Source organism: Beta vulgaris, chromosome 9 (assembly GCF_026745355.1).
Source record: "Beta vulgaris subsp. vulgaris cultivar EL10 chromosome 9, EL10.2, whole genome shotgun sequence".
NCBI classification, from domain to species: domain Eukaryota; kingdom Viridiplantae; phylum Streptophyta; class Magnoliopsida; order Caryophyllales; family Amaranthaceae; genus Beta; species Beta vulgaris.
This window is the reverse complement of record NC_079210.1, coordinates 6,653,398-6,797,576: the sequence shown is the minus strand read 5'-3', so window position 1 is coordinate 6,797,576 and position 144,179 is coordinate 6,653,398. Positions and strand designations below refer to the sequence as shown.

Sequence of the window (144,179 nt, the reverse complement as noted above, 5' to 3'; positions counted from 1 at the left end):
CGAATTAGTTGATTCCGCTCATTTGATGATTTAATTGACTTTTCTTGTCTTGTAACTTAGTTTGCTATTAGTTTTAAGAGACGCTCCCTTCGTTTTCTTTTGTTGTTCTTATTTCGAATCGAGGATGAAATCAATGAAACTTATAAAATGGGCAAGATTCCACTATTTCAATAAAATAAAATTAATTAAAAGTAAAGATTCTAACCCTTTGAGGGACTCTATGTTAGGTAACCAATAAGAAAAAAGCTTAAGGGGTACAATACTATAACTAATGAATAGTCTGAACACATTTATTACAGTTGAAAACCAATGGAAAATTTAAGCTATAAATTTACACTATGTATGGAAAGATTCAAAATAAAAATAAAATATTGAAATTTCTCAATAAGAAATACAAGAGCAACAAAAGTAAAAAGAGTGAGTACAATTTTGTATTAGGGGATTTTGTAATTAGGTTGGGACATTCTATTCATTATTCAAGTTAGGCTTCTTATTCTTTTCCTCTTGCAGCATGACAATAGAAGAAGGCGTTAGTTTTGTTTGCTCAGGGAAATTCATACAAGAATTTATATCTCAATCATACATTCAAGTATTTCTCCTTTATTTTTAATATATTATTAATTATGCTTTCTTTTATATAATACTTTATTTATTTAATTACTATGTGTAAGTTGCTTTCTAATCTAGGTTTGCAAACCCTAGCCACGAGGAATATGTGATTTGTTTCTTTAATTCCTTAGATTAGTTGTTTCTTTGTTGTTGCTTAATTGATTGTGCAAATTTTCAATACTAGATTAGAGCCGTATAATTAGTATTGCTATCATTACATTATCTTGAATACAAAAGGGAGTTGAGTTTTGACGAATTTGAATATTTCAATTAAGGGTATAAAATTCGTGAGTACGTAGAATGAATTTTTAGGAAGTTAGGGTGTTGTGTCTAATGTCTTTAATTTGCGTGATTCCAAGAGAGTAGGTTTGATTGCATATTAGAGAATCCAAAAATACTCGGGAGAGGTTTATGATATTTTATAGGATATACTTTTCCTTGAGAATATTTAATAGATGTATATGGATAGGAATTGATGAATAATTATTGTATTAATTCATGCTAGTAGAGATACTTAATTTTAGAGTCTTTTATTTATATATTAATTAGTATACGTTATTCGACCATTATTGATCAATTAAAATAAAGTAAATCAATTTCCAAAGGCTTATTAAATACTTGATCTAAGATTCGTCGTACATATAAACGATACGGATAGAGGTATAAATTTATGAGAGTTCTTTAATTAATTTTTTATTTTATTATTTTTATTGAAATTACTAACATTTTCTTTATGATGTAGATTATTAACGTATACCAATGATTGTATATCTATGTATTATAACTAACTCCCTGCATATATTTATTTTTTTTATATTTATTTCTTTCTCGTCTATCTTATTTTTTAGGCTTGATATTTTCCCACTCTTGTATATGATTTTTCATAAAGACCTAAATAATTGTTACAATGCCTAAATCAGAGAACTTGGACAACCTGTTAGGTATCTTGTAATTTGATTGTTAGTTCAAGTGAACATTTAAAATTAGTCTTTTGTGTTTAACAACCAACTTAGATTAATTTTTTGGGTGTTTTAAATTAATATTGCTTGGTTGTTTTATTACGTAAAAATAGACATGTGAATTATATTTAGTAAAGGCCATCACTGAGCGAACGTGATTCATGATCATATATGTCCCCACCCACGAACCCAATTTTTAGTGACCAATTATGAAGATATGACGAGAAAATCTACGTTTTACAAGTCACTAAGAAGTTATGACATGGAAACCATATGGATATCTTAGGGACTTTATCCAATGTAGATTTCTCCGTCATAATTTAATGATTAGTAAATGAATCAGATATTGAGTTTGGGGGGTTAAAGTACGAACATGATCATGAGTCACATTCGCCCTATATTGGCCTCTACTTGATACTACCTCCGTTTCCTAAAGATCTTCCTTGTTACTGTTTCTATAGATACCAAGGAGGATTCATTTGTGTGGGTATAGAGTGGGTAAAGTAGGAAAGAGAAAGGGGTTAAGATGAATAAACAAATAATAAGAGGTTAAAATAGGAGAGAGAAAAGGAGTAAAATTGAATTAATAATGTAATGGTGGACCATATGATAGGGACATGAGAAGGTAAAAAGGGAAAAAATTTTCAAATAAGGAATAAAGTAAAAGAGGAAAGATCTTTTGGAAACGCACTTAAATGAAAAGAGGGAAGATATTTAGGAAACGGAGGAAGTATGATTCATGTTCTAGTTTTATACTCCCTCCGTTCTCTTTTGTTTTTCCTATTTAGAATCTTGACACTATTTACATTTGAAGAGAATCTTCTAAATTATTTCCAGCATATGATAAAAATAATATAGTCATGAGGGGTTTTGTTTGATTTGTCTCAATGAGTACTTCATTAATATTAATTTTTACTGATACATAATGAAATATATTTAAAGTCAAATACATGCATTGGCAAACGTGGAAGTCAAAATAGGAAGAACAAAAGAGAATAAAGGGAGTAAAATTAAACACCCAAATAACATATTTATGCCTTTTAAAATTAATCTATGTTCGTTTATTCGATAAGAAAAAGACTATTTTTGTGCTATGTTCATTAACAATCAGATTAATAGTATAAATTTCTCTCTTTATTGAAAACATATTTTATTATAAAACTTCTTGAGAAATTTGAAAGTATTACCGCCACGTGATAACTTTAAAGGCTCTAATACCAACTACTAACTGAACTTTAAACTGGTGCAGAGGAAATAACTTATCTTTATTGAAATAAACTTTATTGTACGACTATATAACCATGAAAATAAAGAAAATAAAATAACAACTACTTGACTAATTACTAGCTCCTCCGTATGAAGTATGCATCCTATCAACCTGTAAATTCTTCTCGTCAAAATAGGGTCATCACAGGAACAAAGCCATAAAACAAAACAAAAATTCAATAAAAGCGTGTCAGTAAAAATTTTGAGTTATGCGGAATATTAAATACTTTATTTAATTAAATATTTGAAATATTTAATTTCGAAAAGCCTTCCTTAGATACTTGTAATACTTATATAATATAAAGTATATAACCTTAATAAAAGCTCTTTTTCCTTGCCTAGGTACCTTTCCTAAAGTGTGCACACCCCACAAGTTTAGTACTCCATCCTTTTCATTTTAACCTACACGCTTATACTTTTCACGCATGTCAATGCAAAACTTTGAGGACATATATCTTTAGTTTGGTATTTGTAAAAATTATAAAAAGTACATATTAAGGAAAAATTGTCAAAAATAAGTCAACCTATAAGCCATCCGCTAAAAACAAGTCAACCTTTTGATTATCCTTGAATAAGTCAACATTTAATAACAATTTGTTTTGAACAAGTCTTTGCATGTTGTTAACTTATTTAACCGCTTAAATATGATATGTTTTACTCTTCAAAAGGATGAGAGAGAAAATAATAAGAAATTAACAATTATAAAAAAGAAAGAAAAAGTCATATTATTTGTAATTTAACTTGTTTAAAATTGATAAGTACAAAAAGTAGACTTATTCTAGAAATAATCAAAAGATGACTTATTTTTAGCGGATGGGAAAAAGGTTGACTTATTATTGACAATTATTCCTAAAATATATGTTATGATGAATCTAACAAGATCCCACATGACTATATTTTCATCCGTGTATGAATCACAAATGATGGTCAAAGTGAAATTTGTGAATAGTGTAAAATATCAAAGTGTAACAATTAAAATGAAACGAAGGGAGTATTCCTTAGTGATTCTGTTACGAGGGGTTACTACCTTGTCCACATGACTTATACAAAAAATACATGGGTAGATAATATAATAGCTACCGTTCTTGCTAATAAATAACAAGTCGTTGCCTATTTATAATTGCGATCATAAAAGATCATATAACTGATAAAAATTATTTGGAAATAATCCTCCTTTAAAAAGAATATTAATGCTTATAAACTTAGCCATATATAAATGCATAAAATTTAACTCGTGAAATAATTTTGAAACTTCTAATTTTTATAGAGATAAAACCATACTAATAGTATTTGGTAACGTAAGGTACTAATAATAAAATTAATATTGATGCCAACTAAAAAGTCATGCAAATGCCATCTAAAATATTGGTGATGAACACTTTTAAAGGAAAAAAGCAAGCTAGATTAATTCATAAATAAAGAGTCCATAAGTACATAGGAGGAGGACAAATGCGTGATATCAACATAGTAATTATAGTTCACTAACATGAATCATGATATATAATAATGAACAAGGTTTTACACGGCCAACTTACAACATATAATACTCTTAGGAGTACATGAATCTAGTGTAGATGAGCATCAAGTTGATAATAAATTCACAAAAACATGCATTTTAATTCAAAATAAAAACCCTAAAAACATGATACTAAGTATGTATTTTTCACCTGAAATTAAAAGACTACTAGTGGAGAAAGAGAAAGGGTAGGCTAAAAGAGAGAGATTTTAAACTTCAGAAAAGAGATGTATTTCTCAAAATTGGTGTGAAGAATATGAGGAGAGGAGACCCCTATTTATACTAGTTAGGTAGGCAGAGTCGAAGTAAGATTACGAAACTAAAAAAATGGGTTTAACAGAAAAGATAAACAAATCTAACTAAGATCCAACAAATTTTTGCGATCATCCAACTAAAATTCTAAAGACTTAATCAAACATACTCCCCGTGAGCTAACTTGTTTAGCTGCGCCCGAATTTTTGTTTTAAAATCTCTTTTTTCTTCTTTTATTTTTGTAAATATTTTTGGATTTTCCTTAAACATTTTTTATTTTGTTTTAAACAAACTACTTGAAATTTAAAAATTAGTAAACTTAGGTCCAAAATCAATTTGGACTAGAATGTGCATTAAATACCCAAAACTTTTCTTAATTATAAAAGCCTATTTTAAGCCTTTCTAACAAATAATAAGCCTTTTCAGTAAATAAAACCTTTTTTAAAAACCAAAAATTTTCTAAAAATATATATATTAACTTACTAAAAATACGGAGTATTACAAATAAGGACCACATCCAATTGTACAAATTATCTGCTATATGTATATGTATATGTATATATATATATATATATATATATATATATATATATATATCATGACAAACTCGTTAGGTTTCAATAAATTAAATAGGAATTGAGATATTAATCAAGGATCCTCGGGAATATACCTTTGTCGACTAGGTCTTGAATAGCGATTTGTAGAAGGAGCAGTCTTGATGCTTGTACTAGTGGAAAAAACGTCAAGGACTGCGGTTAAAATAGCCCTAAGGGCTGTATTTTGGCCCGCAACCCTTGGGCAAAATGGAAGGGCTGCGGTTTTGGTCAAAATTGCAGCCCTTTATGCGCATAAAGGGTTGTGGTTTTGACCAAAACCCATCCCTTGTGACCCCAATTTTTTTTTTTTGTATTTTTTAGTCCTAAATGATTTCCGAACTGTTATATATATAATATCATTTTTCATTGCAAATTATGTTTTTTTATACAAATATAGAGAATGTTACATTAGTGTTACTTATGGACTGAACTTGTAGTCTTCAACCAACTATTAATAGGGTCTGAGATGCTAATGCATATAATATGTATGCATTTGTAGGCTGTAGCTGAATATGTGACTCTTCATTATATATGTTACCACGAGATTTGCCAATGCAGAAACAAATAACTATATATATAATTATATATGTACATATATGCACATGCACATTGAATATAGTTGCAATATAAGCTATATCAATAGGATGTTGAGCCTATTTCTTGGTAGTGGCCACAACAAAAAGGAGTCACATTAGGTGCGAGAGCACATCTAGTTGAAGCAGCACATGTAGGAGAGAACAATACCAGATTTGTTTTAAGAGGCAGTGTACTATGCAACAACTTAAAAGTTCAAGGATCCCGAGTGTCGAGGTCAGATTGTTAAAAATCATTAACTAACTAAATTTACCAACTTTTAGCAAGAAGCAAGCAATAACGGGCAAAAATTAGTGAACAAAACCATCACCATGATCCTAAGGGGGGCTACAATGCCCATACTAATTCCTCAAACAATCATCTTTAACTAAGGGGAAAAGGGGGATAAATAAGGTTCATCCTCAAACAATCAACTTCGAGTAAAAGGGTTCTATATTCTAAAACATAACTCGAAAAAAAGCAGTACAAAAAAGAGTAAGAATAAGACATACCTTTTCTCATACATACATTACGAGTCAATATGTAACAATTATCTCCTCTTCGATTCATATGTAGGGTCCCTCCAAAGATACATAAATCAAAGTATCAGATTAACAATCAGCACACAACACAAACAATCCAATAAAAATAGCTATATTGTTTTATACCAAGTCAACAACACACAATCACTAGAGGAGTAGAAAGTTGAAATCTTCATATAATTTCTTTTGATTTGCGAAATTCATGCATTAATATCTTACATTTCATTGGATGGGGAACAATTTTCAAGTATTAAAAGTTCCAACGTACTATACTGCGGTTTGTACCTCATAAAGGGAAGAAAACAAGCGTCGACATAAACTACTATTTGAAATTGAAATTAATTCCTTTAAGCCAGATAAGGTGTAAGGAGGAGGACGACAATGAAACTATAAAGAGTCAAACCCATACTGAAAAGTGGACATCAAAGGCATCCAATTGCATTCAATACCTCTTAATTACATTGACATTGTGCAACAACAAGACTAACCCCTCACTAAGATTGTCAATATGCATCCCTCAACCCACAATTTGAGTTAGACCTGCTAATTGGACATAAGATTTTCACAATGCAAACTTACTACACAGACAACAAAATCCTGATGATACATAATGCCAAGCTATAAAATTTACAGACAGTATATTGAAATCCACGATGTTGCTCCTAGACTCATATTCGTTAAACATATACGATGAGAGGACCTCAAATTGATTAGGAAAGGGCAAAAACTTCAGAGTAAACCATCATTGCGTGCAATTTTGCAAATTGTGAGTAACAGTCTCAAGTATAATGTAAGTATAATACATTTACACTTGAAAGAGTAGACATTTACAATTACATCATATAACACTCAAAATCCATATCCGAAGTAATATCAATTATTTAATCATAATCTTAAAATCAATTGAGAGAGAGATTAGAAAGTGGGTAATACCAATAAGAGAAGCAACTCGGTGGCGCACCATTGGCCATAAGCAACAACACACGCAGACGCACAACCACCGCAACTTCAATCGACGAAGTAGAGGAGAAATAGAAGAATAGAACATAGGAGAAACCGAAGAAAGAAGAGGAAGTCACCTCTTTTAATCTGCAACAATAGCAATAAAATCAACAACAACAACAAAATCAATAACAACAACAATAATAAAATCAACAACAACAATACAAGTACGAAAAATTAAATTAAAGAGCGAACAAGAAGCGAAGCTTGCGGTGAAAGAAGGGAGCGAACAAAGGAGAGAGAGAAAAGGGAGATACAAAGGAGAGAGATGAGGGGACGCGAAGCTTGCGGCGGTGCTCTGGTGGTGAACATTTCACAACATCTTATTCTCAATTGAACTATGATGGTAAAATACACATCATAACGAAACTCTAAGAGCTAGAAAATAATAGTTGATCTTATAACAACTAAAGCAAAGAAATCAATAAAGAACCATGCATCTTTTCATGAATCACAATTCACAACCCCCTAATCGTCAACCGAACAAAACATTGGTTGCAAATGCACATTATAACAAAAGTATAAGAGCAACAAATAGAAATACTTTAACAACTAAAGCGGAGAAACCACAATTCACAACCCCCTAATCGTCAATCGTCGTAAAAACTAAAATGCACATAAAAAAAAACTCTAAGAACAACAAACATATTAATGTTACATATCGGAGAGCATAAAATTGAGCAAGAGCCATCTTAAACTGCAATGTACCACCAAGAGCGGCAAAAAGTGGTACAAAAACGCCTCAAATTTCTTTCTCTCTATTCCAATCTCCATGAACCGGTGTGAAATTGAGCAGCTTAAAGCAATAAAACATTCACAACAATCATAAAAAAATGTAGAAACATGTCCTGGAAATGGACTCACAAAATAAATATTAGCAATCCTGACAATTACAACAGAAGGTACCATAGAAGAGCTCGGAATGGGCTATAAGGTGTGCAGTCAATCGAGACGTAGTTGCAACAATATTGAAAGCTAGAAATGATTGTGTGCATCCTAATTCTCCAAAGTTCCTACACATATTACATCACATAATTACATTTTCAATGAGACGACACAAAATTGAAAACAAAATGATCTCCAAATTTGAGCGGTAAATAAAGACATCCTTATTCAAAAGAACACAAAAATTCGCAGAATCGGAATCGATTGCAAATAGTTCCTAGAGTATAAGATTACAAATCAATTAAGGAATGCAGGAGAGCTAAATAAAAATACTAATCCTAAATTGATAATTATAAACTGCATATATATAAACTAGCAAAACAAGACTCATTGACAAATATTGAAATGCAGAACTATTTGCAATAGTAATAGTATGTAACAAGTAAAATGATTGAAAAGTAGAATTATAACCTAGAAGGAGTGAAGGAGAGGCGGCGAGTGCGGAGGCGAGGGGAGAGTATGTGATGGGAGGAGAGAGAGAGAAAGGCCTAAGTAATATTGGGTACGCGAGTAATACGATGCGGAAAGAAGAGAGTTTAGGGCCAATAGATTTTTTAAAAGGCCTAAGGGTTGTGGTTAGCCCAAAAACTTAGCCCTTTGTATATACGAAGGATTGCGTTTTTGGGGTAACTACAACCCTTCACTTAAAGGGCTGCGGTTTTCTTAAAACTGCAACCCTTTGTACACGAAGGAATGCAGTTTTTGGGCTAAACACAACCCTTGCACCGCAGTCCTTGCGTTTTTTCCACTAGTATTTGAATACTGGAGATAAAGGTTGTACTTTTGAAGTGTTTAGGATAATATATGTTTGAGGTAATTGAAAGAAATTTCATAATATGAAACCGTGTGAAAATCATGTGTAAAATTTGTCCCAAAATCGAATGGAAAGAGGTTTATTTATGGGGAAAATAGGAAAATGAGATAGATTAGCATTGTCATGATACGTGACACACCGACTTGGCATTTATGAGTTTTACTAACTGTTTCAATGTCGCAGGTGCGCACTCTGGTGTGTTAGACGTATCATGTCGCACAATTGATGATCTGACCGGTTTTAATATATAATCAGAAATTAAAATATTATTTTTGTCTTTCACGATATATCATCATTTGAATTCGGAAATCACTAATCTAAAGGATAAAATTTGATTTAATAATATCTTCCAATTTAGAAAATATTTATTAACAATACAATTAATATTTAAGAATAATTAATTGGATTTTCCAAAATTGTGCTTGAAAAATTACAATTAATTGTCATGAATAATTAATTGGCCTTGTAAAACCGGTCTTGTAATAATAAATAGACTTTAATTTCTTAAAACAATATTTGGGTTAACTCTTTGGATTGTTTTCTTTGGACCGGACCACAATGTGTTTCATCATCAACTACTTAATTGGAAAGACACCGAGACACGATTATGTGTCTATAAATGTAACATCTGACCCTTATGTGTTTAGGAGCCCACAACTAGATAATCCTCTATGGGTCTTAGCCTGCAAATTTTTGCTTTGACGTAGAATTGTAGTCCTACCCAAAAACACCTCTATTAGGTTTCATTTTCCTCAACTTTCAATGAGTGATAGACAAGATCTTAAGGACGTTTTCTATTGCCCTTAGTTTGTAAGGTTTTTCTTTGGCGTACAAACTTTTTAGGTAGGACTATGATTTTTTACCAAAGTAAAATCTTGTAGGTTAGTACCCATGGAAGAAAATATCTACTAGTGGGCTCCTAAACACATAGGAGTGTTACAATAAATATTTGTGTATATAATCCCTCCACAATGTAGGTAATATAATGATAGCAATCACAAAATTTTAAGGACGAATTTGAGATTGTTTCAAGTGGTGATTTTTCATCTTTCCTGACAAAGTTTAGGGTTCAATTCCTACTCCAAGTATTTACTTGGAATTTAAGGAGGGTTGGAGGTGTTTGACTTATAATGGGCCTTTGGGTGGGGGCCTTGTGTAAGAACAACCTAGATAATTTCTTTTCACACTTAAAAAACAAAAAAAATAATATTATGATGACAAAATACCAACACATAGTTGATGATATATAAACCAAAAATCTTGATTTGATTCCATGTTATGTGATATGTTGCGCCCCTCAAAACACAATAAAGTAATACTTTCCTACTTATGGCTTGTAGAACTACTATTACATTGGCTAATTGATCAGGCTGAACAGGCCCAACGTAGATATATAGGGTTGATGGAGTTGAGAACTTCTCATGTTATTGGAAGATATTCCATGAAAAATAAATTATTGGAAGATATCCATTCAAAAAGAAATTATTATTGCATTGGTAGATATTTAACTATTGGAGTGAAAATCCAAAGATGGTTGGATCAACCTATTATGTTGATTCGTGTTTGGCAATGCAAACTAGTCAGTATTTGGTTCTTTTTGTCGAGTGTTTGATCTACCTTGCTACTATTATGGGCATCAATCAAGATAGGGATTATGTGTTTGGTTTTAGACAAAAAAAAGAAGATTTTAGCCTTTCTAGTGTCAATTGATTTGCTAGTAGAACCAGAGTGGTGAGTAACAACCACTACGTATTATAGTCTTGATGCCTAGGACTTCGACTGCAAAGACACAACACAATTAGTTAACCTATGGATGTAGTCAAGGAGAACGCCCTTTGATATAGACCGATTTTAAAATTATATTATGGCTTTAATTGTATGAAAAACGCATGAAGTATCATATCGAGTAATATTTATAGTAACCCTCACACTTCTAATAAGGCATATGGAGGAAGTTGGTTTGGCATGTCATTGTTAGTTGGAGTCCAGTTTAGACTCCAACAAGGGTACCAAAGTAATTTCATTCATTGGAGTACCAAAGTAAATGTGATTCGGTACCAAATAATTATAAAGTTTGATATAAAAATAGTTACTTTGGTACTAATATCAAAGTGACTCTTATTTTGTAGCAAAGTACAACTTTGATGGCAATTTGACTGGTATTTGGTACTAGCTTATATATTAATTTGTTACATGCAGCCTATAAAATTACCAAAATACCTTTATGATCTGTTTGGATAGTAGCATTTCATTTCAAATAATGGAATTCATCCAAATATTGTGTTTGGATAATCTAAGTATTTGGATTTGTATTTGATCCAATTTCATGCCTTTAAACATATAAGCACATTTTTTAGGATTTGAAATTACTTCTCAAATCCACATATTTGAAATCCAGCCACACCATCTCTTCATCCTGTCAATCTCTCATTCCTTCTGCCTATCTTCTTTCCCCTTTCTCTTTCCTAGTCCTAGATCACCATCAAAGCTTTAGTAAGCTTTAATTTTTAGCTAAAATTACTAATGAATTGAAGATGGCGATGAAACAGATTACAAAGAGAAGGAAATCAGTAGATGAGAAATCTTATTTTTGTTTACAAAGATAAAAATTGAAAGTGGCAAGATTCTTCTGTTGTTAGGATAGATAATCAATTGATCAGAGAGAGGAAAAAAAACTGTTTTTGGGGAAAGTGGAAGGAGGAAGGAACTCAGTGAAATAAAAGAGCTTGAAAGAGGAGAGAGATGACAAAAGGTGGGATTCTTTTTCATTTTTTATGAAATGATGAATTTAAAATTCTTGTTTTCCTCAAACAGATGATTTAGATTTGAATGTGAGGATTTTAAATTAGTTATTTGAAATTAAGCATTTGAAATGAAAGTATTCCATCCAAACACTACTTTTTTGGAGTCCAAAATGGACTTAACAATGAGTCGACAAGAGTTTGTCCATATGGAGCACTTTGATTGGATAGGCTAGATTGTGTATATTGCCAGTGTTATGATGGGCCTGGCAATTGCGAAATTTGCATCGTTGTCTTGTACCAGTGATAGTCGACTGATTGGTGTCCTTCATACTAGTGCTATGGCTTTAACTTGGTTTGTCGATATGGTATTTATTAAGTGTCCATACTACAAAACTATTTGTTTTTGTTTATTCTTGGGCTACTCACGATTTTCTTAATTTTGAAGGAGCATCAAAACATGCATGCATTTTGGTTCTTATGAATCAAAAGGCCTTGCATTAACAGTTTGAACCTTGTTTCTAATGTGCCATTCGAGGTCGACTACAACTCTTCAAGTGCCCCTTCATCGAAGTCTATATCGTACATTTGGTGTCTCATACGTTGCACGCTAAAGTTTGGCTTATTTTTACTTATTTGGAGATCTAAATGGGCAATGAGTATACTTGAGTGTATGATACACCAAGATCGGGGTTTACAGTATAGATTGTGCCATCTCATTATATTACTAGTTGTTCCATTTTAATTTTGACATGTGCCAATATAAAAATTTAATTATTAACTTTGACTATAACATTTTTCTATAATATATTAAAAAATGATATTAACTAAGATATTGTGCAATCAATCTCAATATGTTATTTTTATTAATTTTTGGAAGTTCACTAATTGATTATTAGATATATTAATGGTCAAAGATGTGCCATAACAAGTGTGAAAGTCAAATGATTGCAAATATTGTCAAACATATAATAAGTATATATTAGTAAAATTTATCGTTAAAACAAAAATAATCTGACAATATTAATTTCCTCGACTTGGGATTACTCAAAGCACACTCATGTAGTTTGTATGAAACTACTTGTCTAAACTACCTTTTATATACAATTTTATTCACATAACGATATTTTATCGTTTTTTAGATTAATTACTCCCTCCGTCCTATTTTATAGTTTCTGTATTCTATTTTGGGTGTCCCAAAATGTTGTTTCCATTTCTTTAGTTTCTATGTTAGATCAGTCTTTTTCTTCCAATAATAGCCTCGTCGTTATAATTTAGGGACTAAATTACCCTCACTTTTGCTGAGTTGTCCACCATTTCATTTAATGAGGGTCAACATTTTCTCCCAAACTCCCAATTTATTCAACACTCTTCCCTCTTCTTAATTATTCATAGTACCGACACTCTATCTCCTCTCTTTTTTCTTTGGTTTCTCTTAATTCTTCCCTCAGTTCAGCGCGAAAATGCTCCTAAATTCAATCGAAAAATTTCTAGATGTGAGATTGATCTATGTTAGAGAATTGTAATTTTTTCTCTTTCTCATTTGATTTTATTCTGAAATTAAAAACCACATTTCAGACTTTTTCGGGTTCATTACGATTTTGGAGATCTAGTCCCCTTTTTGCAATCATGTTTTAGATTTAAATTGTTTTGGTGTTTTTTTTGCTTTCCTACATGTGCAAAAGTGCTTCGAGCTTGTTTGGGGGTGATATAATTTCGTCAAGTTCATACTCGTGCTCTGGTTATCCAAATTAAAAATGGGCAAAGCGTGTGATGGTAATCACACTTATAGTCCGAAATCGAAGTTCAATAATTTTCGCAAATCGGATTCAACTAATTCTTCTCTTAAATTGGAAGATGACAGTGAAGATTTGAAGGCTTATCACACTAGTGGAAAAAAGCTATATGTCACAACACAACCGTTCTGGTCCTTAAAAGAACCGAAGCGGTTAATCCTCGAAATTTTGGGTGGGAAACTTAGGATCATAAACCGTTACGGTTCTCAGAAAACAGAAACGGTTAACTAGAAACTAATCTGAATTTCTGCTAGCCCACATGAAACTAAATTCACAAAGTATGGTTAGTAGCATGTCTGATTTCATTAAATATATATCGTGTATAAACTTTAATCATGTAATGAAGTTCGTCATTGACATGGGGTACTTGTTGCTTGTGTTTTGTTAGAGGTTTTGTTGAAATGTATCGTGCATGGATGTGTATAGTAGTCGTGACACGTGTTAATTTGTGGATGGGGTCTTTGAGTTTTGTGATGCTGCATTAAGTCATCAGGCTGTAAAGGGAACCGAGGGGTTTTATTGTCCTTATGTTGATTGTGGTAATGTGAGCGTAGTTAATAGCAATGAGTCACTTAGGGAGCATATCTTTGTTTAGGCAAGACTACCATGTAAGGTTTTGGCACGGTGAGGAGGGTATATATGATGGTGGGAATGTCATTGTTAACGATGTGCATAAAGGATGTGAGTTTGATGTCGTTGAGAATGACAACAACATCAAGGACAAATATGAGGATACTGAAGTAGAGGATGATGATGAAGAAGGGGACCATATCGAGAAGATGATGGAGGGGGTCATTCTGGCAAACGGCCTCGTATTTTTGAGTGCATGGCCGAGGCATCTCGGAAACCGTTAGATCCCGGTTGTAAGAGGTACACCAAGCTGACGGCCGTGCTAACACTCTTTCATATCAAGACGAAAGTCGGTATAAGTGACTATTGCTTCACTTCCTTGTTGCAAACATCTGGTGATATGTTGTCAAACGACTGTGAACTACCCCAATTACTATGGTAAGAAACCGATATGTCCCTTCGATTTAGAGTACCAGAGGATACAAGCTTGTCCAAACGATTATGTGCTATATCGAAATAAATATGAAAATATGGATAAGTTTCCTCGATGTGGAAGTCGTGTTACAGGCGCGCAGGGGTTAGTAATAAGGAAGGTCCTCCAGCAAAGGTGATATGGTATCTTTCGATTATACCACGATTCAAGCGCATGTTTTCAATCAAAAAAGATGCTAAGAACTTGAGGTGGGATGCAGAACGAATGAGAAAGGTTGTTTTTCTCAAACATCTGGCTGATTCTCCTGAGTGGAAAGGTATCAATCAGTTGCATAAGACATTTGGTGCCGAGCATTTTGAGGCTTGGCCTATGCACGGATGGAATGAACCCATTTGGCACTCTTAGTTCTCAGTATAGTACGTGGTTGGTTCTTCTAATTATATACAACTTGCCTCCTTAGTTGTGCATGAAATGTAAGTATATCATGTTGTCGATTCTTATTTTAGGGACGAAACAGCTTGGAAACGTCATAGATGTCTACCTCCACCACTTGTTGATGATTTGAGAAAAATGTGGGATAAAGGAGTTTCTGTGTATGACGCACATGATGATGAGTTATTCACATTACGTGTCACGCTTTTATGCACTCTGAATGACTATCCAACTTATGAGAACTTATTCGGGTACAAGAACAAAGGGAAGAAAACATGCCCAATTTGCATCGACGACACAGAATCTAAATACATTTCTACTTGTCACAAAGATGTTTATATGCGGACCCGAATGTTCCTTCGACGTGACCATCCTTATCGTAATAAGAAGAAGGCATTCGATAGAACAGTTAAGGAAGGGGTTGCTCGTAGGCCATTAACCGGTATTGAGGCTTTTGATCAGGTCAAGGGTATTGAAATTATACTCGACAAAGGAGCGAGTGATGGTGCTAAGGGAGTTTGGAAAAAGGAGTATATTCTGGGGACACTTATGAATATTCCATATAAGACAAAAGATAGCAAAGGGGTGCAACTGTATCTGGAAAGTGAGGAGCTTCGACCAGAACTATGAGCTCAAAAGAGGGCCACTAAGAAAAGAAAGAAAAAAGAGAAAGTTTTTGGCAAAGGAAAAGGAAAGGGAAAAGAAAAGAAACATGAAGAAGGGTCGCCTGCAAGAATTAAAGGACAAGGAAAGAAAAAGGTGAAGGATGATGATAGGAACTATTTGCCTCCGGCTTGCTACACTCTATCTAGAGCTGAAAAGCGTCATTTTACGAGTCTTTGTACAAATTAAGGTTCCATCAGGATACTCATCAAACATGAAAAGATATGCTACCTTAGACAGTGAGTTGAAATTATCGAGTATGAAGTCTCACAATTGTTATGTACATAATGATGCAAGTATTCCTACCGATTGTAATTCGAGGGATATTGCCGAAACATGTGAGACATACCATAACGGAGTTATGTTCGTTTTTCAATATTATATATTGTAAAAGGTTGAAACCCTCGAAACTTGATTGGCTAGCGTGATATAGACTTTGTGCAAGTTTGAGATGTACTTCCCACCTGCTTTCTTCGACATTATGGCCCATTTGGTTGTACATCTAGTTCGAGAAATTAAGCTATGTGGTATAGTGTTTTTGATGTGGTGTTATCCCTTTGAGAGACATATGTGATCTTTGGAAGATAAAGTAAGGAATCCAGCGCAACCAGAAGGAAGTATAATTGAGGCGATTGTGAGTGAAGAGGTCGGTAATTTTGTGGTTGAGTTCTTAACTAACGTTGATCATATTGGACTTCCTACATCTCGACGCGAGGACATACTCGAGGGCAAAGGCACAATTAGCTCCAAAATGATCGTACAACCTGTTGAAAGGCGCATATAATCACACTTATTTGTATTGCAGCATATAGTACAAGTGCATTCTTACTTGGATGAGTATTTGGAGGAGTTGTATGACTAGAATCCAGGTAAAGGGACTACAAAATTGATACAGTTGCATAATAAGACGTTTATTGATTGTTTCCATAATCGAGTAATGCGTGAAGTAGATTCCACTGTTTCTGAAACTCCGAAGTGGCTAGCATTTGGTCCTCGAGAAGCTGCGCACTCCTATGAGGGTTATGATGTTAATGTATATACGTTTTGGACAGATCGTCAAGATCAAAAGTCGAGATCTCTGTAGAATAGTCATGTTTCAGTAGAGGAATCATCTTAACAGTATGCAAGTGCCAAAGACAAGTATCATATATTGATGCTAGATTGTTATACTGTGGCGTATTCAAGATATATAGGAGCTTGACTACTCTGGTTTCACGGTCTGCTTATTTCGATGCAAGTGGGTTGATTATAACCGGTGTTACATAAGAAAAGATGACCCTTGTGAATTTACTCTTGTAGACTTGGGTCGGTTGCGTGATAGTGAAGAGCCATTCGTGCGTGCATCACAAGTTAAGAAACTAGTCTACGTAATTGACCCTGCTTCTAACATGTGGTCAATTGTTGTCTCGGGAAAAAGAAGTATACTTGGAGTTGGTGATGTTGAGGATGATGAGCAGTATGATGCGTTTGAAGACACCCCGCCTTTCACCATTACTAACTCCGATGTCACTGATGTGGAGTCAGCGACAAGTTACATGTGTGCATATCACGGGGAAGAGATAATGGTTGAAACTTCAAATGAAGGTGGCAAAAGTAAACAATAGGCTCGACTTCTTAGGTTCCGATTCCAGCTTTCGGCTTTTCATGGTCATTTTACTTGATTTCTCATATATATATAGGCTCGACTGCTTGAAAAGTCGAAATCAGCCCGAAATGATATTCACTTACCCAAATGGGTTTCAATACATTTGCTTGGATTTTAGATGATTGTAATACATTTATATATATACTAATAATAACTATACATGACACTACATGAGGCTAAAAGAGAAAAATATAGTTAATTGAGCTTGAAAAGCTGAAATCAGCCCGAAATGATATTCACTTACCCAAATGGGTTTCAATACATTTGCTTGGAGTTTAGATGATTGTAAACTCCAAGCAAATGTTTCCACTGTATTACAATCATCTAAACTCCAAGCAAATGTTTTAAAACCCATTTTGGGTAAGTGAATATCATTTCGAGCCGATTTCGGCTTTTCAAGCTCAATTAACTTAGTTTCCTGTATTTAGTCACATGTTAGGTCATATATGTATATGTATTTGTATATATATAACATTAACTAATCCGGTCCACTAACAAAATCGGATCATTTAATGCTGATACGTATACAACGAACTAGGCGCTTAATTGATCCGGTTTTCCAACAAAAACTGGATCGTTTAATAGTTAACTGATTTGGTCAGTTTTGGACTGGATCAGTTAACCATTGTTAACCGCTGCTAGGCCACCCCATCTGGACCAAAATCGAAGCGGTAAGCCCGATTTTGACTGGATCGGATGACCTTTTTCCACTAGTGTCATGTCTCTCAACTCAAAGATGGTGGACTTAGAACCCTAATGGGTTCAGATCTGGTATAAAATCAAAAGTCCATATTCATGTTGAAGGAAAAATTTAAGGGGATGAAAAACATAATCTCCCTTCATTTATTGTTGATCTAAGTGACACTGAATTAGTGACTTAAGTTTTCTCTTAACTCTGAATCTTAGATTTTTTTTGATGTTATTATTGGTGATTTTCTGTGCGGCTAACTGTGCTAATTTTTTCGGCAAAAAAAGGGATGATTAGATTTAGTTGATGTTATCGTTGGTGATTAGTTCATGTTTTATGCATGTTGGTCATGTTCAATTTCTTGATAGTTTCTTTTTTCTTTGAAATCATCTATCTAGCTGTTTTGTCATTTCTATGTTTGATTAATTAGTGTGGACTTGTGGTAAACTTGTTTATGTTATTATGTTTGAATAGGATATTGAGTTGCTGATAGCCTGATAGATGGTAGACTTGCGACATGTACTGTGAAAAGTTGCATATGATATTATCTCAGATAACCCTAACATATAACTATTTTCCCAAATAACCCCTATACTGTCACCCCTATCGCAGATAAACCTCAAATTGAATTTTGTCATCAAATATGATGAAATTACAAACGACGTGCTTGGTTTGATTTTGGATGTGTTTGGCGTCATGTAGGAAAGTGGTTGATGGCATTAAATGTGAAATAAGTAGTTTGGCGCCCTTTTTGTGGGCTGCTACCAGCAATAAAACCTTGAATTGTACATCAAAACTAATGAACATCCTTGTAAATAGCCATAAACCACCTTCTTAAATGACGCTAAACCCATTCAAAGTCAAACCAAGTGTAATTTCATCACGTTTAATGATAATTACAGTTTTAGGGTTATCTGCGATAGAGGTGATCGACAATGTAGGGGTTATTTGAAAAAAAGTGTTATATGTCAGGGTGCTGAGATAACACCCCTTTATTTTAAATGTGAAAAGTTCAAGGACTAGGTTGAGGAATTGTTAGAATTATGCAGAGCACACAAGTAAAATATGATGGTTTCAGTTGTGCACTCCTCTTTTGCATGTATGCGTATCTTGTTAAATATAGGAAGATTATGTTTCCTACAAATGCATCTGGACTCTATGCCCTTCATTTTTTTTGTTCAATTTGATGTGTAGATGATTAGATCATTGAAATTTTTATTTGATGTTACTGTTGGTGATTTTTTTTGCGGCTAACTGTTCCCATCTTTTTGCATAAACAAAGTTCGGGATGATTAGATCACTGAACATGAAATTAATGACACTTTGGGATGCATGTTAGTGTTTAATTTCTTGATAGTTTCTTTTTTATATGAAATCATCTATCTTGCTATTTTTTATTTCTATGTAAGATTAGTTAGTGTGGATTTTAGTAGAGTTGTTTATGTTATTCATGTTTGAATCGGATATTGAGTTGCTGATAGCCTGATAGGTGGCAGACTTGCGACATATACTGTGAAAAGTTGCATGTTTTATTTTAAATGTGGAAAGTTCAAGGACTAGTTTGAGGAAATGCTAGAATTATGCATACACAACTAAAATATGATGTTTTCGATTGTGCATTCCTCTTTTGCATGTATAACTATCTTCTGAACTATAAGAAGACTTCATTTCCTGTAAAGGCATCTAGAGTCTATGTCCTTCATTGTTTGTTCAATTTGATGTGTAAATGATTAGATCATTGAAATTTTTATTTGATGTTGTTGTCTGTGATTTTTTGTGCGGATGATTAGATCATTGAAATTGAAATTAATTACATATATGTATGCAGGTTGGTGTTTAATTTTATTTCTTGTTTCAAGTCTTTGTTTTCCTTAAATTGAAGTTGATTTTAATCAATAATGACCCTTATAGTTTATGAGAATGAACAATGATTGATGTTTAACTTGCATTTGTACTTGAAACTATTGAAAGCATAGCTGGATGAGGCTTTTGATTGTGCATTACATATCTCGTGTTGCACTTTCACAAGAAACCAACTTGCTTTATGGTGAATGTGACATGTATTTTTGCTTGCGAAGTGCATTATGAAAGTTTTATTCAACGATGGATTGGGGACTTCTGAGATTTTCTTGGTTCAAGTCTCTGTTTTTTTTTAGTTTTTCTTAACTTGAAGTTGCTTTTAATCAATGATGAGCCTTATAATTTATGAGAATGAACATTGATTGATATTTAGCTTGCATTTGTACTTGAAACCATTGAAAGCATAGCTGAATCAGGCTTTGATTGTGCATTACATATCTTAGGTTGCATTTTCACTAGAAACCAGCTTTGTTTTTGGTCAATGTGGCATGTATTTTTGCTTGCTAAGTGCATTACCAATGTTTTATTCAATGATTGATTAGGGACTTCTGAGATTTTTTTGGTTCCATCAGTCTCTGTTTTTCTTAGTATTTCTTACATTTTTGTATATTCAAAGTAAGAGATTATCGTTCAATTGACAAACTTCTTCAAAGCATTACATTGCTTTTTCTATGATTTCAACTACAAAAAAGTTCATACAAAATATATGACTTCTTTGTAAGGAAAAATAAACCTAACTTTTCAATGTTGCCTCATTTTTAAGTCAAAAAATTGTCTTTCCTTCGCAATCGTTGCTTCAAAATGGCTCTATTTTCTTCCCTTTTTGTTAATCTTCTTCACCTTCACTTGGCTCATCTCCATCTATTACCTCCCATGCATCAAACACACCCCAACCAGGTGGCTTAACTGAATCTGTTAGCTTGCCCTCATATTCCAGCTTCTTCTTCATAACATAAGGTAGATTGTAGTCATTTCCCCCACTGTTTTTGAGTATCCCATTCATTACATGTTGTAATGTAAGCCATACATTATTGTTTAGTGTTTTGGGATCTAGCTCATTAAATGCATCATTGACAGCCTCAAATAACTTGTCAATGTCTTCTAGCATTTTCTTATGCAGGAGTGATTGTATGCTTCTAAAAAACCCAAGTAAAAAATGTTGAGATCTGGATCGGACTATTTGGAAGTTGTTAAAGGAGAATAAAAGAAACCATCACTTTGGTATACCTGCTGCCACTCTAGGTTATCTTGTGTTATTTGTGCCATTGCATTATCTTGTTGAATGAATATTATTTTGAGGCCCCATATTCTGGCCACTTTTATTTGATGGTTGCAATAATCTATCAATGAGCATCTTTCTTGTCATCTTTTGCTTGACACTTTCAACAACTTTTGTGATTAGAGTCCCCTCTCTCTCTTTGTACTTCTTCTCTTTGCTAACTCTTGGTATGTGAATGGAAAAATTCATATTTTTTCATCAAATGTGCATTTACCAGCTTCATTGTATCTTGGCCTTGTCACTACTACTGTGAACATTGCTTTAGGGATGAATTTGCTTGAAGAAGCTGCTCTGTATGCCTTTTTCATGCTTAGCAAGGTAGACCATCTGTGATTTGTTGGTTAGATAAAACCATTTCTCATCCAAATGAACACAATCATACATTGGATAATACTCCTTCATTGCATCTGGTGAATTACTTTGCAATAAATCTAAAACCCATTGCAACCTTGCAAGATTGTTCGGTTCTTTTAGACGAGAATATAATGCGTTTGTATGACCTAGGCTTTATGAGTCCCCTTTTGACCATCTTGTGCACACTAATTTTGGAAATTTTTAGCATGGAAGCCAAGTAACTTATGCATGACCTTTGACCCATTTTTAGTGTTATAAGTTAATTTACATGTAATTGCACCCTCTTCCTTCCGCAATGATACCAGTTTGTTGTCATGTTCAACCTCTTCATGGCTTGTTTTTGCTTCTTTGATGTATTTGAGATTCTATTAATACACTGGTTACTTTCCACTCTTTTGTCGCACGTTTTATGGCACCATGTTGAAGCTTTCCTTCTTTAGCTAAGTTTAGTAGCCATAACAGAATTTTCATCTTCTCTTCACAGCTGAGCTTGCTACGTTGCTTGTGATGAATACCCAAACCTTCATGTTGTTGACCCTCTGTGTTCATTACATCTACTGGTTGTGGTTGTTGCTCTGCAATCTCGGTTGCTGCATCTTCCGACATTTCATTTAAATCCAAGTGGAATCATTTGGTTCCAAGTTCAAATCGAAGTCCCCAATTTGAACTTAAGATTCAGCAGTAATTTGTGGAGCAAAATATACATCTTCTTCATCATTTGGTGACCAAGCTTCATTGAGATTCCAGTCTGAAGCCATGAATTATGTTATTTTTTTGTTCCTAGTTTTTTTTTCTGGATATATTAGCCCTATTTATATTGTTAGTCCTCTGTTGGCAAAATTTTGGATGAATCCGTGTGAATAGTAATACTTGCATTCTATTGGCTGGTTAATTTTAAAAAACTACCCTAATTGGTTGATGTAAGAGAGTAAGGATTATGGATAAACGCAAAAAATTACTTTCAACTTTTTCTCTTCTCATTTCACATGGCCTAGCTGTAGTATTAGACTTTCTTTTTATTTTTTTATTGCAGTAATGCCAAAACAATAACAACTTCAAATGCAAGTACAACAAAAATACCTCAATGATTACTTCCTTAATTCTCGTGCCGAAATAAACAAGAACTATAAAATGGGACGGAAAGAGTACCTTTTAATCACCAAAATCTAATCAATGACGTACCACATGAGAGATTTCATCCAAAGATTCCTTTGGTGGGCCCACTAACTAACCTAATTACCTTTTTCATCTTTTTAAACCAACAATTTTCTTGTATTATCTCTTTTTTTGTTTTTCTTAACTCATCCTCTTTACTTTTCTTGAATTTAAATTTATTAGAAAAAAAGGTTTAAAATACATGAATATGATGGATTCATATCCTATTTGTCCTCATCGTTTTCTTTGCTTTACATTGTCAACAACTCATCCCTTTCTCTTGCAAGGAATTCCACAATTGCATTTTTTCTCTCCATTTTGGTCTTGGATGAAGTTGGCATATCTCTTTCTCCTGGCAAAGAGCAAAACCCAACTCAAGCTAAAGAAACTTATTCAATATTCACCGCAAACCGCTTTTGGTCTCAAATCTTTAGGGTTGCTTATTCCAATAAACGTTGGTACATTTCTTTATGTTATTTAATTTCTACCAGTAACTGGTTTACAATTAGAACCAATCTCTTGTGAATAATTGAGAAACTAAAGTGTTGTTAGAAAGATAAATAATAATGGAAAAAACCTCCCAAATTACAAATCCTAATATCTCAATGAATAAATCTTTTTTGAAGTAATTATAAATATCTGAACTAGTCTAGAAGTTGTCGAATAAACTTGGTAGAGGTTTTCCTTAACCTGAGATAGGTAGATTGGGAAAGAGTTTTTATTTTAGGATGATATGATAAAAAGGGAAAAAAAATCAGCAGTCACTTAGTCGACCCCACTAAATGAATATGCAGATGAAATCCGTCAAGTGGTAGTGATTTCTTAGGTTATGGTAATTATAAGGTAGTTGTTTAGATTTTGGAATGATTTAATGAAAATGGGAAGAAGAGAGGGTTGTTATTGATGAAATATTGATGTGACCAACAAAGGAAAAGTCAGGGATGAAATGACAACGGGTTAGACTTAGCCAGATTATGCATAACCCGACTCCAACTCTACAAGAATTGAATTTTAAGTTCGACTCCAAATTCGACTCCGACATCCGACTCCAACTTCAACTCTGACATCTGACTCTGATCCGACTTAAAATCTTAACACTCAACCCGATCCTACTTAAAATCTTCTATAATACTTCCTTCATTTTTTAGTAAGTGACACGTTTTCGTTTTAGTAAAATGTCACAATAAGTGACACATAGCTCAAAAAAGTAAAATTTACTTCTCATTTATTACGTCTTTGCTATCATTTAATTGCTTCACCTACTTACTTTATCCAATATTCACATTTGATTGGGTAAACAAGTGGTCGTCCCAACTTTTTCTCTCTAGGTTCCTTGGTATTCATCTACTTTCTCTCTGTGTCACTTATTTAAAAATCGAGGAAGTATAATTAATCTAATCATTACTATATTTTTGAACAATCAAATGAAAATCTTATAAAATGCAAATAATCTAACCACTACTATTTTTAAACAATCATTTTTCAAATGGAGAAATCTTATTTAATAGAATTGCCTCAAAGTCAGAGTTAAAAAAGACATACTTCCTCCGTTCCGTTTTAAATGAAACGTTTGCTTTTTCACGTAACCCAACGCGCTTCTTTAGTCATTAATATCTTTAGTTTTGTACACGTAAAAAATATAAAAAAGTTATAATTTGATAGTATGCATCGAGACGTATCTAACAAGATCCCACTTGACTATGTTTTTCTTTATATAATAGCGATAAATTGGAGTTAAAATTAGTCATTGAATAGTGTCATTTCATCCAATGTTTCATTTAAAACAGAACGGAGGAAGTATATAATATATATAGTATAAATAAAAAAGGACTAATTGTCTCAAACACTAGTAGAGAAATGCAAATTTGCGTCAGTGTATGTGTGTTATATGCTAGAAGCACTGACGCAAATGCTCAGGAAGAGCCTATTTGCGTCACACATAAGAGAACGTGCGACGCAAAAAATGACATGAGATGGGTGTTAGGCTCATTTGTGTCGAATAGTGATGAGAACGCGACGTAGATGATGAACATGATTTGCGTCGAACACAGCTATTGTGCAACGCACCTGGCTGAATCCCATGATTTCAATCGCATGCTTACAGGATGCGACGCAAGTGGTTTTCATCTAAAGCTAAAAACTTGGATCCCTATTAAGTCATGTGCGTCGGATGGCCCATGACATGCGTCGGATGGCCCATGACATGCGTCGTATGGCCCATGACACGCGACGCAGATGGTCGATGACTTTTTAAAACTCTCTCAGTCCCCGCATTTCCCCAAACCCTAACTTCATTCCCACCTCATTTCCGATTGTCGCTCTCCCACCAACTCCCACCTTGTTCTCTTTCACTCACTCAAACACTTCATCTCTCTCGCATATCATCTCTTGACTTGACATACTTTTACTTCATCTCTCTCGCATATCTCTCGCACGTTTTATGACCTACTTTTACTTGACTTGACACCTTCTGGTTACTTTCCACTCTTCTGTCAAACGTTTTACGACACTATGTTGAAGCTTTCCTTCTTTAGCTATGTTTAGTAGCCATAACAGAATTTTCATCTTCTCTTCACAGCTGAGCTTGCTACGTTGCTTGTGATGAATACCGAAACTTTCATGTTGTTGACCCTCTGTGTTCATTACATCATCTCTTTTGAATCTCAACAACGAAAGCGTTCTATTTCGATCTCCGGTGTTTTCGGATCTCCAGTATACATATCTCGCCGGCGAGTGCTACAATATACCAATTCCGACAAGAGAGAAACGAACACAAAGAGAGAGAGAGAAACGAACTCAGACGATGAGCACGAACACAAAAAATCTCGGCAAGCTTTCTATTTCGATCTAACCTTGGGTTCATCTTTCGAATTTTGTGCTCGCCGGTGAAAAAATCTAGAAGTATTTGTGGTTAGGGTTCATCTTCTTTGAATTCTCGATTTTCAGGTATTTTTAATTCACATTTTATTCTGTATTTCTTGTTTCTGCCATATTTATATTTATTTTTGAAAGAAAAAAATTGAAACTATCAAAAATGAAATTTCTTGTATTTCTTCAATTTTTTAACTCATTTAAAATGAAATTTATTGATTTGGATGGAGGAGGAAGAGAAGAAATTACTGGCCAAGCTTTCTATTTCGATCTAACAAATTTGGGATGTAAAGAATTGTCTATTTTCGTTGTTTAAGTTTGTTTAATTCCATTTTATTTTGTATGATTTGTTAAGTTTATCATTTTAGATTTTCATTCATGTTATCTGATTACAGAATTATCATAAAGAATAAATAATCATGTTTTAATAATCAGCCATTTGCGTATGTGCAGAACTGTTGAGTTTCGTATGTTCAAAACTATTTTGTGCTTGTTGTTTGGTTGGTATGGTTATATTTTTTTAATGTATAATCTATCATTTGCGTAGGATGTTGGTTATCATCCGACGCAAATTCTTTTTTTTTTTTAATAAAAGATGTTTGATCTGCATCGCATATGGTCCAACGTGCGACGCAGATAGGAGACGCAAATGCATTTTGTATGCTGGGGCGATGCATCATGTGCGTCGCACCTCGAGCCCTGTCCAACACAAATAGTTCCTCAACTGCGTCGGCCCCTTATCCAACGAATATCATGTCTTCGTCATTTGCGTCGAAACCTATGTTGTCGGACCAATATCCGACACAAATAGTGGTCCCAGGTCCGACGCAAATTAACAATTATGTACTAGTGAAAGTTGTAACCGGATTCAGATGTCGGATTTTTTGTATAGGATATGACTCCAACCCTCCTCCGAGTTCGAGTCGGACTTTTTAAACCGAGTCGGATTTGGATTATTTTTTTGACGGAGTCCGCTCAGGAGGGACCATGGTCGGATCTTGCTAGATTGACATGGTAAAAATTCAGCGGTAAATTAATTAGTGGACCCCACTAGATGAATCTTTGGATGGAATCCATCAAGTGGTAGTAATATTTCTTACGTTTTGGTAGTTAAAAAGGAAGTTATTTTTTTTTATAAAAGATAGTTATTTGAAGAAAAGTGTATATAAAAGGTAGTTATTAATATTTTTCCAAAACTTTATCTAGTAGGTAACCCTCCTTACATCGCTCATTTGAGATAGCATGATTGTTATACAAAGCCATATAGAATAGTCGGACAATGGTAGGACTTGAACATGTGACTAATAGATTAAAATCCCAATGTTCTAGCAACTATGCTATACATCGTATTATGAATAGTGTCAAAAGTCAAAGTGGGTCAACTAATATGAAATAGAGGAAGATTAATTAGACTTTAACCTTGTAGAATATACTTGTAAACCCTACATAGATTCTATGACCATTGAGCTTAGTTTTTGAAGGTTCATAGGATGCTATCGTTAGTCACTTAGCATTTGAGAATTTGCAAGTGTAAGTTGACCAGGAATCTGTCAGAGTAATTCAGGTGAAATCTGCCAAAACAATTTTAAAAATATAGTTCTGACATAAACACATAGTTATATTATGTCTAGCAAAGATCAAGAAGAAGAGTGTGTAATATAAAACAGAAATGGGTGTCAGAGATTAATTACTTTAATCACATAAAGATTTAGCAAAAATAAACAATACTTGGTGCTTGAAATGGCATCCGAGGTGAATGCAAAGGTAGCACAAAGCTTAGCTTAAACAATGGGAAAGAAAATCCATGAAAGGATCAAAAAGAACCCAATACTAATTCCCAACTGAGTTTGGGAGTAAAATGTTTGTCTCTATATATTTATATATGTTATTTGATCATGCTTGAATTTCGAACCTTGAACATTTGATGGAGCCCATGCAAAGATCAATTTCAATGAAGTTTTCTTCATTCATCTCATTTAACATTTCCATCCAATTTTTCTGCCTGAAATGGGATTCCAACGAGCAATCTGGCCATTTCTGCTGTAACCCTGCATACCACGACTGCTGCTCCTGTGGCGATCTCTTTGAATCGACATAATGACCTGTCGGTAGAGCGATTTCGATCAAGCTCTCTTCATCTGAGATTGACCCATCAGAGTAATTTGTGCTGTGACTCAGATTTTCTCTGAATATTGAGTCATTTTCTGAATCTTCACTCGAAGTCGTGTGATCAAGACCACTTTCACTGTCAGACAGTAGTTCTTCTGATGACCTTACCAAGTATTCACCTCCTGTTTTACCTTCAACTTTCTGCAGATTTTGGAGCTTTGATACATTTTCTTCATCCACTGCAGCAACTTGTTCTTCTATTGTTTTGTGCTCTCTCACACTCGGGGTAGGCACAGGTAAGGCTGCATACATTGGACTGCCCTCTTCTTCTTCCAAAGATTCGCTTAACTTATTGTTGTCTTGAAGACTAGATTCTTGTTCTCTCGGCGTTGGTATTTGCTTTGAGCGACACAGAATTACAGGATATAAAACAATAGCTGATGATGTGAGGAAGATAGATAGAAACCCAAATTCTAGAGAATGAGAAAGTGCAAGTAAGAAGCCAAGGGCACAAAGCCAAGAATATGGATTTCTAACTAAGCATGGATAACCTGCCATTCTTGCTTCTTAGATATAAAAAAAAAAACTAAGCAATATGTTTACTGATGAAACACTCTATAGGTTTACTGGGGTTCTTGATCTAAATAATATGATGAATAATGGATGGAATATGAAAGTTTTTTCAAGTGATTAGTCCAAGAAGAAACAATATCAAAATGAACCTTTCCTAAAAGATTCAAACAGGTTCAGTGTAAAAGGGGACACTCCTGAAATTCACCTGATGACCGGTAATGGATACAGCTGAAGTACTGTAATGCCTAAAGAATGTAGTAAATCAGCAAAGAAAGCGAAAGAGCTCCTTCTAAACGCGTCCTCAAACAGATTGATTGCCTAATTTCACTTCTCAGAGGTCACACTTACAATCAGAAAGTTATGAAAGAAAAATTTTATCTAAGAAAAGAAACTAGGCTTTCTTAGCAAAGAGTTGGGTGTTTTTTAGGAAGTGATTCTCTCTTGAAAAACCCATAAACTGGTTTTTCAGGTACCTAGTTTTTATAGCTTTAATGGAGAGGACTTTGAAGTAAGGGAAGCCATGTGAACTCTTCTGAGCTCACCACATGGCACTTTCCCTCCAACTTGCATTTTAAACAAAAATATAAAACAAAGATCAAACTAAACCCTAGTACACACTACACACTACACACTAAGCAGTGTAAGCACTAATTATAATTATAAACTAGCTACCTTTCTGTTTTCTTTATTTTTTTTTCTTTTCTTCAACAGGCTTTTCTGGGAGATATCCAACTTCAAAATAAGCTTCTGTCACACCAAAACCATGCTTAGATCTTGTTAGTTTTAATAAACAATGTATGCTTCACTCCACTTGTGATTCAACTAATATATTTTTTGCTTCGAAAAGAGTCGCCTTGTCTTCTCTTTACAAGCTAATATGGCTCTTAAGAAACCCGAGGAAACGGATCGAGCTCTTGGAAAAAATCTGGAGCATTACTCAGGGATCTAGTTATGAAACTAGAGAAGAAAATAAAAATATGAGGAGCACTACAATTATGACTTGTTTTTAGTAAGATATTACTATTGTTGCTAATTGGCAATTTTATCAACAGTGAGTCCACTGATAATTCTAGTGTTAATCAAATGAAGATGGACACTTTTGCAGTGCTGCTTTAGTATTTGAGATTGCTGTAATCTGTAGACATGATCAAGAGGGACCAGCATTTCTGATCTCTTGCAAGATTAAGCTAATTTTTGCATCTATCTTTGCTCCTATAATCATGACTTTAAGCATGCTTTAGCATTTGGACCATCAATTTGTCTGCCGGAAATTAAAGTTGAGGCACCTACCTCTTGTCTCATGCTCAATCATACTAAAGTGGGGTTACTTAAAATAACTCCTTCCTTATTTTAATGTTTCTATAATTTGACACACGGATACTTTTCTTAAGTTTATCCATAACCAATTCGTCGGTCACGAGCTTTTAGTTGCAAAAATACTGTATTGCTGATTACTGTACTCATCAGAAAATCAGCAATGCAATAAGTTGTACCGCATATATTTGAGCAGCAGCCAGCAGGCGATAGTCTAGTGATGTTGGCATCACCTCTAATCTTAATTATAACGGATTGCTATGCGAACGTACGGTATTTTTACATTCTCCTTAGCTACTCTACTTGTCATGATCTCCCAAATGCTATGCACTTGATTTGAAAGTTGAAGAATCGAAAACTTAAATTATCTATGGGCAAATTGCGTATTTTACATGTTTATATTAGTGCAAGTTGGTGATTTGATGGTGAATTCATGATTTAGTTTTGGTTACCCCAAACCCCCTTTCCAAAAAGGGTATGTAGATAATGAGGAGAGCACGATCGGTTTTGTATTTTTACTAGTTCTAGGCTAAGCCCTTAGAAGATTATGCCAGCCAGATCTCAAACACTTTGGATCATTTCTACTTCAAGTAATTACTCAAATACTACGAAGTCTTATCAAACATCTTGGAGGGAGGCATAATGGACTAATTAACTGAAACAGCTCATTTTATTGATCTTCATGTTTTAGTTGTCATTAAAAAAAATCATATGTTAGGCTTGTTCTGTTCACCTTATTTTTAGTCTTTATTAAAAATAATATCTTTAGATAAGTTCAAATAAGTTCATATCTAACAAAGTGTAATAAGTTCGATAAGTTTATTTGAGTTCAAATAAGTTGAGATTAGCAACTATAAATTGAATAGAACAGGGCTGAAGTAACAGTAGTTAATTTATCATGCTTATGACCAATGACAGGATTAATGGCATGAAGGGTTTTGTGCAATGATGCTAACCATGCCATTCTACGTTTTTACTCCAGGACTTTCTGAATCTTTCATACGTATAACATATTTATAATTCCTTTGACAATGTTTTTTTTCTTTTTTATTTTCCTTTCTGAGCGGTTCTTTGCATGTCATAATATCACCCTTCTCAAAATCTATTAAGCTTTTTCTAGAGTTAAGTTTGGCTAACTAGGACCTTTTCCACCCCTAATTATTGCATACAACATTAAATTTCTGATTGTAATATCTTAAATTCTGTAGACTTTTTAAATTCATTTAAGTTGTCCCTTTTTAACCAAAAAAAAATTTTGGGTTAATTTGAGTTTGATTTGGGTCGATTTGGGTCAAGTCCTGATGAAATCAATTAAGGAATTGGTTATTTTTATTCGGACCCGATTTGGTGGGTCATCTTGTGTTTCAAGTTCGAGTTTTAGTTTTTGTAGATTCTTGTCATTTGCTAGGTGGTTTAAGGTAAAGATCGAGCTGGTTTTAAGTTCCATTCAATCTCAGGTTTTGGTCATATGAAAGAATGAAAGATCTATAATTTGTTTTGGTCATACAGTTTTGTAAACTAAAAATTGCAAACTCACTTTCAATTATAATGATTATTAGTCGATCTATATATTGTATAACTTTTACGTACAGTTTTAAAGTAAAATAATAGCAGATTGTTTAATACACGATCAACTATTTTTTTAGTTGGTCAAGTAAAAATCAATTCATATTAAGACTAATAATGGCAAGAATCGGATTGAGCCAATGAACCGTCATGTTGAAATTAGGTTAACTTAACAATAGATCGAGTTGAAAGCGGATCAGGTCAAACAGTTGAGTTGATATCAAGTTGTTGGAACATTTATAGGGTAATGGGTTTGAAACTCATATGGATATATACTAGAAGAGGAGGAGGTCTAGTATGCAATAGACTAGAGTACATCAAGTGGCAAATTTCGCGGAGTAACCAAGGGAGACAGAAGGGCCATCGCGAGTCGCGACCAGCGCCTCGCGACTCGCGAGCTCCTTCGCGAGTCGCGACCTGCCTTATGCCTTGGAACGCGAAAAGATGCCTTGACGATTTATGTCCGTTGTGATGTTATGGTTTCATTTTAATGACCATTAAGATCCTTAAATCAGTGGATTAAAGGCCTTTGATGGGTGATTAAGATGGGGGTTATGTGATTAACCACTCTAGTCAATGAAAGGTTTATTCTTCCTATATAAACCTTGGGATTCCTATGAGTAAAGGGTTAGAAGAAAATCAGAATTTTATATATATACTCTAAAAGTCTTCTTGCTTAGCTTAAGAGAAACCTTGCAAACTTCTCTTGAGTGTTCTTCACAAACACAACAACACAAGTTCTTGTTGATTCACTTAGAAGATCATCTAAGTGGATTGTTTTCTCTCCATTGTATCTCATTAGTTATTTCGTGTTAACCCGGTGATCCTAGATGGGAGAAATTAAACTAATAGGAAAGCGTAGTTTCCGTGCCTTGGAGTGAGATATCCAGTTCTCTTGTTGATCACCTCTAACACAAGTCAAGTAAAAATAGGTCATATTTAATGTGAGTTGATATGATGAGAGTTGTATCATCAAGGAGCGGCAGTAACTCCGTTTATATCTCTAGTTATTAGGTCACCTAGGATGTCAAGTCATTCTCATATTAAATGAGGTTCAGTTTCAGATTACATACAAGATTATACATTATTTTGAATCAAATTTATCTTTTCTCTTTTATCAAAATAATAATATATAATACTCACAATTTTTCGGTTATAACCAGTTTTAGCCCATTTTTCATGGCTCACGTTACTCTTTCTCCTTAATCTTTAAGCCAAAAGCAAACCAGTCATATATTTTGAAATAAAAGAGAATTTAACATGATTGCCAACTTCATATTAAAGATAGACATTTATATTTTATCAAGTATTTTTTGGTCTATTGGTAAACATTTATATCGCATATGATCATACCTCACTAGAGGCACTTTCAATATAAAAGTTTTTTTTCACTCAGTTACGATTTTCAAAGGACCTTTTCTTTCTATATAGTATCACCGAGCTGACCCATTGCAAGATAATAAAACACTTTTAATTCCAACCTAAAAAAAGAAAGTAGGTTGAACACATCCCAAAATAAAAATGAAAACGAAGAATAAGGAGCACATATTCTAAAAATTTTGTAGCAAAATAGACAATATTTAGAAAGTTTGGGTAAGAATCCATTAGAAAATATATGAACACGGACTTTTACCCGCAATGGAACTAGTTGCTCGGCTTCAAAACCCAATTACAGTACTAAGGATCTTCCTACAGGAAACAAATGGAGATCCCATAGCTAAAATTTAGAGAATATGTGGCAAATGAAATGAAGCCACTTGTCGACTGTCGACGATAGGAAAATGGTTAATGAAGCAACATGGCGAAGCAAATGCAGCCACTTGTCAGCTGTCGAATACTAGCTGTATCAATGAAGCAATGCCACATGGAAACCCAGCAATTTAGAGACTTAATTAGTCTTTGCCTTGCGTTTTAGCTACAAAACGTTAATCTTGCTAATAAACAAAAGGATTTAGCCTTTTAAGTATGGGTTTTCAATTCGTTGAAAGTTGCTACTTTGGTAGAAGCAATTAGATTAAGTGTGACAATCAATATTACCTACTGATTTGGGGAGAAAAATTAGGCTAAGGAATGTCTTAGGGCGTGAGTTTCTATTTATTTACTAGCTTGGGGACCATGCCTTGATATCTATGAATGTTTCATTGTAATTTGTTGCCTATTAGGATTTGTTACTTTTGATAAAGATTAAAGACTCGCATTTCTTTCACTTTTATAATTAATTATTATTTGTCACTTTGAAATACTAATCTAATACCGCTTGTCATTATCAGATTCAAAGAGAGTATGATTATTTGGGGAAAAAAATTTAATGAGCTAATTTATTGTATGAGTTTAATGGCGGATATATTTTTTGTAAGTTTATCATAGTATATAGGTGACCCACTTTCTTTTTACGGTCTTTTCACCAATTATCTCCGACAAATTAAAAGATTCACCATATACATGTTTCAAAAATTTACCATATACCCTTGAGTTTCCAAAAATGTGCACCAGATGCCTTTTTCCTAACTTTCTGTAACTCACCGTTAGCTTTATTTACCAGTTTGCCATTATTAACCCAAAATCCTAATTCTAATCTAACTCTAACTCTAATCTAACTCTAATTCTAATCCTAATCCTAAACCTAAACCTAAACCTAAACCCTTATCCTAAACCCTTACCCTAAATCAAACACCACCCCTAACCCTAACCCTAACCCTAACCCCTTGCCATCCCCATTCCCTCCCCCTCCACCCCAAGCTAGCCCAGCCTAGCCCCTCCCCCTCCCCCTCTTCTCCACCCCACCTCCGCAACCCCTCTCCCACCCCCTCCCCCTCCACTGTCGCTGCCCGTCCCCCACTCCTTCCTCATCGATTTCCCCCTCCCCTTCCTCATCGAATTCCTAGCCAACAACAATAACAAGGATAACGAAACAGGAGAGAGAAGAAGGGCATGAAAGAACCATCAGCAGACGCAGCGAGGATGGGAACAACAACATCGACGGCGGTACACGAGCAACGGCGCAAAACAACACCAAAAACACCGACAAGAAAGGAGAGAGAGGGAGAGTTTCGAGGGAGGAGTGAGACAAAGCAGCAGCGAGGAAGCAAAGTTACGGCGAGCTAAGGAGCGTCGGTGAAAGCAGCGCATGCATGCGAGAGTGAGAAATCGCGAGGGTGGGGTGGGGGGGAACCGACGGGGAGGAGAAGAGGGAAATCGACTGGGAGGGACTGGAGGTTGGGGAAGCGGCGGTGGAGGGGGTGGGGGAAGGGTTACAGCGGTGGACGAGAGAGGGTGGGGGCTTGGGCTGGGGTGAGGGTGCAAGCTAGTAGGGGTTAGGGTTAGGGGTGGGTTAGGGTAAGGGTAAGGGTAAGGGTTTAGGTTTAGGATTAGGGTTAGAATTAGAGTTAGATTAGAGTTACGGTTAGATTAGAATTAGGATTTAGGGTTAATAATGGCAAAATGGTACATAAAGCTAACGGTGAGCTAACGAAAGTTAGAAAAAGGGCATCTGGTGCACGTTTTCAAAAACTCAATGGTATATGGTGAATTTTTTAACATTGAGGGTATATGGTGAATTTTTTAATTTGTCGGGGGTGTTTGGTGAAAAAATCGTTCTTTTATTATTTTTATTTTGCTAAGGAAAATTATTTTTGTTTCAAGTATAAACAAAGTTGATTCTCTTGATCAAAAGAGAAAATTTGCACTCAACCATTTACAACAAATCTAGGGAGAAAGTGCCTTCAATATTAATAAGTTATCAAGTGGCATTGCAAAACCTATGTATGTAGTTTTTTTTAAAAGGGAAATTTTATTAATTGAAGGTCAAACAAGATACAATCAAACAAGATTAAATCAAATTCGTCTTCGAAAAAAGTACAATGAACCAGATCGAGCAATACAACGCAGCCCCCTTGCATTTGATGAATCAATCAGTTATTGATGAGGAAGTCTATCATTCTAACATTTTGGGAAGAGCATTCTTGATCGAGTCATGTTAACCGCATCCGAAATTTCAATACCTTCACGTTGAGTCTTGAAATTCAACCAATAAGAACAATTTCTCATACCTAAAAACAAAAAAAAAAAATCACGCTCACAAGTCCCATAAGGGAGAAGGAGATTTCGACAACAGAGACTAAAAATCGCATAACATGGTTTGAAGAAATCTCATAACGAGATATTATTTATTCAAGAAAACAAGAAAAGGAACTAAGAACTGACAATAAAAGAGGAAAATGGGCTTACCATGAATAACTGATGAATAAGGGATAGGAGAGGCTAGGGTTTTATAGAAGAAAGAGAGAGAGGATAGAGGCTAGGGTTCAATTTTTGGCTTAACGTTAAAAAAAAAGTCTTCTATGTATGTAGTGACAACTAATATCTTTTAATTCAGTTTAATTCATCTCAGCAATAACGACCAACGGGAACAAGGTGAGAAGGAGAGAATACGTGAAGATAATTTTTTTGTTTATTTACATGGGAATAAAATGTGATTACCAACCGAGAAAGTGTGTAGTTTTTCCTTTAAAGTATTCATTAAATCAAGACTAATGGCCTTTTCTTTCCAAATTATTTTCAGTTCAGTTTAATTCAGTTATGTTCAGTTCAGTTGCAATCGGTTCAGTTCAGTTCAACTCCAATTATCATTTCTATTAGTTATAATTTAATTTATTTCAGTTCAATTCATTTGCAATTGGTTCACTTTAGTTCAGTTGTAATCGATTCAATTCAGTTCAGTTGTTTTATGTCGATAGAAACAAGCTCCAAGTCCTATCTACGACTAGCTGATCACATAAATACTCCCCAATTTAAGAATTTAAACATCCCTAAATAGTCAATATAACAATAAAATTATTCTAAGGTCATAGTAGAAGTAAATTAATTTGAGAAAGTACTATTTTATGAAACTACTCGTATATGCGAACAGGCGGATGAAGTGTATTAAAATTTGGGAAATATGGATTAATTGTACTTTGTACCTAATCCTTTCAAAAGGGTGGCAAACTGGCACTACATCTATTGTCTCTTGTGGCGATCTGATGCTGTTTTTGGAAGCAATTAGTAGGGCTTGGGGTGCCTCGCTGTAAATTGTTAAAAGTTTTCGAGGTAAATTTTACGTTTTTCTTAATCTGACCCTGTACTTCTTTCGCCACTAAAAATTGATAGAATAAATCTTAGATAATCCGTATTTTTGCGCCTGGATACTTCCGTAAGAGCACTCCCAATGGTGATGGGTTTGATCACCAAAATTTCCTACTTACTCATGTTTTGATCATTTCATGATCAAATGTATCACCTCCACCCCACTCATGAACAAAAAAACCATCAAACTTCACTTTATCTCTCCTACTTTTCACTACCCCACCTCAACTTTCTCTCTCCTATTTCTCTTTCCTACTTCAATAAATAATATAATTTACATATTAAAAATAAAAATGAATCATCTTATGATTACTTAAAATTATAATAATTAATTACCAAAATTAATTATCATTATTGGGTTACTAGTAAAATAAAAATTTATTAGAAAATATGATTTTTTTTCCCTCTTTTTAGGTGAGAAGGAGAAGTGTTTTTTTTTGTTCTGAAATATATCAATATGGGTATCATTTTATAGAGGGGAAAAAAATATGAATTTTGGTATTTTTTTTTTTTTTTTTGAAATACGAATTTTCTGGGAAATTCCGTGAAAATTTCCACGAAATTTCCCAAAAAGAACACAGCAGCAGCCACGTGGCAGCTTGCCACTGGCTGGCTGTGTGTGACTAGGCTGATTTTGTCTTCCATTCACACATTTCATTTGCTGATGGATTTGTTCACATGGTGATGGATGACAAAATATGTCATTTGGTGATAGGTTTTCTATCACCAATGGGATGCATGTTTTTTTTGTTCAACCCAAATTTTCTGATTTTGGTGATGAGTTATGTCACCATTGGGAGTGCTCTAAGACCGTAACTATTGGATCTTCATCCTTCACAAATCAAATATCTCAATTTGAAAGCCAAAGTTTTGAGCAACGATGGTTATTTTGTTACCAATCTTAATCTTAATCTTAATCTTAATCTTAATCTTAATCTATGTATCAATATTATATTAGTTTTTAACCCGTGCAAAAAATACACGGAGCCATATTTGTATTTGATATTATAAATTATTTATTAGACAAAAAGAGACATATTAATGTCTTCAACATTTTTGTTTAATGAGATTAATTGAATCAAATTGAATTGACAACACATTATTTAAAAAAAAAAAATTACACTTTATCTAAATTGATACATAAAAAATAAGGTCAATTACAACTCAATACACGATTCAAACATTTTGAAAAACTTCCTTATAAACCACATTGGTTGTAATATATGAGTTGCCACGATCTTTATTATATATTAAGATTTTCAAATCTTATTTGCTTGTAACTCTTCAAATAACGTCATGCAATTGTCCGTGTCTGAATACATAACCCAGGCTTAAAAAAATGGGTAACTTTCTGTCCTAAAATTAAAGGGTTCATTTACTTATACAAAGCTGACTTGTTTAACGTTAAAAGTTGTTTTTTAATATAAAAGTGATCCATTTTAAACTAAAAAGTGATCCATTTGGACTTGAAAGTGACTTGTTTTGACCAAAAGTAAAATAGTTTGATATAAACTTATTGTACTCTGAATGCACATAATAGTAATAAAATATAAAACCTACTAAGCCTAATACTCTTATCATCCACCACTTCGTTATACAGCCTCGTTCCTGTATTTTTCCCCCCTCTTCTTCTTCCTCTTCCTCTATTTCTTTCCCCATTCTCTATCTTTCCCTTGAAAATTGCCAAAGCAACATAGAAGTTATGAGGTTTTATTATTATGTTCTAATGAACTTAAACTAATGGAAAAAACTTTATCTGTCACTTAGTAACAGATGCGATTTTGACAAAACCGCATCAGAAAATCAATTAAAAAACTGGGAAGGAAAGCTGAGAGGAAAATCTGATGCGGTCCTCTTATGGACCGCATCAGATTAAAAAAACTGATGCAGTTTTTTAATAATCTGATGCGGTTTCTAGGACCGCATCAGATTTTGTTATAATTTAGGATAAATTAGGCCTTAGAAACACGCGGCCTAACTTGTCCATCATCTTTTTTATGGGCCGGACTCCCTCATCTCTCTCACCTCTCCACTTAGAACCTGCCCAGCTCCCTCATCTAACCCTAACCCCTTTCATTTCACACGCCTCTCTCTCTCCCTCCCGCCATTTCACACCTCTCTCTAACCCTAACACCTTCATTTAACACGCCTCTCTCTCTCTAACCCTAACACCTCCCTTTCACATGGCCCTCTCTCTCTCTCTCTCCCTCCATTTAAGCGACGAAGACGAATCTCCATTTTAAGCGACGAAGACGAATCTCCATTTCAAGCGAAGACCCTCCATCTGCTCCAATCTCCAATCTTCTCCCAAAAAATTTTATATGTGGGCTCCAATCGAAGACGGACGAATCCTCGTCGTTGTGTTCACGAATCGAAGACGAAGATGAATCGAAGACGTCTAATTTCACTCATTTTCATTTTTGTTCATTGAAGTCTTTGAATTTTTTCGTTCCTTTTCATTTTCGGTCATTTTCCGTTCTGAAGTTATTTTTTCGTCTAGTAATTTTCGTTCAATTTATATGATTTAATTTTTATATAGATTTAGTTCGTTCATTTTTTTAAATTTTTGTTCAATTTCTGTAATATATATTTTTATTTAGATTTTAGTTCGTTCTTTTTTTTTTTTATTTCCTTTAGTTTGTAATTTACGTTTTTTCAGTTATATATATGTATTGTTATTGTATATATGTATGTATATGGTTTTTTGTACTCAAATATGTTTTTAAGCTATTGTTATTGGTAAAGGTAGCAACTTTTGGAGTTTTGGTATGAAAGTAGCGTTGCAGACTTGCAGTGCAGGCCTGCCACTTTTTTTTGGACATAAACTCTACAATATGATGCGGTTCAGAGAGAAAACCACATCAGATTATCACCTAATCTGATACGGTTTTCCCTCTGAACCGCATCAGATTATCATTTTCTGATGCGCTTTTGGACCGCATCAGAACTGATTAATAACCTGTTGCGCTCCCACCTGATGCGGACCAAAACCACATCTGAAAGGTTAGTTTTGACCGCATCAGGTGGGGTTTTTCCACTAGTGTTATTCTCATAAATTTTCTAAGTTGTAGTACTTATGCTCGATTTTGAAATATTAAGTTAGTGTTAAACTACTAATTAAAATTGCAAAAAAAAAAAGAAGACCTCCTCGTTGTGGAAAGTCTATGGATGTCATGCCAAAGGTACTTGATGTGATAATATACTACCTCTATTTTTATTTAGTTGCAACATTCACCTTTTTGCACAAACTTTAAGAAATGAGTAAAGAGAGTATAATTGACCCACTACTTGCCCCTGCTACTAGTACTATAATTAAATGGGGAGAGTAGGTGAAGTAAGGGTAATATAATCAAATTATCCCAAAAGCTTTCCTAAAAAGGGAAATGCTGCAACTAATAAAAAATACCTTAAAGTAGAAATTGTTGCAACTAAATAAAAACAGAGGTAGTATATAGCTCGTGTATATATGTATCCCATTAGCAAGTGCGCTTTCCTGAAGAAAAATCAAATGAGTATTTATGGTTGCATCCATATTACGATCGATCTTGGTAATGCCAGTAACCACACCCATGGTTCTGTAGAAATGATGATTTAGAAGTTAAAAACATAAAAGATAAATTCATACTACTTTAGAAAGCTAATTTCAAAATGTTTTTCTAATCTATATAAGCATATCCATCTACAACTTTCGTAAAGCCTGAAAGGTTTAAATTGTGAATAGGAAATCAGCTATGAGGGTTTAATATACTTTAAGCTTTAGTTTCTTTTTTTTTTGAAGTAGGGGTTTCAAATATAATACATCTGCGATTGGGATGTTCTATATTTTTTGATCATATATGATGGCATCTTTAAATATTAAAAGGAGATAAAGTCATCCATATGCCCACCCATCACCCGTGGCAAGTACAAAAAAAAAACCATGCCTTTTCCACTACCCACTTCTATATCACAGTAGTAGAAAAATAAGAAAGGGCTGCGCTAAAAAAGGCCTTTAGGGTTGCGCTTTTTTACAGCAGCCCTTCACAATATAGAAGTGTTATTAAAAAAATTCTAATACCTAATCTGCCACCAATCTTATCCTCCAAAAGGTTCACTTTACATGCCAAAACATCCATCCCATTTATGTTAATTAATTTTGGGTAAAAGTAACTAAATATGAGTATCCCACCACTTTTGAGTAGCGTATATAATATAGAAGTGTTATTAAAAAAATTCTATGGGCCATATAAATTGTAAAGTAGAACCTGGCACATATAGTTGCAGATTATCTATTTATCAAGTAATTTCGATTATAAGATAATATTATAAATATAGATGATATGTTGTTTAACACAATTTTTTAACAATAATGATAATAATACATTAAATTCATTTCAAATATATTATTTTATACTTTCTCCATTTCTTTTTACTTACAATGGTTTTACTTTTACACTATTCATAAACTCTAATTAGTTTATCTTTGGTGAACTATAGTTAACGAAAAACATATTCATGTGTATTCTTGTTATGCTATGTTTAAGTAAGCTCAAACATCTAATTGTATTCAAGAACTTTGGTGAATAGATTTCGTGCATTTCCAAGTTGCCTTCTTCTTTAGAAATTGAATTTGAACTCATATAGACTTTTATTTTCCCCTGATTCAAACCCGCGCAATTTGCACGAAAAATTTTCTATATTATAAACTTAAGATTATTTTTTCTATAATCATGGTCTAGCTTGTGATTTGATGTTTTTTTAATTGTATATTAAATAAACATTAAAATTGGCTTATGACCCATGTGTTGAGCTGATGATTTAGTTAATGTCATGGTGGATCAATTAACCACAATCTTTTTTACAAAAAAGTTGATTAAAAAGTACGGATAAAGTATTTCACAAAATCAGCATTTTACATTATCCACTTTGAAATATAAATTTTTGTTCATTTAATCAAAGGGATGTAAAACTTTTTTTAATCTATTAACAGTTTGGATAACATTAATCAAATAAACTCCTTTTCTTTTAGTTTGAAATTGAAGTATGGATTACAATAACATTAGTTAGGTTTCAACTTTTCATATTTATTAACTTTAATGAACTTGTAATGAGCCTTCAGTTTTAGACAACACTCATGACAATAATCAAAATAGACAACAAATTTAATTATATCGTGCCTTATAAATTCACCCTACTTAGATGATTAAAATAACAAATCTAAAATATTACTTCTATGCCATTATTGATAGGGTGAGCATATAATCTCATGTATAAAGTTTGATGAAAATTAAAGAATTATCTCAATGCTATATGTTTTCCATTATCTCACTAAATAAAACTTTATGTAAAAGCCTTTTTTGTCTCCCATCAAATAAGGCTAAAAGTCTGGGTAAAATGCGGCTTATTAATACCCGTAATTTATGGTATCTATATATATAAGGCCAAAAATCCAGCAAAAAGTATAAGGATATATAAAAATTGATTTTGATTTTTAATTAAAGAATGCACATTTTTAAGAATCCCAAATCAATTATCTGTCACGCATAAAAAAAATTACATTACATATTAGAAAACTAATGTTATAATCACACAATATTTGATTTGCATATACTCTCTCTAATGTTTGTTAGTTTACCCACTTTTCTTCTTGGGTACTCATTTATTAGTTTACCCACTTTAGTCTGTTTCTGAATGGATTCAACTAATTTTATATTATCATCTTTACCTTATTCTTACTCTACTTCTCTTGGCATGCAAATATTAATTTTAATACAATATGCAATAAAACTAATACTTCTATTGCATTATATGACTCATGTACATAAGATATCCTAAAAACATTGTGCCCAAAGAATTAGGTAAACTAATAAAAATCGAAGTTAGTATAATGTAGGGACTTTTCTAACCTATGCACCAAGTGCGATAGGTTTAGCTGTTTGTTTTTACTTTTGCTCAACAAATTTGATATATATATGGCATATATATGATACGGGGAGCAAGATGGTATTATTATATACTCCCTCTGTTGTTTTTGTCGTTCTCACTTTTCTGTGCACATCCTCCAATATATATTTTTGAACTTAAATATCTTTTATTATATATTAGTAAAAATTATAACGATTGAATATTAATAATGTACTAATTGAGACGAATCAAACAAGACTCCAGATGACTATATTTTTTCTTTAAATTGAAAATAATTGAGAAGAATCTCTCTAAGTATGAATAGTGTCAAAATTCTGAGTGAGAACGATAAAAAACAGAGGGAGTATGGAGCAAAAATGCTCCAATTACATCATGCACAGATCACAGTAAAGGAACCCCTATTCTGTTATTGAGGAGCTTGTCTTTTAACTGTAGTTATCTCGAAAAAATGAAGCGAAAATACTATAATTGCATCATGCACATACCACTTTTACCATAAATCATGTATATAAAGTGTGATTGTTTACACTACTTAAATAGTGTTTATAAATAAATTATGAAGCATATCTTTTTATTGTTTACTAATATTGCGGTGAAGAGTGAAGACAACCGCATTCTAATAACAATTAACAATAAGTTTCTAATATGAGTTACGAACAATAAGACGTGTGATGGAAATAACATGAACTTGCTATATTTCTATTTCCTTTTTCTTTTTGGGCAACATAGGAGCAAAACAAAAGCAAACCACATAAACATGGAGGATCGCTCGCCTTAGTGGGCAATGACTAAGACAACCTCCCTAACTACATCTAACTTTCGTAGCAACTTTGTTTACTTCTCTTCTTTGAATTTGATATGGGAAATCTTCTCAACATCTTCTTTTAACATATAGCAATTTAAAATTTGACTTTATTTAAGGTTTCCCAATTTATTTTTTTTATGTAAATTATATTTTCTGTTATGAGTTATGATTAAGGGTCTGTTCTCCCCAGCTTATTTTCAGTTCAGTTCAGCTCAGTTCAGTTCAATTTCGTTCAGCTCTATTCTTTTATAACTATTTTGTTAAATATTATTACTATTATGTTGGTATGTTAAATATAGAGAAGAGATGTTGTATTATTGTGCCTCTATTAACTACAATTATTACTATTATGCGGATATGGTGAAAGGTCGTTGGAGTAGACTTGCTCCACGGGTTTTTAGGTGGGCTACATTTTAAAAGCTCTTGCAAGAAAGAAGAGTGGTCAAAACGATAAAGATGTTATGAGAGAAGCTCATTTATTGCATAATAGGAAACATTGTAGGTTCATCCTCGAACATGCTTGGAAAATGTTGACGAAGTTTCGTAAATGGAGGTCAATAGTTATAAAGTCAATGGAAACTCCACGTGGCTCAAAAATCCACAAGAAAATGTGGATTTACCTGGAAGCGGAATCAGCGATAAAAGGCCGAGAGTTGATGGAAGCGACTCAATGCCCGAGACACCTACCAGTGGTGAAGGAGGTTATTTGAAGTGGACCCGCACCGCTATGGTGTTAAGAAAGTGAAGTCTAAGCTCAAAAGGGTGTCTGGTCAGACATTGAGTGTTTTAATTCATTTAATGAAAGACTTTGGATCCATTCAGAGGGTAGAAGTGCAGATGTTGAAAGAGAAGACAAAAGGTTGGAGGTTCAAACAAGGAAGGTTGCTGCAAAGGAACAAGAAATAGCGCTGCAAACCAGGATGATGAAAGTGCAAGAGTATCATTTGCTGCAAGCATTATATGCAAAGGAAAATCGAACAACATTTGAGGAGGGTATGATTAAGATAACAACATGGTTGTCGAATAATGCAATTTTTTAAGTTATGTTTATGTTAAAGTTAATTTAGGTTCAAGTGTATTTCATGTTTAAGTTTAAGTTTATGTTTACGTTTAAGTTTGAATTTAGTTCTTGTTTGAGTTTAGTTTATGCTGAGTTTAGTTTAAGTTTACATTCCAATTTAGTTTATGTTTGAGTTTAAATTTTAGTCTATGTTTATGTAGAAGTTTATGTAAAAGTTAATATTTGTATGTTTAAGTTCAATTAATAAAAAAAAGTTTAAAAATGTACTTGTGCAAATTTTAAGCTTTACTTATTATATGAATTGACATCTGAATACATTGTTTTACATAATTGTACTACTTTTTACATTATTGTACTGCTTTTGACATTATTGTTTTGCTTTTTACATGATTTTACTGTTTTTAACATTATTACTTCCCTTTACATTATTTTCTGCTTTTATGTATTATTGTATTGCTTTTTACATTATTGTTCTGCTTTTGACATTATTGTACTACTTTTGACATTATTTTTATGCTTTTAACTTTCATGTACTGCTTTTTACATTATTGTTCTGCTTTTATATATTACTAGATTTTTTTTGCACGCGATGCGTGCTTGAATTTTTTTAAAACAGAAACTTGATTTTGTTTGGCATAAGAGTCAAAATTTGAACATTAGACATACGAAGTATAATTGTTTTTAGTTGCAAAATTTGATTGGTTTAGTTTCTGTCACTTAAGTCTCTCACCAATCTTTTTTTTTTTTTTTTTTTTTTTTACTTTTCAAAGTTAAATTCTATGAACAAAATAGAAATTTTATTGAATTTATTTATGATTCTAATATTATAATTTTTTAGTTGATTTTTGAATTAAGTACAGTACTTCATAAATTGTAAAGAAAGTGGACACTTTGATTTCAAGTCAATTTTTTCGTAGGTTGTAGTTTGTGAGTGAATTTTTAAATTTTTGTAAATTTTTCTCATTTTAGTGATTTGCATAACGTAAATTATGCAATTTTTTTAGTTGACTTGTGAGTGATTGTTATAATTATATTTTTTTGTATTTTTGTTTGAAGCCCCCTTTGATTTGTAAGTGAATTTGTAATTTAGAATGGGAAGGGGGTAACATAGTCTCTTCATTCGGGGACATCATAGCTCCCCCCTTCCCTTATATAATAAAGATATGTTGTATTTTAATTCTTAAATGATAGTTTACATAAACCTTTTTACCTTGATAATAATCGCTATAATAGAAAAAGATAGGTCCAAATATATGTAAAAGTTTCATTATATATAGGGAACACTATAATAAAAATAAATAATTTGTTTCCTTTTCTAACTTCTAAATTTCAATTTCACTACAAATACACCTCTAATTTTTTTTATGATGACCCACCATTAATTGTAAATGGTTCTTGAGAATAGTGATTTGTAAGTAAATTTTTGTAAATGTTTTTGTATGTATTGACGTTATAGGTTATTAGTTTTAGTTTATATGCTAATTTTAAGTTTTAATAAAGTTTCCTGATTATTTGAGTGATTTGCGTGATTTTTATAACGTGATTTTCTCAATTGTATGAGTGATTTGTAAAGTTTCTTCTTTTAAGTGATTTGTGAGTGAGTGTTGTAAATTAATTTTGATAGTTTTTTTTGAGTGCCGATTATGATTTTGACATTCCTTTTGTAATTTAGAAAGGGAAGGGGGGCAAAATAGGCGTTTCAAAAGAGGACACCATTGCTCCCCTCTTCCCTTATATAATAGAGATATATTGTACTGCTTTTTACATTATTGTACTTCCCTTTACATTATTTTCTGCTATATAACTCAAGCATCCTTATTCACCATTTTATCACACCAAACCTAAACACAATAATGAACTCCTTTAACTTAAACTTTTCCCCTTCGAGTTCCTCTAATTCTGATGAAAAAATATCATCTCGCGCAAGAATTGATCAAGAAATAGATGATTTCTTGACCTATATTATTGTTCAACCACTTGCTCCAACTCTTATAATGAGGATCATCAACAGCCTAATCGAGACGGGGAGGAAGGCTATAGACGATTGTTCAATGATTACTTTGCTGATCAACCATATCCAGCTCGTTTATTTCATCAAAGATTTCGAATGCAGTGACATGTCTTTCTTTGGATTATGGAAAGTGTCATTGCAAGTGATGTATGGTTCACTCAAAAAAGAGATTGTACGGGCCAGTTAGGTTTATTGCCCCTACAAAAGTGTACAGCTGCTATTCGGATGCTTGCGTACGGGGTGGCGGCGGATTCACTTGACGAGTATGTGCGAATTAGTGAAAGCACAGTTCGAATAGCATTAATGAAATTCACAAAGGGGGTTACCAATTTGGTGCCGAGTATTTGAGACAGCCTACTTTATAAGATTTGGCTACACTACTCAGATTCGGTGATGAACGTGAATTTTCGGGCATGATCGGCAACATAGATTATATGCATTGGGAATGGATAAATTGTTCGTTGGCAGGGAAAGGACAATATCAAGGAAGAGATGATGTTGCTGATTGTGACTTATGGATATGACATTCTTTCTTCGGGATACCAGGTTCGTGTAGTGACCTAAGTGTTCTTCACCGATCTCCTGTGTCTAAGGATGTTTTAGAAGGTCGAGCACCACATGTGCAGTTTACGGTGAATGCTAACCAATATGATAAGGGTTATTATATCACTGATGGTATATATCCGAATTGGACAACATTCATTCAATCGGTTACATGTCCTCAAACTCGCAGGGACAAGTTATTTGCTCAACTCCAAGAAGGAGCTCGAAAAGATGTTGGGAGAGCATTTGGGGTGCTGCAATATCGATTTGCTATAGTTCGTAGACCATCCCTCGCATGGGATGAGGAAATTATCAATGACATCATGTTGTCTTGCATTTATCATGCACAACATGATTGTGGAAGGTGAACGAGATACATATGCACACTACACAAATACTACTGAATTCACTATAAACACAAGTAACAATGGCGACGAATTTGAATATTATCATTATCGGATCGTAGATATCAACCGTTAGATGACGAATAGAGATGCAATTGAAGATCAGCATGTGCATTAATCCTTGAAACGTGATTTGGTTACCAATATATGGCAGAAGTTTGGTCGTTGCTAATTAAGAGCATTTTATGTATTTTGTTCTTAATTAAGTTTTATGTATTTCGTTCTTAATTAAGTTTTATGTGCTTTGTTCTTAAGTAAGCTTATAATTATCACACCGATGTAGCATTTTATGTATTTTATGTATTTCGTTCTTAAAAATATATTAAAAATGCTAAACGTGTCTCATAAATTAATTTGTAGATTGTTAATTATGTATGCGTAATATAGTGGTAGCTAATTTCGTATTCAATTACTTAATAAAAATGCTAATTATGTATGCTACATATTAATAAAAGCTAACTATGTTGATAAATTAATTATTAAAATGATAATTATAATTTTAAAATTATTAATGTAATTAATTAATAATAAAATATCAATTAGTAATGAATATTTCATATTATTAAAAAGTAAATAATAAAAATATTGTATGATGGTGGTTAGGTGATGAGAGAGAAAAAGTAGTTGGGTAGGGTCAAAAAGTAAGAGAGAGAGGAAAGTAGTTGTGATGATCTGTTTTTGGTTCATTGTTAAAAAGATAAGTGGGAAAAGATTGTGGGATGTTATTTTTTAGAGAGAGAAAGCTAAAAAGAGAGTGGGATGATATTTTTTCACTCATCATTAATGGTCCTCTTAGTTGTTTAATGACGCGTGTGGCCACAACCACACACTTTTGTTTTCGTGTGCTGTGTTGCACAAAAAACGCTTTGTTAGTTATGATACGTCAATATTATACATAGATTAAGATTGAGGCCTGAACAAATTTCCCTTTTTATGATGGAGAAAATTAGATTTTTGAAATTTTCAGATACCCTATTTGAACATATATTCTCCAACATACAAGAACTAAACTTATAATGTTGTAACTTTGAATATTATATTCTGACATGATAGGTTTTGTAGAAAAGTTCTAATTCTAATTAAATGTCTAATTCTAATTGCAGTTTGTTACTCTAATTCCCAAGTCCAGTCGAGAGCCAAGTTGGGCCGATTTCACCCTATTCCATTCCGACCCAAATTCACCCAATCCAGCCACCAGCCGACCCAGTTAGACCCAACCCAGTTTCGAGAGCTCCCTCACCCAGTTGTACCCGACCCAAGTCCATCTAGACCCACCCTATTTCGATCAATGGCACACTTTCACCTGAATTATTCCGACCCAAATCATTCCGACTCAGGTTGGGTTAACCCAAACACACCTAGTGGCCCAATTTGACACCACCAGTCTAATGAGAATGTCAAATGTTGAGAACTGGCTTTTGGATTACGCTTTATATATTAGTTTATTTTATGATATATATATATATATATATATATATATATATATATATATATATATTATATACCTAGAAAAATAAGCTTAGTTGTCATCAATTTAGGCCATCAACGCCATTTGTCATCTTTAATCAATTCCTCCAAAAATTTGAATGCCATGTGTCGTATGATGGTTGAGCATGCTGATGTGTCATTCTTCCCTTCAATTCAAAAGTGTGTCATACTTTGCTTTTTAAACTTTTCCATTCAATAAGATCAATTAATTAAAATCCCCTAAATTTGGTAATTTTTTTTTTTACCATTTCATTCAATCATTGCAGCATTCAATAATTAGAGTTGATTTTTGCATCCCAAATCACATCCCCTAAAAATATCCATGATTTATGGATTTATCCACAATTGAATTCGATAACTAATCCTATATACTCATATATTATGCTACTAATAATGCATCTCTTTTTTTGCGGTGTCACCAAGGCCAAGATGATGTTGCCGGCTATTACAGAGGGTTGGGCCTGCATCAAAGGTTGGGCGGCTGTAGGGCAGAGCAAAGGTTGGGCGGCGATGGGATGAGATGACAGCGACAAATGTTCGGTATGCGAGAAATCCGACAAGGCGGTTGTTTGATGTTAGTCTGCAGAGAAGGAGGCTAATAAGCGAGAGCATAAGGGATAATGCAGTGGAAGGGCAAAACTTTGGTGGTGATAATCAATTTCTCTCACAACAAGAATGTCACCCTTTTCCGTCCGCCAAAATCGGACGCTAAAAATGCGGGATCAGACGCTAAAGCTGTTAGTGTCCGCCAACGGACGCTAAAAGGCCGTTGCAAAACCCTTAGTCGCTAATTCTTCGATTAGCGTCCGCAACTTTAGCGTCTGAAATTTCAAATTTAGCATCCGACTTTAGAGTCGGACGCTAATTAGCTTCCGACTATAGAGTCGGATGCTAATTTGCGTCCAATTTTAGAGTCAGACCCCAGGCGATAATTCTCTGTGTTCTTTTTTCAAATGTAATGTTCCAGGCTTGTATTTGTATGGTGCAATGTTGAGACTTGTCAGTAACCACTTTTTCTTGGTTATTGTGTTGGGTCAGACTTGTCACTATCAAATATAATAATAATGCAAATTTAGAGGAAAAATTATAATTATTATTATATGTAATAAAAGTAATTACAATTTAAATAGAAATGATAAATCAAAATTTGTGAATAATTTACAACCTTACTTAAATAAATAATAACAAAAAATCTATATAATACATTAGAAAGTAATCTTCTTCAATATACAAATCTTTAATCTTCAACCTTTCCAAAGTCATCGTATCAAACTCAAACAAACCTGCAAAAGTTAAAAAAAAAATCACAATTAAAAACAGAAAAAAATCAAAAAAAAAAATTGTTAGCACCCCCAGTTAAGTGACTACCCAGACCCACACGAACTGTCCACCACCACCCTTCAAAATCCACCCAGCCCCACACTAAAACCACCCACCCATAACCACAAACCCAACCCTATCCAACCAAAAACCTGCTTATATTTTACATTCAACAACCAAAACCATTTACATTGCTGTTAATAGTTTCTACAACAAAATTCACAAATCACCACAACAACAAAACAAATCAAAACATCCCATTTAAGAAGCAACTAAGTCCACGAAAAATCAAACCCAGTAAACTTTTCATCACCAATATAACTGATTCCTTAATTACAATCACACATAAAAAAAACAAACAAAAAATGAAAAGCAACAAGCCAACTCGGATCAACTAAAACAAATTGAGTGTGATGAAGAATCGAGGAGAGAGAATTGGGGTTGGTGTCATGGTGATGAAGCATTGACTATGTTATACCACAATTTTGAATGCTCGCAACAACCCAACCTGATCAAACCGATTGATTCCCCTGTCTATGCCCGTCTCCACATGCTAGTCAAGATCTGTTTAATTTACACTTAAAACATTTTGATACTTAACTCGTACCAATATCATTCTTAAAATCATCAAAATAATCCCACGACTCCAGATGCTACTACAACACAACACTCATTGTACCCAATATTAACATATAATTTGCTAAACAGTCCTGCCAAGTGAACTTGTCCTACTACCACAGAGAATGCAACGATGTTAATTAAAAGATTAGGCAACTCAAGAGCTTGATGTTCAACCTCACCTTTGTATATGTTTGAACATGATCCCTCCAGAGTGAACTTCTTTGCAATACATCCCTTACAGTAGATATAACCTCAAATAAGGTTGCTTTTATGACATTATCGTTTTTGTCATATGGAATCATCAACTAATCTTCAAACTCAAACTACGATAATTGGATACAAGATTCAATATTATTGAGGATTAGGGTATGTTCTCTTCGGCATAAAACAGCTGAACTGAATTGAACTAAACTGAACTGAACTGAATTGAATTGAATTGAATTGAATTAAATTAAATGTAATAAATATATAAATAATATTTAAACAATAATAATATGAATATTAAATAATAATTATAATGATAAGTAATAATAATGAATAATAATAATAATAGTATTTTTGATATTTTTAAATGATAGTTATAAATAAATAATATTAATAATCATAAATTAATAATAATAATAATTAATGATAATAATGATAATTAATAATTATTATTTTATATTATTTGTATTTATATATTTATACTTGATGATATTTATATAATAATAATAATATCTAAGAAGTAAATTAATATTACTATTTTAATAAATTAGATTTAATAATATAATAATATTTAGTAATAAAAATAAAGATTGGGTTAGACTGCGAAAATTACATGATAAACCATTTTGAGGCGATTTGATTGGTTTATGGGCTAAAAAAACGTGGGTTTATTTGTGCTTTGACCTAAACCATGTTCCTCCTAATAATAATAGTAATAATAATGAGTAAAGCTATAATATATAAAATAATATATAGAAACAACAACAACAACAACAACAACAAATAAAAATAAATAATAATAATAATAATAATAATAATAATAATAATAATAATAATAATAAGAGTAATTAGTAAAATAAATTATACCAACATAATAATAATATTTAACAAAATGGTTATAAAAGAACCAAACTGAACTGAACTGATCAGATTGGAACAGAACTGAACTGATTGGAGCTGAACTTAACTGAACTGAACTAAAAATAAGCTGGAGAGAACAGGCCTTTAGAATCACTTTAATTTATTGCACTACCTTAGTTTTTTTAGTGACATTATTTTCATTACAAATGAACCACTTCTACAACTATATATTAATGAATTTTTTTTTTACAAAATTACCAGTTGATTTACCAATTTGTTACATCGCATAGATGATCTAGACCTTTATCAAATACCTAGAATGAGGGTGATAATAATTGTAATAGGCTATAAGTTGATATAGTGGCGTTTTCTTTCTGGTATTCTTTTCTTTTGCTTTAATTTGTGAAATTGTATTTGTGGCTATAATACCGTATGCTTTGCTTACATTATTTTATAGTATGCTCACACAACTTTCACCCTTATATGTATATAAGTATAATAGTGGAACTTTTGTGTTGTTAGTTTAATTGTCCTTATAACGTGTAAGTACGAAAGCACTATACTTCATCTTACTTCTATACATTTAGGTCATTTTATGTTTGATATTTTCTATATAAATCATATCTATATATTTATGTCACAAAAACTATTGAGGTAGAGAAATATATGAAGCTACGCATTGTAGCATAAAGCTAAATCTTTTGAAATTTCACCAAGTTAAATGTTGGAAATTATTTCATAGTTTGCATTTTTCTTCTCATATACTTATATAGATACAATCAGTTTTCGAATGATACAGTATGCATCCAAACTGACTTTATCACACAAAAATTGACTAGCATTTGAAAAAAAAAAAAAAACCCTACTATATCATTCGAAAACTGACTATATTGACTATATTATAGTTTATACGTAAAATTATTATCTAAAAGGTAATTATATCAAACGAAATTGACTATATCATATGAAAGATGGCTATATCATATGATTTTTGGTACACAATAAGTTATTATAAATCCCATCCTCTCAAGTTTTTTTTTTCACAAAGCTGATTATTAAAACTGTGATATCAAATATTACAATTTTTCTTATAAACATTTTCATAGAATCTCAAAGCCACAAATTTTTACAAATTTTCTTGTGAAAATTACTACACCCGTAACTTTCTCTATCTTGATCTCCAACTTTCTTCGTCTCCTAACTAAGCTCTCTACCTCTTCTCCCCCTTCTTCTCTCAAAAATGGCTTCTCAATTTCCACTAAAATCTTTCCCACAAAGTTTAACTCTTTTTCTTTACAAAGTAGGCCTAATAATGAGTTATGCACTTCAATTGTTGTTTCCTATGAATACTATAGCTGGTGAAGATGAGAAAAAACTGGAGTAAGTTTTAAGGTTAGAATTAAACTTCCCACCAGTGAATCTTATGTCATCTATAATATTATTGTATACATTCATACGAACCAAATCCGACACTATCAATATCTTTCTCATATAGTTTGATTTCTCCATCCCCCCACTGCACAAACAAAAACACAATATAGAACACACCCATTTCGATATTCCATCTTTTCTTCAAAAATGAAGAAAAAAAATATTAAGCCACTAAATTATGCTACAATGCGTAGTTTCATTCCCGAAAATTATGCTACCCATTTTTTATTTTTGGATTTGGAGTGCTAATTAACATTATCATCCTATGATTGATTCAATTAACAGCACATACCTCCAAATTTTAACCATTGATGATGAATCATAAAATGCAAATTTTTTCTAGGCCATTGAATTTATATTGAATCAGTTACTTGAAATAAAGAACTACAATCTTTCATTAATATTCTTACCAAATCAGCAAGATTTCATATTTTTATCTATGGCAAGTGAACATGCTAATGTAAATAGAAGCTTATAGATAGTTTAATAAACGACTGCCACATCAGCTAATCAACTAGAATTCGAATTAGAATCGGAAATCTCAAATCAATCGGTTTGATTATAATTAGGTTTAGGGTTTTGCCACAACATGTCTGCAATAGTGTGTGGAAAGAGATCGTCGATTTTCGAGGAAATTCCGTCGCCATCTTCGTCTTCTTCGAAACGAACTCGTTGTTCTTCTTCTTCTCCTGTTCGCTTCTCTGGTTCTATTGGTCAATCGCCTTTCCTATTTCTTGAACACCTCTTCGTCGTTTTTCCTCATATGGAGTGTAGGGTGAGAGAGAAGCTCGTATAATCCGGATAAAGAACCCCAATTGTGATTTCTCTACTTGGTCCACCAACCCAGATCAACTCTCCACTAATACTAGTTGGAAAGAAGAAATTCTTCTTCTACTTTAATGGATTTTTGTGACTTTAGGAAAGAATACGAGAGAGAAGAATAATAAGAGATATCTTGTGTCTATTCTTTTATTCCTTAACTAAATATATAAGCATATTTAGGTTAGAATATAATCCCCTCTCTCCTCCTCTTGGTCGGCCACCCTAGGGCCCCTTATGGGCTCTAGGTTTCTTTTGTTGATCCAAGGTTTTATGTGTGACCTAATAGGATCCATTATATTAGGTTTCCAGTTTATAATTTCCTAACCCGAAGTTCTATAGCATTCTCTAGCAAGACGTATAGATGACCCAATAGAATGAATTTATTATCTGCATAAAACGATCCATAATATAATTAGTAATTGCATTTAAGTTGAGGACATAAATCCTTCAATCTCCCACTTGTCTGAGACGAGTGTGCAATGTTTTAATTCCTCAAGTCTCTTAGTGTCTTAATTCGATAGTATGATCATATTTCTATATCGTCCATACTAGTTTTCAAATAAATTCTTCAAATCCGAGTTCGAATTGACAAACAAATGATCATCGAATGATCCATTTGAGCACGGCCATGCATTTTTCAATTTTTACTCTTCAAGGGGCCAAGACACCCATCCAATCTCATATAGGAGGACCTTTTCAATCTTGTGGCAACCAATACTCCCACTCAACTTTTAGCAAAACCTGAATGTTGCCTTTATAGTCCCCTTTTACGGCATGACGTTTGACAATATCAAACTTATACCAATCATTAGGCTAAGGCTATGTTCAGTTCACCTTATTTTTGCTTATTTCAGATCTAATCGGATCATATCAAAAAAGATAAGTTCAGATCAGATCACATCAATTCAGATTAGATCATGCTTATATTTAAAAACTGGAAAGGGAAAGGGAATAGAACCTCTTGATTCCCTTTTATGTTGTTTATTTTGGGGGTTTATTTCCCCCCCCCCCCCCCCCCTTTCCCCTTCTTACCCCCAAATCCCTCTAATTTGATTACCCACACCCCCAAGGTTTCACATTCCCTTTCTTTGACTCACCATAGACCACCTCCTTGACCATCCAACCACCACCACCAAACCATCACAACCTAACCCAATCATTACCACCACTAACCGGCCACCACCCAACCGCCACCATCCAAACACTTCCTTGACCACCCACCCGCCGGCAACCCTAACCCAACCACCGAAACCCTAACCCAACCACAGTTTGAAGCTCTGTGACAAAGATGATAGGAGGTACGATGATGGCGTTGGAGTTGTCGGAGACATGCTGGCGGATGATGCGGCGGCGGTTGGCGCGACAACAAGGGAGGAGAGCGGAGAAGAGTACGAGGGTGGCGGGCGGACGCGACGCAGGGGAGGGGGAGCGAGAGGACGCGACGCAGGGGAGACCGGGAGAGGGTGGCGGGCGGCGAGAAGAGGATGGGGAGGTGCGACGGCTCGTGACGCTACTAGGTGGGGAGAGGGTGGCGACAGCACTACAAGGGAGGAGGAACTAGGGGCGCTATGGTGAAAGAGAGGTAGGAGGAAGAAAAAGAATTTATACCAACCAAACAACACTTAACATCTAAGGGTTTTGCTTGACTTTCCCTCTCTACCCCTTTCTTGATTCCATTCCCTTTACGCCATGACAACCAAACGCCCCCTTATTATTTACTAGTACATTTGTTCAAAAAGATTATTATTGTTGTTGGTGTACTTATTAATTATTAATATTGATAATTATTATTAATCTTGTTGTTATCATTATAAATGTCATTGTTATCATTATTTTAAGTTATTTTGTTGTTATTAAATAATAGAAAAAAACCCACGTGTTAAGAACATAAGATTGACGCAAAAATAAGAAATATATACTAGGGAAATTTGTTAGAGCACATAATTCGAGGAAGTTTCCAGAAATGTGAGAGCGAGGAGAGAGAAACATAAAGTACCAGAGAAGGAGGGAGGTCGGAAGAAAGAGGGAGGTTCTCTTCAAATTCTTGATGATTGCCGTTGTTGATGGCTGAAGGTTTCGACGAGGGTGACAAGCGAGACGCGAATCGACCAATTGTTAGGCCATTGTTCGACCATGATAAAAGCAGATCGAGGCCGAGGAAGGCTGTTGCGAATTTTCCCGACCGAATTTTTCTGGGATTTGTTTTAGTGAGAGAGAGAGGGGCTGGGCGAATTTTTCTGGGATTTTTTCTCGTAAGAGAGAGAGAGGCGAACGGGAAATTGTGAGTGAAGGGAGAATGAGATTTGTTTTAGTGAGAATGAGATTGTGAGAAATAAACCCTAGCCCGCTTATTTTAAGCCCAACGCGCGAGATCGAATTTCAAAGAAATTAAAAAAAAGCCCATAAAGGGCTGCGATTAGCCCGAAAACCGCAGCCCTTTATTACTAATAGGGCTACGGTTTTCGGCTAACCGCAACCCTTCACTAAAAGGGCTGCGTTTTTAAATAAACGCAGCCCTTTGTATATGAAGGGCTGCGATTTTTGGGCTTACCGGAACCCTTCCAGCGCAACCCTTACTTTTGTTTCCCCTAGTGTGATAATAATATTAAGACTATAAATAAGATCTTATAATGTATTGCATAATAATGAATTACAAAGTAATAATATAATAGTAATAATATATTTTATAAAAGATAAGATCTTGTAAATCAGATCAGATCAGAAAAAATAAGTTCAGATCAGATCAGATAAGTTCAGATCAAAAAATTTCAGGTGAACTAAACATAGCCTAAGTAATTTTCCACTCATGTCTTAGGAATGTACTAATATAATTTCAAAGTTATAAAGCTTCCAAATAGGTCTAGTTCGACTATGTATCAACTATACATATCCATATGATTGATTAAAAATCTCCATGTTCCCATAGCCCATGAAATGGCGTTATCAATCAACCTTATATGTTAATCCTTTTAACAAGTTATTTATGTCCAGTTTAATGACTTAGATTAGGAACTTTAATATTCTATGAATTATGTTCACTTATGGTGTTTCATTCATCAAATCACATATTTGACAAAACCATAGAATTCAAGATATATTTTGGACATTTTATTTAATACCAAACCAATAATTAAATAAGATAAAATTTATTCTCATAAACATAAATAGCAAAATCATGTCTTTACACTGTAACAAGTTTCTCTAAACCTAGTACAATCTAAAGTCATTCTAACATTTGCTTCAAGCCTATCGCCCTAGCGTGACGCTCATGCTGGGGTTGAGGTAGTGGTTTAGTTAGCGTATCAGCCACGTTCTCATTCGTATGAACTTTGTAGATTCTGACATCCTTCGTGTCAATTATCTCTCGAATGAGGTGAAATTTCCTCATCACATGTTTGGACTTGTTATGTGACCTTGGTTCTTTTACTTGTGCAATAGCACCATTGTTATCACGGAACAACTCAATTCCTTCCAGAGCACTAGGTACAATATCCAGCTCTATCAAGAACTTCTTTATCCAAACTGCTTCCTTAGCTGCTTCAACAGCTGCTAAATATTCTGATTTTGTAGTAGAGTATGCTACAGTGCTTTGCTTTGAGCTCTTCCAGCTCACTGCTCCTCCATTTAGATGAAAGACATACCCTAACTAATAGCGGTAATCATCTCTATAGACTAACTCACTTTGTCCCCCATAGACTAAGAACATGCCTTTAGTTTTCCTCAAGTACTTAAGGATGCTCTTAGCTGCAGTCCAGTGTGCTTCTCCTGGATTTGCTTGGAACCTGCTACACATACTCAAGGCATATGCAACATCTGGTCGAGTACTTATCATGGCATACATGATAGATCCTATAGCCGAAGCATAAGGAATTCTACTCATTCACTTTAACTCATTAGACTCAGTAGGGCACTGACTCTTGCTAAGCGATATTCCATGTGACATGGGAATGAAACCTCTCTTCGAGTTTTCCATGTTGAACCTTGTAAGAACCTTATCAATATAAGTTTCTTGACTTAGCCCAATCATCCTTCAAGACCTATTTCTATGGATTTTGATCCCAGAATGTACTCAGCTTCTCCAATGTCCTTCATAGAGAAACAACCTTTTAACCAATCCTTGATTGACTCAAGCATTGGTATGTCATTTCCCATTAGTAGTATGTCATCTACATACAGAACCAAGAAAACTAAGCTACCCTCACAAAACTTCATGTAAACACAAAATTCTTCTTTGCTTTTGATGAAACCAAATTGTTTGATTGCCTCATCAAACCGAAGATTCTAGCTCCTAGATGCCTGCCTCAATCCATAAAAGGATCTCCGAAGCTTGCAAACTCCTTTTAGGTTTTTCTGGATCCTCAAAACCTTCAGGTTGTGTCATGTACACATCCTCATTCAAGAACCCATTCAAGAATATGATTTTGACATCCATTTGCCAGATTTCGTAATCGTAAAATGCAGCAATCGCTAAAAGTATCCGAATTGATTTAAGCATTGCTACTGGAGAAAAGGTCTCATCATAGTCTAACCATGAATTGCTGAATCCTTTTGCAACTAGTCTTGCTTTGTAGACATAGGCATTTCCATCTCTATCTGTTTTCAATTTGAACACCCACCTGCATCCAATAGGGTTAACCCCATCAGGCAAGTCAACCAGTGTCCAAACTTTATTCTCAGACATGGAGTCTAACTCGAATTTCATGGCATCAAGCCATTTCTCAGAGTTGGGTTCGTCAAAGCTTGTTTATAGGTAGTAGGTTCTGAATTTTCCAAAATCATAATTCCAGAAAATTCAGTTAATAGGAAATCAACCAACTTCTTGTTTGCAATCCTTGGTCTACTAGACCTACGCGGGGCCTGAGCATTAAGAGAAATATTTTCTTCAACCGTTTGAAGATTTTCGCTTGAATCAAGTTCAAGTGGGATGGTAGGAGGTTCACGCGTTGAATACGTCATCTCCTGAACATGACTTTTGTCTTGTCAGGCCGTCTCTGACATGGTGTAAGCCATGTCCAGTTGTTGGTCATCTCAAATTTCTTCGAGCGTTATTTTACTCCCACTTGTCTTTCTAGAAACAAATTCCTTTTCAAGAAAGATACCATCACGAGCAACAAAAACTTTGTTCTCTTGACGGTTATAGAAGTAATAACCCCTTGTCTCTTTTGGGTATCCCACAAAGAGACATTTATCTGACTTGGGTGCAAGTTTGTCTGATAGTAACCGCTTTACATAGACCTCACATCCCCAAATTTTAAGAAAAGACAAGTTTAGAGGTTTTCCATTCCATAACTCATATGGAGTCTTTTCTATAGTCTTTGACGGGCTCCTATTTAGTGTGTGTACAGCAGTTTCGAGAGCGTATCCCCAAAAAGAAATCGGAAGATCAGCAAGACTCATCATTGATCGAACCGTATCTAGCGTTCGATTCCTCCTTTCAGATACACCATTTAACTGTGGTGTTCCTGGTGTAGTTAATTGTGAAAGGATTCCACAACCCTTTAGATGATCATCAAATTCTTGGCTCAAATACTCACCACCACGATCGGATCGTAGTGCTTTTATTGTCTTACTGGAACTCTTTGAATCTATCAAAAGATTCCGACTTATGTTTCATGCAACAACAATGTTAAAATCATTATCCGAAAAAAAAAATCCAAGCAATACACGAGGGAGTTGCACACTATAAACTCTTCACACCAAACAAAAATATATAAAATAGATATAATATAGCTACATACACAGTAACCAAATTTCTACCAAATTGCACACTATAAACTCCTTCACACCCAAGTTCCAAATCCACAAAATCATAAACGTTACTAACATTTTCATGAAATCAAAATCGAATAAGCATTCAACACTCAATAGTTATATCCAATTCAAAGTCCATCATTACCCTAATACTCAAATACCCAGATAGTAAAAAAAAGACGAGAAATGACAATCATTTCACTATAAATTTTCATAACAAAATAAAAGCATGAGAATTGTCGAGCAAATTTGATCAGGATCACCCAGAAAACCAAGAAAGTACAGCTTAAGTTTCCACTATAGAAAAAAATATTCCCCATCATAAGCTTTATGTATCCAAAAATTCATGGGGGAAGGATTGCAGGGAGAGATATACAGAGGAAAACAATGGAAGAAGAACAACAGGTCGAGTCCGAATTCGAGTCGAAAAAGAAAGTCCCGCCATGGAATAAACAGATTATTCAATTACCCTAATACAAGAATAAGTGAAATTCTCAACGAATTCAAGCTTTTGGAGTTCTCGATTGGTTAAAAAAACACCCAATTCTTGGTGGGTTTTGGGTATTATAGTCAATTGAAGATGAAGGATGGTCAGATGAGTGAGATGTGGAGAAAGAAGTAAATGGGGTGTTAAAGTTGGAAAAATTGGATTTTTTTGAGAAGATAGAGAGAAAGATTGAAGCTTTAATTTGGGAGAGGGTTTGTGTTAAAAAGTGAAGTGGTTGTTGTGGGAATTAAGAGAAGGGAAGAGAAAGAGTGTGGTTGTCATTGATAGGAAACTGATGAAACAAAAACACCAGCCATCTTCCTAACCTCCTTTCTTTCTCTCTCTTTAAAATCCTTAAACCCAACCAAAAATCATAAACCAAAAAATTAGACCCCGTAAAATAGAGGAAGCTGATGAAAAAGTGGATGAAAATCCACCGAAGAAAAAAATAATGATGATGATGAGGAGGAGGAAACTACATCTGGAAGGGATGATGATGATGACGATGACGATGAAGGCAGAAGCATCAAAAGGTACAGGAGAATGGAGATCATGAGTATGGCGAGATGAAAACAATCATTCGAATATACATATTACTTTTACCCAGCCATAAAACCCACATAAACATCATCGGCAAATCAAAAAAAATAATCGACACTTCATCACTATCAGATAGCAAAGCGTGGATCATGCACCAGGGTGCACAATGCTCATTGTGCACCCAAAAAGAACATATCATTTATATAAAAGAACACGAACTTTTTTCAATAATTTTTTTACTTTAAAAAAGAACACACGAGTTAAAATTAAAGAATGTGTAAATTTATATTTATAAAAGAACAAAGGTTATAATGAAAAGAACATATAGTAAATGAACATCTACACTAAAGGTAAAAGAACATATACCCTTTAAATTTAAATTTGAAAAAAGAATCTTTAGTTGCAAAATTTAAGGAAACAAATAACAATAATTTTTAAAATTACAGACTCTAAAAATGATAAAACGACGTAGTTTAAAAAAGGGTGCATCATGCTCTACATGCACTTGGGTGCATGTACTTATTTGTGATCAGAGTATCAACACAAGAAAATAATGTCCAAGAAAAAATAACGAGACGGTGGTATACCTTGATTCGATAAAGGGACGTGTGCTAATGTGTAGGTTGAAAATAACGTGTGTCTATTTATATTTTTGGTGAAAGAAAAAAAAATAACCTAATACTTATTTGATTAGGATTATTTTTCCGAGTCCAAAATCTAAACTAAAATAAAGCGTAAAGACGCATGATTGTAGAAAAATCAAAAATCTAATAATATCAAAACAACCGATCAACGACAAAGAAAAAAGGTTTTTTTAAAAAAAGGAAAGTTTTTGAACTATTTGGAAAATTATAGTAAAAAAACATCGAAATTTTCAAGACGTGAAATTGGAGGGAGCAAACTATTACCTTGGTTGGGGATGAAGAAACTATAATGCCGCTTGACGCTCTTTATTGAAAAAAAATGAGGAAGAGAGATAATATTTAATTTAAAGAACATGTTGTGGTGAAATGCGCAAAATCTAAAAGTTATAAGTATTTAATTTAGCTTTAGCATTGCAAGTATGTAGTTAATATTTATTTTTTTTTTGAACAAAAAATTGTTAAAAATAATGTACACATCCTATTAAATTTGTAACATTCTTTTTAAGCGTTGGCCGTTGGGTGATAAAATATAATATATATTTCGATATTCTAATTTTGTTCGTCAAGTTATTAGTTTATCTGTTTATTACGGACTACTCCATCTATCTCACAATAATTTATTATTATTTTATTTAATAACTTATTATTATTAATAAATCATTATTAAAATTAAATAGTATTATATTATACTTTCTCTGTCCCAAAATATAGTTCCCATTTTTCACGGTATTAATCTATGCAAGTAGAATCTAAGAAGGATAGTAAAGATTTTTTGTTTATTTAAATAAATGTTGTATGGAAAAGATAATTTTAGGAGAGAGAAGGGAGAATAATACGGTTTTCCAGACAAGATACGGAAAAATGTGAAACTAAATATGAAAATAAAAATTATATTTTAGGACACCCAAAATAGAAATGGAAACTATATTTCGGGACAGAGGAAGTATTATTATCACTACTATTAATTCAGTTGTTTTATGCCAAAGAAAACATTAACAAATTTCTTTTGTCAGTGAATTCATCTATCAAAATGTGCACCAGATATTTGGGCCATAAAGTTTGGTGGAAATATTTGGTCCATATTGTAAATGGCCTAAGAAAGTCACTAAGGCCCTATTCTTTTGAGGAGTGATAAAATGTGATAATTTTAACAATTAACTCACTGAAGCATGAACACTAAGGGTCATCTCATAAGCAGCTTGAAAAGTAGTATCCCCCGAACACAGCACCAAGGTCCTTACCCTCGAATTCATCTTCTTTATATACCTCTTAACCCTCTCAGCTTCGGTGGGAATGACAATACCAGCAAATTTAGACAGCTCCGTAAAGCGGTCGGTGTACTTCTGGATGTCCATACTCCCTTGAGTCAGAGATAGAAATTCTTCCTGCTTTCGCCAGCGCAACTCATCAGGGTAAAATCTCTCTTTCAGCTTGGCGGAGAACTGAGTCCAACCAAATCCAGCTGTAGCCACACACATCCTTCACCGTACTCCACCAATTATCCGCCTCTTTCTTCAAATAGTACGTCCCAATCGGTACCATTTCGGCAGCAGAGCAGTTTGTTGCCGTGAATAGCTTCTCCATCTCCCTTAACCAGTTTTCTAAAGCTACAGGATCAGCAACACCATCATAAGTAGGGGGCCTGTGACGGTCAAACCGGTCGAAAGCAGACTGCCCACTACCCGAAGAAACAACTCTATTAGCCAAAGAGATGAAAGACAATATAATATTTAAAAAATTTAACAATTATACAAAAACAAGAGTTTCTTCAAATACAGGAGTTCTATCAAGAATTATATGTACTTTTTGGAGGGGAAATTCAATGGACGTGATGACTGCTCATTAGACCTGTTCAATAGGTCGGGTACCCAAAAAAAGCCCTTGACCCGACCCTATATTATAGGGTCATGACCCGACCCAATTAAAATAGGATCGGGTCATAGAGGGTCTTGACCCTAATAACGTATTAGCGGGTCGAGTCGGGTAAAAAAAGGTCATTTATGCTTCTTAGGATCAACCAATTTGTGCTTCATGGACTGCAAATCTGCAACGTTGCGACTGCACAATGCATAGCATACAACATCAAATTATAATAAGTAAAAATTTTAGATGGAAATCGATTGGCAGCAATTGACACAAACTCTTAACAAATAAGGGAACCCAATCCAAAAAGATTTATCATATACACACATAAGTAGGAGTTTCAGTCAGGAGGGGAATTTTGCAAAAAGATCCCAACTTGGGGATTGGTGACTTGAGAATCGAAACCCGAAGTGTATGGTTGGGAGAAAAGTTGCTCCACCTCAATTAATTCACATGTTAATGGGCATTATAATATGAAAGAAGCAAGCTATACATTTTGTTTATCAAAATAGAAAAACATAGTTATATGGGGACCCTTAACAGCCAAGAATGGCTGAGATTATAGTGAGATTTTGACAAAAATCGATATTCATTCTAAGTTCTAACTTTAAAATAGGGTCATGGTCTAACCCGACCTGACCCATTATAACAACTTCCGACCGACCCGACCCGATTCATATACAGCATGTCCGACCCAACCCAAACCAACCCATTACCAATACTAGGTTATAATGGTACCATTCTCCGAAAATATTGATACCCTGGTACCAATCCTGATAACAATTTGATACAAATGTCAAGTTATAATGGTACCATTATGTTTTATTTTGGGTGTTTTGAGTTTTTTTGGACTCAAACCGTTGGTTACCAAACCTTTCTCGTTCAATTCAAAACAAGGCTTAACATAAGTATTTGAAATAGTACCATACACATTACACATAGGAAGAAAAAGTCGATAGTACAGAAATGCCGTATACAATTTTCCCGTAAACAGAAATCCAACCCGTGTGCATTGCGTCAAATATACACAGTGACAGATCTGGTATATCATATACAGTTATCCACTTCAATCCTGTCAAGTATCAATTAAATTAATCTGCATCCACCTAATCAGCTGTCTTATAGTATAATTAAACTGTGATTAGAAACTTCACTTCCACTCTGTAAATAACTGATCAAATAGAAATCTCAATTGAATCAAGATTTTAAATTAAATCCATAAAGCTCACGATCATTTGCCTAACTTCTGTCAATATACAAGTTAAATTGACCACTCCAGATCTATCAATATGATCTGCAAATAACTCATCTTATCAGATCAACAGGGTAAGATTATTAGATTAATTGTATTGAAATTACAATCCACCTGAAAAGAAACACAAACGTTACGAATAGATGAATAATTGAATAATTATACCAATCTTATCAAATGCAATAATCGAATATCCAATCTTTGCAGATTCGAAATAGATGTGACGGCAACTTTGAAATCATAAACTAGTGGAATAATAGATGATTGCAGTATGTTAAATAGTTGGATAAAATTGTCAAGCAAAGTTCCTCAGACGAGTAACGATATGTATCGATGATAGAATGGGAACGTTGCTAGACAATTATACCCAACAATTGAACATCTTGCCATTGCTTCAGAGCTTTTTTATTTTTTATTTTGATGAGAGGAAGAGAGAGAGAGAAGAGGGTTTTAGGATGAGGAAGAAAGGGGTTAGGTGATGCTGTATATAAAGTTGAGGGTTGAGATTAGAAAACCCTAATTTGCATAGTTGTTAACGAAAATTTAGGGAGGCGGTGGACTGGTAGAACATGTGATGGATATTAAGAAAGATCTGTAAACCCTAATCTTGGTTGTTCTTATCCGGGATATACTAGATATCTTTGTTGTTTTACAAGGGATCCAAAGTATATCCGTATACTAGCTTTCCACCCGTGCAAAAATGCACGGGAAGTTTTATGTAGAATTGATTTAGCGTGTATAATGTACGATAATTATTTTGTATATTAAGTAGTTGTTTTTATTCGAAATATATTAAATCCGTAATTGTTAGATACCATCTATTTAAGATTAAAAGAATATAAAATATAAAATTATACTATTTAATATATATAAAAATTCTTTGTTACAACATTTTAAACTTTAAAAATCTTATAATCGTGATATATACATTTATAAATACGTAAATGAAACAAAAAACACATTAAAATGCGGGGGAGTACTTTGTTTATAAATTTAAGATTTTAGAATGTTTCTCCTAAAATCATGATCTAAATAGTAGTTATTGATTTCAAGTTTTTATAATCATATCGTGTATTAAAAATAAATTTTAAAAAACCGACTTATGACCCGTATGTCCAGTGATTGATGTAGCTAATGTCATGATAAAAGCATGTGACCAACCGACTTTTTTTTTTTTTTGCTAGCTAAGCAAGTAATTATATTAATTAGAGCAAACAATACAACCTAAAACCAACTAAGAGGAAGCAAACCAAGGTTCACTTCCTCTTAGTTGGTTTTAGGTTGTAATTGTTTGCTCTAATTAATATAATTTGGTTTCGCTTCCTCTTAGTTGATTTTAGGTTGTAACTGTTTACTCTAATTAATATAATTATTTGCTTAGCAAAAATAAAACTTTTTTTAAACAAAAAAAGTTGAATGAAGCTAAGAAGCTTGTGTTCTGCCCATTGTTTAATTCAGAGGCTCATATAAAAACACGATGCGCCACTACTGGCACTCAATCACGCAACAACTTTCACTCCTTGCTTGTGGCAGTCTCGCTCAACCCCTCTCTCTTATTAAACTATCTTATTACATATTTTTATTTTTTGTATGATATGATTATCTATAATGCACGACTGGTCAATCTATATTATTAAAAAATAGAATAATGCAAACATAACAATACATGTAACATACAGAGCTAATAATTAAATCAGAAACTATATAACATGACAAAGTTTATCATATACAATAAGAATCCTAATTTCATCTTGGAGGCTGTGGACACTAATTAGCAATAATGGTTGTCTAATCCAACAAACAAAGTTTATTACTCTTTTCCTAATATCTATCTTAGCTTGGAGGAAACCCTTGAATTTTATTTAGAAAGTATTGTTGACATGCCTCACAATGACTTCCTTTTCTTTTTGTTAGCGTTTTAGAAGAAACTTTGTAAATTTTCATTTGGTAGCTCATACACTGTTACCATAGGGTAATACTCCCTCCATTCCAAAATATAGTTCTCATTTCCCTTTTTTCATAGTAATTTATGTAAGTATAATCTCAGAGTGATAATAAAGATTTTTTATTTATTTAAATAAGTGTTGTCTGAGAAAAAATGATTTTAATTAGGAGAGAGAATGAAAAATAATTGGTGAAAGAACATTAATTGTAACATCTTGGTCGAATAAACAAAGGAAAAAACAAAATTCAAGAAGCAAATAAGTGATGGGACACAATTTTTCTAGACAAATTACGGGAAAATGTGGAACTAAATATGAAAATGGAAACTCTATTTTGGGACAACTAAAATGAAAATGTGAACTATATTTTGGGACGGAGGGAATAATATAGCTTCATTTCTTGATTAAAGTATACAAAATTATGGTAAACCAAAGTTACCAAACCAAACCTATCTATTTCCTCATCTTCTTGTATGGTCTCAAATATCCCCATTTCTTGATTATAAGCACTGTCACTAACGCAACACCCATCACCCTCTCACTTCAAAGTATCCACTCTCTCTCCTTTATTTTGTTTTGACTTATTTGATGAACCGTAATATTTTTCACTTTCTCTCCCTTCAGTTCTCTCAATCTTGTAAGTTCCTTTTTTACCCTTTGAGTTTGGTTTCATAATGGTGATTTTGTTTCGATCTAGGAGCAAATGATTTAATGTTGGCATGCTAATTTGTATTGATCTTTTGGATTTAGTTTGAAAATTTAGTTATGGTTTAAATATTCTTAGTATAAATATTATATAGACAAATCAAATCTCACTATATCTAATGAATATTCTTTACTATCTTTTGACAGCAAAAGTCATGGCTAATTATGGTCTGAAAATTACCCACGAATTTGAAATTTTGAATCTAAATAATTAATTTAATTTAACCGGGTGACGTAATTAAAGCAATGAGGTAAAACTTGCCAAATTTATATGATTGTAATTGATTCATTTTAAATCTATAGACTATATATGTTGCAAATCATCCAAATTAAAGCAATAGTTATGGCTTTCCATAAATGAGGCAATTATCCCACGCACAGTTTGATTGTGGAAGCGAAATCTCAGCAAATGTTCCATATGCATACTACACGTGGCACTGAAAAAATGAGGATAAGTGTAGTGATGACATTTGGCAAATTGAACAATAGCTTGACATGTAGGATAAATGTACTCATCTTTATATATATATATATATATATAGATGAGTCGAATACAATGAGGGGCAAGCAAACATTTCATATTTCCTTTTAACCAAGCTTGTGACTAGGGGTGTTAATGAGCCAGGGTGGCTCGCAAACTGTTCGAGCTCGGCTCGGTCAAACCTCGGTCAAAGCTCGGCTCGGGAGGGCTCGACTCGAGTTCGAGATCGGCTCGTGATCTTAGCGAGCCGAGCCTGAGCCTAGTAGAGTTCGGCTCGAAAGTTCGCAAACATGTTCGTGAAATGTTTTAGATAGGCTTTATGTAAAAAAGTATTGTCCCACATCGATAGAAAAAGTAAACACCAACCCTTGTTTTTCCCTATATAATCTTATTACCCTTTAAGGCTATGTTTGACAAAACTGACTGAAATGGAGCTGAAATTGATAAGGTGGCTGAAACTGATTAGGTAGCAGCTGAAACTGTTAAGGTGCTGATACTGTTAAGCTAGCTGATTACATAACCTGTTTGGTAATATTATTTATGACTGTAGCTGAAATATCTTTTAAACTTAAAAACATAAAAAGAAAATATATTTTTAGGCTTAAAAAGATAAAAAGAAAATAATAATAATAAAAAAAATTCAGCACCTGATCTCAAAAGCTATATTTTACTCCAACTCAATTTCAGTCAAATTTAGGACTTAGATTTTATTTAAGTTCCTCCACCAAACACCACTAATTATATAAGGTGACTTAAAATTGTAGCACCTTATCATTTAAGTCACCTGAAATGCTTCTCCAAACAGAGCATAAGTTTATTATAATTCTTAATTGATTTGTCTTATTTTATAATGTTGGACAATCATTAAATATGCAAAGCCTAGAAACTTGGATTAGCATAAAATTAATTCTTTTACTATATCTAATTCTATCACCTTTCTTCTACCCATATTGGGAATATGAGGAATAATGCAAAATGTTTGTGAATTATTTAGTTAAGTTTTATAAGTCCCACATCGGTGATGTAAAATGTGCATGATATGGAAAACAACTACACCCATCTCTTCTTGGTGCCCGTTGTAGAGCCTAAGTGGATTCTTTGTTGGGATTTTAAAAGTCCCACATTGGGGAGGAAGCAAGAGTAACAAGGGACCTTTTGTATTATATGGGCATGCATAGATAGGAGTACAATGTATGGTTGTTGGGCTTGTCATATTTAATTAAAATTAGCCTAACATCCATACTTAAAGAGTTTGACAAAACATAATGTTGAGCTTATTTAGTTAAGGTTTATAAGTCCCACATCGGTGAGGCAAAAGCAAAACTTCACATCTCCAATTATAAAAGGCGCATGATAGAAAAATCTAAAGCACCCATCTCTTCTTTTTCTCGATGCTCGTTATAAAGCTTAAGTGAGTTCCTTTGTTGGGATTTTAGAAGTCCCACATTGGGGAGAAAGTAAGAGTAATAAGGGACCTCTTGTATTATATATGGGGGATAGATAGGAGTAGAATGTATGGTTGTTGGGCTTGCATTATTTAATGAAAATTAGCCTGACATCCATACTTATAAAAAGTTTGGCAAAACATTAGCTAGGCTAGATCTAAAGTCTTGGTTAATGTTAAGCTAAATTTTCTTTTAATTTTTAAAATTTTAATTTCACGAGCCGAGCCTAAATTTTTTAGGCTCGACGAGCTTCGAGCTCGAACTCATTCATTCTCGAGCCGAGCCGAGCCTGGGTATGTTCGGTCTCGGTTCGGCTCGTTAACACCCCTACTTGTGACTTGTCACAAGTTCAAACCTCACTACCTATTAATGTTTGGATATGGTTTAGTAGGATCCTTTTTCTTGCCAACAGATCCCCAATGGGATTGACGGGCGATTTTGAAAGAAAAGTGGTTGTCATAGATGTTTAATTACATGCTGAACTTTTAAGTATAAAAGAATCTCTTGCTTTGGCAATTAAGGAATTTATAAAGAATATTGTAATATTCTCTAATTGCTTCAACGTTGTGGACTTACTTAACCAATGTCAAGGCGAGCACAGTGCCTACTCTGCTATTCTTTGTAATTGTAGGGATTTGTAGAGGGAGCTGGAGAGGGTTAGATTTATCCACATTCCTAGGGAACAAAACATGGTCGTGGACAAGATAGCGAAGGAGTGTAGAAGAAGTTCTCTAGAATGTAATGTAACTAGGAATACCCCTCCTCCTAGTCATCTTTTGAGAGACACGAACTTGGCTTGTAATATGGCTACAATGGTTTCGTAATTTTAATTTGATGGTTGCTTTCGTACCAAAAAAAAGGATTTTAGAGAGTTGTGGAGCATTACAAAGATCAATAGTAAATGAATCATTCACTAAGTGACCAACATTAGTTATTCAATCGGCTGCTCTATTAGCTTCACGATAGACATGATCACATGACTCATGAGAGATTTTCCAGGAGTGAAATTTTTGCAGTAGTATTTGAGTATCTCTGAGTATAACTTGAATTTGCCATGTCGCCTTCTAAATTCCTTTTATTGCATTGATGACTAGCCGTTTGCCGTCTTCGGTAAGAAGATTGTCAATGTTGAGTTGGGAGGCGAAGGAGATACCACGATATAGTGCAGAAGCTTCAGCTACAAAAATCGGGCAGAACCAAGTTGGTAAGTTTTTGCATGAAGTAAGGGCTTGACCATTGTGATCTCTGATGATGAACGTAGCTACTGCTAATTGATTTTTAACAAAACCGTCAAATTTTAGCTTGAGAAAATTTGAACGTGGTGGTGAACATGAGATGAGGATAGATGTATAATGGTTAGGAAGGAGGTAGTTCTCCCTTTAGGGGAAATCCTTCACTAGTAGAATAAATGCTTATTGCTGAGGTCATTAAGTGGCCTATTGCGACGGTTTTGGTGTTGGATAATTTAGAGTATTTGGTTGATTGAGTTCATGTAACGTATAACTTGAATAACTTGGTTAAGGTGTCGTTGTTCAAGTTACGTTAAATATACACGTAGATTGTTTATGGTGTAGTAAACAATAAGATTTGAAGGAATATAGAAACCGCAAACAAGTACAAATGTTACTTGAATCAATATGTATAATGCATATTATGCTTGGTGGTTATAGCTAAGCATGGTGCAGCAAAGCAGTAGCATGTATACTCGCACATACTAGCACAAGCAGCGCACAGGCAGCGAGCAGCATCGCAACGCACAGGCGAGCAGGCATCGCAGCGCACAGGCGAGCACATCGCGAGCTCTGTCTCGACTCGCGACGAGAGCCTGTCTCTTGTCGTGGTTTGTGCATTTTGTGCGGTTTTTGACGGTTTTGTTATTTTGCGTGTATAATAGTGGTTTTGTACTACTGATGAAGATAGAAGTTTTTCAGAATATTTCTCTCAAAAACAAGCACTCTCTCTCAAGTTTGAGAACATTGATCATCAAACATAAAATCATAAATCTTATTCTCATTTTTACAAGATTCATACGAGCGTGACTCTTGTTGTTCTTCTTTGTATCTCGAAATTGAATTCCGTGCAACCCGTGCTTCGTATAGGGTCGGAATATCACTTTTGGGAAAGTGTCTACACACGCCTAGAAGATTCGTAGTTCATAGTATTCATCTTCTTCACCCTTTGTCTAGTTCTAACAATCCAAAAGTGATATTTTTTGAAGATGGCTACGGTACGTGAAATGACTTCGAATTTTCAGAAACTTGAAAAGTTTGAGGGTGTGGGATTCCGTAGATGGCAAAAGAAGATGCATTTTCTTCTCACTTCTCTTTCGGTGGCATATGTTTTGAGTACTCCAAAACCCAGTTTGTGGAAGAGAAACTTTGGAGGCCTCAAGGAGAAGGAACAAGTGGGAGAATGACGATTATATATGTCGTGGTCACATTTTAAACGGTATGTCTGACACTTTATTTGATGTTTATCAATTTTATGAATCCGCTAAAATGCTTTGGGATGACCTTGAGTCAAAGTACATGGCCGAAGATGCATCTAGTAAGAAGTTCTTAGTTAGTAATTTCAATAATTTAAGATGAATGAAACAAGGCCTGTGATGGAACAATTCCATGAAATTCAAAGGATTTTAGGAAGTTTTAAACAACACAATATTAGTATGGATGAAACTTTATATGTATCTTCAATAATAGACAAATTACCACCAAGTTGGAAGGATGTTAGAAATACTCTTAAACATAGGAAAGATGATATAAATGTGGAACAATTGGGTGCTCATCTTCGGATTGAAGAGGGCATTCGGGTTCAAGATGGACAAAAGGAGGTAAATCCTAATTCTTCTACCATTAACATGGTGGAGGATGGAAAGTTCAAAGACTCAAACCCTAAGAAGAGGGCTAATAATTTCACCAAAGGCAACAATTTAAGAAGCCTAAGAATGGTGGAGGTGTTCAACAACGTGGTTGTTGGGAGTGTGGCAAGCCCGGACACTTCAAAAAGGATTGCTTCCTATGGAAGAGGAAAATGAACAAAAAGAATGAGCAAGGTGGAGGGAAAGGCGAGTCTAGCCAATCCCAAGCCAAACAAGGTACTTGTACACAACTTTCATGTAATTCAAGTTTGAATTATATGTGTATGATTTCTGAAATCTTTTGTGTACAGGATGATTGTTCATGGTATAATCGATTCAGGAGCTTCAAGGCATGTGTGCAAGGAGCGGTCTTCATTCAAAACCTTCAAGGAGGTGGACAATGGAGAAGTTCTATACATGGGGAATGACTCTACAGCTCAAGTTCTCGGTGTAGGACAAGTAGAGTTGGTCTTTAGTTCCGGCAAATCTCTAGTGTTAAGAGATGTTGTATTTGCTCCGGAACTTAGGCGTAATCTAGTGTCAGGAGCTATCTTGAATCGAATAGGTTTTAAAATGGTTTTTGAGTCGGACAAATTTATATTATCTAAGGGTGGTTTGTTTGTTGGACTTGGTTATTTGTGTAATGGTATGTTTAAACTTAGCATTTCAAATGCTTTAGTGAACAATGTGTGTGTTATTAATGATAATTCTTCTCTTTGGCATTTAAGACTTGGTCATGTTAATTATAGAAAATTATATTCTATGGCTAAGGATGATTTAATTCCTGCTTTTGATCCAAGTATTGAGAAGTGTAGAACATGCATGCTTACCAAAATAACTAGGTGTTCTTTCCCTAATAATGTGGAAAGAGATACTAAATTGCTTGATTTGGTACATAGTGATCTTTGTGATTTTCATAGTACACCTTCTTTAGGAAACAAAAATATATAGTAACATTTATTGATGATCATTCACGATTTTGTTATGTATATCTATTGTCTACTAAAGATGAAGCCCTAGAAAAATTTGAGATCTATAAAAATGAAGTAGAATTGCAACTAAGTGACAAGGTTAAACGGTTTAGAACCGATAGAGGTGGTGAATTTCATAATCCTAGTTATTTCCAAGCTTTAGGAATAATACATGAAACAACCGCGGCTTATACACCACAACAAAATGGTGTAGCGGAAAGAAAAATAGAACTTTACAAGAAATGGTAAATTCTATGTTATCTACTCGGGTTTGAGTGATGGTTTTTGGGTGAAGCGGTTTTAACCGCTTGTTACATCTTGAATCGTGTTCCTATGAAAAAGAACAAGTTACCCCTTATGAATTATGGTACAAAAGAAAACCAAATCTAAGTTACATTAGAGTTTGGGGATGTAGGGCAATAGTGAAAGTGCCGGAACCTAAACGTAAAAAGTTAGGTGAAAGAGGAGTTGAATGCATCTTTATAGGATATGCTTCTCATAGCAAATCCTATAGGTTCTATGTTATAGAACAAAACGACTTTTGGTCGGTTCACACTATTGTGGAGTCAAGGGATGCAATTTTTGATGAAAATAGATATTCATCGGTTCCTAGACCAAAGGATATAACTCCAAGTACCGAAATTCAAGAGATTGATCAAAATGATGATCATGAGTTAGATGAACAAATTCTAGATGAAAATGTTGCATCTACATCAACTCAACCAAGGAGAAGTAAACGGGTTAGGAAAGAGAAATCTTTTGGCCCGGATTTTCATGTATATTTGGTTGAAGGATCAAGAGATAGTGTTTTGACTAAATTTCCATATGTCTATAATGTGGAAGGGGATCCTTTAACATATGATGAGGCCATGCAATCTCAAGATGCTTCATTTTGGAAAGAAGCTATTGATGATGAAATGGACTCAATCATGGGGAATAACACATGGGTTTTAGCGGACCTACCTCCTAAATGTAAACCAATAGGGTGCAAATGGATTTTCAAGAAGAAAATGAAAATCGATGGAACTATTGACAAGTTCAAAGCCCGGTTAGTGGCACAAGGCTTTTTCAAAAGCCGGGTATCGATTATTTCGATACATATGCACCTGTAGCTCGAATCTCCACTATAAGATTATTGATTGCCCTTGCAGCAATTCATAATCTTGTGATCCATCAAATGGATGTCAAGACTGCGTTCTTGTATGGAGAATTAGATGAGGAGGTTTACATGAGACAACCGGTTGGATTTGTTGTCAAAGGTCAAGAACAAAAAGTTTGCAAACTAATTAGATCTTTGTATGGGCTAAAACAAGCACCTAAGCAATGGCATCAAAAATTTGATGAGGTAGTGTTGTCTAATGGATTCAAATTGAACAATTCAGATAAGTGTGTATATAGCAAATTTGATGACAATGGTCATGGTGTTATGATTTGCTTATATGTAGATGACATGCTAATTTTTGGAACTGATTTATCCCAAGTTGAGTGGACTAAATCTTTTCTATCGTCTAAGTTCTCAATGAAAGATTTGGGGGAGGCGGATGTCATTCTAGGAATTAGAATTAAAAGAAGCAAAGGTAAATTGAGTTTGTCTCAATCTCACTACATCGAAAAGGTTCTTAAGAAATTCGATGTTAGTGGTTGCTCCTTTGTGTCAACTCCAATGGACCCTAGTGAGAAATTACTACCTAATGTAGGTAGTGCTGTATCTCAACTTGAGTATTCAAGGGTGATTGGATGTTTGATGTATGCAATGACGAGTACTAGGCCGGATATCGCATTTGCGGTAGGCAAACTCAGTAGGTATACTAGTAATCCTAGTGTACAACATTGGCAAGCTATTCGTCGTGTGTTAAGGTATTTAGGAAAAACCAAGGACTATGGTTTATCCTACAGTGGATATCCTTCGGTTTTAGAAGGGTATTCGGATGCAAGTTGGATCTCTAATAAAGAGGATCACTCTTCCACAAGTGGATGGGTATTTCTACTTGGGGGAGGTGCTATATCTTGGGCTTCCAAGAAACAAACTTGCATAGCGGATTCCTCCATGACTTCGGAATTCATTGCTTTATCTTCCGCAAGCAAAGAGGCGGAGTGGTTGAAGAATCTCATGATTGAGATTCCTTTGTTGCCAAAACCGATATCGCCATAGCGATTCATTGTGATAACGATGCTGCTTTGGCAAGAGCATATAGTCAAGTCTATAATGGTAAGTCAAGACACATTGGTGTGCGGCATAGCTACATCCAAGGACTTATCAAGGATAGTGTAATCACTGTTGACTATGTACGTACAACGTATAATCTAGCGGATTGTTTTACAAAGGCCTTGGCTAGAGATAATGTAAAGAGGATGGCAATCGGTTTAGGATTGGAGCCCCTCGAGAATCACGAATGAGGAAATCTTAACTTAACGCCCAATATGACGTTGGGTCTTAAGTTCAATAAGATTAATTTCTTCATTTAGATGATTGTAGAACTTATTCATCCTAAGTTTATAGTTCTATAACTGTGTTGTATAAGGAGGTTGTAAATTAATAGGTCTCTTGTTTGTGCTTTCACAGTAGCATGTATTTTAGAGATCTACCTATGTAAGTGTGAAGTTTAGCCGCTTCAAGGAGCTATTGGGGCATAGCTTTGATACACTTATGAATAGATATGGACACAAGGCTTTATGTGTCGGTTTATAATGAGTTTAAGTAAATTTATCTTGTGTGTATTGTATCTTCGGGTTTCCATTATGTATTGAAATTGGTTCAATCGTTATCGACACCAATTGGATACGGATACTTGGAATGTGTACTTTACTATATGAAAGTTCAAGTTTTATACACTTTCATTTACGCATGAGATGTTTGTTTTGATGATGTTTAGTGCTTATTATCTTTTAGAATACTCTAAATGGGGGAGATTGTTGGATAATTTAGAGTATTTGGTTGATTGAGTTCATGTAACGTATAACTTGAATAACTTGGTTAAGGTGTCGTTGTTCAAGTTACGTTAAATATACACGTAGATTGTTTATGGTGTAGTAAACAATAAGATTTGAAGGAATATAGAAACCGCAAACAAGTACAAATGTTACTTGAATCAATATGTATAATGCATATTATGCTTGGTGGTTATAGCTAAGCATGGTGTAGCAAAGCAGTAGCATGTATACTCGCACATACTAGCACAAGCAGCGCACAGGCAGCGAGCAGCATCGCAACGCACAGGCGAGCAGGCATCGCAGCGCACAGGCGAGCACATCGCGACTCGCGATGCTCGTCGCGACTCGCGACAGGCCCGCTCGCGACTCGCGAGCTCTGTCTCGACTCGCGACGAGAGCCTGTCTCTTGTCGTGGTTTGTGCATTTTGTGCGGTTTTTGACAGTTTTGTTATTTTGCGTGTATAATAGTGGTTTTGTACTACTGATGAAGATAGAAGTTTTTCAGAATATTTCTCTCAAAAACAAGCACTCTCTCTCAAGTTTGAGAGCATTGATCATCAAACATAAAATCATGAATCTTATTCTCATTTTTACAAGATTCATACGAGCGTGACTCTTGTTGTTCTTCTTTGTATCTCGAAATTGAATTCCGTGCAACCCGTGCTTCGTATAGGGTCGGAATATCACTTTTGGGAAAGTGTCTACACACGCCTAGAAGATTCGTAGTTCATAGTATTCATCTTCTTCACCCTTTGTCTAGTTCTAACATTTGGCCGTGCAACAATTAAGGGGGCAACAATAGGTAATTAATATATTACTGCGGTTTTAAACCGGTTGCGGAATCTGGGGTAGAAACCGCAACAATATATTTATTTTATATCAGATTTACAAAGCATATTGCTGCGATTTCTATGGAAAAGTGGCGAGCAAAATCTAGGCCAGCTCAGTGGGCTCCACCCCACGACTGATCGTCAAATCAATCATCATAACCCAAATCTTCTCTCCAATCGACCCACAATCTTATTTTTGGCAATTATTGATGATTGAAAAATAAGATCATCCCACCCTCTTTCAAACTTTCTCTCTCTAAATAATTACATCCCACAATCTTTTCCCACTTTCTTCTTAACAATGAACCAAAAAAAAAATCATCCCAACTACTTTTGCCTACCGAACTACTTTTTTACCCTACCCAACTATTTTTTCTCTTTCATCACCCCACCACCATTATACAATATTTTTATTATTTACTTTTTAATAATTTAAAATATTCATTACTAATTGATAAAAAAAATAAGAAAAATTAGAGGAAATAGCTGAAAAAATATTTGTCTGAAATATAGCAAAATGAATCTCTATTTATAGAGCGCGGAAAAATAGAGTCATTGGTATTTTTTTACATTTTTTTACTTTGTATTTTTTAAAATATAAATGTTGCAAATTTTACTACAATTACATTTTAATAACCATTTATGGCATGACAAGTGGCGTGCAACCCCTCCTTCCATTCATGACAAAGGAGTGTTGCATCAGAATTGTTAGCATTAAAAGAGCGTCGTTTGAATGGCAAGAGAGGAAAAAAAAAGTGAGTTGGCAGATCAGGCCGGTGGGGCCCAGCCACGCCTGATCACCAATTCATTCATCCCATGCAATTTTTTTCCCCCAATCAACCTACAATCTTTATTCTACTTATGGTTAAGGATCCAAAAATAAAGATTGTTTTCACAATCTTTATTTCTAGCCACCATTGAGCTGTAAGCATGCTCTTATAGGAGTCCTGATAAAACCATATCAGATATGGGAAACTCAGCAATATAAAATTGAAAAAGTAATATTGTGAAAAGGTGCAAGTACAAAAATAATGTATTAAATTCAGAAAATATATTATATTTAATTTTTTGAATTTGAGAAAGGGAATAGAAGGGGAATAGAAGGGAATGGGGAAAAAGTAACTTCCTTTCTCTCTCCTCCACTACAAGTGACTGGACAACAAAACGAGGAGAAGAAAAATTAGTAACATTAGGACAATAACTTGTTGCAAATTATGGGGAGAAATAAAAACGAAAACATACAATTAAAGACCTTCAATAATCAATAAAATGTTATAAATTACCAACAATTGTACATATAAGTCATTAAATAAATAAGTTTTTCTCGTTACAAAAGAATTATGTTTGAAAGTAATCATATTATGTTCCCTTACACACAAATCTCTATTATATAAGAGAAGGGGGAGCAATGGTGTCCTCTTTTGAAATGTCTATTTTGCCCCTCTTCCCATTCTAAATTACAAATTCACTTTCAAATCAAAAGGGGCTTCAAACAAAAATACCAAAAATATAATTATAACAATCACTCACAAGTCAACTTAAATCATAAATCGCATAATTTACGTTATGCAAATCACTAAAATGAGTAAACTTTACAAAAACTTAAAAATTCACTTACAAACTACAACCTATGAAAAAAATGACTTGAAGTCAAAGTGTCCACTTTCTTTACAATTTATGAAGTATTGTACTTAATTCAAAAATCAACTAAAAAATTATAATATCAGAAATCATAAATAAATTCAATGAAATTTCTATTTTGTTCATAGAATTTAACTTTAAAAAGTTAAAAAAAAAAGAATGGTGAGAGACTTAAGTGACAGAAACTAAACCAATCAATTTTTGCAACTAAAAACAATTATACTTCGAATATCTAATGTTCAAATTTTGACACTTATGCCGAAGAAAATCAAGTTTCTGTTTCGAAAAAAATTCAAGCACGCATCGCGTGCAAAAAATTCTAGTTATGTTTTAAAGTAACCATATGATAGCGCACTACCCTCTGATCTTTGAGGAGCTAGCTCATGTGGTAGAGCACTCCCCACTGATCTTTGAGGTCAGGGGTTCGATCCTTACCCCCAATATTATGATGGAGTAGTTCCTTAGCAAAGCATGCATTACCAGCCAATGTATGTGCTGGTAGTTCCTACAAGGCTGGTAGCCTGGTAGGGGTTAGCCCTTGGGCTGACTTAATTTCCCAATCAAAATAAAAATAAAAATTGTGTTCCCAATAATTTGGATTGTGTTTTGCACTACAAGCAATTTTGGATGCTCTAAATTGGGCCATATATTATTTACCCACTCAATATTAAATATTTGTTGTTGTTATTATGGTTAAAATAAATGTACCCTATTTATGCCAACTTATGGTTTTTATAATCAATTTACGATCCTAAGGACTTTAAGAAATACTACAATTGTACATTAGTCAATAAATATTTATATTTAGTTACAAGGGAATTATGTTTGAAAGTAACCATATTTATGTTATTACAAAAGAATTATGTTTCAAAGTAACCATATTGTGTTTCCACTAATTGAGATTGTGTTTCACCAATCAATTAAGGTCATTAAATATTTATGTGTTGATAAAAAAAATGTTTGAAAGTAACCATCTTGTGTATTGTTACAAAAGAATTATGTTTCAAAAGTTACCATATTGTGTTCCCACTAATTGGGATTGTGTTCCCACTACAACAATTTTCACCAATATTCATTGGTGAATTAACCCACTATATTTTAAATATTTGTTGGTGTTATTGTGGTTGAAATAAATTGGCACTAACGTTTGTGCTGTGTAATATAGTACTTTTGATTTGTGGAAATTTAGCGTTTAACTAACAAAAATTTACATAAAGTCAACACAACAAAAATGCAACATGTTATTATCATGTTGTTATATTAGAAACAAATAGTGCTTTACAGTAAGCATATTGCAAATATGATGAGATGATTGTAAAACATAAACAACGTCGGAAGGATCAAATTAAGGAGTAGGGTTTCGTCTCGTTATTTGGTTGTATTGTTGTGTCAAACGGAACAATCATTTAGGGTTTTAAGGTAAATTTGGTTTCTTCTCCTTATTTGGTTTTATCTAGTGCTAAAAATTGCAAAAAAATGTGTTATGTAACATAGTACTTGTTGTTTCGTCTCGTTATTTGGTTGTATTCAGTTCAGGTAAGTTTCAGTTAGGTCCAATCAGGTCAATAAGTTCCAATCAGGTATAATAAGTTCCAATAAGATCAAAATAGTCAATCATCTATTATCATAACTAAATTTAAATTTTTATTTTAATTAAAGTACCACTATGATTATATAGTATTATATTTATATTATTGTCAATTATATTATTATTCATATTACTATTAGCTAATTATGTTATTAATAAAATTTTTTAATCAAAGTAGCATTATGATTATTTAGTATTATATTTACAATATTATCTATTATTTTATTATTCATATTACTATTAGTTGATTATGTTATTATTAAAAAATATTATAATCGTGGTCAAATAAGGTTAACAATAATAACCATCATAATTATAAAATTTTGCAATTCGTCTTCAAATAACTAGAGATAACATGTTTTCGTTACTAATAACAATGAAATATCTAAATGTTATCAATTTTCTACTAGTGCTTTATGAAATCAAAGCAAGACTTAGATATATTAGTAGTGAAAGTTGTGTATAAGCAAGCATATAAATAGTATTTTTTTTGTTAAAATGTTAATCATAAGAGATAATTAATAATTACTATTTTTTCGAAGGATAAATTTTATTAATTATTATGTCATAATAAATTTTTCGGGGTAGTATTTATGTTAGGGGTAATAATTTATGTTATTACTTATCAAAGTTTTTGTCAAATAAGGTCAAATAAGTTCCAATCAGGTCCCATAAGGTCTAATAAGTTTCAATCAGGTCTAATAAGTTGAATCAGGTCCAATCAGGTCTAATAAGTTGAATTCAATTTAAATAGGTCCAATCTAGTTCTGGGTTTTTTAGGTGAAGAGAACGCACCCTAAGAGTATTAGTGGTCCATGATATTGTGTTATGTAGCATAACATATTGTGTTCCTATTTAATGGATTTGGGTTTAGTGTGAAACCATTAAACTCCATATGGGCCTCCTTGCAGCGGGCTTATCTTTTGTCATATTATACTGATATGTTGTCTAATTGAAATCATATTGTATTTTGAAACATTTGATTTTTGTATTATATTCCACTATTTTATTTTTCATACGCAAACCAGATCAATCATTTTTCAATAACTTTTTATGTCGGTTTCTTCATCTTTATTACTTGTTTCAAGAACCCCTAATTAAACCTTCAAAGGGCAACGTCTAATGAAAGAGTGGGTTCTTCTGGAAAGGATTCCGAATCTTATAGGTCAATTCGAGTAGCAACCGCAACGCGGAGACAATGGTCCGGGTAATAAAATTTGGCCCAAATAAAGGAAAAAAAAAATTCCACGGATGTCCTTATCGGCTTGTAATTTTCTTCTCTTATTGTTTGTGTTCATGAATTTTAACTTCATTTCATTTGTCAAATCCAGTGACGATGTTGTTCATCTTTCAATTATCAGATTTTTGATTCACTGCAGCTCTCCACCTCCATGATTGCCCAGTTGCCTTCTCCAAATTTTCACAACACACAACAAAACAACAACAATGGCGAGGCCTTTTTTTCCACAATTGAATTAATTTCCACCTTAATTTTGATTTTTATTTCTCCCCATAATTTGCATCAAGTTATTGTCCCAATGTTACTAATTTGGTTTTGTTGTCCAGTCACTTGTAGTGGAGGAGAGAGAGATGAAGTCACTTTTTCCCCATTCCCTTCTATTCCCTTTCTCAAACTCAAAAGGTTGAATAAAATATGTTTTCTGAATATAATACATTATTTATGTACTTTTAGCTTTTTACAAGATTACTTTTTCAATATTATATTACTAATATGGGCTAAAATTCCACATATCTGATATAGTTTTATCATTACTCGCTCTTATAATAGTATTTCAAAGAAAGCTGACCAACTTCTTATGCCTCTGCGTTGCTGGCTGATCTGCATTCTGCAATGTGTAAAAACCAGTTTTCGCATTTATGTGTTACAGATACAGGAAATAGAATCATCTCAGCCAACATTGCTCCACATCTGTTGCAACTTGAATGGTGTTTAATTATTTATAACGGTCTCCAGTAGAATTTACAGCAGATTGTTAACAATTTCAAAAGCAAAATTGAAGCTTGTAAGTTTATGCACAAGAGAAAAGGCCGTTTCACAAAAATGAAGATGTTTAAATGTCATCCAACTAAATGTAGAAGTTTCAAGTGACAATTATACAATCTGCTTAATCCTGATACACTGATGGCAGAAATTTTGGTTTCTCATCTAATTGGGAGTCTTTATCCAGCCATTAGCAAAAGCAATGGCTAAAATAATAAAAGGCGTAGACATGCCAAATATGAGAATGTATGGAAGGGGAGTTGCCATGGGATTTTCTCCTTCCCTTTCGCCTGCCGTTTGCCAGTACCTACAATTGTAATTTAACACATGAAATTTTACCAGTTTTATCTCATTTATACTATCCAAATGCATTATTCTACTTCTGCTCATCATCTGATATAACTTATAAGTCATGTAACCATAATATAGATGCCACATTTTCATATTTGGATTCGAGCGTAGTTCATATATCCCATTTAATGCAGCTTAATTCGGATTCAGGTTCAAATCATGTCTCATATATCTTGTGTCTCACCCTCTTGTTCTAGATTCGTCACTTCATCAATCTAAAATTAAGTACAATAAATAATCTATGTAAATGGGTGAGGTGGCAAGATGAGACACCATATGGGACATATAATTGATATTGCTTGGATTCAGAGGAGTAGATGAGGGTGTGCAAGGAGCCCAATAACACAGGGCCCCCAAAATATATTATTTTGAAAATTTTACTTCATATTTGAAGAAATAACCCTTGTTCCCCACCCTTAATAAATTTGTCAATGATTAATTTATCTTTAGATTTTAAACTTTCCATCTTTAGAACTCTAACCTTCCATCTTTATTTTCTATAAATTTAGGGGCCCAATTTTCATGTTAGAACCAGGACCCCAAATTTTTCAAGACGACCCTGCTTGGATTGAGAAGGTTTTCAAAAAAGCTCATAGGTCCAATACATCAGCATTCAACATTTTTAACTTGCAGTGGTGAAACCCTCTTTTGTATATAAACAACTATGCATACAAAAAATGTTTATAGGAGTCTCCTCAGTCCTCAGTTCTCTCTACTGATCTTTCACCAGGGTGGCGAAAAGCAGAGGTGTCTAAACACAACTTAGTTAACGACTTAAAGTTTCATCTTTCTGCTAGAGTATAACAAAATCATTCCATAAGTTAAATGACAACCATTGTCAGAAGAAAGACATCATCACAATAAACATTATTAGTGATAGACTTCCTCCATTCAAAATTAATTGTCACATATATGGCATGAAGTAGATATCTAGAAAATGTTGCCACCTTCCATATAAGTCACTATATCATCAATATTTCTGACTTGTTTCAAGCCTAACCTATAATCCAAAAGCTATAATCAAATAAGTTCTAATAAATTTCAATAAGTTCCCATACATAAATTCCAACAAGTATAATTATAAGCTCCGATAACTTTTGCAATAATTTCAGCGATATTCAAGAAAAGAGAACAGAAACACCACTTGTGTTCTAATAACAATGTAACCCAACAACCAACACCATCCATAACCTAGCCTCATCATCAACCAAAGATTTTACCTTCTCTTCTTGTCAAATGTCAATCAATGACTACATAGATGAATGCCGAATTGACCAAGAATGCATGAAGACATAAAGAGTCCCAATTATAATCCCCCAATTCGAATATAATAGGCCACAATTCTACCTCAGCAATTTAGTAAATTAGCTTTGTACATTGATATAGAGAAATTCATATGGTCAATAATAAACTCATCAAAGCCTAGTACGCCCTTTCGCATCTTCCGCACAGTTTATATTGACAGATTTTTACATTTTGCTCATTTGATGAAAGTATATAACAAATTTAATGTGCAAAAAACTATCCTTAGGAGTATATAGTTCTACGCGCTCCTAGAAGCACCTAAGAATTCGTACTATACCATATCCATATATTGCGATAAATTCCTAGATAGACACAATATCAGCCAAGAGTTGCACATATGGATATGATGATACATCAACATCATATCAATTTAATGTTTGCATAACTAAAAGTAATAAATTTCCCCTCAAAAAAAAAATTAATAAATTAAGTTGGGAGACAGACTCACTGTTCTGGTTCTTGCTCTTTGGTAATGAACTTTCTCTTCCCATCTTTCTTTGATTCTGCTTCCTCTCCTCCTAAAACCAAACATTACGTAAAAAAAAAAAAAAAACAGATTGATTTGTATTTATATAGTATGATATAAAAAATAACAGGGAAAAGTTCAGAAAAGATTACCTAATTTTGAATTAATTTTGAAATGAGAATTGGTAGTCCTAGGAAAATAGTTGAAGTGGGATGCTGAAGATGAGGGTAGTTTCGGTAGAAGATGAAATTTGGTAGTGACATAGGAGGAAGACAAAATTTTGGCTGCCATTTTTTTTTCCACTTTTTTGCAGAGAGTGTTAAGCTTTTAAATTATGGACCATCACTCTCTTAATAAAATGTTACTGAAAGATATGGATATGGTGGGAATAGCTTATGGAGTATCTGCCTTTCGCCTTGCAAAACATCTTATCTGCCTACCAAAGAAAATGACCTCCCTGCCCTGGTAAGGATTGTTGCCTTGCTTGTACATGTCGTTTGCATCAGATTTTTTTCCTTGGGCAGATTGGTACTTGACATTTGGCACGGTTGAAATATGCCTTAAATTATCTAACTATGTCAAATTAGAGGTGATTATAGGCCTAACTAGATTGGGCTTTGGTTAAAAAAAAAAAAAGTTTTGGGCCCAAAAAAATTGCGCCAGAGCCTGTTATTTTGGACGGGTCTAGCGGATTTTTCGAGCCGGCTGAAATTTGGCCTATTTTTCCAAATTCTAGGTTGCTCGTCCGAAATTCTTGCCCAAAAAATTGGTCGGGACTGAACGAAAGTCGAAAAATCGTGTCCAAAACTCGACCATTATCAGACTAGACTGGTCTTAACTTGATCACCTCGAGTTAAACCAAGTGCGGGGGTTCTATTTAAGTTCTGTCTCCTTGTTATTCTGTAATATTTACTCTCTTCTTCTTCTCCTGTTTCTAATGCTCAACCTATTCCACCTAGACAATCCACCAGATTCAAGACTACCCCTTCTTACCTTGATAACTATGTATGCATTACAGAACATGTCACTTCCCACTGGTACAACATAGTCTCTTTTACTCAACTTCCATCACCCATTCAAGCCTACATCAATACCACTACTGAACTTACTGAGCTAGTAAATTATTGGGAAGCCTTAAAACAACCTGCTTGGGTTGAAGCCATGCACAAGGAACTTGATGCTCTAGAAGCAAATCACACATGGTAAATGGTTGAACTTTCTAAGCATAAGAAGGCTATAGGATGCAAGTGGGTCTTCAAAATCAAAATGAAGGCTGATGGCACAGTTGAGAGATTGAAAGCTAGGCTTGTTGCCAAATGCTTCACTCAAAGATATGGGTTGGACTACACCGAAACTTTCTCTCCAGTGATTACAATGACCACCATCATATGTCTCTTATCAGTTGCTGCCAGTCACAGGTGGGAGCTTCACCAACTTGACATTAATAATGCCTTTTTACATTGCACACTTGATGAAGAGGTCTACATGAAGGCACTAGAGGGTTATGCTAATCCTAAACATCTAGTTTGCAAGCTTAAAAAGTCCCTTTATGGGCTCAAGAAGGCTTCAAGGCAATAATTTGCTCGGTTACATACTGAATTAGTTAAGCAGGGTTACACCCAATCAAAGAATGATTACTCCCTTTTTTGAAGAAAGAATCTTCCTCCATCACCATTGTTGTTGTCTATGTGGATGATATCATCATAACTTTGAAGACACATTTGCATGATACTTTTAGTATCAAAGACTTAGGTGTTCTTAATTACTTACTACGCATGGAAGTAAGCCACACGCCCACACCTTTACTGGTGTTCTTATCACTCAAAAAAAGTTTAGCAAAGAGTTACTAAGTTATTGTGGCCTAGATGTGTCTAAAACTGCTAAGATACCTCTTCCAGTTGGCTTAAAACTCTCAAGTGAACTTGGTGAACCATGTCCAGACCCTGAGTATAGGTGTCTTGTTGGGAAGTTGAACTTCCTCACCTACACCAAACCTAATTTCTCCTTTTCAGTGCAAGCTCTTAGTCAGTTTCTACACAATCCTAAGTTCCCTCACTTTTAGGCTCTTCACCACGTCCTGAGATATCTGGCTCATACTTTGGGTCAAGGGAGCCTCCTACAGGCTACTGCACAACTTACTCTTCAAGCCTACTCAGATTTTGAATGGGATTCTTGTCGAGATACCAGAAGGTCTGTAACTTGTTACAGTTTGCTTCTTTGTATTTTCCTGTGTCTTGGAAGTCTAAAAAGCAATCTACCATCTCTAAATCCTCTAGTGAAGCTGAGTACATGGCCATTTTATGGTTGCAGCTGCAGTAGAATTCACTTGGATAGTTAGGTTATTAGAAAAGGTTAATGTCTTTAATCTCACTCCTGTCATCTTAAATTGTGACAATCAAATTGCTCTTTACATTGGTAAAAACTTTGTATTCCATGAGAAAACAAAACATATTGAGCTAGACTGTCACTTCACTATGGAAAAGGTGCTAGATTAACTTATCTTCTTACTAAAGAACAGCTGTCAGATGTCTTCACCAAGCCCCTGCCTTATTCTCAGCAACAAAGCCCCTGTTATTCTCAACATTCTAAACTGATTTCCAAGCTTGTATGACTGATTCTCAGCCATCCTTCAGCTTGCAGGGGGTAATGAATTACAAGCTTCCTCACAAACACTCAACAACTCTGAGCTCACTAATGCCACCTCAGCTTCTTCTCTCTAAGTTATTTGTAACAGAATTTGTTATTCAGCTTGAGTTTGTATTCTGTTGAGATGTAATAAAGATCTTTTTATCATTGCTTGTAATGATTGGAGTACTATATAAGTACTCATGATGTAATCACAGTAGATAGCTGAAACTTCTTTAATTTCCATACACATAAATTACCAGTCCACATTCTCTCATACCAAAGAAACAACGAAAAGCAAAAAGGAAAAGAAAACTCCAAACTCAGAAGATCCACTAGCTTAAGACTCTAGAACCCATTAATCACTTGAAGCACCATCATCATCTAGATTTTCACGCTCCGCCACCAGCTTTTCTATGAGCCTCTTGCTCTCCCCGTCAAGAACAGATCTTCTAGATGAATCACCGCCAGTCAGACCATCGTTAAGCACAGGATCTGAATGACAGAGAACTAGTGCAACACCTGGAGTTCAAAAGAGTAAGCAGTCCAGGACAATTATAACAATATTCTTTGTATATCAAAGAAAAGTTGGTCTGACTCACTAACATAATGCCATAAAAGCAAGACATCTAGAAAAAAATTAAGAAAAAGAAACAACGATCATACCTTCAGGTGTGCATGGTTTTCCAAAACTCTGCAATCCGGCATAGTTTGCTTTGACAGCACCATTATTGTAAACCAACAGAGTAGGTAGATTACAATCAGGATAATTAGGGATACAATCTGTAGATATTATTTTGACAAACTTTGTTCCGGATATCTTCTCGATAGCTCTTCCAAGCATCCCATTAACATCTCACAAGCTGCAATTCTGCCAATATATTGAAATATGAATTAAAACAACGCAAATCAAAAACAGACGTAATAGCAACAATTAGCTATTGATCCAAGATATACATAACACGCCAACAACCTGCTGGTAAATTCAGTGACCCGCAATCAGAGAGAATCATTATAAACCATTAGCTATTGAACTACAATAACACAACATGCCACTGATATGCTTGTAAAAGAATGTTGTGATGCAGTATGGTCTGTAATTTCACTTCTGAAACAACACCAAAAGACCACTTCTTTACCCTAACGGCCCGTTTAATAGTCCTTAATAAATGGTGGTAATGGGAATGAATTTTAAGTGTAATCTTACAAGGGAAGCACCCTTAAAACCTTCATGGGGAGACAATTTTAACCCCTATGTTTGTGTTTTTTTTCTCCAAAGGGAAGTAATCTCACTCCTAAGTTTGGAGGAAGGTTACGGTTATTAAAGATCAATTGAAGTGCACAAAAAGGATTTTGCTCATCTAGAGTTAGGATTGCTGAGATACGAGAGGAGCTTGTTTTTATTCAGGATGCTCTCAATCAAAGGAGTGATGATGAGGCCCTTCATATCCAAGAAGCTGAATGCATTACTTCTTTAAAGAAGTTCATGGCCATTGAGGAGAATACTTATAAACAAAAGTCTAATATTAATAGCTTAGGTTGGTTTTGACTGCAATAACCACTTCATTTTCATAGATACTCTTTAAATAGCATTGTTGTTATCTACAGTGAGCAGGAGTTGAACTAAACATCTCACATTCAACAAAAATTGGTGAATTTTTACAAGAAACTCCTAGGTACTGCTGCTACCAGCATTCCTGGTGTTGATCTCACCGTTGTAAGAGCTGGTGCTCAATTGGGTTCTAATGCAGTTCATGATCTTATACAGCCCATCACTAGAGAAGAAATTGACAATGCTCTTACCCCGGGATAGATGGTTTTAATAGTCTATTCTTCAAAAAGGCTAGGCCTACTATGAAACATCATATATACAAGGCTGCGTGGGACTTCTTTGATAACTGCTTGCTTTCTATTGAGGTAAATTGTACTTTAGTTACTCTTGTACCTAAAATTGCTCCTCCCTTTTATGTGAAGGAGTTTAGACCTGTAGCCTGTTGAATTGTGCTTTGTAAATTAATTGCTAAGATCTTAACCCATAGAATGCTGTGTCTGGTGACATTCTGGATTTAGCTCAAGCAGGGTTCATGCCAACATCCCCTACCCTCCCTTCATGGTTACTAAAATGAGGAACTCGGATTCTCGAAAAAGGTATTCGGGTTCTCGGACACGGGTCAGAAACAATACAGAATAAGCCAGCTGCTACTCTAGCAACTGCACACTATATCTACAAAACCCAACACTCAAATCAACCATCCTAAATGCTACTATAACGTTAGCCAAATTACAATGACACTATATGATCATAACTATAGTTGCTTCCATGTCCTGCAAAGAGTACTGAAAATCTCACAGATTTAATAACTAGAACAATTTTCAGAAGAAAAAAAAAAAAACTAACCCTTCTTTGTAAAGAATAACAACTACCCAAATTTCAGGGGAAGCTTGAGAAACCTCTCGGATAAAATCCGACCCAGAAATGGAAATAATTGATCCAAATCTCGCAACTTTAGCAGCTTCCTTAATCTCTGTTAACCTCTTCTTCCTACAATTAAAACAAATCCCACATCCCATTAATCACATAATTCAACCAAGAAAAACAAAATAAAAAACTGAGATTAAATTTAAGAAACCTGTATTCTTCAAGAAATCGATCATCATCAAACTCATCCTCAAGATCTTGTAGCTCATCTTGGGTTTTGGAGTCAATCCAAGATTTATCTTTAGGCTTAGAATCCTCTTCTTCTGCAGGAGTAAATGAAGGTGGTTTGAAAGCAGGAGGCTTTTCTGGGAGATTGCCGAGCTTGCGTTGGATGTCATCCCATTGTGTAGATTTTCCTTCAACGTCTTTGTACACAAAATGATAGTCCGCCATTTTTGGTTGGTCACCACGCTAAACTAGACATTTCTAGTCTCACCTTCCTCATTATATATACTTTGTAGTTTCTACTACAGATCTATGACTCTATGTTATGCTTTTGTGTTTTTTTTTTTATGTTTTTATGATACCTTTAAAGTATGCTTATTATTAATACCTCAAATGAAGAAGTATTTATTTGTAAAATGTGCATTGGTGAAGGTGATATATGTGAATTGTGTAAATAACAAAACATTATACTTAAAAGGATACAAATGAAATGTTTCGTAATGCACAAGCACAATTCGTCGTATGTATAGTAATTGGACAGGGCGAGGCACCAGTATAAATTTTTCATCCCCGTTTTATCACTCATTATGGGGGGAAATTCTAGACTCATCCCTGCTCCCTGGATACGTACTCAAATCCATTCTCATCCCACTACTCTCCATGGGTACCCGCGTCGTACCAATGCCCACCACCCGCACGCATGTCGTATAGGGGTGACAATCAGGTCGGGTTGGGTCAATTTAGGTTGACCTGATTTATATTTCAGGTCACTTACCCCTAACCCAAACCCGACCTGATTCTAATTTCAGGTCGAAAATCATAACACAAACCCGACCTTACCGATTTCAAGTTGACCCGCAACCAACCCAAAATGACATGAAATGAAATTCATCTATACACACTTAGTTATGAAAGTATGGGTTAGTGACCTGAAATGAAATTTAGGTGATCCAAGACATAGGCTTGCCCAATACAAATAAGAATAACAAAAGATAGGTTGTATAAGTTATGAAAGTCTGGGTTAATTTCAAGTTGATCCGACCTGAAAAATAATCAGACTTCTAAATCAGGTTATTCGGGTTATTTCAGGTTCAAAAAGTCAACCCGAGCCTAACCCTTTATATTTTCAGGTTGGTTTGGGTCGACCCATTTTTTATTTCAGGTCGAAAATTTCAACCCAAACCCAGAATTTTCAGGTTGGGTTATCGAGTTGGGTCAACTTTTGCCAGCCCTAACGTCGTGCCCGCAGACTTATATTTTGCAAGAAAAAATTATTAATAATATAATATAAATAATATATTAATAATTAATAGCATGAAATCCACACCCGCTCCATCACTCACTACGGGTATGATTTTAATATCCATCCCCACCCCATCCCGCCGAACCTAGACCCATCCCTGTCAAACCTATGCCCATCATCGCCTCAATTGGACGGGCGAAAATTGGGAAGGTCTCTTACTTGACCTACCCACTGTCATCCCTAAGTCTCGTTGTCGTTAATTGTGCTCTATGCATCATTATTCTCATATACTTTTCTAAAAATTTTAGTTTTTCTATTTAAAAATAAGAAGAAATTCTCTGGGTTGTACTCGTGCAGAGTCCCACTCAGAAACTTATTACAAGTCAAACACCCTCAAACTCCCTCCCCCTTAAATCGCAAGCAAATGCTTGGGTAAGGTTTGAACCCTAGAATATGCTAAGACAATTGGGTTTCAATAGAGTTTTATGATGAATAGGATTGATGAATTAAAACTCCTAACGTCAACAGAAATCTTTTTCCTAGTCCACTTAGAATTTGGGTTCCTCAAGCCCATTTAAACTTCTTTTCCAAATCCAATTAGTATTTCAAACATTTTTCAAAGCATGCCTTAACAAAATATTTTAACTTCTTGAAATACTTAAAATAATTCATTTGACTTTCAAAATATGATATCCATTGCCGAGGAAACCCGAAGGCGGTCAAACATTTTCAGAGAAAATCCCACTCAATGCGATCATAAGCCTTTTCCATATCCAATTTGAGGGCACACCATCCCATTTTGTTATGTGATTTATGAAAGGTGTTTAATACTTCTTGGGCAATCAGGAGGTTATCGTGAATGGATCTTTAATCTTGGGTGAAAGCAGATTGTAATGGGTTTATTTCTCTTTGGAAAATTGGCCTTAACCTGGCCACTAAGATCTTAGAAATTGCTTTGTAAATGATATTAATGAGACTAATTAGATTAGGTTGTACTATTTGAAAATAATAAGTATCGTATAAATTCCTATTAACAAAATTTTTAGTTCTCCTCCAAAAGAAATCCTCTCAAAGTCTCACTTATGTTATGAATGCTGCTGGAAACAATGAGACATTACTCGTTACAAATAGTTTCCACACTTTTTCTTTCCTTGATCCACTCATCCACCTAAATAACAGGCCAAGAAAAGTCTCTCTCTACCCAAAACTTTACTTCCAAGTTCCAAGTCTTCTCTGTCTTTCTCAGCAATTCATTATTCATTCAATCTTCCTCCCACCTTTTGTTTTACTCTTTTACATAGTGTTCTTCCATCAACATCTCAGACTCTTCAAATTCCTATCTAAGATTTTTCAACTCGTTTGCTCAACCATACTTTCTCCAATCACATCTTCACCTCCAAAATTTTACTTCTTTACCAATTCAATTGAATCCTCCTCTATTGATTAGTTGATAAAATTCCTGCCAAAACCCTAATCAACTTTAGGGTTTTGCAGATTCTGGATTTCTCACTTGAATTCAATCGAAAACAAGCTCATGGAATTTCAGTATTTCAATTTTTGGAGGGTTCAATCTCAGGAAGAATACAACAATATATAAGGTTAAGTTGTTTGAGTTTCTTTTTTTGTTAATTTTCATGTTTATTAGATTTGTGGAATTTGGTTTTGTGGGTGTTATTTGATTATTTTCCAAGTAGTGGGTTTTGTGCAAAAGCAATGTCAGTTTCAGCTGCAATGGCTCCAATTAAGAAACCATCTGTTAAAGTTGGAAAATTTGTTCGATTTATCTTGATTTCAGTCATTTTGATATCTGTACTTTTATGGTCTGTCTCACTGATTAGAACTAATTTTGGAACAAATTATGCAACTGGGTCTGATGAGAATGTATACAAACAATTACCTTTGGCCTCTTTTCATAGACGTCGAAACATCGAATTTCCGAAACAGAATGAACTGTCGAAATATTTGGAGGAACGGAACCGTTTGCCTCCAAGGAACTTGGATCTGTATCCGTATCTACCCAAGGATCATGTCGTGATCGTGTTGTATGTTCATAATAGGCCACAATATCTCAAAGTAGTTGTTGAGAGCTTGTCTCATGTTGAGAGGATAAAGGAGACCTTACTTATAGTTAGTCATGATGGGTATTTTGAAGAGATGAATAAGATTGTGGAAGGCATTAAATTCTGTCGGGTTAAGCAGATATATGCACCGTATTCTCCACATATATTTCCTGATAGATTCCCTGGTGTTTCTCCTCTAGATTGTAAGGGTAAGGATGATGCAAGTGAAAAGAAGTGTGCAGGCAACCCTGATCAGTATGGGAACCATCGGTCTCCGAAGATTGTCTCTTTGAAGCATCATTGGTGGTGGATGATGAACACGGTGTGGGATGGATTGAAGGAGACTAAAGATCACTTAGGTTATATTCTCTTCATTGAAGAAGACCACTTTATTCTTCCAAATGCTTATAGGAATCTCCAGTCGCTTATAAAGCTGAAACCTGAAAAGTGTTCAAGCTGCTATGCAGTTAATTTGGCTCCGTGGGATGTGAAATCTAGAGGAGAAGGTATTTCATCATTGGTTGCAGAGAGGATGGGGAATATTGGGTACTCGTTTAATCGAACTGTTTGGAAGAGAATCCACAACAAGGCTGAAGAGTTTTGTTTATTTGATGAGTACAATTGGGACATAACAATGTGGTCTGAGGTCTACCCTTCATTTGGAAGTCCTGTATATACATTACGAGGACCTAGAAGTAGTGCCGTTCACTTTGGAAAATGTGGGCTGCATCAAGGCCAAGGGGACATAGATGCTTGTATCGATGATGGTTCTGTCAACATTGATGTACAGAATGATGACAGAGTCATGAACATTAACTCACAGTGGGATGTTTTTTTCTATGACCATCAAGCAGGATATAAAGCTGGATTTAAAGGTTGGGGGGGCTGGGGAGATACAAGGGACCATCAGCTATGCCTGAATTTTGCTTCCATGTATCATAACGACTAACAAGTTCATCCATAGTTTTGAAGTAAAAGAGTTGTTATACCTTATATTACTCTCCCACTTTAGATGCTTGTGCTGTTCTGCCAATTTAACACAACAATCTCGGTCAATCACTCTCTTCTGTGACATTGTAAGAGTATCTCTTATGTTCATTTACAGCGTGTTCTTTTGGGCAGTTGCCAGTTGTGATGGTGCTTTCATCATTACTTTTTACTTGTATACTTCTTTGTCTCTTTCTTTTAGTTAATTTTTTTTGTTGAATAGAGCCTTTTGTATTTAGATTTATCATAGAATCATCTTGAATACAATTACCTTATTGGATTCGCTCATGAGTTTGTCATGGCTTCTTTCATTCTGCATATCATCCTCAGTAGAAGCACTGAAGTCGCGGCTTGATCACTTTCTATCTATTAATGTGTGGCGATTTAGTTTTGGTATGTCTCAAAACTATTAAGTTATGCTTATTATCTTCCCAGTGATAAACATTTTACTTACTAAATGTTTGTCTTTGTACTCATTTCATCAGCTAAACATTGTATCTTATAGTGTAGAAACACCTTGTTTGCCATCACAACCAAACCTGTTTTCAACATATTATAATTTTAGGTAGGATTCAGGAAGCTAGATTCTAATGTCATACAAAAGCACACTTGCTCATGACTCATCGTGAGACAATTAATGTGGTGATACATGATGAGTAAACCAGATCGAATCCTTTGCTGTAGATCGAACTCTGGGAACGGGAGCTTGCTTCAACTATGTTGTTTGGGAGCTTCTGCAAATCTATTCTGTAGATCAGAGCTGAAGGTGTTGGCATATGAGCAGCACGGAGAGGGCGACCAAACAACCATTAAATTGTGGCTGCTACTGTAACAACATTTACCAGTGCCAAATCACATTCATCCTTTATTCTGTCATATAAAAAAAGTAAAAGAACTTTTAGGGGCTATGTTTCTATGATTTAATGGTAGAGCGATTGTGAAAGATGAAATGGAAGAAAAAATCAATGTCATTGTTGTTCGAAGCACTAGTCGTTAAGTGCATACATGTCCTTACGGTTTTTCAACTCTGAACGAACAGAAAATCCGATAGTCACGAACTGTTCAAACAGAAGCTTTTGAATTTGTTACAGTATGTTGATGTCATACAATACGCTCAATTAAACAAATCATGTAACATATCAGTGAATCATACGGTTCTTTAGTGCTAAGAGTAGCATTTCCTGACATGATTTGCAAACTGTATTAGAAAGCCAGACGATTTACTGATACCATTGAGGCATTGATCTACATTGTAAGAAAGTCATTTATGTCTATAGAAAGTGCTTGGTTGGTTGGGAAACTTAAGATGGTTTTCCCATGTTTCTATTTGGGTTGTAAATAGTTTTCTTGAGGATTAAACTAGTTCGAAAGAACGTAAATTTTTCCTCGATATTCCTCACTTTGCTCTTTCTATTCCGCACAAGGGTATTTCGCCTTAGAATTTTTTTTTTGACAAGGGTAGTTCGCCTGAGAAATTTTGTTTTATGGAGAAACATTTCCTACAAATGTTTTATGTCCAACTAAATATAGCATCATAGCCTAGTCATTGGAACCGGCTAGTCTTCCAAATAAAACAGATAACAACACCTACATTCATGAGGCTCCCCTTAAAAATATGTCAAAATAGTAATAACACTTCATTATGTTTTCTACCCCGTATTGAATGCACACCGTTTAATCATTAACTAATTTTTAGGTCCAGGTTATGCCCCAAGTCATAATAGTTTTCATGTGTTAATATTTTACTTTAAAATTATAACACTAAACGTCACTTGATTTAGTGGTTGAGATTTTAGTATGTAAAATGGAAGTCGTGGGATGAAATCTCATACCATACAAGTTCTTTGTTTAGGTTCACCTTTTAAAGTTATAAACAAATTAATATCTTTGATAAATTCACAAGGTTTGTGAAGTGCGAAATACCCTAACAACGAGTGTAATGATCAATTCAAATAACAATAATTGTACCTCAATGACAAAAGGGTTAGATAATGAACCCCTTCTCCGACCACTGTCATCGTCCACCATCACAATCGCGACGACTGACATCTATGTTTTGGAGGACATAACAATAGTGTTTGGCCGATTGGACGCTATTACATCTTACCTTTATTATTGATGCTGATGTTATAGTGATTGTCTTTTACGTTAGGTGATTGATTATGGTCGATGGAAGATGGTTATTGCGATGTTTGTTGATGTTAGGGTTGTGTAGGTGAATGGAAGACATGGTTTGAGGGCTTAAAATGAAGCCATTACTTCTCGAGATTGAAATGAGGGCTTGGAATAACAAGTTAGGCGTTTGTTAATTGGATGTGAGAATAATGATTGATGAGTCAAATCTTTAGATGAGTAGTAACTTGCAAAGCAAGAAGACTAATTTGGGAGTTTTCGGGCGAACCCTCTTGGATGTTTAAGTCAGTTGGCTGAAGCAAGGTGTTTGTTTAGTTAGATGATCAAGTTACCTCTCATTCAGTGTTAAATGCAGTATATATAATAGGAGGTAGGTATAGGAGGCTTTAGGCCTCTTTTTTTTTTTTTAAAAAAACTTATTTCCACATCCTTCTTATGGGCCTAACTGAGTCACAATGGGCTTGGGTCTATATATAGATCCCAGTAATTTTGATGAGGCCTTTTATGGTTCTAAAGGATCTTAATCGAATAGGGAGTCTAATACTCTCATGTGGGTGTTTGGTTGGTGGCAAATTACATGGTACATGGGACTCTTCTTGCGTTCTTAGCAAGTTGTTAGGGTTGTGTATAGAACCGCAGTGTAATAGTAGCACTTTTCTTGCAGTGGGAAGTGGACATAATTTGTAGCATTCCAGTGCCTATATTTGATACATGAGATAGATGGTCTTGATAAGCTTCAAAGAACAATGAGTATACTATAAAGAGAGCCTAGAATATGCTCATAATGGAGATGACGCATAATCGGGCTTCTTCTTCAAGAGATCAAGGTAGCTTTGAATGACAACTAATATGGAATGCAAAGATCCCCCAAAGATTAAGAATTTTGTGTGGAGAGCTGTTCAGGAAGGGATTGCAGTTAGAGATAATTGGGAAAGGGGGGTAAGGAGCTGGAGGAGAGGTGCCCTGTGTGTGGAGAAGAGAGGGAATCAGTGTTACATATCCTAGCTAGGTGTAGGGGAGCTAAGTAAATATGGTATCTTTTCCTTTTAAGGCTAATGGTGGAGAAGAGTGAAAGTATATCTTTTAAGGGATGGTGCTCTGAGTTAAGGAGAAAATACAAAGAACAACACTGGTGGAACATATTCTGGTGTATGTTGGGGAATTTGGTTATGGCGCAACAATTGAGTGTTTGAAGGTCGAAGAAAGAGGGATGAATAAATTATTCACAGAGCTGTAGGAATAGTGGCGAGTATGAACAAGCAGAGGCTCGAGCTAACTTGAGTCCGAATAATTTGCAGATGGGCATGGTGTGAAATCTCATGAGGAAGGTCTGTACGAGATAAATTCTGATGCAATAGTATTCTCGGACAGGAGTATTAGGCTAGATGGAATTGTTAGGGATAGTATAAGAGATGTGGTGGTAGCTACTTGTACTCAGGTTAGTGGAAGCTACATGGTGGAAGTTGCGAAAGCTATGCCATTGAGGCAGACGCTTAAAATAGCGCTTGAAGCTGCATTCTCACGGTTTGTGGTGGAAATGGACAACATAAAGCTTTACTCTCATCTAAATAAAGGAAAAACGGAGCCATTCGAGTTTGGGAGCATCTTGGAAGATATTTATAGTTTAGCTTTGATTTGCAATGTTACTTCTTTTTCTTTTGTTAGGAGACAAGGTAACAATGTAGCAAATTGCTTAGCCAAGCCTAGTTGTAGCTTTAATGGTGTTAGAGTGTGACTGGAGGAATACCTTCCAGAAATTCATAAAGTTATATTAGTTGATTTTGATGCTTGGTCAGTTTAATAAAATGATCTTTCCCGTAAAAAAAATCAAGTTTTTATAGTGTTGTATAATATGAGCACTGTAAGAGAGGGGAGAAGGTGAATTATAGTGAAAGAATAAGCGTAACTTTTTGCTGAATTAAAAGTTAGCTAGGGAACACACAATGGGAACACAAGAGATTTTTAGCGAGAAAACACTTTCTAGGTCCAATAGGAAGAAACGACCTCGACCACAAGGGATTTTGACTCAAACTTTCCACTATAATAGGCCAACGACTTTGTTACAAACCTATTAATTCTCTCGGGCCATAACCTGAGTTCCTACACTCAAGTTCCCAACAACAGTTTCCACTAAATATTGTTCCTCTCGAACTTCACTCAAAGTTCCTTTCTTTTTTCTTTCTCTTGCTTCACTCAAAGCTTTCTCACACTTACAGGAGTTCACTCAAACCCCTTACCCAAATAAATACAATTTATGTTAACAATGGAAGAGTAAAAATCAAAGATAGTAAGTATGAATTCTCTTGGGAACAAGACACTGACACTTTAGACAACTTAGGATTTTAAGCTATGTCAGACACAAATTTATCTTGGAATTAGGCGCCTATTTATAGACACTAGTAGGAAAACGTTAATTTGCGTCTCCTAAATTGCGTCGCACAACAACGTAGATGGATCATTTGAGTCGGATATTATTGGCATTCGACGCAAATATTGCTTCATGTGCGTCGGATTTGAGTAGCATTCGACACAAAAAAGTAAAGTACAAGGGTGTGAGATTCATGTGCGTCAAATGCAATAAGTGTTTGAAGCAAATAATTATATGAGGATTTGCGTCAAATGTATGTTATATGCGACGCAAATCACCATCTGCGTCGTATCTACTTAGCCCATTAGATGCAAATCGTCAGCCTCGTATAAATAATATATTTAGTATTTGTGTCGGACCCACAAGGCCCATTCGGCGCATATCTACTTATAATATAAACAGACGCCCACCCACAACGTCCTTCCCTTCCCCTATTATTTTTCGCGACTTAACCCTTTCTCTCTCTAACCTCAAACCCTAATCCCTATCTCTCTTCGTCTTCCTCTCCCAGTCTCCCTCTCCCACTCTAACAGCCCCCTTCATCTCCCTCATTTCTGAGATCTCTCTCTCTTACCTCCCTCCACTAAAATACACGCGAGCTTCAGAGTAGAATCCCTTTCTTTCTCTCTCCTTCAAACCAATTCTTACTTTTCTTGGCTTTCGAATAGGTGGTGATGAAGATTTGGAAGACTTTGTCGAGGCGAAAAATGTCGACGGTGTCGGTACAAACGCGACCGCCGACGCTGTTGGAAGATTCGAGAAGGAGGTTCTTCGATTCTTTAGCCAGGAGGTTCTTTGATTTTCAGGTTTTCTTATTCATGGAAAAATACTCGTCGAAGTTCATCACTCATCGCCTTTCAAACTTCTTCTCATTCACTCGTCGCGATTTCATGACTCATCGCCTTTCATCGTTGACTCAGATTTGGTAAGCATCACTCTCGAAGTTTTCGAAAAACACTCGACGCACAATCACACTCTCTCCGGCAAAAGAACACAACCTCACTCATCGTCGGTTCAGATTTGAAGTTTTAGGGTTCGATTCTTAACGGAAAAAGGGTTGGACATTTTGTCGGATGTACAACATAGATACGAGTTCGATTCATTTTTTGATACGAGATTTAAAAAAAAATTAACATTTTGCATCGGATGTACAACATAAATACGACGCAGATTCAATTTTTTTAAATAAAAAGGGTTGATTTACGTTGCACATTGAATACCATGCGACGCAAATTGTGTTGGTGGTGCTGTGGCTCAAGGGTCATCTGCGTCGGACATCGCTTACTTCCGACGCAAATGGCTTACTATCTGTGTCGAGGCTTAGTCCGACGCAGATCATATCTCTTAATTTGTGTCGAGGCCTGTGGCGTCGCACCCATGTCCGACGCAAATGGGAGCCTCGCATCCGACGCAAATTATCGATTCTAACCTAGTGAGAGTAAGTAGTCATGAATTAACTTACCACTAATTAATCCACTAATCCCATGATCTCCACTAATTAAATTGCTTGGGAACAAAGAAACTAACCCACTAACCCACTAACCCACTTAAAAAATTAAAAACGTGTAGGAGTAAAATATTACGTGGTTAGTGATTACTTGGAGAATAATTAAACCATTTTTAAATAAATTAATTTAGGAAAAATATATTTTCAATTTATTTTAAATGTAATCAAAAATTAGATTTAATTTGAAAAGAAAATCTTTTGATTTATTTAAAATAAAAGATAAGATTTTAAAATAGATTAATATCTTTTTTAATTTAGAAAATCTATATAAAATCTTTTCCTAACTAATTCCTAACTAATTCCCTAAATTATTAGATCTAGGTAAAACTTAACTAGGAATCATATTTTATTGTTATTCGCCCAAAATAAATTAAGCGCTCAACATTAAAATCGGTTTAGGTGTTCCTACGTTACTAAGTCAGTTCCCAACCATAGTTCCTAAACTGTGTCAATTCTGTTCTTGTCATGGGAACAGAACTAAGTTTCTTTTGAGAATTCAATACCAATTATCTTTTACCTTTACTCGACCTTAACATGAAGAATATAATACATGCTAATGTATTCTAATCCAAGCTTGATTCTTCATCTCATGAACATCTTCACTTCGATCTTGATTAATTCTCCTTTCTTTAATCTTCGATCAAGTATTTTCTTTAATTTGTTATTCAATGAATAACCTAGCAACATCTTGCATGAAATAATACAAGTATGTCTTTTGCGGTTAAGTCATCTTCAAAACGTAGGGTAAACAATTTTCCTCTTTTTGAAGATGGCAACACAAGGCATACGTCACAAAATATATAATATATAATTAAATTAATGACATAAAACAAACTTAACCAAGTTAAATTAAATTTTATTTCACCTTTATTTTATTTTAACTTAGAGAAATAAAAAGATTGATTGAAACGTGGAAACATAAAACAAGGCAAAAAAATTAATTTACTCTTACTGCATTTCTCTTTCCCCCTTTGGCATCTTCAAAAACAATATCCCGTGATTTCAGAAAGAAGAATTTATCTATAAAAACTCATCACACCAGCAAACTTATTAGGAACAGTTGGTTAGTGCAAGTAAATAATGCATTCAACTCTCAAAAGCACAATCCAATAATATTAGTCATTCAAAAGACGCACACATGCACATAAGGTTTAGATTTAAGATTATCAAACTAACATTGTTTCTTAATAGCACCGAAAGGAAAGAAAGAGAATAAATTACAAAAATGAAAGAGTAATGTTCCAAAAATTAACTAAAGACTAAGAAAGAGTAGTGTTTAAGGCTTAGTAGAGGAGGGGGTTTCAACAACTTCTTTCACGACATCTTCCAATTTCTTCATCACCTCCTTGTGGTTGCTCTCAACCGTTGCGAGAAGTTTGAACGCGATGTTATCCAAAGTCGTAACATTCGCGTTTATCTAGGTTTTTGATAGCCTCGATCATAGCACGCAATTGTATGAATATAGCTTCATGACCCTTCAAAGCAACATCGACTTTTTTCGTTAACCTTTTAACCATATCACTAACATCCTTAGCTTCTCTTGCAAAGGAAGGGGAGCTTCGTACCTTCATATTTCGAATCCTTTTACTAGTTCGAGGGGCTTTAAGAGCCGGTTTTTCCTTCTTTTCCATTGCTTCCAGTGAAACTACCATCTGTCCTTTTTCTTTTTCGATTTGTCATTTTTGATTTTTTTCATTTTTCTCAATTTCTTTTTCATGGTCGGTTTCACCACCTTCACCATCATCATCACTTTGTTCCCCATAATTGGGAACAACAGATTCCTTATCCTCATCATCGCTATCAATCACATTGGCTTGGCATCAAGTCACATTTCATCCACCACACAAACATTCAAATTATTCAAACCTTTAGAATTAAGAAGATTTCCCGTAGAGATACTAATGGTGGGCAGCCCGTTAAGTTTAACCTTAAACTTAATCAAAATTTTCGTAATCAAAGCACCATAACCAACAACAAAACCATTTTCTATACAATGACTTAAGTGTTGAATCATTAAATAAGGGAAGTTAATGGGATTATGAGAGGCAAGACAATGCATATAGATAAGGTCTAACATGCCAACTTTGGCACGTTTGGATAATCGAAGTAGAAGAGCTTTCTTTAGGAAATGAAAGAGAACTTTGTGATAGGGAGATAGGAGGTTGTGGTCTAGAAATGTCGTACCACGTTTTCCACCAAATTTATCAACCAACTCATCAAAGGAAATCTTCGAGAATGGATACGAACCTCTTTGTTTCTTAAAATACACATCGGTTCCCTTCACAGGAACTCCAAACAATTTTCCCAAGGTTTTGGCATAAACTCAAATTTTGTTCCCCTAACCCTAGCAAAATAGTTTCCATCATCATCAACCTTAAAATTCGAGCAAAATTCTTCCATTGGAAATTAGGGATTGCCCATAGCAATTTTCCAAAAGGTGTTCCCAACCTTGAAATTTCACAACATCAAGCATTTGATTGAATTTAACACGCCTACACCAACTAAAATCTATGCATAAACCAAGAACATACCGGGTTTTGTCTGATTTCTTCGAAGAGCTTTGGAACCCTTCACACTCTTGGTTGTTCCTTTCACGGGAACCATAGATTCCCCCTCAACATTTGCATGTTCCTCTTCTATCTCCATTTCGGTCACTCCCTCAATTTGCTTTTTTTTCTCAAAATTCTTTTGGGAGGAGTGGGAGAAATATACATGGGAGTTGGAGAATCCATGGATGGTGAATAAGAAGAGGGTTTTTCGGCTTTTTGGAGGGTCTAGAGATGAAGATTTCTTGTTCTAACCATTTTGAAGTGTTGGGCAGTTTTTATGAGGGATGAATGGGTGTGTTTTTGCTAAGTGACAATTTGGGGTTAAATTAAATGGGAACAATTAAGATAAAGTTGAAGAGTTGGGAAAAAAAATAAATGAACGTGTAAAGTACGCGTTGTAGGAGGAGAGAGAAAAAAATGAAAGAAAAGAAAGAAATTTAAAGAAAATAAAAGATAATATCTCCTTAACTAATTTGAGAGATATTAGGAGAGATTAATGGAAATAAATCAGATTTTTAGGGAAAAAATCTAAACAAAATCTTTTTGAATTTTATTTTTGAATTTCGAATAGTGAAAGAAAAGATCCTAGATCTAGACGTTGGGAATAACGCCTGGGAACAATGCTTGGAACATCGAATGTTGCTACTTAGGAACGCAATTGATCTTTTAACCCTTTATCTATTCTAATTGCATAGAATAGTCTGATGAACAATAAGGAGAATATTATGAGTTTTTTGCTTACAATAATGCAACCTTTTGGCGATGCGCAGATAATAGAGCAACCTTTTGATTATTCCACAATAAAGCAACCTTTATACAAATTAATTTTGGGTAGGTCAAGTTGACCGGTAACTTGAACAAATGATAATTTTATAATTAAAGCCCTTAATTCTAATTAATAATATTAAATAAACTTAAAAAAACCCAAACTAAACCTAACCCCCCACCCATTGCCACGTCCCTCCCCCCCCCCCTTCCCACCATTTCCACCCCTTCCATCCCCTTTTCCCACCACTGCCACTCCTCCCCTTCCTCAACCACTGCCACCCTCCCTCCCTTCCTCAACCACTGCCACCCCTCCCCATTCCCCACCCACGACAACCACCCCCTCGTTTTCTCTCCTCGCCATTCCGACTCCAGCCCCACCTCTCCCCTAAACTGAAAAACCCTCCCAACCATCATGAAGCCTTGAAAGAGGTGGTTGCAACGCCACGTGGGGGAGGGAGACTCTCTAGAGTCCGGGGTTGGGTTGGTGGGTCAAGTAGGAAAAGGGAGGGGTAAAGATGGGTGGGGGTGAGGGTGGCAGTGGACCCAGCAGTAAGGAAAGAGGGTGGATAAGGTTGCGCGGAGGGTGGCTGGGGTGGGGGGAGGAGAAAGAGGTGTGACAGTGGGTATGAGGAGGATAGAGAGAGGTGTGGCAGTGGGGGTGGGGGTGGGTTTATCTTCTTTTTTTTCAACTTTTGTTTTTAAATTTTTTTTATATAATTTGTTTATGGAACCAATTATTAGGCGACGTGTGTCCTATTTTACCTATTCTTCAAGTTATAACCGATTTTGGCTTACTCAAAGTTAATGGGGGTTAAAGGTTACTTTATTCTGAAATAATCAAAAGGTTGCTCTATTATATGCGAATCGTCAAAAGGTTGCATTATTGTAAGCAAAAAAAACCCGAATATTATTGGACATTAGTGAGTACCAATGTTGTTAAAATCGGGATTCTAGTTTGAATCGAAAACGACCTTTAGAATCGAATCGTAAAATCGAATCATAGAATCGTAAGATTCTACATACATGTATAATCAAGATATTGCACTCAATCTTCGTTGAATATGCTAAAATTATAAGTTAAAAGACCTAAAAAATGGAAAAATAGGTTTTTACCCACTTTATTGACAATAACTAACAATATATATCCCTTATTTTCTTTGTTAGCATGATTTAAACTTGCGAGGTTTTCGCTAGTAACCAGAAATGTATAAAATCGTCTAGAATCGCGAATCGAATCGTCTACCATATTTTGAATCGTAAAATCGTAAGATTTTAAGATTTGAATCGCGATTTTAATAACTTTGGTGAGTACTTTTCAGACATTTACACTCATACATATGTAATAAGCATATAATGATTGTGATGAATTTAAATAAATGAAATCAATAAAGTTTATACACATAGAAATAACGCCAAAGATTCAAACCAACAGCCAACAAGGAGAAAGATTATAACAACTATTTCAATTTAATCAAGCTAAGTTCCAGTCTCAGTTTCTCAAATCTATCTCTACTTAAGGTCTTTGTCAGAATATCAACAATCTGACTTTCAGTTTCACATAATTCCATTTTAATAAGACCTTTTTCAACGTTATCCTTAAGAAAGTGATGCCTAATATGAATGTGCTTAACTCTAGAATGATGCACTGGATCTTTAGAAATACTAATAGCACTAGTATTATCACAATAGATAGGAACACAATCAAAGTAAATTTCATAGCCACAAAGTTGTTTTAACCAAAGCATTTGGGAACAACATGCTGCTGCTGCAACATATTCAGCCTCATGGACCTGACCTATTGAATCGTGACTATGCTGTAGATAAAGCAACTATGTTTTGCTTCTTGATACTCTAAGAAACCAAACTATGACTAAGAAACTGAACCATACCTAATGTACTCTTTTTATTGACCAAATCTCTAGCATAGTCAGCATCTGCATATCCTTTCAATTCGAAGGTATCACTTCTTGAGTAGAACAAGCTCAAATCATCTGTTCCTTTGATGTACCTTATGATTCTCTTCAATTTCGTGGCATGTGAGATGAGATTCTTTCGGATTAGCTTGAAACCTTGAACATAGACCTAAACTAAAAGCAATATCTAGACGACTTGTAGTTAGATATATTAAATAGCTAATCATACCTCGATACTTGATTTGATCCACACTTGTTCCTATAGTATCTTTATCCAATCTAGTTGAAGTTTCCATAGGTGTATGATTTACTTTAGATCCACCAAACCATACTTTTTCAGCAGTTCCTTAATATACTTTTGTTGATGGAAGTAGATTCCTTTCTTCCGTCTGTTTGATTGATATCCCCAAGAAAAAATTGAGCTCACCCATCATACTCATTTCGAATTCTTTACTCATGAGATTAGCAAAATCCTTGCACAAAGATTCATTAGTGGCACCAAATATAATATCATCAACATATATTTGAACTACTAATAAACGTTTTCCTTTTGATTTCAAAAACAAGATTTTATCAAGTTTTTCTCTCTTAAACTCAATTTTCAAGAAGGAACTTTGAAAGTTTTTCATACTATGCTCTAGGAGCTTGCTTTAGCCCATAAAGAGCATTGTCAAGCTTAAAAACAGGATTGGGAAAATCTTTATTTTTAAAACCAGGAGGTTGTTCAACATAAGCCTCTTCATTAAGATAACATTTAAAAACGCACATTTCACATCCATTTGATACAATTTTGAACCCATGAAAGGAGAAAATGCAATAAATATTCTAATAGCTTCCAATCTAGCAACAAGAGTAAAAGTTTCCTCGTAATCAATACCTTCCTTTTGATTGTATCCTTTCAGAATCAAACGAGCCATGTTCCTTATTATGGTTCCGAACTCATCCAATTTGTTCCTAAACACCCATTATTTTAAGCCAATTACCTTATTGTGCTTAGGTTTATGCTCAAGATGCCAAACTTTGCTCCTTTCAATTTGATGTAGTTCATCTTGCACAACCACAATCCAATCAGCATCAGTGAGAGGTTCTTCATGGTTCCTGGGTTCCATCATAGAAAGAAAAGCATGAAAAGCACAAAAGTTTCTAATTTGAGATATCATTTGAGTTCCCTTATTAATGTCACTGATGATTAGTTCCATAAGGATGGAAACGTTGATGTTTCCAAGGCTTTGGCTGGAATTCCTGGATGGAAACTTGATTTCCTTGAGTAGTTCCTTGATTATCTTCACTTCCTTGTTCTTGGGAACCAGGTTCAACAATAGTGGAATCATTCACTTGTGCATCCTCACCTAGTTCTTCTTCAACATTGGGAACAAGAACATGATGTTGTTCCTTAGACTTTGTTCCTATGACTTCTTCTTCCAAAATCTCGTCAGTGAGAAATTGGTCTTTTACCAAACCTATCTCGAAGTTATCATCAACCTGTGTGCTTGTATTGAATTTCTCTGTTTCATCAAAAATGATATGCACACTTTCTTCTACACACATAATCCTTTAATTGTAAACTCTATAAGCTTTGCTACTTGAAGAGTATCCTAGAAATACAACTTCATCACCCCTAGCATCACATTTTTCGAGATTTTGTTTCCCATTATTATGAACAAAACATTTACATCCAAATGTTCTGAAATATGTAATATTGGGCTTTTTTTTACCAAAATATAGCTCATAATAAGGAGTTTTAATTATCAAAGGTCTCAACATAGCACGATTTATAATATAACATATAGTGTTCACGAATTTGGCCCAAAAGTTCCTAGGAAGACCACTAGCTATTAACAATGTTCTAGCCATTTCTTCTAAGGTTCTATTTTCCTTTCAACAACACCATTTTGTTGAGGTGTCCTAAGGGCGATAAAATTATGGTCCAAGCCATGTTACTTACTAAAGTCATCAACTTATAATTTTCAAATTCATTGCCATGATCGGAACTAAGGTGCAAAAGTTTTTAACAAGAAACTCATCATAAGTCTCGTCCTTGCTAGAAAGAAAAATAACCCAAGTAATCTAGAGTTCATCAACAATAACTAGCACATAGTTATTACCAATTCTATTTTGAATCCTCATAGGTCTACACAAATCCATATGAATCAATTCTAATGGTCTCGTGGTGCTCACAACATTCTTTGATTTAAAGGAGGATCTAACTTGCTTCCCTTTAGCACAAGCATCACAAACACGATCTATATGAAACTTAATTGAAGGTAGACCCAAGACTAGATCTTTTAATCAAAGTTTGTCAAGCAAAGAAAAACTAGCATGTCCAAGACGCATATGCCACAAGAGAGGATCATCATCAATAATACTAAGCCATGTCAAATTATTTTTGGGAACAAAGTTAAGATCCACAACATATGTGTTCCCTTTCCTTGTTCCTTCCAAAACAACATCCTTGTGCTTTTGAAAATGATCAGACATTTATCATTATTAAATTTCACATAATTTCCCTTATCACAAAACTGGAAAATACTCAACAAATTATGCTTTAAACCATCAACTAGAAAAACATTATCTATGGAATGTGACAGTGACTTACCAACGTAGCCCATGGCAACTATGTTACCTTTCATGTTGTCACCAAAAGCACACTTCCACCATCATAGGCAGAGAGTGAGAGAAATCTTGATTTGTCTCCATTCATATGCCCAGAACAATCACTGTCTAGGTACCATGTGTTGTTCCTCCTCACTCTAGCCTGCAAGAAAATTAATTGTTAGAGTTAGGAGCCCAATCTTTCTTGGGTTCCTTTCCTTCGGGAACAATAAGTTTCTTTTTCCAATTTAATTTACTTGCTTCCAAATTTTTGATAAAGAGACCAAGTCTATAGGACATGAGTTCCTATAATGACCAACGTTCCCACAAAACATACAAACTTTATCACTTGGCAAATCAACTCTCTTTTTAGGTTCCTCGTGTTTCTTTTTGTGATTAAAACCAAGACATTCAGTACATTTTAGTTTGTGGATTTTCAATCCAATTGGGAATGGAAACAATTTTTTTCTTGTTCCTACTTAAGTTCAGTTCCCCTTCAAGTTCTTTGTTTTCATTTTACAAAAGCGAGACTTGATTTTTTAATTCTTTTATTTCAGATCTAAAACTTTGTAAGGGGACTGACTTAATGTCAAAGAAACTCACCTCAGGAACAAATTCTTTTAATTGAGATAACTCAAGGCTTAAAAAGTAGTTCTCATTTTTGACAGTTTTGAAATTCTCATTCAAATTTAGATTTTTATCAAACAACTCAAAAAATTTTTTCTCAATATCAGTTTGAATACTTTTAAGCCAAGAAATATGTTCCTTTGTAACTATTAAAGCATGTTCACTTTGCTCCAATTTAGTAGACTCATCTTTGCATCATTCACAACATCAACAATAAAGTCAAATAATTGCTCTTTAAAGAATTAAGGCGAGATTTAATAGTGTCTAAACTTGCCTCAAGAAATTCAATCTCTTCGTCAGATTCAGAATTGTCAACAACCATGAGATAAAAGTTTGTTGTTTCTTCACAAGGTCGAGGATCATCTTCTTCCTCGGAGTTAGTATCTCCCCATGCAGCAACCATAGCTTTATTCATATCAGATCTGCTATAGAAACTTATGTACTCCTTGTTCCTATCTTTGCTTTGTTCCCTTCCTTTACCTTTGCCTTTGTCTTGCTCCCATTGAGGACACTCCTTGATAAAGTGATCGGAACTGCCACACTTACGACAAATAGTTTTGTTAGTGTATTTCTTATTTTTACCTTTATAGTATCCATTCTTCATGTTCCTAAAAATTCTTTTGAATTTTCGGACCATAAGAGCGGATTCTTCTCCGTCAGTTTTTGAGTTATCACTTTCATCGGTTTCAAGGGAATCAACTTCTGTTTGGACATGTCACCATTCTCAGTGTCCAAATGTAGCTTGTGAGTCATAAGGGAAGCAAAAAGTTGTTCCAGATTGAACTTCGTAAAGTCCTTAGTTTCTTGTAAGGCCGTAGTCTTAGCCATCCAACGATCCTTAGGAAGACTCCTTAGGACCTTTCGTACCTGTTCCTCAGTTGTAATTTCTTTTCCAAGAGAGGTTAGCTCATTAATAATATTAGTAAAGCGTATCAAAATCTCTTGAATAGATTCCTTAGATTTCATTTCAAAAAATTCATATTGATTCATTAAAAGATTGATTTTTGATCTCTTAACTTCACTCGTACCTTCATGAGTGACTTCTAGAAGATCCCAAATTTGTTTTGTAGTTTTGCATCCTATGACATGATTGTGTTCATGAGGTCCAAGACCACAATGAAACAGTTTAATAGCAAGAGAATTAATTTCCATTTTTTCGAAATATACTGTATCGAAATCAGTTATGAATTTAGGAATTACCTCATTTATGTCGTTAGTGGTAGTGATTTCAAAATCGCCTACCTCTCTCCAAACCTGGTAGTTGTCAGCTTTGATGAAGATCTCTATTCTGTTTTTTCATTAGGTGTAGACTTGCCATTGAACATCGGTGACCTTTGAGTAGAGTAACCTTCTTCCAGTTTCTCTCTAGTATTCATATTTTCTAATATCTTGAACTCAACAGGGTTTCTTGTGTTTTTAGAGTTTTCGCTATGATACCAATTGTTGTATAATATGAGCACTATAAGGGAGGGGGAATTATACTGAGAGAATAAGCGTAACTTTTTGCGGAATTAAAAGCTAGCTAGGGAACGCACAATGGGATCACAAGAAATTTTAGAGAGGAAAAACTTCCTAGGCCCAATAGGAAGAAACCTCGACTACAAGGGATTTTGACTCAAACTTTCCACTATAATAGGCCAATGACTATGTTACAAACCTATTAGTTCTCTCGGGCCACAACCTGAGTTCGTACAAGTTCCCAACAACATTTCCCACTAACTATTTGTTCCTCTCAAACTTCACTCAAAGTTCCTTTCTTTTCTCTTTCTCTTACTTCACTCAAAGCTTTCTCACACTTACAAGAGTTCACTCAAACCCCTTACCCAAATAAATACAATTCCAGTTAACAATATGGAAGAATAAAAATCAAAGATAGTAAGTATGTATTCTCTTGGGAACAAGGCACTGACACTTTAGACAACTTAGGATTTTAAGCTATGCCAGACACAAATTTATCTTGGGATTAGGTGCCTATTTATATAGTAAGTAGCCATGAATTAACTTGCCACTAATTAACTCACTAACTCCATGATCTCCACTAATTAAATTGCTTGGGAACAAAGAAACTAACCCACTAAAACAATTAAAAACGTGTAGCAGTAAAACATTACGTGGTTGGTGATTACTTGGAGAATAATTAAACTATTTTTAAATAAATTAATTTAGGAAAAATATCTTTTCAATTTATTTTAAATGTAACTGAAAATCAGATTTCATTTGAAAAAAAAAATCTTTTGATTTATTTAAAATAAAAAGTTAAGATTTTAAAATAGAATAATATCTTTTTAATTGTAGAAAATTTATATAAAATCTTTTCCTAACTAATTGCTAACTAATTCTCTAAATTAGTAGATCTAGGTCAAACTTAACTAGGAATCATATTTTACTGTTATTCGCCCTAAATAAATTAAGCGCTCAACATTAAAATCGATTTAGGTGTTTCCAAGTACGTTTCAACCATAGTTCCTAAACCGTGCAAATATTTGTTCCTGTCATGGGAACAGAACTAAGTTCCTTTTGAGAATTCAATACCAATTAGTTTTTATCTTTGCTCGACCTTAACATGAAGAATATAATGCATCTTAATGTATTCTAATCCAAGCTTGATTCTTCATCTCATGAATATCATCACTTCGATCTTTATTAATTCTCCTTTCTTTAATCTTCGATCAAGTATTGTCTTTATTCTTCAATGAATAACCTAGCAACATCATACATGAAATAATACAAGTATGTATTTTGTGATTAAGTCATCTTCAAAACTTAGGGTCAACATATAGGGTCATGCTCTTTGGTTGGTGTTAGTAAGAAAAATGAGGAAGAAAGACTTCTTTATGAAGTAAAAGTTTCCATAACTCCTCGTATAGTAGGGGTGATAACGTGGAGTTGAGCTCGAATAATTAGGAGCTCTCTAACTTGGTTAGATATACTTACAATTTTTTTCAACAAATATCTTTAAATAATATTCTTCCGCCTAATAACCTCCAACATTTTAACATTCACCATATACCTTTCAATTTTCTTGAAATTCACGTGTGTTCACCTTTAATGACTAACAATGTGTTAACTTTTTAGTCATTAACCTCTAAATAGTCCTAAATCCTAAATAACCCTTATATGGGTCGTTCATTTTACAGTTACACGATTAAAACCTATGGCCAAAAACAGGAAAGTGAGTTATGAAAGGTATTTTAATGGTTGCTAATTACGTAAGTAGGTTAAATAGAATTTAGCTTTTAAATCCAAGTTAAGGCAATCTTTCACCCGCTTGATTTTTGAATTTACTTACCTAATTGGACATTGGAAAGGAAGATGACTTACCAACAATGACATTTTAAACGATCATTTGATGAATAAGGCTATTTTCTCAAAGGGAACTGCTAGCTAAAGCTATCAACTTCAATGGAATAAGGACCAAACGTTAGAACACCAATTCTCACATTGGACGATGCTTGAAAAGGTACTTTGTAATGGATGATTGTACAACATAATCGACAACATATTGTTTTTTTACAACGATAAACTTGCATTAATTAAAAAATAAATTACAGCCTAAATGCTAATAAAAACCAACTATAAAATAAAGTAAACAAACCTAAATGAGCTTTATTAGATCTTACATGCCATAAACACAAAAACAAATAAAATCGATACAGAGTCGCATGGTAAAGAGGGCGTCAGTGGTCAACGAGTGTGATGGTGGAGTCAACTTTGATGGCTGATGGAAGTGGTCGGAGAAGCGAATGTCATTCACGATCCGGAGAATGAACAACCAACAACGAGTTTCACATCTCGCCGCATGAGCAATCCCAACGATCTTCTATCGCTTGGGATTCTGGGCTCATGATCTTGTGAAGAGTCATGATCTTGAGTGACTCATTACTCTCTCTCGAGAGCATTTCAGGTTTCTCTATTAGGTAGGAGAAACACATTTGAGTGAGGGTGCTGAAAACCACCAGATGCAACTAGGATGTCGCCTTCAGTTTTGAATTTTTTAAGGCAAACACCATTAAGATCAATGTCAAGCTAAAAGGAGAGCTCAATAGTTTGAACTCTCGAACACACCTTCGCTTTGCCAAACCAGAAAACACTTGTCTCAACCATGAAAATCATTTCTCGCCTCGACCACGCTCACATTTCTCATCCTCTTGAAACGCCTTTTCCTTCATCAATGATTCCAAAAAAATTACATATTCTACTACTACAACATTAAACCACCATCCCTTATCCAATTGATAAACATTTTTTAATTGCCAAAACCAACCACGAACAACAGCCTTAGCAATTCGAAAGAAACAATTGATTTCAACTATGTGGCAACCTACCACGCAAACTAAGAAAAATACCAGCATACTTTTATCTAACACAACCAGGGGGGAAGGGAAGGGGAAGCTCGACAACTAAGGGAGGGTGAAAGGGAAGCCCAAAAACTAGGGGGGAGGGGAAGCCCGAGACCAACGCTAACCTAAAAACAGGGGAAGGGGGAAGGGAAACTAACACTTCAACTAACCTAGACCAGGGGATGGGAAGGGGTAATTGAAACCTAGACACTCAATGTTAACCTAACGACAGAGATCGGGGAAAAAGAGGAGGAGAGGAATTGATGGGAAGATAAGTGGCAAAGCGACGGGGACTAGCGGCACAACGAAAGATGCGAAGGGAGGGAGGAAGAGATGACGGAGGACATGCAATGGGGAGGGAGAGTAGGCAACAAAGGATAGGGGATGAGGAGTAGACAACGAAGGATACGAGAGGGAGGGGAGAAGATGACATAGGATACGAAGAGGAGGGGAGTAGACGGTAGAGGACGCGAGGGGAAGGGGAGTAGACGACAGAGGACGCGAGGGAGAGGGGGAGGCACTACGCGAAACACATCAACGTGACTAGGCTCCCTGGCGACCAGGGTGAGGCTCCAACCACCAGCGAGCCTAGGCAGGGGCGGCTAAGTTGTGTTTTAGGGTTAGGGTTGGGCTATTGTTTTTAAAGAGAGAATAAAGTTCTATTCTTGGGGGGGGGGGGTATTCTGTTTGGTGTAAGAAAATGACATTAATTAAGCTAAGACTAGAGGATTTTGGTATGACATCATACTGTTGGGTCTCAATGGAAGATCATCTTGAACAAGTAAGCAATATCGATGAATTATAAACTACATTTCCTTTACAATCAGAAGCGTATGCTTTACTACATAGCCTTTGGAGAATTGTTCACCTTACTTTTAATAGACTGGAAGCATGGATGGAGTCATCAATGCTAGTCAAAAGAATCAAAGATCCACAAAAGGTTCACAACCCCATACGAAAAATTATGAAGAATGTTTTAGATTATTATTCTAATATCTTTATAGCTACTATGTTTTCAAATATTAGTAAAAGGTGACAAAAAGTTCACTCTCTTTCCCTCAAAGCTAAGGAAAAAGCAAGGATAACCAGCGAGCATTGATATGCCTATATCAGATATTGGACAAATCATGATATTTGTAATTTCTAAGACAAAAACTAATATTAAAAAATTATAAATTGTTAAATATTATTTTTAATATATTTCTATTTGGGGTTTGTTGCTTAAAATTTAGTTGATATATTATATGACCACTATATCAAGTGAGGGCCGTAATTGGTAGAAAAAAAACCCATAACCCCTTGGTGCATAATTTCATGAAAAATAGATATCTTGACATCATCTTACAATATCAATCGACTATTATATCATATCTTAGCTGCATCTAGAGGTAGGCATGGGCCGGACCAGCACGCGGGCTAGCCCAACCCGTTGTCCGCTACGTGGGCCACGGGCCTGTCATAGTCAAGAAATTTTATTTTAGACCCGTACCGGCACGAGCCCGTCTAGATGACACGTGGGCCGAACACTCCTTTCCTTTGTTTTTTAGCCTTAAACTGTCAAAAATCCAAAAAATCAACATAAAACACGGGCCAGTCCGCAGGAGGCACGAGCTTGGCCAGCGGGCCCAGGCCGGACTGTGGACAAAATCTGGAAATTCTAGGCCCAACCCGGCACCGCCGGCCACTCACGGGCTCGGGCCCGACCCGTTTCGCCATTTCCTCAAGCCCGAGGGCCGAGCCCGTGAACAGGCTCGACCCAGCCCACGCCCAGGTCTAGCTGCATGATATCGTATCAAGTGAATATCATATTTCCTCCGGTCTTTATTAGTTTACTCTTTTTTTTTGCACAGAGTTTTAGAAGAAATAATATTGTGGGTCATAGAAAGAAAGAGAAACTATTATTTTATATTAAAGTTGAATGTATGTGTGATGAAAAGTTAGTGGTAACATTCCAAAATAGAAACAAAAGAAAGGGTTAAACTAATAAGGGACATCCCAAAAAAAAATACGGATAAACTAATAAAAATTGAAGGGAGTATTATATTATATCAAGTTGTTAGTAAAATTGCAAAAATTCATTATATAGAACAAGTTTTAATATCGAATATGGGAGAGTACGTTCCGGATAGCTATTTTTGTCTTTTGTTTAGGGTTTTGCTAAATTACGCCCTAAAATTTCCTAATAACGCCCTAAATTTAGTATTTTTATACTGTATTTGTATATTTCTATTTATTCTCTTTCACTCTTTCCTTTTCCATTTCCCTACCACCACCACCGGAGCGTCGGTGCCACCACCACCGTCACAAGAACGTCGTCGCCGCCATCACCAACGCCTGAGATTTCCATTTTCACCCTCCCCTTTTTCTCTCTCATTCTCACCCTCCTCTTCTCTCTCCTCAAAAATACCAAAGATGGTGGCTGCGATTTCCTCAAATCCCATTCTCACCCCTTCACGCCATCTGCACACCCCAACACCATCCCACCTTAACGAATCGCCACTGTAGTATTAGGTATTAATTATTTCTCTCTTATTCAACCCCCACCTGTAAATCTGTAATATTTCAAAATTGAAAACTTCAGAAACCAAAAAAAAAAGTGGAATAAAATCAATTCAAACCAGAAATTTCACCATGAATACATCTTCAAGATTTTTAGCAAGATCTGATGGTCTAAATGGTTTGAAAATCATAGGCGCCTAAAATTTCCGCTCTCACCTACGGTTGGGCGGAAATTCAAGACGCCTGACCATAGGTTAGGGCGTCTGCCATTTTCGCCCAACCACAGGTTTGGGCGGAAATTTCAGGCGCTTTAACCTATGGTTAGGCGTCTTCAATTTCCGCCCAACCGTAGGTGAGAGCGTAAATTTCAGGCGCCTGAGATGTTTTGAAAAAAAAGTTATACCTTTTCCGGTGAGTTTTAAGTTCCGACGAGTTCTAAAATCCGGCAAGTTCTAAAATCCGGCAAGTTCTAAAATCCGGCGAGTTCTAAAATCTAGCGTGTGTTGACGGCAAGGTGGTGCAGTGTTTACAAACTCAGGTGACTTTGATTTTGAGTGGACGTACTTCAATGGTGGGAAGATGGGATGGAAGGGGAGATGGAGCCGTAAAAGGGAGGAGAGAGAAAGAGCAGTAAAGGGAAGGGGTAAGAGGAAAGGAAAGGGAATGGAGGGGAGATCAATAGGAAAATACGTATGGGTGTATAAAATACGTATTTAGGGCGTTAATAGGAATAAATAGGGCGTCGTTTAGCAAACCAGTTTGTTTATCCAGCTGACAAAAACAAACATGTAATCAACTGTAGCCAATTGTAGTTAAAAACGAGTATTGTTGCGTGACAATAGTTGTGGGGCCCTCTCAACCGATGAGTTTGGTGACATGGACCTCCATAACTTTTTATCAGAACTCGGGATTCTCTTTAACTTTTCTCTCTCTTCCTTTATTTGAGTTTTGCGTTTTGTAGTACGAATGGCGCTATTTTAGGTGCTTGTTAAAGTGTTTTCCATTGTTGTTTGTTCATTTCAAGCTCTTCTCTTCATGGTACGTTCAATTTCATTGAGCTTAACTATTTATTTGAAACTTAAATTGCGTTTTATGGTAAGTTTTCATGTAGTGAATTCTTGTTGTGATTGTAAATATACTGTGAGTCTGCTTTCTTTGCTTGAATTTATGTGGGTGAGCTAGCTTAATGAATTTTTACTGAAAAGGGAATTTTTTGAATGTAGAATTGGATGAGAGAAGTGAATTGTATGATAATTGAAGGCTGATTTGAAGTGGGTTTTACTTAAAATATGATCTTTTTGTTATTAGGAAGAATTAATTTTGTTTTTAGTGTGGTTGTTTTTCTTGAATTCCATTATTTCTGGGTAGTAAAGAACTAAAAAGGGATTAATGGAATACAGAATTGGATAAGAGAAGTTAATTTCCTGATATCTGAAGGCTAATTTGAAATGGGTTTTGCGTAAATTAGATTTTTTTTTTTTTTTTTTTTTTTTTTTTTTAGGAAGAATTATTGTGTGAGGTTGCTATTCTTGAATTTCACTTTCTAGGTAGTATAGAACTAATGATACTCTTGGTTGTGTAGGTTGTATTTAGAGTATTAAGACAGTGATTAGTTAGCTTGCAGAAAAGAGAAAAGTTGTTGTAAAAGATGTCTTCAAGGTCGACTAACAGGACAAGTTCTAGGGGAAGTTCGTCTCGATCGAGGCATGATGCCCGAGTAATGGCTCAAACTCCCATTGATGCTAAGCTTGCTTTGGATTTTGATGAGTCTAGGCGCCACTTTGATTATTCTTCTTCAGTTGATATCAACTTGTCAACTTCTACTGGCAATATTCCTTCCTCAACAGTGTCATCCTATCTTCAAAAGATGCAAAGAGGGAGCCTCATCCAGTCTTTCGGGTGTCTGATTGCCATTGACAAGCAGGACTTCCGCGTCCTTGCGTATAGTGAAAATGCGGCTGAGATGTTGGACTTGGCTCCAATTTCTGTCCCTAACATCAAACAAGAAGAGGCTTTAAAGTTTGGAACTGATGTAAGAACTCTTTTTAGCTCTTTGAGTGCTTCTGCACTAGAAAAAGCTCTACATTTCCCCGAGGTTAATCTCCTCAATCCCATGCTTGTTTATTGTAAGAATTCAGGTAAGCCCTTTTATGCTATTCTACATAGAATTGATGTGGGATTGGTCATAGACTTGGAGCCAGTGAATGTCGATGATTCTGAGGTAACAACTGCAGGGGCATTAAAGTCTTATAAGCTTGCAGCTAAGGCCATTTCAAAATTGCAATCATTACCAACCCATAATATCCAGCTTCTGTGTGATGTTTTAGCTAAAGAAGTGAGGGAACTAACGAATTATGACCGGGTTATGGTGTATAAATTTCATGAAGATGAGCATGGAGAAGTGATTGCTGAGAATTGTAGGCCTGAATTGGAACCTTATCTTGGTCTGCATTATCCAGCAACTGATATACCACAAGCTTCAAGATTTCTGTTTCTAAAAAACAAGGTGAGGATGATATGTGATTGTCTTGCTTCTCCCATAAAAGTGATTCAAGATGACAAATTGACTAAACCACTGAGTCTCGGTGGATCAACTTTAAGAGCTCCACATGGTTGCCATGCGCAGTATATGGCAAATATGGGTTCTGTTGCATCTCTTGTGATGGCTGTGACAATCAATGAGGAAGATGATGAGGTTAATGATCGACGGAGAGGAAAAAAGTTATGGGGGTTGGTTGTGTGTCATCACACAAGATCGATGTTTGTTCCAGTCCCCCAAAGATATGCTTGTGAATTCTTAGTTCAAGTTTTTGGCATACAAATTAACAAGGAAGTTGAATTGGCTGTTCAAATGAGAGAAAAACACATATTGAGGATTCAAACTGTGCTTTGTGACATGCTCATGAGAGACTCCCCTACAGCAATCATAACCCAGTCACCTAATGTGATGGACCTGATCAAGTGCGACGGAGCTGCACTCTTCTTCAAGAATAAAGTCTGGTTGCTTGGCATTACTCCATCTGAAATACAGATCAGAGTTATAGCACAGTGGCTCCTTGATCACCATGGCACTACTAAAGGATTAAGCACTGACAGCCTTCAGGAAGCTGGTTACCCTAGGGCTTCAGAACTTGGGGATGCAGTCTGTGGGATGGTTGCAGTTAGAATAACATCAAATGATGTCCTGTTTTGGTTTAGGTCGCATACAGCGAAGGAAATCAAATGGGGTGGTGCGAAACACGACCCTGTGGACACGGATGAGAGAAGAAAGATGCATCCAAGATCATCATTTAAGGCATTTCTAGAGGTGGTCAAGTGGAGAAGTCTACCTTGGGAAGATATGGAAATGGATGCTATCCATTCATTACAACTGATACTGAGAGGCTTATTGAAGGATACTGCTACAACTGATTCGAAAACCATCAAAAACAATTCAAACATGATTGTAAATGTACCTGGGGTTGATAATTCACTGGTGAATACACTCCAAACCGTCACTAGCGAAATGATCCGTCTCATTGAAACTGCTGCTGTCCCAATTTTCTCTGTGGATGTGTCTGGTGTTATAAATGGATGGAATGTCAAAATGGCTGAGATAACAGGTTTACTAATAGAGAAAGCAATGGGCTTACCCTTAATTGACGTGGTTAGTGATGAAACAGTTGACATAGTCAAAAACATGCTCTCCTTGGCTGTACAAGGTAATCTATAGCATAATGATTGGTCTTTGAGCTATTTTTATCACACCGGAATTGTAAATTGTCATTAAGATCATGTTAGGATAATAGTTCTCAATTGCTTCATCATTAGATTCTTGTTTGGTTACTTTTATATGCACAAATATTAAATCTATCCATAGCTTATGTCTATCTATTCTAAGCTGAATCTGGTAGTTGGAGACTGGAGTATTCTTATGCTAGTTAGATAGCTTCTTATACAGTTTATAAAAAATAAAAAAAAGGAATCTGTATTCCCATCTTTTATTGCATACTTCTTGTGATATATTTATGCTTGAAATTATAGTGGTGCTGATCTGGTTAAAGTAAAATGGAATTTTTACATTTTAGATCATGTGGTAATGTAAGTACAATTTTTTTCTTTCTCTCTTCCGCCTTTAGTCCTAGGTAAAAAGAAAGATTTGTGATACGAAATTAATAATCGCAATGCATACAAGTGCTGTGAGAAAGATTATCCATCAGCATCTCTTTTTAATCACCCATTGATCTAGCATTGCTAACATTTTCTTTTGTTAAAACTCATATTATATGAAATGGAATTGGCAGGTACGGAGGAGAAAGATGTTCAAGTAAGACTAAGAACATTTGGTTCCCTAGAAAAGGAGACTTCTTTGGTTGTAGTTAATGCATGTTGTAGTCGAGATATGAATGAAAATGTTATAGGAATATGCTTTATTGGGCAAGATATTACTTTACAGAAAAGCATCATGGACAAATATACCCACCTACAGGGCGATTATACTGGAATCATAAGGAACCCTAATCATCTTATTCCACCAATATTTATGATGGATGAGAAAGGTCGGTGTTCGGAGTGGAACAATGCAATGGAAAAACTATCTGCGTTTAGTAAAGAGGAAGCCATTGGTCGAATGCTTCTTGGAGAGGTTTTCACTACCGAACATATCGGTTGCCAGGTCAAAGATCATGATACCTTAGTTGGGCTCAGGATAGTAGTAAATAAGATAATTGCAGGTGAGAATGCCGATAAAGTGAGTTTTATATTCTTTGATCGGCATGGTAAATGTATTGATACATTGCTCTCTGCAAGTCCGAGGACTGATGCCGAGGGAAAGGTCACTGGAGTTCTGTGTTTTCTACATTTACCTAGTCCAGAACTTCAATATTCTGTAAACTTGCAGAGGGTCTCAAGAAAGGCTGCTGAGAGTACTCAAAATAAGTTGGCATATATCCGAGAGCAGATTAGAAATCCAATACAAGGGATGATGTTTACTCGTAAGTTAGTGGAGTCATCTGAGTTGAGTGGAGGGCAAAAACGGCTGCTTCTGACGAGGTCATTGTGTGAAGATCAGTTAATGAAGATAGCTGAGGACACTGATATCCCAAGTATTGAGGAAGGGTAGGATGTTTTGCTTAGTATCTGCAGTTCCTCCTTTTTTCTTTTTCCCTTTTTGTTGTTCCCTATATTGAAATTCAAGTTATTTATAGTACCTAGAATTATCACTACATCGAAAACTTCAATGTTTTTTTTTTGTAACTTTTTTGTTGCCATTTCTAATCATTGCTTTCATATCAGGAAATTATATATATGAAACTACTAATTTGGTTTTGACTGCTGCTTGCAGTTACATGGAAGCAAGAAATGCTGAGTTCAACCTCGGGATAGCTCTTGAGGCTGTAATGAGTCAGGTGATGCCCTCAAGCCAGGAAAGCCAGGTGCAGCTCATTCAGAATTTACCTGCTGATCTGTCCTCTATGTATGTGTATGGAGACAACTTGAGGCTCCAGCAAGTCCTTTCAGATTTTTTGACAGTTGCTGTCCGTTTTACCCCTGCATTTAGTGGATCATCAGTTATGTTCATGGTAAATCCTAGTAAGGAATCTCTAGGAACAAAGATGCAATTTCTTCATGTTGAATTTAGGTAAGTATCATTCATTTATGATACTCGTGATCTTTAAATTTAGAATTGGTAATTCAAGTCTTGATGAATCAAATCTAGAATCGGAAGAACAATACTAAGATACCCATAAACTGGTAAAAATGTTGAAATATGATGTGTAAATTGATTTGCAGGATTACACATCCATCCCCAGGAATCCCAGAAGATCTGGTCCTAGAGATGTTCCACCGTAGAGCAGGCATGTCAAGAGAAGGATTGGGTTTGTACATAAGCCACAAACTTGTCAAAATCATGAATGGCACTCTGCAATATCTTAGGGGAGAAGATTGCTCGTCTTTCGTCATTCACCTAGAATTTCCGATCAACCAAGATATTGGCCACAAATGAAGTTAGTTTCAACTAGAAAGCTGCCAAAAGTTGGAATCAATCTTATTTCAAAAGAGCCGTTTGTTCAACAAATAAATTCCATAGCCTAGCACCATCTTTGAGTTTATAAGTTGGTTGGTCTTCTGATGAGCTGATGGGACATTTGAGAGCTTGATGATAATGGGAACATTCCACTGGTTAACCAGAAGAAGGCTCTATATTACATGCTACCAAAAAATTACGTGGAAAAGGTTAGCTAGTCTTCTAATTAACTTGGGGGAAATGAAATAATTTTATTCAAAGCTTTACTGATATTATCTCATGTGTCAAAGAAGTAATGTGCTTGGACTCGGAGCATGCTTTGATAGGGAGAACATGCTTCAAGTTAACCAACATAAGGTTGGGGGGTTGGTTTCCTGAAACAGGATACTTGGGGGAGCAGTTTATCAGCTTCAAGCTGGGTGTGCTGTCACCAGGAACAGGCGTGGCTGAGTTAGTTGGAGAGAGAAATGATGCGGCTGATTTAACCACCATAGGTGCTAACCTTTTTGCAGGAGCATACTAGTGATGACTTCTATGTAATAGTTCACCTTAATATATGTTCAGAAGTGAAGTTCACATTCGCTACCATACCACGATCAAAGTTGCTGTCTGGTTGAGCATGTACTTGTAACAATATGCTCTCTTGGTATGATTTAGGAAAGAATGGGAACAAAATGAAGTTTGTAAGTTGTAGATTTTTTTTGTATAGTAAATATAGTTTTATTTGTATCTAATGTAATGTATCTCCATCAGAATTCTTGTTTTTCTGGTGTTTGATAAAGAATAGGCTAAAAGAGTACCTTGTACCAGTTGTGCTTATTTCCAAATACTGCTCTTAAATAGTATTTTCATCGACTTATAAGTAATAAGGATTTGTAACATTATGGCATATAATCCGACTAGTACTGAAGCTACACATACATATGTTTTTTTCCAAACTTATAAATAGTCATTTGCTAGCATTTTCAAACAGTCATTTGAAATTCTACATGATTGCCTGATTGGCACAAAGTCATAAACAGTACATTGCTAATGAGTTTTGCTCGTTATCAACGAGGAAGTTTGTTTCCCCCCTAAGAGTTGGGTCTTTAGGGCCTCAGAGTGATTACAAGAATGTATAGCTAGTGAAGTAATGCTGAGTTACTTGTACCAATAATGTTCTGGTTGTGCTCACCAGTTTATGCTTTATTTTAATTGTTAGAAGAAAATCTTCTAAAAGTTAAGGGTATATAGAAGTATGATAAATGAAAGTTTTTATTATGATTGTTCATTTAAATACGCAATGTAAGATGTGAGTATGTGACCAATCCACGAACTTTATACCATAATTTATAGGAAAAATTGATTTAATCAGTCCCAACTTTGGACGTCCTAACAAAAATAGTCCCAACTTTCATTTTTTATTGTTCAGTCCCAACTTTTGGGGGTCCTTTACAATAACAGTCCAAGTTAACCAGTAGCCGGTTTAAGAGGTTAAATATTTCTTTTTTTAATTTTTTACTTTATTTTTGTTGTTTTAATTATATATTCTATGTTTTAATTCTCCCCCCTCCCCTTCAATCTCCTCTTCCTTCTCCCCAGCCATCCACCCCCTCCCCCTCTCCTGCCACTACTGTCCCCTCCCTCTCCCCTGCCAGGCTGCCACCCCATTTTTCTGATTCACATCTCACTAACCCAGCAAAATAGAAAGAGAGAGAAAGAGAAAACAAAGAAAAAAAACCAGTACCAACAAGATTCTCGAGAAATTCTCATCAAACATCAAGAACAAATCAAACAACGGCAAATTGAATAACAAGAACATCATCTACTCCCACCGATTCATGCTCTCACAAAAACACATTATACCTACCCAATTTTTGTTAAACCCATGAATTTAGCCACTTGATTTCTTCCAATTCCATGGATTCAAATGGTTTTAAGATTTTTTATATTGAGGAAATTGTTACTGAGATACTGTTACTCTATAAATAGGGGAGACTGAATTTAATTTTGCATCACAAAAATCACAACAAGAAATCAGAATTGATCAAAATCAACTAAGTATTTATATTACTCTTCCTCTATTTTTTTTCAGCATCCAAAACCAAAAAACCATATCAACCACCTTTCGACCACCACCGACGAGCTTCAACAACGCCACTAAACTGCCGCCAACAACCGCCTCTCTCCCATCTGCTGCTCATCTCCCACCACTCACGCCCCTCTCTCTCCTCTTCGCAACATCACTCCCCCACCCCACCCCAACCCAACCCTTCGCACATCCTCCTCGCATCCTTCCACCTCGAAGCCTTCGAATCCCCTATTGCCTTCCACCTCGTCGCAGGTTTACAAGGAGAAATGTGCTGCCATAGGAGGAGAATTGCAAAGTCGAAGTTTTTTGGGGGTTTTCACAGAAGTTAGGTAGAAAGAGAATGTGTTGGGGGGGGCGGATTCTGGGTTTTGTTAACTAAAAAAAGTCACGTGGAGGCACGTGACTAGTGTTTACCTGCATTAGCATGTTGATAACCTGCTAGGTCCACGCGTGTAAAGTATCCCCAAAAGTTGGGACTGAACAGTAAAAAATAAAAGTTGGGACTGTTTTTGTCAGGACGGTTTTTGTCAGGACGCCCAAAGTTGGGACTGATTAAATCAGTTTTTCCTAATATATATATATATATATATATATATATATATATATATATATATTAAAGAAATATTGGGCGTGAATTTGATAACAACCCCTTCCATAAGTTTTGTGCCCAAAGCAGTATGCGTTTCCGCTTCTCATGTCCCTACACTTCTGCTCAAAATGGCAAAGCCGAACGAAAAATACAAACAATCAATAATATTGTTCGAACCATGCTCGCTCAATCCTCCATGCCCCCCATCATTTTGGCCACATGCTCTTCAAATGGCTACTTATCTTCACAGTATCCTGCCCTCAAAAATTCTCGATTACCCCTCCCCCACACAAATTCTATATCATAATACCCCATTCATCTCTGCATTTTTGGGTGTCTTTGCTATCCTCTTTTTCCATCTACCTCAATTCATAAACTCCAAGCACGATCAACACCATGCGTCTTTCTTGGTTATCCTTCTAATCATTGTGGCTATAAATGCTATAACATTTTTAATGGAAAAATCATCATTTGCAGACATGTTCTCTTTGGTGAAACTCAATTTCCATTTTCTAAAATCCACACCACAATCCCTACATCCTATTAATTTTTCGACCATGGTATACATCCTTCATCACATATCCACACCTTCTGCAGCATCTCCTTCTCACACGGCCCATACTCCTCTCCATTCCCCCGCCCACGTCTCTCCCCATACTCCTTCACATCCTGCCAGCCCTCATGCTCTTGGCCCACCTCCCTCACTAGACCATGCGTCCCCTACTTCCTCTCCCTTACTCGTACATATTCAACAGTCCTCACGTACTCTTCCCAGGCCCAGTTTGCTGCAGCCCAACTGCATCACCTCCTAACCCAACTGTCCTCTCGTCACCCGCCCAAATTCCATCTTCTTCCCCTACCTAGCAGGCCCAATTCGCCCTGTTTTACCATCTAACTACATGACCACTAGAAGTCAACATGGTATTTCCAAGCACAGCCCAAAAACCACCACAATTTCCATACTATATCCATATCTCTTTTTAACCTAAAAATCTCATTACTACCCTCCATAGCCCGAATTGGAAAGCCGCTATGATGGATGAATATAATGCTCTAATTCAAAATAAGACATGGGAGTAATATCATTCGGTCTATGTGGATTTTTCATCATAAAAAGAAATCTGATGGTTCTTTTTAGCGGCATAAAGCCCGTCTTGTAGGTGATGGCAAGTCTTAAAAAGTGGGAGTGTATTGTGATGAAACTTGCAATCCTGTGGTCAAACCAGCTACTATTCGCACTATCTTGAGCATTGCTTTATCTAACTCATGGCAGATTCATCAGCTGGATGTCAAGAATGCTTTTCTTCATGGTAATCTGAATGAAACAGTATACATGCATCAGCCCTTGGGTTTTAAAGACCTAACACATCCTGATTATGTGTGTTTCTTGAAAAAAATCACTCTATGGACTGAAACAAGCACCTCGTGATTGGTATCAACGCTTTGCATATTTTGTTGCCACCATTGGCTCCACTCACAGCTATTCTGATCATTATCTATTTATTTATCATTATGGCACTGACATTGCTTATCTTCTGCTCTATGTTGATGATATCATTTTGACAACATCCTCTAACCACTTGCGATTATCTCTCATGTCTCATCTCACTAAAGAATTTGCCATGAAGGACTTAGGTCCTCTCAGTTATTTCCTTGGTATTGTTGTTGCTCGAACTGCAGGTGGACTGTTTCTCTCTCAACGAAATATGCTGAAGAAATTCTTGAGAGAGTCGGTATGTCGAATTGTAAACCTTGTGTCACTCCTGTTGATACGAAAAGCAAGCTCAGTGCAACTGTTGGCGAACCTTATAATGATCCTACCAAATATCGCTGCCTCGCTGGAGCCCTTCAATATCTATCTCACATTTACTAGACCAAATATCTCTTATGTTGTCCAACAAGTTTGTTTGCATATGCATGCTCCCACAATCACTCACATGGATGCGTTAAAACGCACTTTGAGATATATTAAAGGCACTGCTTCATATGGCTTGCATTTGTACAAATCCAAGCTTACCTCTCTCATCTCCTATACTGATGCTGCTTGGGGTGGGTGCCCTGATACTTGACGCTCCACCTCTGGTTATTGTGTATTTCTAGGTGACAGCCTTCTCTCTTGGTCGGCTAAAAGAAACCTACTCTTTCCAAATCCAGTGCCGAAGCCGAATATAGAGGAGTTGCTAATGTGGTCTCTGAATCATGTTGCTATGCAATTTGCTCTTAGAACTCCATCACCCAATTGCTAAATCAACACTTGTTTACTGCGACAATGTCAGTACTATCTATCTTACAAGTAATCCAGTTCAACATCAATGCACTAAGCACATCGAAATGGATATTCATTTTGTGTGTGAAAGTCCAAAAAGGTGAAGTTCGCATTCTTCATGTTCCATTCGTTATCAAATTGCTGACATATTCACTAAAGGACTTCCCCGGATACTTTTTGAAGATTTTCGATCCAGTCTAAGCGTCCGCCAACCTCCCGCTTCGATTGCGGGGGTGTGATAGAATATTCTCAAATATCTTGTATGACTAAAATAGGATAGCTATATCATAGTCAAAGATTACTAATGATTTACCCCTTGATTATAACGTAGCACTCTTACTATCCTAGGTTATATATTATACTATTGTATAATGAGAAAGTAGGCAATTATATTCTATTATGGTATCAGTAGCTTAGGTATCTTGTGTGGGCCACTATTCTCAACAAATCTCACTTACAAAACTGACTGGTTAGATTATTACTTGTAGTAAAGTATTTAATTTGGAGATTTTTTTTTTGGTGGAGACTGGAGAGAGGAGGTGTTAATTGCTGTGGACGTGTCATATGACACGTGTTGATGTAGTTGCTACTTGTTGCTAGAAATTTGGCGCCAAACTAAAACTATGAATCAAATTGCAGTCCAACTGTAAATGTCTCATCGATTGCTCCAACGGAATTTCATCAGTTGGCGCTTCTCTCACTTCACTACAATTTTCGCCACTTCTTCTCTTTCTTTCATTAATCATCTTTCTTCATATCCCACAATTCCTAAAACCCTAAATCATCCTTCTCTGCTACCCAATTCTAGCTATGAAATTCGAGACTTTCTTGTTTATAAATTCCAGCATTCTCATTCCCGAAATGAAGCTAACCAGCTTCATCTCGGAATTTACAAACATGGGTTTGAAGCAGATTTGTTTCTCGTCAACACCCTTATCAATGCGTATGTCAGAATCGCTGACCTTGTTTCAGCACGCCAGGTGTTCGATGAAATGCCGGAGAGAAATTTAGTTACTTGGGCTTGCTTGATTTCGGGTTATAGTCATAATGGAATGCCGGTTGCGGCGTGTGCTGCTTTCAGGGATATGTTTTTTGCAGGATATGCCCCGAATAATTATGCATTTGGTAGTGTGTTGCGCGCTTGCCAAGAGTTGGGACCCGATTATCTGAAATTTGCTATGCAGGTTCATGGGTTGATATGGAAGACAAGCTTTTCTCATGATGTGCTTGTTAATAATGTGTTGATATCGATGTATGGTAGTTGTGCAGTGGACTTATGGGGTCCTGCTAGGAGAGTGTTTGATGAAATAAATGGGAGGATTCTAGAATCGTGGAATTCTATTATTTCAGTGTACTCTAGAGGAGGAGAACCATTTGGTGCTTTTGAGATGTTGTCAAAGATGCAACATGAATGTTCAGAGGTTGATTTTAAGCCTAATGCTTACACATTCGCTAGCTTGATTGCTGCTGCGTCTTCCTCTCCTCATCTTGGTTCATGGTTACTTCAGCAAATAGCCTCGAGAGTTTTAAAATCAGGATATCTAGAAGATTTGTATGTAGGAAGCGCCTTAGTCAGTGGATTTGCAAAGTTTGGTATGATTGATGTTTCATGGAAAATTTTTGAGTGTATGAGTGCAAAAACTGCAGTCACTATGAATGGATTGATGGTGGGATTAGTTAATCAAAAGAGAGGAGAAGAAGCTGTTGACATTTTCAAACAAATGAAACATTTGGTTGAAGTCAATTCAGACTCTTATGTGGTCCTCTTAAGTGCTTTTGCTGAATTCGATAACTTGGAAGAAGGAAGAAGAAAGGGTAAAGAGCTTCATGCATATGCAATCAGAAGTGGCATAGGGAATGTTAAGGTGGCCGTTTTCAATGCCCTAATTCATATGTATGCAAAATGCGGGGCTATAGGAAGTGCTTGTGCGGTTTTTGAACATATGGGAGAGAGAGACTTGTTTCATGGAACTCCTTGATAGCTGGTCTTGATCAAAACGAACTGTTCGATAAAGCTGTCACAAATTTCTGCCATATGAGGAGAGCTGGTATGAAGCCTACGAATTTCGCATTGATAAGTTGTTTAAGTTCATGTGCTAGCTTGGGTTGGTTGAGGCAAGGGGTGCAAGTACATGCGGAGGCACTTAAATTAGGACTAAATTCTGATGTCTCAGTTTCCAATGCACTCCTTTCATTATATGCAGATACAGGTTGTTTCCAAGAATGCCAGAAACTGTTTTCTTTGATGTCACAGCATGATCACGTGTCTTGGAATTCTATAATTGGTGCATTGGCTGATTCAGAAACATATGCATCTGAAGCTGTGTCTTATTTTCTAGAGATGATGCGATTAGGCTGGACTCTTAATGTGGTGACCTTAGTGAATATTCTTTCTGCAGTATCTTCTCAGTCTCTTTCACTTTCTGAATTAGGCTCCCAGATTCATGCATTAGCATTCAAATACTGTTTCACAAATACCTTAACAGTTGAAAATGCACTTATCTGTTGCTATGGAAAGTGCAGCAGGATGGAAGACTGTGAATCAATCTTTTCAAGAATGGCTCAGAGGAGGGATGAGGTTAGTTGGAACTCTATGATATCTGGTTGTATACATAATGAGCAGTTACCCAAGGCCCTCGATCTTGTATGGTTCATGATGCAGAATGGTCAGAGGTTAGACCACTTCACCTTCGCCACTGTCCTTAGTGCATGTGCCTCGATTGCTACAATGGAGCGTGGAATGCAAGTCCATGCTTGTCAAATCAGGGCTTGTCTGGAATCTGATGTTGTGGTGGGGAGTGCAATTGTTGACATGTATGCAAAATGTGGAAGAATAGACTACGCTTCAAGATGCTTTGAGCTGATGCCACGAAAAAATTTATATTCTTGGAATACCATGATATCAGGTTATGCACGGCATGGACTAGTCGACAAAGCTTTAGAGATTTTTGACCAAATGAAGGAAGAAGGTCAACTGCCAAATCATGTCACTTTTGTTGGAGTCCTATCTGCTTGTAGTCATGGCGGACTGGTTGAAAAAGGTTTTCAGCATTTTGAGTCCATGAGCAACGACTATAGATTGGCTCCTCAAATGGAGCACTTTTCATGTATGGTTGATCTCTTTGGACGATCAGGTAAGTTAGATAAGGTTGAAGATTTCATAAACAAAATGCCTATGCAACCGAACATTCTCATTTGGAGAACTGTTTTGGGATCTTGCTGCCGGACAAACGGGCGGTACAGTGAATTAGGTAGGCGAGCTGCAAAGATGCTTTTAGAATTAGAGCCAGAAAATGGCACAAATTATGTACTACTTGCTAACATGTATGCTGCTGGAGCTCAGTGGGAGAACATGGCCATTACTCGGTCTGCTATGAGTTCAGCAGCAGCCAAGAAGCAAGCTGGATGCAGTTGGGTTACTATGAAAGACGGTATTCATGTGTTTGTTGCTGGAGACAAATCACACCCTGAGAAAGGTGCAATATACGAAAAACTTGGAGAACTGCTGAGAAAATTGAGGGATGCTGGTTATGTGCCACAGACAGACTCTGCTTTGTATGACCTTGAGCCAGAGAGCAAGGATGAACTCCTGAGTTATCACAGCGAGAAACTGGCTATTGCTTTTGTTCTTACCCGCAAATCAACCTCCACTATCAGGATAATGAAAAATTTGCGAGTTTGTGGTGACTGTCACTTAGCTTTTCGATACATATCTAAGATCATTGGTCGCCAAATTGTGCTGAGAGACTCTAACAGATTCCATCATTTCTCTCATGGTGAGTGCTCATGTAGGGATTATTGGTAACATTATCTCCATATATTCTTGAGACCTTCAGGCCTTTGAAGTTTACAATGAAAATGCTGCTACTCTCACTGGATTCTTTTTTCTTCATCTGCTCTGAGCTTACAGAGCCTAATATGATGATTTATGGCCTTATGGGCGTAAAGCAGAGTAATCATGTTATCTTGTATCACTAGAACCACACTTGAACCATGCTGGTAACTCATAAGCATTTTAGCTTTTTCCTTGAACTATCAAAGGGGAAAAGATTCGGAAAGCAAATGCAATTTTAAAGCAATGCTCGACTTCTTAAGTGCAAGTTATGGTCTTCATCAGCAGAAAGATCCAACTAGCAAACTACTTACATGGCGCCTTGAGCTAACAACAAAGAGGCCTGCTGGCTGCAGAAAGAGTTTATGGGAAGTTGAACATGTTTCTTGGAGCAGTACATGTAAAACGAGGCAGATGAGAACTAATTATTCAGATTTTGCTGAGCGTTCAACTAAAGCCATATCTGGCTTTGCAAGAACAGTACGTTGTCAATGATGCTCAAACTCCATGACTTTTGCTTCACTTGATTTATCAGGTCAGCCAATGAACAGCTGCTCTTTCTTCATATTGTGTGCAACTGGTGAGAGCTCATACTCCATACAAGTGCCTTCTGTTCAACCTATATACTATGATTTTATATTGACTTGTCATGCATCTCTTTCATTGACAGATTGGCCTACAAAAGCTTGGATGCCGATTCGTGATTATGTGAAAATTTTATATGCCTGTCAAGACTTCTTCAAGTTGTTTTGTACTTCATATTGATTATGTGAAAATTTTATATGCCATTTTAGTTCTCAGTCAACAGGATCGGGTAGCGAATTTAGGTGTGTCAAATCTCAAATGTTGTGTTTTGCATAGAACAGGAGCACTTGTGATGTAGCAAATGAAGATTTTTTTCACTAGTGTTAGATTGTAATAATCTCGTGAACAAGTAGACATCCAGGAGTTTTTACGAAATGCATTGCATTTCTCCATTTTCAACTATTCACTAGGTATTCCTTATTTTGAAACTTTCCATTTTCACGAAATGCATGACTCTTAATTAAATAACAGGTGTTTATATTTGTTAGCTTGAATGACCTCTAGTCACTTTTTTTAATAAGGTAAAACCTTAACCCCTGTTATAACGGATGTGTTGTAGTTTGATTAATGCGGAACAGAAAATCAATGAAATAATGAAGGTGAGAAAATAATAAAGATGAACAAACAAAGAACACAAGGATTTACGTGGTTCAGTCAAATTTGACCTACATCCACAGGTGGGGGATTAGAGCTTCTTCACTATAATGGAGAAAATCAGAGAGATAATACAAGAGTCCTAAATCTAGAGGCTAAAAGTGTTTCATAAGTTGTGTTAATAATAATGAACACTAAGAGCCCTTTTATAATCATAAGGAACCCGTACAAACCCTAAAAGATAACTTAAAACGAAAAATATATCGAAAAAACGCGTTCAGCGTTCAAAACTGCGCATCGCCCGACCGGTCGGGCGAAATCCGCCCGGTCGGGCCCGGGACGAAACAACTTCGTCAGTTTTTCGTAAAACAGTCATAACTTTCTCGTTTCTCATCGAAATTGGGCATATGACCTATCGTTGGAAAGCTCTTTGAACAAGCTATCACCTCCAATTTGAATCACATCAAAATCATTTATAGATTGAGAGATATGTGCATTCAAAGTTAGCCTTATGCCATTCACAAGATTTCAAGTCATATTTAACACCCCCACTTTACCATCTTCACCAATTTTGTCTACACTCATGCGCATTCTGAGAAATTTTCAAGAGGTCGCCCATCTTTAAACTACTTTCAACAAAGCACACTTAACTTTGGAGTATATTAGGAAATGAGCTCCCTAAAAGGAAGATGTATCTTGTTAGAATGATTAGCCTGCTAAATCTCTTTATGGCCTGTTTGGATACAAACATTTCATTTGAAATGCTGGAATTGGGCCAATTCACATGTTTGGCAATTCAAAGTATTTGGAATTGGATTTGGGCCCAATTCCCTACACATATTAAATATACCTCAGCCCATATCATTTCAAATCCATAGTAAATTACTGTCATTTGAAATCCAAACTTCATCTGTTCATCCTCAAAACATCACGACAAAACTCTCTACTCATTTTCTCTCTCTTCCATTGGAGATTTTTCGAGCTCGATTATCTGGTTTCACAAGCTACATCGATTCTTCGGTTTCTCCTTTTCATTGTCTTCCTCAAGCTTTCTCTCTCCTCAACACATCGCAAGCTTTCTCTCTCCTCCTACATTGCGAAATCTTATTTTTAAGGTTAGTTTCTCAATTCTTAATTCTTTTACCATGAATTTGCTGCAAGATTGTTTATGGTTGAGTTATAAATATTGTTTTAGGTTAGAATGTGTAATTGATTGAATTTTCTATTCTATATATTATTTATATATATCTTGCGATTAATTAGGGTTTTTTTAGTCTTTGCAATTGGTTACTGAGTATCTACAAGAAGCTTCCCTTTTAGTGACTTAGTGATGATGTATTAGTTTTTATTCGGGGCTTCTTGTCAGTCAAATTAGGATTTGTTCTAGTCATTCTGTTGTGTTCGCATTTATTTTTGAACTCATATTACAAGTTTTATGCTTTAGCTGATAAGAGGACATGTATATATGCGAGTTTTAGGCTAGTATACTGGCATCACACACTGGGTACTTATCTTCAACATAGACATTAATCTCACATGAATAGCTTAAATATAGCAAGAAAATTTTACCAATTTCTGTTTGCCTTGAATACCTACTCACAGTATTATGTTTCTGGCTGACTTTTGCTAGGATTGGTTTGAACATACTCCTAATATGAAATCTGCTATGTGATTTCATCTTTGTATAGTTTATGAAGTATATTCTAATTAGTAACTACAGCCATGAATAATGTTGCTCCCTTAAACTTTTGGTTATTATGTGGTTCTGCATCATATATCCTTTCTTTCTTAATAGTTTTTTTTTTCTTGGGCTTTCGGGTCAACAGGTGCTTCAAACTGTGAAGAGGTTTCTGAACGGGACGGTGAATGGGTTCGATATGTTAAAACATCTACCGGAGGAGCAAAAGTTAGACTGGATTTTATTATGTATTAGCGATTAGTAGTTCTATTTTGTTGGTTGTAGGATCGAATTACAATTCCAAACTTTAACTTGGTTTGGCAAACAATATATTTGAATTTAAAATTCTTTGAATTCCCAAATAGCTTATTGGAATTTGAAATTCCAAATTTGAAATTCTTAAGTTTCCCAAACACTAGACTTGGAATTGAATTCCAAAAATTGGAATTTCAAAATTGAATGCACTATTTGAAATGAAATATGGGTATCCAAACGCAATCTTATAGCAATCATGAGTATTATAGCTTTGATAGAGGCCAAAATACATTTTAAGCAATTTTATATGATTTTAATGCTTTGGGCATAGTATGACATATTTGGGGAATTGGGATATGAGTCAACTAATTATGATTCATTTCGACTAATGGAATCAATATAGGTAAGTTATTGAGGGTGTGTGGTACATTATATGTAAGCCTAAAGAGTACCCAATGAATTTGAAAACGAAGGGGTACCTCTTTGTAAAATCAAATTTTAGACGTACCTCGTAAACAATCCACAAATTTTAAGATGTAATCGAGGTAATTCTAAACTATAGTAATATATATACAAATATATTAAAAGGCGTGCTTGACAATATTTATGCGCCATGTGGCACCCTCCTCCTCCCACTAGAATTTTGCCATGTGTACAATTAACCATCAAAGTTGGAAGATCATTATTTTAGAAAATAAATGCTCAAGCCCAAGCTCGAACTCCTGACCTTAGGTAAGAATTTCTAAAGACTCACCATCTAAGATAACATCTTTTAATGATTAACTAGTTATTAGGCCCGGGCTATGTCCCGGATAAGAAAAAAATTCATTTATTAATATAATACTTTATGATAATAACACTAAAAACAACTTAGCCTAGTGGTTAAGACTTTAGTATATGTACATGAGGTCTCGGGATCAAACTCTATACTACGCAATTTCTAAAAAAAATTATTGTACATGGATTACATGAACCGAAATTCCCTAGGGAGAGCGCCACGTGGCATAGTTTGTTGTTTATGCACACCTTTTAATATATTTGTATAGATAGATAGATATATCCAAAGGTGTGCTTGACAACGTCTATGCGCCATCTGGCACCCTCCTCCCACTAGAATTTTGCCATGTCTACAATTAACCATCAAAGTCAGATGATCGTTATTTAAAAAATAAATATGCTCAAGCCCAAAATCGAACACCTGACCTTACTTAAGAATTTTTAAAGACTCGCCATCTAAGCTAACATCTTTTAGTGATTCTTATTTCCACAAAATAATGAATATGTTTGTAAAGAATTTAGTAATGTGGTAATCAACGCCTACTTGCAGCCAAGTTTTTTTTTTCGTTGCAGTCATCCCCTTGCTCTATCTCCCCTTTCAAAATTCATCATGAATGTTACACTCCTCCACTTCGTAATTAATGGGCTAGTGCTACAAATTATACTTGCTACTAATCGAACTTTAAAATCATTGTTCCAGAATACGGATTAAGAGATGGAGTTCAAAGATCAGACGACATTGCCAATAAAAAAGGTCAGTAAAATTGTTAATCTTAGCACAAATCTGTTGATTGCATATGTAATTTAATTCGCTAATCACTCCTAAATCCTGTCAATATTCTCATTGCACATTGAAGTTCAATTATCAATTCAGTAATTACATAAGTTAGTAACTGAAATCTAACCTCTCTCCATATGTATTTATAACTAATAGTTACGGTAATTGTATGATTCCCCGAACTTTTATTTTTCTTCTTCAAGAAGGTATCGACTAATCTGGCATATATTTTTTTGGTTTCGGGATAGATGTAACTTTATTTTTTTCAATTCTCTTTTGTTTATTTAACCGATTCGTTTTCTTTTGTTTTTTTGTCAGAGATTTCTCTAATCAATCAACTTTGTAAGGTAATATGTTCATCTTTTTCTCTTTTGCTTTTGATATAAATTCAGTAAGAACACATGTTTTCTCTTTTTTTTCTAGATAGATTATACCTCAAGAGTTTTGAGTACATCAATCCACTTTTTTATGTTAATTATTGTACCGATGCTGGTGTGTGAAGTAGTTACTCATGTAACTAACTAGGCATGGAGTTTAATTCAATTTGGTCATATAGTGTTGGGTTAAACGTTGGGTAGGTGGGTTACCGGAAATCATGACCATGTTTGTCAAGTGGTTCTAATTGAAGGAAGTAGGGGTAGAGTTGGAGGAGCGAGAGCTTCTCATGAACATAAGTTCATGGCTCGATCGAGCTCCACTCCTCCCTCATCGGAGATTGCTAACGTCCGAAAGGTCTTATTTTGTAGTAGCGGAAAAGGACATCTTGAACGCAGGGGGAAGGAGACCCCTTTCTGAGCAAGCTAAAGAGCCCTTCCTTTAGATCCCTGCTTTCCGGCACAAAAGTGAGGTGACAACACAAAGGGTCACCCTCATCAGCAACACCAACACACTGTGGGTCGGCCGAATGCACACTCCCCTCAAACAACTCCAAATGTCAGTGACTTGGGAAGAGGGAAAAGAGAAAAATGCCCCTCGAGAATACGCAGAGAGCATTCTGTATGTGTCCATTCATCGTACAAGCTAGAAGTGGAGGTGTTAGGCCACCAGGAAGGTGCTCTCTACCAAAGCATAAAAAAACGCTCTCCAATACCACGTAGCATGTCAGTCATTAACTGGATCGCGAGGGGCTTGGGGTGCCCAACGTTTAAAACAAATTTTTGCCACCTTTTTGTCACCCATGGCCCGGATATTGTTGTGCTATCCGAAACATGGGTTACTAGAGAGCATACTGAGTTCATTGTGAAAAACTTATCATTCTCGAAATGGTACCTTGTTGACCTGGTTGGTTTTGGGGAGGGGGGGGGGTCTTGATCTTGTGGAACCCGAATCGTCTTCGAATTCACATCATGGGAACAAGCACCCAAGGAGTACATGATCTCGTTGAGGTTTGTCACTCTTCTACTACTTTTTTGCTTTCGTCAATTTATGCAAATCCGCATCCTAAAGTTCGTGAATTGCTTTGGGAAAATCCTATTACAACTTGCTCCTTCTGTGCATATCCTGTGGGTTGTGATTAGAGACTTTAACGAAGTTATTAGTCAAAATGAAAAATTTGGGGGAAGGCCGGTTGTTAGGAGAAGAGTAGAGAGATATGCTATGACTATGGACGGGTGTGAGCTAGTTGATTTAGGTATTCATGGCCCAAAATTTACTTGGTCGAATAATAGAAAAAGGAAACCGATTTGGGAAAGGTTGGATAGAGCTTCGATTTATGACCATTGGCTTGTTGCTTTCCCTGACTCTTTCCTTACTCACTTGCCTAGAATAAAATTGGACCATAATCCATTGTTTTTATCACTCCACCCAAATCAAATGTCTAGCTGGGAAAAACCATTCCGTTTTGAACCAATGTGGTTACAAGACAAAACTTGTAGGACTTTTGTCCAACAAGAATGAGAGAAAATGACCAGTGCCATGACAATTAGCGGTAGACTTGCATCCTTAGGTCTAGCTATGGTTGATTGGAATAAATATAACTGTGGTAATGTTTATTATGGAAAGAAAAGAATTTTAGCGAGACTCAAAGGTATCCAAAAAGCCCTTTAATTGAACCCAAACTCTCACTTCTTGTCGTCCTTGAGAAAGAGCTACAAGCTAACCTAATAAATATTTTAAATCAATAGGAAGCTCTATGGATGGCTAAGAGCCATGTTGAAAGATTGAGGGATGGTGAGAGAAATACACGCTTTTTTCAAATAAGTGTCCTCATGGAAAGAAATTCTAATGGAATCTTAAGTTTGAATGACAATGTAGGAAATAGGTTGCCGGGGCCTATTGACATTAGAAACCATATTTCAGATTTTTTTTTTTTCATAACATATATACCACTAGTCATCATTCTAGCAATGTCCAAAGGACAACCAATTTGTGTACTCACCAACTTAATGTGTTGCCTTCAGATAAGGAGATTAGGATAAGTTTGTTCTCCATGCACCCTAACAAAGCCCCGGGGCCCTGATGGCTTACACCCAATCTTCTTCAAAAACATGTGGGATGTTGTGGTGGAGGAGGTTTGCCTAGCAATTAAGGATTGGTGTAGACAAGGAGATGTACCTAACACCTCTTGTGAAGCCTTAATATTCCTAATCCCGAAGCAATAACCCCCCCCCCCCTTCGAGATATTCAAACACTTGAGACCTATCAGCTTGCGTAATACACTATACAAGGTGTTCACTAAGATCTTAGTAAATAGGTTGAAACCTCTTATGCCTAATTTCATATCTCTAAACCAAAATAGTTTTACTAAGAGGAGAGGACCTAATACGAGCATAGTGATTGCTACGGAGATCCTGTATTCTATGGCAAAAAGAAGGGGGGCACAAGTTGGTTTGTTATGAAAATTGACTTAAAAGAAGCCTATAACCGCATAGAGTGGGGGTTTGTTTGAGAATGCCTCATGGGGGTAGGCATATACCATGATACAATCAAGATCATTTTGACTTGCATCTCAAAAGTTTCATCATCTATTGTTTTCAATGGAAGAAAAAGGGAGAATTTTCATCACACTAGAGGCTAAGACAAGCGGACCCTATGACTCCCTATCTGTTCAATTTGTGCTTAGAAAACCTCACACATAGGATTAATGAAGCATGTCTCTCCAAGGCATGGACCCCTTTTTGGGTGGGGTAAAAAAAGAGTTCCAATATCTCACCTCATGTTTGCGGATAACCTCTTGTTGTTTGGGAAAGTGGAGGAATCTACAGTCTTCTTGGTGAGAGATACCCTAAAAACCTTTTCAGAGTGTTCGGGGAAAAAATTCACGAAAACAAAAGTCGCTTGGTTTTCTCTCCCAACACCACAAGTGAGATGAGATCCTTATTTCAATAAACCTTAGGGGTGTCCGAAAGAAAAGACATAGGGATGTATTTAGGTCTTCCATTGTCCCATAAGAGACCTACTAGAGCCCAAATGCAATTCTTGGTGGAAAAGGTAAGGAAAAAACTGGCGAAATGAAAAACTAATTACCTCTCAAAAGCAGGATGACTTGCCTTATCCAACCCACTTCGGCAACAATACCTAGCTACTATATGCAAGCTATGTTCCTACCATTCTCTACATTAATTGATATCGATAAAGTTTGCAGTAATTTCCTTTGGGTGGAAGAGGAAGGGAAGAAAAAATTGCACCTAGTCGCTAAGGAAGACACTTTCCTATCCAAGGAGAATGGGGGCTAGGAATTAGCAGCCAAAAAGCCCTCAATATCGCGGCTATGGCCAAACTGGGTTGGAAACTTGCTCATGGTCCAAGTAACCTAGCTAAGGTCTGTATCTTATCAAATTATATCTATCAATCACAAGAAAAACGGTTCACCTCTATGGAAAAGTGTTGGTAAAGGGTGGGAAATATTACAAGAATATAGTGCATGGATGATAGGGGATGGCATGACCACATCATCCTTTAGAAAGATAAGTGGTTTGGTTCATGCACCCTATGCTCGACCTTTTGTGGCCCGTTGAACAAACATGATGGTAACCTTCGCTTGGCCCACCTTATCATGAATTGCCAATGGAACCTGTCCATCCTTCCATACCACATCCCAAATGATATTAGGGATCGTATTTAGGTGATAAGACCCATCTCAAACTTGTCCAAAGCCCCCGATGCCATCTCTTCACACTTTGCCTCTCACACATATTTCGCACTGGCTAACGCTTACAAAGCAAACCTAACTAACCTCCCCCATACCCACACTAATATACAATAGATTTGGAAATCCCAAACGCTACCCAAAATTCATTTCTTTCTATGATTACCATGGAGATATAGACTTCCTCATAATATTCTTCTCTCAATTCACAATATTGTTGTGTCTCCAGCATGTGAGTGTGTTACCCATGTGAGAGAAGATAACAATCATGTCTTGCGTGAGTGCCTAATCTCTGACCAAGTTTGGGTGAATATCCCCCCCCCCAACTTCGAGATGGTCCCCTCCCGGATTGGCTCCTAAAAAATCTTACCAACTCCTAAATAGTGCAAGGTCTAGAGTGGAGCATTCTCTTTCCTTGTTTGTGTTTCAAAATCTGGAAATCTAGGAACAACCTTATCTTCAATCATGAACCTATATAGCTAGGAAGATGGACACCAAAATCCTATTGGCCAAGAAAGAAGCTTGGGACTTGAAAAAAATTGTCTACTTAAGCACACACCATCAAACTAGTGGCGCAATCCCTACTCCTTCTCATGTGCAACCTAGGTACTCCCTCATAATTCATATTGATGCTTCGTTTGTGGAGGAATATAAACCCATGGGTCTGGGAGGAGTGTTGAGAAACGTCAATGGAAGATGGATTCATGGTTTCGTAAAATGCACGTATGTTAGCAATAACCTTATGACTGAGTTGTTAAGCATTAGAGAGGGGTTGATGCTTTGTATTCAGAGAAATATTTCTGCTTGCTTGATATGTTCGGATAATCAAGTGGCAGTGAGCTTGCTATGTCATCCTACTAAGCATTGGTGTACCATTACTCCACTAATTCTTGAATGCAGGGAGCTATTGCAAAGGCTTGATGAAGTGAAGATCAAGCATGTTAAGAGGGAAGATAACGAACTTGCGGTTGTCTAGCAAAAGAAGCTAGATGTTTAAATGCATGTATGAATACAACTAGGGCCCTTCCGACCCGTAAATATATAGGTGCACCCAGGTGCATGTAGCTCTCACGCACCTGGAATTAAACTACGCCGTTTTGGTATTTATAGGCTTTGAAATACTACCTTTTCTTATTTAAAAAAAAACATTGTATCCCCACAAACCCCCCAAAAATCTCGGTAGTTGCAAATCTTGCAATTATATGCAAGTTTTGTTTTTTATGACTAATTTTCTTTTTTATATAGAAAAAGGATTCCTAATATATTAAGTCAAAAATATTGGAATATGATTCTTTCAATGAATTAGGTTCTTTTTCCCTTTAAAAACTGATATGTTCTTGTTCTTTTTTTCTATTATGATATATGTTCTTTTTATAAAATGAGATAATTTCAAACTACATGTTCTTTTTGCCTAGAAAATATGTTCTTTTACTGTACTTAGGTATGTTCTTTTACATATATTTTAATTTTTATTATGGGTTATGTTATTTTTAAATGAGATAACTGATTTACGTGTTCTTTTTACCTAAATAATATGTTCTTTTTTTTTGTCTTTTATGACCTATGTTCCTTTTATGAAATGAGATCATTTTTATTTTGACGAGAGAAATGAGATCATTTTAAACAATATGTTCTTTTTACCTAGAAAATATATGTGCTTTTCATGTACTCCCTCCGTTTCCTAAAGATCTTCCCTCTTTCCGTTTAAAGGTGTTTCCAAAAGATCTTCCCTCTTTTGCTTTATTCCTTATTTGGCAAAACAAATTTCCCTATTTACCCTCTCATGTCACTATCATATGGTCCACCATTACATTATTAATTCAATTTTACTCCCGTTCTCTCTCCTACTTTAACCCCTTTTTATTTGTTTATTTATCTTAACCCCTTTCTCTCTCCTACTTTACTCACACCATGCCCCACACAACTTGATTTTCCTTGGTATCTGTAGGAACAGTAAGTGGGAAGATATTTAGGAAACGGATGGAGTAATTAGGTATATTCTTTTACTTTCTTTTTTTGCATTATGAGCTATGTTCTTTTTAAATGAACTAATTCTAAACTATATGTTCTTTTTGACTATATAATATGCTCTTTTAATGAAATTGAGTATGTTCTTTCACATTTTTTGTCCATTATCATCTTGCTCTTTTTTATGAAATGAGATAATTTTATACTATGTATTTTTTCACATATATAATATCTTCTTTTAATTTAGTTATTGTTCTTTTTTCTCTATTTTCTTCATTATCAACTTATTTTCTTCTTACTTACAACTTACAAGTGGAATCTATATTGATGGAGGGTAAAATAATTAGGTTTTTTTTCTTCAAGTCTTGAGATATTTTGGAAAGAGAAAATAAATATACCAGATGTAACAATCAAATAAAGTCAAAGTAGGTGATAAAGGAAATTTATAAATTATAATCTCTTGTTTTTCGCAAGTTATTATATGCACCTTGGAGTACACAAAATGCAAATGGCTAAAATCTTGCCTGTTTTATATGATTATCAATCAAATAAAAAGTTATTCTATGTATCAATCCTTACATCTCCTACTACTGGCGGGGTGACAGCCAGCTTCGGTATGTTGGGGGATATCATTATTACCGAACCTAAGAATGGTATTTCGTCATCTGAGATTGGGAATAGGGCATTTATGAGTTCGTTGGGGGAAGATTGAGCTGTGAACTCATTTTGACGGTTGTGTGTCTCGAATCTGCCGCCATGCATGAGCACTTTGGAGCTCGTGATTTCTCCTAAACCAGGTAATTAATGCATATTTGTTTGTGATTATTGGATCTGCCTTCATTAATTCATCGTTTTTCGTTTTTTTTTTTTTTGAATTTTGGATAAATGTTCTTTAGTTTTCAACATAATTCTATTTCGATCTAGTTTTTGCTCTTTTTAATGTTTGATTTTGCTTTTTTTAGTTTTGATTTTACTTTCAACAATTTCAAAATTGAGCATGAGATTTTTTGAAATGAGTAAATTGATTATTTTTTTTATGTATGCTATATATATATATAATATTATATAATATATATATATATATATATATATATATATATTATATATAATAATATATAATATATATATATATATATACATGTTTACATTTCGTTTTTGTTTTTTTGATTTTATAATAAGATGCATACTCATTTGTCAGTTTCCTACAAGGATACAGTCAAATGAACATGTATCAGATTTGTACTCATTTTATATAGTGAAATGAGTATGCATTTTTGATGGATTTGCATTTGCATTTCTATTTACTCATTTTTTATAGTCAAATGAGTATGCATTTGATGGATTTACAATTGCAATTCTGCAAACTCATTTTGTACAGTCAAATGAGTATACATTTTGTGTATTCATATTTGTAGTATGGAATACTTATTTTGTACAGTAAAATGGGTATGCATTTGATGGATTTACAATTGCATTTTTGCATACTCATTTTATACAGTTAAATGAGTATGCATTTTGTGTATTCATATGTGTAGTGTGGTATACTCATTTTGTACAATCAAATGAGTATGTATTAATCGTACAATATACTTCCACACTCATTTTATTTTATTTCTTTTTTTTGTTTAGTCGTTGCTTCTGGTGTGTACTTAGTCCATGAATCTGAATCTTCAGAATTGGAAATGAAAGAGTTTGATTTAAAAAAAAAGAAGCAGATAATACTTACAATGATTATGCTTATAGGATAGGATTTGGTGTTAGGATGTCTAAATTGATATTCGGCTAATTAAGAGGTGCTAGGGAGAGAATATTGTTGTAGTAAACAAGGGAAGAAGCAACAACATGGAAAACAAGGTAGGAAGTTTGTGAAACTTAATCATAGAACTCGTTGTGAAGCTATGATTTATTTTCAAAAGAATGATCAAGATAAGTGGGTTTGTGTATGACATCTTATGGTTCACAACCACTCTTTTTGACCTCCTGCTGAAGTTCATCATATAAGGTCACATAGGAAAGTGAACAGTGGCCAATTGAAGTATCTTACACACATGAAGAAAAGTGGCATAGGTGTGGATGATGTTTTTCGTTGTTTACGCCGAGAAGTTAGTTCTTCTCTAGCAATTGGTTTTGAGAAAAAGGATGCATATAATGATGTTGCAATAGAGTTGAAAAAATTGGGATGGAAATGATACAAGGACTTTGCTCAAGGTTTTTAAGACAAGAAGGGAATCGAAAGATGACTTTTTTTTTATGATTTTGAGGTTGATCCTGTTGATTCATCATTGACTGGTTTCTTCTTTAGAGATAAGAAGATGAAGGCTGACTATTTAGCATTTGGTGATTTGATTGTCTTTGATACAACCTAGACAACTAATAAATATGCTATGATTTGTTCTCCTTTTGTTGGTATTAATCAACATACACGTACTTGTATGTTTGGATGTGGATTTCTTCTTAATAAGCGTATAGCTTCTTTTGTGTGGCCTTTTGAAACATTCTTGAGATTAATGGAAGGGGTTCATCCTAAAACCATTATGACTGATCAGGCATTCTCTGTGGCATCAGCAGCAATTGTGAGAGCTTTTCCATTAGTGAAGCATAAACTTTGTATATGCACATCATTAAGAATTCCCTAAATCATATTCGTTCCTTGCGTGATCAGCCGAACTTCAATAAGTTGTTCAGTAGAATTATGAAGAAATGTCACGCTGAAGCAGAATTGGAGTTTTTTTGGCAAAGGTATTTTGTTTCCCTTGTTACATAATTCTGATATCATACTAATATTTATACTCATTTGATTGATCCATACTCATTTGTCTTTTTCCTATATGATACAGTCAAATGAATATACATAATATGGATACTCATTTTCTATATGCAAATGAGTATGTCTTAAATGAGACTTGCAGTAATGTGTACTCATTTAATACAGTCAAATGAGCACGCATTTAATGTACTCAATTTTTACAAACAAATGAGTATGTATTTTATAATTGTAGTGATGTGTACTCATTTTCCCTATCATGTTAAATGAGTATGCATTGTTATTGATACTTATTTTAATGTGTTTATTTATATTCTATGTCTTTTTTTTTTTTAGAATGTTGACAACATAAAATTGTGCATTTAGTTAGTGGTTGGTTGGATGAATTGTGGGAATTGAGAGTCGTGGTGTCTTGCTTATAGCAAGGATTACTTTTCTGCTGGTATTTTGTCGTCACAAAGGAGTGAGTCTACTAATCATGCATTGTCAAAAAAAGTTTCTAAAACAACTAGTTTATGTGAGTTTTATGATAACTATTGCGAGGTTGCTAGTGAATGGAAAAGTACTGGAAGAAAGGACAATGAGCTTTGTTGGGAAGGGTTTTCAGAACTAGCTGTCCCATATGTGAATTTACTTGAGCAAGCCTCACAAGTTTATTATACAATTGAGGCTTACAAACATTTTAAGGAGTTTTTACAGAGAATGTCATATAATTTCAAGTGTGTATCGAATGATTTTGAGATTGGAGAGACTCTTCTTTTCTTTGTAGAAAGACCCCAAAGTGAAGATTTTAGTCATTATATGACATTTGACACATTGTTGCATTGTTCTTCTTATACTTGCAAACTTTTTACTAAAAGTGGATTTCTTTGCCGGCACATTCTTAGAATTTACCATGTCAATTGTGTTACTAAAGTTCCTGATATGTATATTTCAAAGCATTGGACAAGACAAGCTAAAGATAAAGATGATGATGAAGCTTTAGTTGCTTGTGAGCCAATTGATGGTGTTGTTACTAGTTGTGCAATATGGAGACTTCAACTTCAAAGAAAGATTGCCAAGTTGTTATGTGCTAGTGACTCGAATGAGTTAACAAGAAAGGTCGTTGAAAATATGTTTGAGGTGGCGAGACACGAAGTTGAAACAGTTGTTGGTAGTATTTACTTATTTGATTCCAATGGTGAACAAGACTTTGATGACGGTGTTCAACATCCAAGAGGAAAGACAACAAAGGGTGAAAGATTTAAAAGGAAAAGGGCATACAAGAGATAGAGAGAAATGTGGTTAGAGGAAGACAAAAAGCTGCCGAGACTCGTGCAAATAAAAGCCAAACAGAAT

The 144,179-nt window shown here is 35.2% G+C and overlaps 6 protein-coding genes and 3 long non-coding RNA genes across 12 annotated transcripts; 4 read left to right on the top strand and 5 right to left on the bottom strand.

Moving 5' to 3' along the window:
* Positions 1-2,812: 2,812 nt before the first annotated feature.
* Positions 2,813-8,812, bottom strand: LOC104903008 (uncharacterized). Of its 4 annotated transcripts, none has more exons than XR_007269990.2 (5): positions 8,672-8,811; positions 8,180-8,328; positions 7,247-7,402; positions 6,284-6,352; positions 2,813-2,955 (listed from the first exon to the last, which is right to left on the bottom strand). It is a non-coding gene; the product is annotated as an uncharacterized LOC104903008 (long non-coding RNA). The 4 variants fall into 4 exon arrangements; XR_007269991.2 differs by having other exon boundaries at positions 8,222-8,328; positions 8,672-8,808; XR_791406.4 differs by lacking the exon at positions 8,180-8,328 and having other exon boundaries at positions 8,672-8,812.
* An 18,423-nt stretch (positions 8,813-27,235) lies between these two features.
* On the bottom strand, positions 27,236-29,409 carry LOC104903006 (hypothetical protein). Its single transcript, XM_010690975.4, has one exon. The coding sequence runs from the start codon at positions 28,226-28,228 to the stop codon at positions 27,455-27,457; it is 774 nt and encodes a 257-aa protein (XP_010689277.2). The 5' UTR covers positions 28,229-29,409; the 3' UTR covers positions 27,236-27,454.
* Positions 29,410-59,372: 29,963 nt separating this feature from the next.
* On the bottom strand, positions 59,373-65,471 carry LOC125493196 (uncharacterized). The gene is made up of 2 exons (XR_007269711.2): positions 62,908-65,471; positions 59,373-62,782 (listed from the first exon to the last, which is right to left on the bottom strand). It is a non-coding gene; the product is annotated as an uncharacterized LOC125493196 (long non-coding RNA).
* A 16,192-nt stretch (positions 65,472-81,663) lies between these two features.
* Positions 81,664-84,182, bottom strand: LOC104903004 (uncharacterized). Its single transcript, XM_010690973.4, has 3 exons — positions 83,888-84,182; positions 83,718-83,787; positions 81,664-81,920 (listed from the first exon to the last, which is right to left on the bottom strand). The coding sequence occupies exons 1-3, from the start codon at positions 84,024-84,026 to the stop codon at positions 81,779-81,781; spliced, it is 351 nt and encodes a 116-aa protein (XP_010689275.2). The 5' UTR covers positions 84,027-84,182; the 3' UTR covers positions 81,664-81,778.
* A 2,324-nt stretch (positions 84,183-86,506) lies between these two features.
* Positions 86,507-89,282, bottom strand: LOC104903003 (uncharacterized). The gene is given in 5 exon segments (XM_010690972.4): positions 86,507-86,882; positions 87,027-87,173; positions 87,176-87,231; positions 88,759-88,902; positions 88,991-89,282. Coding segments are annotated over 5 exon segments (753 nt in total). The 5' UTR covers positions 89,233-89,282; the 3' UTR covers positions 86,507-86,718.
* A 2,007-nt stretch (positions 89,283-91,289) lies between these two features.
* Positions 91,290-94,756, top strand: LOC109136100 (uncharacterized). The gene is made up of 3 exons (XR_002040900.3): positions 91,290-91,845; positions 93,625-93,687; positions 93,979-94,756. It is a non-coding gene; the product is annotated as an uncharacterized LOC109136100 (long non-coding RNA).
* LOC104903002 (alpha-1,6-mannosyl-glycoprotein 2-beta-N-acetylglucosaminyltransferase) lies at positions 91,842-93,582 on the top strand. Its single transcript, XM_010690971.4, has one exon. It carries the CDS (start codon positions 91,961-91,963, stop codon positions 93,254-93,256), a length of 1,296 nt encoding a protein of 431 aa, XP_010689273.2. The 5' UTR covers positions 91,842-91,960; the 3' UTR covers positions 93,257-93,582.
* Positions 94,757-115,475: 20,719 nt separating the features above from the next.
* LOC104903001 (phytochrome C) lies at positions 115,476-121,442 on the top strand. Its single transcript, XM_010690970.3, has 5 exons — positions 115,476-115,628; positions 116,173-118,291; positions 118,874-119,687; positions 119,914-120,210; positions 120,363-121,442. Exons 2-5 carry the CDS (start codon positions 116,239-116,241, stop codon positions 120,574-120,576), a joined length of 3,378 nt encoding a protein of 1,125 aa, XP_010689272.2. The 5' UTR covers positions 115,476-115,628; positions 116,173-116,238; the 3' UTR covers positions 120,577-121,442.
* A 4,590-nt stretch (positions 121,443-126,032) lies between these two features.
* On the top strand, positions 126,033-130,085 carry LOC104903000 (putative pentatricopeptide repeat-containing protein At5g09950). Its single transcript, XM_010690969.4, is given in 3 exon segments — positions 126,033-127,479; positions 127,482-129,935; positions 130,026-130,085. Coding segments are annotated over 2 exon segments (3,153 nt in total). The 5' UTR covers positions 126,033-126,173; the 3' UTR covers positions 129,329-129,935; positions 130,026-130,085.
* Positions 130,086-144,179: the final 14,094 nt, after the last annotated feature.

What these genes read in the sequence shown, in the direction of transcription:
- LOC104903006 (XM_010690975.4), bottom strand. Translation starts at nt 28,228, where the DNA reads ATGGCAGGTTATCCATGCTTAGTTAGAAATCCATATTCTTGGCTTTGT.
- LOC104903004 (XM_010690973.4), bottom strand. Translation starts at nt 84,026, where the DNA reads ATGGCAGCCAAAATTTTGTCTTCCTCCTATGTCACTACCAAATTTCAT. An exon ending in CAAAATTAATTCAAAATTAG is followed by an intron (nt 83,788 to 83,887) that starts GTAATCTTTTCT and finishes GTTTGGTTTTAG; the next exon opens with GAGGAGAGGAAGCAGAATCA. An exon ending in AAAGAGCAAGAACCAGAACA is followed by an intron (nt 81,921 to 83,717) that starts GTGAGTCTGTCT and finishes TTACAATTGTAG; the next exon opens with GTACTGGCAAACGGCAGGCG.
- LOC104903002 (XM_010690971.4), top strand. Translation starts at nt 91,961, where the DNA reads ATGTCAGTTTCAGCTGCAATGGCTCCAATTAAGAAACCATCTGTTAAA.
- LOC104903001 (XM_010690970.3), top strand. Translation starts at nt 116,239, where the DNA reads ATGTCTTCAAGGTCGACTAACAGGACAAGTTCTAGGGGAAGTTCGTCT. An exon ending in GCTCTCCTTGGCTGTACAAG is followed by an intron (nt 118,292 to 118,873) that starts GTAATCTATAGC and finishes TGGAATTGGCAG; the next exon opens with GTACGGAGGAGAAAGATGTT. An exon ending in ATCCCAAGTATTGAGGAAGG is followed by an intron (nt 119,688 to 119,913) that starts GTAGGATGTTTT and finishes TGCTGCTTGCAG; the next exon opens with TTACATGGAAGCAAGAAATG.